The 121,896-nt window shown below is 41.2% G+C and overlaps 5 protein-coding genes across 11 annotated transcripts; 2 read left to right on the forward strand and 3 right to left on the reverse strand.

Moving 5' to 3' along the window:
* Positions 1-17,883: 17,883 nt before the first annotated feature.
* TJP3 (tight junction protein 3) lies at positions 17,884-79,174 on the forward strand. 3 transcript variants are annotated; one of them, XM_074307706.1, is made up of 21 exons: positions 17,884-18,017; positions 61,020-61,076; positions 61,520-61,644; positions 63,227-63,329; positions 63,577-63,943; positions 65,723-65,826; positions 66,141-66,303; positions 67,873-67,981; positions 69,176-69,213; positions 69,624-69,696; positions 70,166-70,322; positions 72,943-73,051; positions 73,606-73,831; positions 74,179-74,393; positions 74,587-74,682; positions 75,209-75,279; positions 75,530-75,740; positions 76,541-76,641; positions 77,020-77,274; positions 78,083-78,129; positions 78,479-79,174. In XM_074307706.1, the coding sequence occupies exons 2-21, from the start codon at positions 61,029-61,031 to the stop codon at positions 78,579-78,581; spliced, it is 2,721 nt and encodes a 906-aa protein (XP_074163807.1). In that variant the 5' UTR covers positions 17,884-18,017; positions 61,020-61,028; the 3' UTR covers positions 78,582-79,174. The 3 variants fall into 3 exon arrangements, with proteins under 3 accessions (XP_074163807.1, XP_074163814.1, XP_074163803.1); XM_074307713.1 differs by lacking the exon at positions 17,884-18,017 and adding an exon at positions 38,140-38,375; XM_074307702.1 differs by lacking the exon at positions 17,884-18,017 and adding an exon at positions 38,155-38,375 and having other exon boundaries at positions 78,656-79,174.
* A 341-nt stretch (positions 79,175-79,515) lies between these two features.
* Positions 79,516-86,679, reverse strand: APBA3 (amyloid beta precursor protein binding family A member 3). The gene is made up of 11 exons (XM_074307717.1): positions 86,436-86,679; positions 85,152-85,902; positions 85,017-85,056; positions 84,459-84,604; positions 83,754-83,840; positions 82,737-82,892; positions 82,290-82,469; positions 81,135-81,347; positions 80,506-80,625; positions 80,053-80,193; positions 79,516-79,936 (listed from the first exon to the last, which is right to left on the reverse strand). Exons 2-11 carry the CDS (start codon positions 85,794-85,796, stop codon positions 79,865-79,867), a joined length of 1,800 nt encoding a protein of 599 aa, XP_074163818.1. The 5' UTR covers positions 85,797-85,902; positions 86,436-86,679; the 3' UTR covers positions 79,516-79,864.
* A 1,608-nt stretch (positions 86,680-88,287) lies between these two features.
* On the forward strand, positions 88,288-92,868 carry MRPL54 (mitochondrial ribosomal protein L54). The gene is made up of 3 exons (XM_074307759.1): positions 88,288-88,460; positions 91,033-91,192; positions 92,375-92,868. The coding sequence occupies exons 1-3, from the start codon at positions 88,343-88,345 to the stop codon at positions 92,505-92,507; spliced, it is 411 nt and encodes a 136-aa protein (XP_074163860.1). The 5' UTR covers positions 88,288-88,342; the 3' UTR covers positions 92,508-92,868.
* Positions 92,869-101,013: 8,145 nt separating this feature from the next.
* RAX2 (retina and anterior neural fold homeobox 2) lies at positions 101,014-107,386 on the reverse strand. 2 transcript variants are annotated; one of them, XM_074307747.1, is made up of 4 exons: positions 107,277-107,386; positions 106,790-106,884; positions 104,445-104,674; positions 101,014-101,548 (listed from the first exon to the last, which is right to left on the reverse strand). In XM_074307747.1, exons 3-4 carry the CDS (start codon positions 104,664-104,666, stop codon positions 101,144-101,146), a joined length of 627 nt encoding a protein of 208 aa, XP_074163848.1. In that variant the 5' UTR covers positions 104,667-104,674; positions 106,790-106,884; positions 107,277-107,386; the 3' UTR covers positions 101,014-101,143. The 2 variants fall into 2 exon arrangements, with proteins under 2 accessions (XP_074163848.1, XP_074163849.1); XM_074307748.1 differs by lacking the exon at positions 107,277-107,386 and having other exon boundaries at positions 106,790-106,924.
* Positions 107,387-107,868: 482 nt separating this feature from the next.
* On the reverse strand, positions 107,869-120,547 carry MATK (megakaryocyte-associated tyrosine kinase). Of its 4 annotated transcripts, none has more exons than XM_074307736.1 (13): positions 120,434-120,547; positions 118,137-118,186; positions 117,650-117,763; positions 117,358-117,473; positions 116,860-117,079; positions 116,018-116,111; positions 114,170-114,235; positions 113,618-113,717; positions 113,125-113,209; positions 112,527-112,600; positions 111,943-112,138; positions 110,541-110,627; positions 107,869-110,251 (listed from the first exon to the last, which is right to left on the reverse strand). In XM_074307736.1, exons 2-13 carry the CDS (start codon positions 118,143-118,145, stop codon positions 110,021-110,023), a joined length of 1,392 nt encoding a protein of 463 aa, XP_074163837.1. In that variant the 5' UTR covers positions 118,146-118,186; positions 120,434-120,547; the 3' UTR covers positions 107,869-110,020. The 4 variants fall into 4 exon arrangements, 3 of the variants coding, with proteins under 3 accessions (XP_074163837.1, XP_074163820.1, XP_074163827.1); XM_074307719.1 differs by having other exon boundaries at positions 120,298-120,541; XM_074307726.1 differs by having other exon boundaries at positions 118,137-118,271; positions 120,298-120,472.
* Positions 120,548-121,896: the final 1,349 nt, after the last annotated feature.

The raw sequence follows: 121,896 nt of genomic DNA on the forward strand, positions 1-121,896 counted from the left end.
TTCAAACTCTAAAACAAATATACCTTCCTAATCAATCCATTTTTCCTATTTTTTCTCTCAGTCCTCAGTTAGCTACAACTAATATGGGGAAAATGGGAAAGGAAAATGGAACTTTTTTATTCCCTGGTCACTAATTTGGTTGAACTGTAAAGTTTTGAAATAATGATACAGCACAAATTCCCACTATCCTTATATTTCTTCCCTCTCTTCTTCCCTTTATCCCTCTAGGACTACCAGTTTCCTTTATACTAGTATTTTTCTCCAGGCCTTTTCCCTGGTTGTGGATCAATCTAGGAGTGACCATTTGTAAATGGCTTGACAACTATGGTTTCTAGGAAAGGATGGGGATTTGATCGCCATTTAAATCCCTTGAACTTTACAATGTCGTTAAAGAATACAGAAGAATCTTAGTTTAGAGAAAAATTAGCTAATATAGGATAGCATTAACTCTATCTGGGCAGATATTAAAGAGGCTTCAGTTGCTATGCTAGCTAATGAATTCAGATAATGGAAGAGACATAGTGACCCAATGTTGATCCTGAACAACATCAGAACCTTGTTCTAACTTGCCAGGAATTGCTCAGTATAATTCTGACAGTCTGTAACATGAAAACAGAATACCAGCTTAATAATTACAAGCAAGATAAGGATGACTGATTAGCAGACTGCTTCATTGTCTGAAAGGAGTTTTCAAAAGGCATTCCTGTGTTGATGATCCAATCAAAAGTACCAAGGCAGCAGAAGCAGGTGTATATACCCAAGATCACTTCTCAAGATTTTAGGAAGAATTGCATACCATTGGCATTGGGGTGGTAGACCAAAGATCTTCAAGAATGAGTAGTATTATTTATTGAAAAAAGGGAGCAAGGTGGGCTGGGGAAAGGGAGGGAGTAGGGAAGAAGGGAAAAGATTGTCTGAAGTCAAATCCCTGCCCTTCAGTTACAAAGACTCCAGTCCAATAAAGTCAGAGATCACAGAATGAAAAGAAAAAAGTTATCATGGCAATATGTTAATAATGCTTGTACATGTACAACCTATATCAGATTTCTTGCTGTCTTATGAGGGAGGAGATTAGGGAGGGAAGGAGAAAAAAATGGAACTCAAAATCTTACAAAAATGAATACTTAAAACTGTTTTTACATGTAATTGGAAAAATAAAATTAAAAATAGGAAGTCCTGGGTTCAAACTCTATCTCATAAATTTATTAGCTTTGTGACCCTGAGCAAATCAATTAATTTCTCTATTCCTCCTCTGTGAGGAAGAAGGATATAATGATCGACCAATAAAACTAGGATATTATGATTGCTTTGTCCCTTAAAATACACTTTGTCTTTCATTTCAGTCAACTTGATCACTGGAAAAATGAATCCCCTAACAATCCAAAAACAACCTGGGCTTCAACCACATCCTCAAAACTTTTACCTCTGGAATAATCTGAGGATAACTACTCTATCATCCCCTATTCTTGCCATTTGATGAAGATGGCCTATATGGAATACTTAGTAAATGACTCTAAAAGATCCTGTCTGGTAGATAACAGAACTAGCAGCTCCCTGTTCAGTACCCAAAATTTCCCTAACCTTCAGCCTTCAGACAATACAGTCAATGCCATAGGCTTAGCAAGCAGTTACTTAATTAATAAACTTCATTCTGTTACTATTAGATCTATTTCCAACTAGCATACCTTTTGATTCAATCCTTTTCAAAACCTTTTGTTTGGAATACACTACATTACAAGCTGAAATGTATAGTCTCTTTTTTTTTCCCCTAAAGTTTTAATTTTTTTCCAATTAAATGTAAAAACTATTTTAACCTTTTTTTATATATAATTTTAAGTTCCAAATTCCCTTCCACTCTTCCTCCCTTCCCCAATCATTAAAAAAGAAAGCAATTTGATAAAGATTATACAGTCATACAAGATACATTTCCAAATTAGTCAAGTTGTAAATAAATATACAAACAAAAAAATGAAAAAGAAAGTTTTTAAAAAGCTTACTTCCACACATTTACTTAGACATTCAGTTCCATCATTTCTTTCTTTGGAGATGGACGGCATTTTTTCATCTTAAGTCTGGATTGTCTTGAATCGTTGTATTGATGAGAATAGCTAAGTCATTCACAATTGATCTTAGTAAAATACTGCTGTTCTCATTTCACTTTGCATCAATTCATGTAAATCTTCCCAGATTTTTCTGAAAGCCTGTTCATCATTTCTTATAGCACAATAGTATTCCATCACAATAATATGCCACAACTTATTTGGCCATTACCCAATTGATGGGCATCCTCTCAATTTCCAAAAGAGATACTGTAAATATTTTTGAACATATATAGGGCCTTTTTGTTTTCCTTTTTTAATCTCTTTGGGATATAGACCTAGTAGTGGTATTGCTAGGTCAAAGGGAAGGCACAGTTTTATAGTCCTTTGAGCATGGTTCCAAATTAATGCACAGTCTCTTGTATTCCTTCCAGGCAGTTTTTCTTCATTGTCCAGCAGAAAATTAATGTATTATTTTGGCAACTCTGTGGAAATGGCTATCACCCTCTTAATTAGCTTCTGAACAACTGCTGGAGTTGATTCTTAAATAAAAGGCACCCAATTTATAGTCTTAGTAGAAAAATAAAGACAAACACATGTTAATGGAAAAACCAGTTCAGTTTCATTGGAATTCTAAAAAGCCTTTACCCCCCAAGTCCTTCTCTAGTCTCTATAGTCAAAGAGGGAGAATGGCATCAGGCCAGTTATTTCTGACCTTCTAAAACAAGATTTTACAATTTCAATGACTAGTCTTTATAAAACTACTATATTACTTATTGCAAAACCTGGCAAGGAACCAATTTATTCAAGTTCTAAGGGTAATAAATTCTATTTCCTCCTACTTCTTAATTGTGCCAAACCTGCTCTTATCTGATTTACAAATTTGTTTTCATTTTAAGATTGTTCATTTCTTCAACTTCCCTGACCATCCTTTCCAACACTGACTGAACTTTCATACTTAGCAACTCCTCCAGCTCACTAGTCACATAGTAGGGAAGTTAGAAAACTCCTTGCTCCCCATAGTCATTTTAAGTTTTTCCTATTACTACCATTACTTGGCAACCATTACTTCTCTTGTTCATTTAACCCATATTTATCATTAAATCAATATTCTGGTCGTTTTAATCTACTGAACTTCAGGACATTTTTTTTCTTCTTCAATGAGTTCAGTGGCTGGTTCACAGTCTTTCCTCCCCAATACCTGAACTCATACTAGGGAACTTCGGTATACTATCCAATGCTATCCAATGTACATATTGGATAATCCTCCAAACAAGCTCCTGGTTCCTCAATTTATTCACTTCCCATAACCTTATTCTATTCTATCTTAGCTATATATATATATATATATATATATATATATATATATATATATATATATATATACATATATAATATATCATCATATGATCATATATCCTTGATTTTATATCACCTAAAATGTTCCACTTCCATGTACATGAGCTCTGAAATTGCTTTATTTAATCATTATCTCCTGCTTTTTAACCCTTAACTCTGTTTTTCATTCTCATCATGACCTCTAATGCCTTTACTTCTTAATTCTTTCATAAGCCATCACCTACACACTGACTACATTATCATTTCCCTTCCCTTACTTGACTCCTTAGTGAACCAATATAAACTCTACACTTTTATCTTCCTTTCTCCCCAATTCTATATTTGGTCTTACCCTGTCAAGTCTCAGCCTTGGATTACTCCCACCATCCACTGCTTTCCCTCATGTGCAGTTGAACAAAACTAGAGAAAATCACAAAATTTTTCTGACTGGATCCACTACATGTTTGTTACATAATTCAAATTGGGTCCTACTAAAGCAAGACAATACTTTTTTACACTTCCCTAATTAACTCAGTATCTCACTCACCACTACAAGTTTTCCAAACCTTTTCATCCATCCTCAAACTTTCTGTAGCTGTTCTTCCTTTTCCTCAGCTGAGAGCTTTGCCACATATACAGTGGAAAATAACTGAGGCTAGTTTAATAAAAAGTCCCTCTTCTCCCCTCTTTATTTCACATTATTCAGATGCCTTCTAACATTACCTCTTCCTTCACCCCTCTTTCATAATGAAGAGGTGACTCTTTTTCTAGGGCTGACCCTTCTACATGTATAGGTGATACCTTTCCATCTCATTTTTTCCAGTAGGTTGCCTCCTAAGTCATCTCTCCTTTCTCACTAACTTTTACTCTCTCCCTATCTACTGGCTACTTTCCTATCACCTACAAAAAATATTTTTGCCTACTCTCATCTCAAAAATCCTTCACTTGATCTATCCATCCCACTAGTTCTCATTCCTTGAGTTACTTTATCTCCTTTTTGTGGTTAAACTCCTTAAGAAAGTCATATAAAATTGATGCCTTCCTCTCATTCTCTTAAATCCCTAAAGGATGACTTCTGACTTCATTATTCACCTGAAATTCCCCACTCAAAGTTACCAATAATCTCTTTATTACCTAATCTAATGATCTTTTCTCAATATTATTTTTCCTGATCTCTCTGCAGTCTGTGACACTGTCAATCATCCCCATATCATTGATACTTTCTTCCCTCTAGGTTTTGACAGTGCTGTTCTCCTCCTACATGTCCAACCAGCCCCTCTTAGTCTCTTTTTGTTCTTTTTGTATCTTTATCCAGATCATGCCTTCCAACTGCAGGTGCTCCTCAAGGCACTATCCTAGGCCAGCTTTTCGTCTATACTCTTTTCCTCAAGGATTCTCATCAATTCCCAGAGATTCAATTATTATTTCAATATAGACAACTCTCAGCTTCACTTGTCCAACTCCTCTCCCAACCTCCAGTCGTTTTTTTCCAACTAGTTCTCAGTCATCTGGAATTGGACATCTTAAATTCAGTATATTCAAAACTGAATTAATTATCTTTCCCTACAAACTGCCTAATGTCTTTATTACTGTTAACAATACCACCATTTTCCCATATTCATAACCTAAGTGCCATTCTTGAATTCTCACTGTCATTTATTACCCATATTCCTACTCCATGACAACCTTTCACATCCTCTTCTGAAGTCCATGATTTCTTGAATGACTAGCTGCAGACTGTACATGATAGTTTCATTCATTAATATTGATCTAGTAGTTTAAACAGTTATTCAGAAGTTCCTCTTATCTTATGACCAGAGAGTTATGCTTAGAAATTCTGGAATTGAGAGTATCACCATTCAAAATGAACCAGCTACTCCTATAGTTTTACTAAAGAAAACTGGACTCCAATTTAAAGGATCCTACTCAGGTCCTATAACTAGGTATGTATGTGGGAGTAAGTAATACACTGTGATAAAATGGCAATCAAGTCCTGATGAAAGCTTCACCAATACATTCCTTTGTTGCTGGAATATCAGATAATTTGTATGGAATGAGATCTCAATGCACTTTCTGGTATTTGTGACCACCCCAAATGAAGTGTGTAGAAAATTAGAGATGAGGACCTTCTGCAGGCTTATGATGAGTAAGGTTTGCTGTGCTGAACAAGGAATAGAAAATACAGTGTCTTGGCAAAATGATAGTTGGATGGGAGAAATCAGTACTAGAACTCAAGGAGAATTAGACTACCTTCTGGTTTGCCTGTTGATAGATTAAAGATTCTTTTTAATCATAACATCCTGATCCCAAATAATTACTAATTTCAATAACCTGCTTATTGTTACATCTATTGTTCAGGTTATTAAAGGAAATGGAGATTTAAAGTCTTGTTTTATAGAACATGTTTGATTTGAAACAGTGGATCTTTCTCTGAACTCATTGAACAGTTCTTATTTGTACCTTCACTGAAATTGGCCACCAAGTATTCAAGGCAATGCATCAACCCTATGATAGCACTTAGCATACAGTTACAGTGTCATAAATAGTTTTCCTCTTTGACATCACAAATTCAAAATGTGCAAAAAAGATCTATCTTTCCTCTCAAATTTTAATTCCTAAACATCCTCTTTCAAACTTCCTAATTCTATCAGAAGTACCACCATTCTTCCCACATTGATAATGTTGGCATTGTACTCAATTCCTCACTCTTTTTCCCCACTTAATCAATCAGTTGACTAATCTTGCTCTTTCTGCTTTCACTACACCTCTCATATCCTCCCACCTCTCCTTATTTACATAGCTATTAGATTATGGAAATAACAGATCTTCCTGCCTCAAGTTCCCCAAATTCAGTCTTTCTTAAACATTGTTATTTTAAAAAGTGCTTTTAAGGGTAGATCTGACCATATGACTCCTTGGCTCAATCCAACTCCTTTAGAATCAGTTAGAAACTTCTCTTTTAAAGTGCTTTTAAAGCCCTTCACAACCTAGTTCTGATCCTTCTTTCCAGCTTCATTGGACATGACTCCAACATTCAGCTATCCTGCTAAACTAGCTTTTCACTAGTCACATGATTCTTCATCACCCACTTCTGTGTCTTTGCCCATACCTATTAGATGCATTCATTCCCCACCCTCATAGGATTTCTCTCTTCCTTTAAGATACAAATCAAGTAACATCTTTTACATCAAGCATTTCTGAATACCCACAAAGGCTAGTACCTGTCTCTCAAAATACCTTCTACTACTCTATTTGTTTATCCTGGAGGGTAAATGAAGTATCCCTGTTGCTTCATCCTTTAGAATGCAAGGTCCTAGCAAATGAGTATTTTTATTCATTGTATTTTCCTCAAAATGGACATAGTAGGTGCTTAATAAATTGTTCACTTTTTGGTTGTTGAGCTAGCTACATCCTTTGTATTAAAGAACAATGAAAAAAATCTTCAGATTATATTGAACCAACTAGAGCAATGTATCTTGCTGACCATTGCATGCAGCCTAAAGTACGAAAACAACAGGTACAAAATGAAAACAAGGAACTGTCATCTTTTATGCAATCTTTCAACTTAGAAGAGACTAGGAACCTGCTCTGAGAAACTCATGATGACTCATCATGAAAATGCCTTCGAGTATGAGAGAGAATTCTGTAACCATCAGCTGACCATGTGAATGGGAGACTTTAATTTGCTGCAATTGCAGAACCAAGACAGAAGACAGTGTAAAGGGATGAAACTCTGAGTAGGTGCACTGGAATCAGACAACGGAGCACTTAAGGCTAATTATCTATTGGACAATACTCTGTTAGCATATGCTTGGAAAATGGCCCTTCTCACTATTCTGTGCTGGCTCAATCTTTTGGTATATATAGATAATTGTAGGAGGGATTGGGGGGGGGGGTGGAGTAAGACAAGCCAAAGTCACTTTGGAAGAGAACAACGAAAAGGGAGGGTGATTGGTGGAGAGCCTGTGGCAGTTTGTCTGTCCTCTTCACTTCTCCCCCTAAAGACCAAAGACTTGCTTATCCTGACTCTGGCTGATTCTGGGGCCTTCAGGGGGCTAACCCAGATTTCACAGGACAGCATTAAAAGGCCTTACCTGGATTCAGTCTTTTTTTTTTTTTTTGACTGCTCTCTCTTGATGGGACCTCGATCTTGCTTTATCTCACTGGTAGCATCTAGTGAGAGACAATGCAATAAGAGAGAGGCCTTAAGGCCTTAGACCCTCTCTCCTCCAAGGATGACATATAACCTTATGAAAATAGATCTAGTTCTTTGGCATATCTCAGTATTTATTTTTTCATTTTAAGAAGAGATTAATCTGGAGGTCCAATCTGCCTAATCAAGGTACCCAAAAAACCCTTTTGGAGGGATATAGATACCCTCATTCTGGTAGAGTAAGCCCAAGGGCACTTATTTTACCAGAATTAATGATCATAGGAAAAACATGGAAGAAAAAGGGGGAGGAGGGATATGGAAGCTTATTGTTTTAGAGCCTCCATTGTGTTTTTTTAAAGAGTTAATATTACAACAATGTTCTTGTTCTTAGTTTATTATGTATCAAATCAAAAGATAATAATTTATTGATTATCTCTAAATTATCTTATATATTTTTTGTTCTATATAGATACTTGCATGACTGTAAGTTCCTTGAGAACAAGAGACTTTTTGGCCTATCTTTGTATCCCCAAAACTTAACAAGGTGTCTGGCACATAATAGGTACTGAAAAAATGATTGTTGACTCACTGAAAAGAGAGAAAATTTTCCAAGAAGACATCTTCCCCAAGACTATGTTCACATTACTATTTTTAATTTGATAAATAATTCTGAATCCCTATCTGAAAACTGCATGCTTTTATTTTTCATTTCTGGGAAACTTGTTTATCTTTTTACTTCCACAATTACTATGAAAGGTGGATTGGCTATGGCTTGATTGTGGGCAGTTAGGTGGCAAAGAGTCAAGACATGGCAAGAATACTCATCTTCCTGTATTCAAATCTGGCCTCAGACACTTACTAGCTGTGTAATACTGGGCAAGTCACTTAACCCTGTTTGCCTCAGTTTCCTCATCTGTAAAATGAACTGGAGAAAGAAATGGCAAATTGCTCCAGTATTTCTACCAAAGAGGATCACAAAGAGTCAGAAACAACTGAACAATAACAATTGCTCCATCAAAGCATTTTTCTAATTAGCAAGAGGAACTCTTTTCATTAGAATTTCTGTCTAACTAATGCATTGTTAGTGGAGTTGTGAAATGATACAACTATTCTGGAGAGCAATTTGGAACTATGCCCAAAGGGCTATAAAACTGTGCATACCTTTTGACCCAGCAGTTTCATTACTGGGTTTATATCTCAAGAAATCATAAAGGGGGGAAAAGGACAAACATGTGCAAAAATGTTTATAGCAGTTATTTTTATGGTAGCAAAGAATTGTACATATGCATATTGTATTTGCTGTCTAGGGGAGGGATTGGGAGAAGGGAAGGAGAAAATTTTGGAACACAGGGTTTTGCGAGGGTAAATATTGAAAACTATCTTTTTATGTATTTTGAAAATAAAAAGCTATTGTTTAAAAAATAAAGAAAATAGATCCAGGAGAAATAATGTAAGAATTATTGGATTAGATGAAAACCAAGATTAAAAAAAAAAATCTGGACAATCTTTTTCAATAAATTATCAAAGAAAACTGTCATGATATACTAGAACCAAATGACAAAATTGAAATTTTAAAAATCCACTAATCACCATCTGAAAGAGATACCAAACCAAAAACTTCCAAGAACATTACAGCCAAATTCCAAAGTTCATAGATCAAGGATCAAGCAGCCAAAAATCATGGAGCTAGAGTCAGAATTACACAGGATTTGGCAGCTTCCATATTAAAGAATTGAAGAATTTAGAATGAAAGAAAATATAAAGAGCATTACAAAATGTGAAATAGATAATTTTGATTATATAAAATTAAAAAGGTTTTGAACAAACATAACTAGTACAACCAAAATTACAAGGAAAACAGAAAATGGGAATGAAGGCAAAATTTTGCAACAGTTATTTTTAATAAAGGCTTCAGTTCTCTAATATGAAAAAAAAGAGTCAATTTTATAAAAATACAAGTCATTCTTCACTTGATAAATGGTCAAAAGATACAATCAGGCAATTTTCAGACAAAGAAATCAAAGCTATCTATGCACATATGAAAAAAAGCTCTAAATCATTATGGACTAGAGAAACACAAATTAAAACAATCCTCAGGTACCATTTCACACCTATCAGATTGGCTAATATGACAGAAAAGGAAAATGATGGATGTTGGAGAGCATGTGGGAAAATTGGGATACTAATGCATTGTTGATGGATTTGTAAACTGCTTTGAGATCTATTTATCCAGCCTTAATCTCTCCCTAAACCTCCTGTCTCTCTTCTCCTTACTATCCATTGGACATATCAAACATATCAAATACAGTGTGTCTAAAAAGCACACAATTCTCCCAGTCATTCAGGCTTATAATCTAGGTTATCATCTTTAGATGTTGTTTCTCTCATTCCCCCATAACCAATCTGTAGTCATATACTGTTGTTTCTACCTTCATAACATTTCTTGAATACTCTTCCTCTTAATTCAAATGGAAAGGTCCCAAGGTTCTTAGGGTGCAGCAGTAAAATAGATAATAATCCATCTTTTTTAATATCATTTCAACTGATAAAATCTCATGCATTTTTAATGTTGAACATTTTGACAGTGCCAAGAACTATAGTGGTAAGATCTTTTTATTCTCATATCTAGATTTTTGTTATTGCAATATTGTCTTTTCAAAAGTTTTATTTATTTTATTCTTAATTTATGAAAAAGACAAGCATCTCTATAGAATTTTTTTAAAAAGTGCTGTGGGAAACAAGCAGAACCAGGAATATATTGCACATAATAACAGCAAAAATGTGCAATGATCAACTATGAAAGATTTGGTTCTTCTCAGTGGTTCAGTGATCTAAAGCAATTTCAATACACTTTAGACAAAAAGTACCATCTGCACCCAGAAAAAAGAATTAAGGAGACTAAATACAAATCAACACATGCTATATTCACTTCTTTTTTCTGTTTTGTTTTGTTTTTTATTTCTCCCATGGTTTTTCCCTTTTACTCTGATTTTTCTCTCTCAATATGATTCATAAACCAAAATGAGTTAAAAATAAATGAATGAATTTTTAAAAGAATTTTTTAAAAAGATAATTGTATATGAAATGGCAAGTCCATTATATACAACTTGTTATTCCTCTTAAATTTTTGTAAAATTAATATAAATTTTTCCTTTTCCCCCTCCCCCTTCCACACTCTAGAGATGGCTACCATTAGACACAAATGTTTGTATATGTAAAATTATTCTATGCATATTTCTATTTATCAGTTCTTTCTCTGAATGCAGATAGTGTCTTTCTTCATATATTCTCTGTAGTTAATTTGGGTATTTATAATAGTGAAAATGACTCATTCACTTAAAACAATGCTGTTATTACTGTATGCAATGTTCTCTAGATTCCGTTCATTTTTCTCTTATTTCATGCAAATCTATGTATGTTCTAAGATCATCGAGCTCATCATTTCACACTAGCATTCCATTATGATCATATATCTACAACTCGTTCAGCCATTCCCCAGTGTCTTTCTGCCTCTCCCCCTTCCAATTCATCTTCCCCTCAGATGTCAAAGTGATCTTCCTAAAACACAGGTCTAACCATATCACTTCCTTAGTTGATAAACAATGGGTCTCCAATACCTCCAACATCAAATATAAAACCCTCTATTTGGCTTTGAAAGCCCTTCATAAACTGGCCCCTTCCTACGTTTCCAGTCTTCTTATTATTTCCCTCTACATACTCTGCAATCCAGTGACATGACCACCATGCACATTCCTCAAACCATTATTCTCACTGAATGTTTTTTGTACCTGAAATGTTCTCCCTCTTCATCTCAATATCCTGAATTCCCTTGGCTTCCTTCAAGTCCTAGTTAAAATCCCACCTTTTCTTTTGCTCATACCCCTTAATGACTTCCCTCTGCTAATTATCTCCAGTTTATCCCTTATATAGTTTATTTGTACACAGTTATTTTCATGTGGTTTCCCCCATTAGATTGTGAGCTCCTTGAGAGCACAGACTCTTTTTTACTTTTCTTTGTATCTCCAGACCTTATCACAGTTACTGGAACATATTAGGTATTTAATAAATGTTAGTTGATTTAATGAATGACTAATGCACTATTGATAGAACTTTGATGTGGGGAAATGAGCCCAACAAATCACTCAATTATGCTTTAATCCACCTATTGAGTGAATGAAAAAGTATTTACTGAGAACTTATTATATGCAAAGAATCATGCAAAGCATTGGGATACAAATAGAAGAGTAAGACACACTCTCAAAGAATTCACATTCTAATGGGGAAAACAAACTATAAATTTCACATGGAAAGGTCCCAAGGACCTTAGGATGTAGCAGTAAAACAGATGATAATGCATCTTCTTTAATGTCATTTCAACTGATAAAATCCCATAATTTCTAATGTTGAATCCTTTGACACTGCCAAGGATTATGGTGGTGAGAACTTTCTTTTCTCATCCTTCAGTAGCTACTATAACAGTATTTGGGAATGATGGTAATGGGGCATTGGCAGAAAGTAGGGTGGGCTGATGGGATCGGGGCTCATTGCTAATCTCCAGGTTCTTGATCTCAGAAATTCTAACATATTTCCATCAGGATCTGAGGAGAAATAGTGATTTGCCTGGTGTTATGATGTGATTTGCCTAGCACATTTCTCCTCATCTCCCTCACTCAGGAACCTTGTTGCGCTAGACTGGCTTGCCTGACCCATAAGTTATGGTTGATTGACAGCTGGTATACCCCAGTGAAAGCAAAGAAAAAGAAAAGGACACATGTTTATAGATGATGTTTTCATAATAGCACTGAATTGGAAACTAAGGGAGTGCCTATATATCAAGGAATGGCTAAATAAATTATGGCATATGAACATAATGGAATATTGTATTGCAATGATGAAGATGAGTATAGCCAGGATTTATAAAGCCCTTTAAGTTTGTAAACTGTTTTATGAGCACTTTATTAATCTCACAATATTATCCTCACAACAATCCTGGGAGGTAGGTGCTATTAGCATCTTTATTTTACAGATGAAGAAATTGAAATAGATAGAAGTTAAATGATTTATCCATGGTCACACAGCCAGTAAGTGTCTGAGGCCAGATTTGAACTCTAGGTTTTTCTGAATCTAGGTCTAGAACCCTATTTACTGCAACACTACTGAACTTTATAGAGTGTATGGTTCCCAAGAAACATAGGAAGACTTGTATGAACTGAAGTAAATGAAACCATGAGAAAAAAAATATAAGTAACAACATTCTAAATAAAAAGAACTTTTAAGGACTTGTGAATTCTAATCAATGGCTAACCTTAATTCCAGAGAACTAATGGAAGTATTACTAGCTACCTCCTAAAAAAGAGATAATATATTCAAAATGAGAAATAAGATACATTTTCAGACAAGGTCAATATGAAATTTGATTTGATTGTGACTTTATTTTAATTTATATGAATTTCAAATTTATTTGAAATTGATTGTGCATAATTGTTACAAAGGCTTTGTTTTTCTTTTTCTTTTTTTAATGGGGGGGATTGGAGGTAGGAGGATTAGGAGTGATAAGAATATGTTAGCCAAAGAAAAAGAAAAGGGAAAGAAATATAGGAAAAGAAAGGGAAAGAAATCTAGGAAAGGAAGGGGGAGGTAAAGAGTCTTAGGATTTTTTTTTTTTAAGAAAACAAAAGAAAAGCCAGAAAGAAATGCAGACAAGCAAGACGGCATTGAAACCTTCAAAATGAACTTACTTTAAAAGGAATTTGTGTACATAATAAAAGAGCTTTACATTGTATACAATTTTCTTTTTCTGTTCTGCTAGGATCAAGGAAATGCCCATTTTATTGGGTATTATTAAGTACCAAATAAATTTTTTAAACAAGAAAAGAATAAGTGCTCCTTTTCACAAAGCCCAAAATGCAAATTTAGTCAACTTCCAAGGTTTAACCTTCCACTTTCAAATAGGCAAAAATAATTAAAAGAAACAAAATTTGGAAGAACAGATACCTTCATCGATGGCTGTTGGGAATTGCAGGTCTATTAGGGTTAGGGTTAGGGTTTTCTGGCAGTACACCATAGGACTTAAAAAAAAAAATCATATCCTTTAATCCAATAATGCCTTAAAAATTATTTTTTTAAAAAAGAGTTACATGCCCCACTATTTCAGGGTAGTATTATTGGAGGTAGAAGGGGTGGGTGTATAGAAGGAAAGGACCAAACCTAGATATAGAAAACTTTCTATGAGGAAACTCTAGCTATCAATTTAGTTGATTTACCCTTCAATCTGTAGTCTGAGAGCATTGTTTATATAGAGCCTAGAGACTTGCTCCACATGACATAGGGAGTATTTTTCAGAGTAGACATGATCCACGTTTTTGTAATTCTGAGCCTTGCTCTCTGTATATTCCAATGAACTACCTCTTGGCCATATTATATATGATTAAAAAAAAAAACTGAATATACACTAAATACCCAAGAATAGAGGGATAGGATGGTTAAATTAATTGTAATAGATGGAGATAAAAGAAATAAAATGAAATAATTAAGACCAAGGATGAAAAAAATCTGAAAAAATTTATGAAATAATAGAGGAAAAAAAAAACAGAACCAGGAAAACAAACTACATTAAGAGGGAAAATGAATGAGAAGGAATGAACATAGAATTCTAATAAGGATTTAAACATAGTGACTCAAAAACTATTAGGATACATTGTTAGTTAAAATTAGTTAATTTATGATCAACACCTAACACTCTATACCAAGATATGGTTGAAATGAGGTCATGATTTAGACATATAGGGTAATACTATAAGCAAATTAGGAGAACAAGGGATAGGCTGACTACTTATCAGATCTGTGGAAAAAGAAGGAATTTATGGCCAAAGAAGAACTAGAGAATATTATGAAATACAAAGTGGAAAATTTTGATTATATTAAATTGAAAAATTTTTTGTACAAACAAACCAATAAGCCAAGATTAGAAGGGGTGGAGGAGGAATTTACATCCAAGGATTCTGATAAAAGCCTCATTTCTAAAATATATAGAGAATAGACTCAAAATTTTTAAGAATACAAGCTATTCTCCAATTGATAAATGGTCAAAGGATATGAATGACAATTTTCAGATGGAGAAATTAGTCTATGAAAATTTCTAGTCATATAAAAAAATGTACTAAGTCACTATTGATTTGAGAAATGCAAATTAAGACAGCTCTGAGGTACTACTATATAGATTGGCTAAGATAACAGAAAAAGATAAAATAAATATAAAAAAGAAAAAGATAAAATAAAAATGTTGGAGGGGATGGAAATTGGGACACTAATAAATGGTGGGGGGGAATTGTGAACTTATCCAACTATTTTGGAGAGTAATATGACACTATGCCCAAAGAGCTATCAAATTGTATAAACCCTTTGATCCAGCAGTGTCTCTACTGAGTCTGTATCCAGGAGTCTGAGTCTATCAGGTAGGGAGTGGTTGAATAAGTTATGGTATATGAATGTAATGAAGTATTATTGTTCTATAAGAAAAGAGCAGTAGGATAATTTCAGAAGAACCTGTAGAGACCTACATGAACTGATGCTAACTGAAATGAATAGAACCAGGAAATCATTGTACACAAAACAATTAGATTATGTAATGATTAATGATGAATATGGCTCTTTTCAACAATGAGGTGATTCAGGCCAATTCCAATAGACTTGCAATGTAGACAGCTATCTGCATCCAGAAAGAGGACTATGGGGTCTGAATGTAGATCACAACATTGTATTTTCATCTGTTTTGTTATTGTTTGTTTGCTTTTCTTTTTTCTCATTTTTTTCCTTTTTGATTTGATTTTTCTTATGCAGCATGATAAAACAGAAATGTGTATAGAAGAATTGCTCATGTTTAATCTATATCATATTGCTTGCTGGCTAAGGAAAGGGGCTGGGAGGGAGGAAGAAAAATTTGTTATACAGTATTTTGTAGAGGTGAATGTTGAAAACTATCTTTGCATGTATTTTGAAAATAAAAAGCTGGGTTTGGGGAGGGGGAGGTTGTTTTGTTGTTGTTGTTACTGAGGCAGTTGGGGTTAAGTGACTTGCCCAGGGTCACACAGCTAGGAAGAGTTCAGTGTCTGAGTCCAGATTTGAACTCAGGTCCTCCTGACTTCAGGGCTGGTGCTCTATCCATTGCACCACCTTGCTCCCCAAAAAGCTGTTATTAATGGAAGAAAATTAGTTAATTTAAATGAAAACAATTACAAAGAAAGTTTGATTCTATTGGTATTTATTGTTAAACTTTTAATATTATTTTTTTAAAGTAAACCCCAAAGCCCTTCCAAGTCTGAGACTGTATGGTTGGGGATGGCTCCATTTCTTTCTCCACATTTATTTCCCATATAGTAACCCAAATTTGATTCTATATACTTCTTCTCTGGGCATGCTCACTGTGTGTGTTCCCCACTGCTTGTGCATATATTAATGAAAGGTTTATGAGGGTTGGGAGTCCTATTGTGAAACTTGTAATTATTGTGAAAGTAGACTTAAAGCCTCTCCTTTTAAAATTACCAATAAAGAATTTACAATTACACTACTCTGGAGTCTAAAAGAGGAAAAAAAAAATCCTTTCGGTCTTGATTTAACTATCATTTAGGAAATAAAGTCTTGCTTCACTTTTTCCAAAGAGACTAAGAAAGATTGCTCCCAGAAGTCATGGGTCATGACCAGACTAGAGCAGAGGACCTTGGGTTAAACCACTTGAACATTATGGCAAAAGAGCAGCCAAAGAGAAAAGTCTCTGATTACAGCAGGTAATAGAACTATATCTTGGGTTCACCTTTGACCTGCTGTAAAGCAAATTCTTAAAAGGAATAGTCAAAGAGGATGTTGAATAGTTTTTAGGAAAATTAGTCTCAGAAGTGGTGCTGAATCTATGTGACTATTGTTCATGGCAGAGCAAAAAATTAACTGAGCTTTACCCTGAGGGCTGTATGTTTCATATCTTTATGGAACTGTGTGTATTGTCCTGGAATGCTATAGGTGGCACTACAAAAAGGACTAAAGGACTTGATTTATAACAAGATTTTCAGAGATAGGGGATGGCTCAGTTTCAAATGTTTTTCTCTCTGTGTGTCTGTCTTTGTCTCTGTCTGTTTGTCTCTCTCCCCCTCCTTTCCCTCCTTTCCTTCCATCCCACCTTCTCCTGTCCCTCTCCTCATCTCCTCTATCTCTCCCTCTACTTTTTTTTTTTACAGAATTGTTTTGATTCAAATAATCTAAATTAAATTATTTAGTTCCCAAAAAGTTTGTGCCTAAAATACAGAATATTAGAATTCTCTTCAATATTCTGCTACTATTAATTAATTGTTCCTTCTGGCCAAGTAGAGAAAAATTTAACACAAGTCTGGGTGTGTATGATGTCCCAAAATACCTAAGATAGTCTTTTAGCTGTCCTCTAATGACTCAGTGGTCTCCTCCCTTCTTTCCTCCCACCAACATCCATTATCTCTTTTTTTCCCAGGTCTTTGATTCGGGCCTGGTGATTGTGAATGGGTGAATAGGCTATAAGAAAGATAGAGCACTCAATCAAGAAATCTTCACCCTTATTGCTAAACTGAAGGGATTAGACTAGACTATCTAATTCTGAATCCTCTGAGCATTGTCACCTTATGAAGTGACAGTCGTTAGGAAAAGTAATGCCAAATTCTCACTTTAAAATGAAATAGATCTCAGAATGTCAGAGCTGGAAGGGGATCTTAGAGACCATAGCGTTCCAACCCGTCTTTATGAAGATGGGGGACTCTAATCCCAAAGACTCATCTAAAACCCCCCCAGGAGACCAAAGTGTCAGGACTACCAATCCAAGGACCTTTCCCTAGTACCATTTTGCTTTTGAATGGTCCCTGTACATGACCTGAAAAATTGTATGCAAATACAGAAATAGCTCACCTAATAAATAACAAAGTTATATAGAAACAGGACTTCTCACCCAACCATCTGCCTTCTCATTAATTAATTGACTGATTAAATGGACGAATCAATCAATTCTTTAAAGCCTAAGGGAGAATAAATGGGTTTCTGGCTCAGATTTGGAAGCTTGGAAAAAGAAGTTGAGAGAAGTGGGGAGGAAAGATGTGAAAGGAAGGAGGTGGATAGGGTGGAGTGGGTTTTCAGGATTCTATCCCCATGGACAGAAGTACAGATTTGCAACTCATCCACCTTATCTTTCCTTTGCCAGCAGAGAGAAACTTCAACGAGGTTAAACTCTGGGAAATCAAGGGTTAAAATCAGGTGCTTCAAAGTGAAAGCAGTTGTGCAAAAGCAGCCCCTCCCTCCCTAGCTAATTCACACGCCCCCACTGCCACTCCTAGGGAGCCGATTCTTCCAGGACCTGACCCATCTTGGGGAAGGAGACGCAGCAGGGAAGAGCAGCAGCTGGGAGCCTCCAGGTTTCCCACTCCCTCCGCTCCTGTTCAGTCCCCCTCCTACTTGCCCAACGTCATCACTCCAAACAGGTAAGAACTTCCCCCCCCGGCACTCCCACCCCGCCCCCAAACACAAACTGAGGCGCGCGCGTACCAACCCCCTCCCTACATCTTGCCTTTCCTTCCATCCGTAGCTTGCTCCCCCGGCCCCCCGCATCCCACCCCCGTCCCATCCCAAGATCGGAGGAGATGGTCCCTGCCTGAGATGAAAGTTCTACATCCCGCGCTCCTCAAAGGCATACACAATAATTCTGTAGATCCTAGTTCTTCCGAGTCCTACGACCTCCTCTCCCGAAGAGGAAACTGAGACTCCTGCCCGGCATCTGACATGATTTTGCAAAGGATCAGCTTGCCAGCCCAGGGCTGGCAGTTCTTCAGGAATTCGGGACTGAGGAACCAGAATCTTGCCCCCTCTATGTTGCTGGTTGCTAGTTGAAACCTTGGGAAGGGTTCCAGGTGGGCACTGGGGAATGTCTACTGAATCTACCGAAGGCTGTAGGGAAGCTGACCTTGTCTACTCCCAGGAGTCTCTTGGAATCTTCCCAAAGCTCTGGCTCCAAACAGAGCTTTTTGGCTCCTAGGGAAGTGGGAGGGCAGGACTGAGGTAACAAGGGAAGTGAAAGACAGGTAGGACTTCTCTCCAATCCTGCCTTGAGAAGCAGCTCAGATTAGGAATATGATAGTTGGAGAAACAGGAGCAGGCATGGGAGATGGAGATTGGTGAGATATCACTGTTAGAGTGACTTTTTCTGTCTTGATTTCTGTACAGAAAATATCCTTATTTGGCTAAAAGGCAAAATGAGAGATACTTTGCCCAAAGGGAACCAAAACCGGTGGGGAACTCTATCTCTCAAGCCCAAACACTAGGTCTTCTGGGGCAGGGCCCCAAACTTGTGCTAAAAAGGAGCCAAGAGGTCTGTATTGATATCCCATCTGGCCCCTGCCTCAACTGTCAGGAGAATGGTTAAGACTAAGCAAGTTCTTGGAGTAGTTCCCTTGGGAAAAAGCAGCTGATTTCAATCACAAGCTGGCTTTGTGAGGTGCAACCTGACCGTGGTCAACAGAGACCTGGGCTGGTCCTCAGAGGAGGCAGGGCCAAGGAGGCTCAGGAAAGCACCTCCTTTCTGTTCTAAGGTATTTGGATTTTAAAGTCCAGGGGCCAGTGTTGGGGACACAAATATAGGGACAAGGATTCAGTCAAGACCCAGCTCTGCTCAGGACTAGGGATTGGAAAATGGACACTTGGGCAATCCTCTGTGATTTTTTCAAATTCACCTAGGCTAGCCTTTATCTCTAAATTATCTCTAAGATCCCACTTCCCACCAGCTCTTTGATCTATCCAAAAGGAAAGTATTAAGCACTACAATCTCATTTGATCCTCTCAAAAAGTCTGAGACATAGGTACTATTATTATCCTTATTATAATTGAGGAAACTGAGTCAGAGATTAACTGACTTAGAGTTACTTCTAAATTCTAGTCTTCCTGACTAAGCCCAGCACTTTCTCCACTGTGCCATAGAACTGCCAGAAATCATTTATCCTAATCCTATGGCCCCTCTAGAGACTTAGCTGAAGGCTGATCATCTTTGAAGGAGCATCTTCTCTTTGGCTTCTTGTTCTGAGATGAGACTTTATTCTCCCTTTTCCAGTCCTGAGGCTTGAGCTCCAATTTTGTGTTCTTTCCTTTCCTTTTCCTATTTTCAGAAGCACAGTGCCAGTATCCCTGAACACCATTCCTCAGAGTCTCTTTCACCAATAGTCTGGACCCCCTTCTCAATAGATTTTCCCCTCTTGGCTCAGTGACAGAGAGTAAATGTTCCCCCTCCTTGGGCTCAACATCAATGGTCCCTCATATCCTCATAAGGCTTCCTAATCTCTTATTAGCACCTCCCCATTCATTCTCTTAAATTATTTGAAGATAGTCCTGGGAGGTAGCCAAAATCAGCTACCAATTTTACAGAGAAAGAAACTGAGACTCAGAGGACAATCATAGGATGATAGGATTTCAGAGCAGAAAGGAACCTTAAAGATCATCTAATTCATTTTACTGAAATTGAAACTGAATCTCAGGTTAAAAAACAAACAACAACAAACACACACACACCACACATACACTAAACCTTGTCCATGGTTATATGTGTCAGAGCTAGGGCTAGAACCCAAGCTTCTTCTCTCCAAGGCCAAACTCATCAATTGGATTAAATGGATCCAGAATTCTTCTCCAGCCTCCAATTTTGTCTATCAGATTGAAGAAAAACACAGAATTTCAGAGGTCAAAGGAGCTGATTGTAAAGGTCATCTAATGCAACCTGAGTGGGATTTATTCATTGACTTACTTGAGCTCAGCACCAACCCTAAAAGGTGCAGGGGAGAGAAGGGAGGAAGGTCCCCATTGAGAGGATTTGAAAATGAAGTGATCTTGGAGGAAGGGAGGTCGCAATAGAGAAGAGACCTTTGTTTTGCTAGAAATTAAACATATCTCTAGAAATATATTTAATCAAACAGCAAGACTAGCAGGACTCAAAACATGGAGCTATTAGTGATCACATAGAGAAACAGGTTTGGAGGCTTGTGTCTGTGGGTTTGGGGAGGGGGGAGCCTTGTCCCCTAATGTATCTATCCCCCACTTCCTAATGACATTCCTGTAGTTTATAAAATCTTTGCCAAGTTTGGTGGCCGGCAAAGTGTAAGTGGCCTGGCATACTTCCTGATAGTAGGGGTGTGGGGGAAAGTCCATGGGGAGGGCTTTGTTTCTGTATGTTTGATTAGGGAGGAGCCAGACTTTGGAATGGGGCTGATCTGGCCTAGCAGTCCTTATGCTCCTTGTTTCCAGGGAGGAAGGCCACCACAGCGTCCTGACCATTTTCATCATGATTTTGAAAAATCAATCCTAAATCAAATAATAGGCAAGCTTGGACCATAATCTTCCTATGAAGACAACTCTAGCTCTTGCTTGAGTCAAACTCCTTCTGGACCATAAAGCTCAATTAATTGGGTTTAAAGTTGAAAGAGAGCTCTGAAGGTTAAAACAATACACTTCTCTAGGACCAATGTGGGGGAAGGGAAAAGAAACAAGTAGATTAAGCATCTACTGTGTGCTAAGCACTTTATCAAGATGATCTCATTTGGATCTCACAACTCTGAGGGTATTATTATTATCCTCATTTTACAGATGAGGAAACCAAAACAAATTTGCCCAAGATCGCACAGCCAGTAAATATTTGAGGCTGGTTTTGAACTTCGGTCTTCCCAACTCCAAGCATAGCACTCTATCTATTACATTATTTAGCTACCAACAAATGTATCAGAGAGAAAAACATGCTTTGATTCAGCAAAAGAAAGAGAGGCAGTGCCTCAGGGTGGTTGGAAAGCTGGGTTCCAGTCCCATATCTGACCCAAAAGGATTGACCCTAAGCAAGTCACTTGAACTCTTAGTTCTCCCAAGCAAATCTCTTAAGAGTTTAAATTACAGATTAGGGGCTTTCCTGCATCGATAGAGAAGAGTTCTCATCCAGAAGTTCTCTGTGGTAGTAGAACCATAATCCCTTTCCAGATAGATAGATAGGTAGCTGGATGGATGCATGGATGCATGGATTGATAGGTGAAATGATGAATGGATGGATGGAGATAGGGCATTTATTTAATATTTGCTATGTGCCAGTCACTGTGCTAAGTGCTGGGGTGTGTGTGTATTTAAGTCAATACTTGAAAGAGTTCTGTTTTCCTTGCTATGGGCACTCCCTATACAGATAGAGATGCAGCCCCTCCATATCTTAACAGACAGCTTCATGACCTAAATTAATCTCCTTGAGAGTACACTCTGATGCTAAAAACATAAAACTCAAAAAAACTGATCCTTAGATCACAGATACAGAGCTCATCTCCAGGACAATACTCCAAGCTTCCAAATAACTGTCCAATAATAAAAGGGACTAATTCAACAGATGGTGAATTTCCCACTAATAAAAGTGTTCAAGCAAAAACCCAAGAGTACCTTTTGGGCAAAGATCTATTTGATTTTTTGATAGGCCTTCCAATTTTGGAGTTTCCTTATTCTGTTCTCTTTAAAAGGTGGGTGGATTAGAGAAAGTGAGGGCCAAAATTAATTACCAGGGCATTTTTCTTCACTCATAAGGTTTGTAGACAATGGGGTTTAATGAGAGGTAGTATGGTAGAATGAAAAAAAGATTGAATTGAAATCAAAAGACACGGGTCCACATCTTGAGTTCTGCTACTTACTAACTTGGTGTCCTTAAGTCATTTTCCTTCATTGGGCCTCAGTTTCCCTATCTGTAAAGTGAAGAAATCAGACAAGTTGATCTCCAAATCCCTTCTTAGTTCTAAATCCAATGATCCTATGACTGGCTCTAGAATCTGGAGGCCTGCTGGCCCTAATGGCCTCTCAGATTCATTTCTGGGTTCCTGGATTCTTGTCAAACTCGTTTGGCTGTGAGATAAGAGCTGAAGAGGCAGTCCTGGCCAACTGTACCTGGGCCAGCTGGGGCAACTCCTGGTGAATAAACCTTTTGCTTAACTTCCTCCTCTGACTCTTGCTTCCCTCTGCACCAATAATCCCTGGGGGTGGGAAGTCTTTTGGCTTCTAGCCCCTGGCTCTCTTAGCTGCTTGACTTCCCCCCAAAAGAACCTGCTTCTACCATCAGACTGGCCCTGCCCTCTGCTGGTTGAAGAGTCTAATCTATAGTATATATGCTAGCCCTGACTCCTTTGTCCTCTGGTCAGGAAGTCCCCATTCAGGCGCAAAGGCAGTGAAGTAGAAAGGGAAAGAGAAAAATTGAGGGATTGAACCTCAGCTCTCAACTAAGGAATTGTTTTGGCAAGTCACATCCCATCCCTGAGCCTCCCTAAAATTCCCTCTCCTCTAATTAATAAGATTATAATGTCTTCTGGAATACAATCACATCATAATTAAGAATGATATACATTATCATTGCTTAAAACTGCTCTTGTTTATAGAATTCATGAAGGTTCACAGGAAGCTTTCCCCAAAAAAAGTCAATCAATCAACAAATATTTATTACTTAACTACTATGAGCTGGCACTATGCTAAGCACTGGGGATACATAAAAAAGTAAAATTTCCATCCTTGCTCTCAGAGAGCTCATAGTTCTGTGTGAGAGGAAGTTTAACTTTTTCTTTGGACCAGAACTATCAATTTCATTGGTAGAGGGGAAATTCCCAATGAGAAAACTTCCTCTCTCCACATAGAGCCATACCTGCTTACCCAGGAGCTAATTAAGATGATCAGTGTCACAAAACTAGTATGCATCTGTCAAAGGATTTAAATACAGATCTTCCTAACTCAGTGACCTACTCTCTCTTACACCAAGCTGCTTTCCCTAGTGCAAGTATCATTGTTCCTATTTTACAGTTGAGGAAACAGGCTCAGAGAAATAGTGAACTGATCTAAGCTGTCTAGCTTAATGGTAGAGATGTTAAGAGGCATTCATAATGGAGCCAAAAATGCACCGGTTTTGGAACAGGATTCAACTTCTAATTGTCATGAACTGACTATGAAAAATCCTTTGCCCACTGTAGGTCTCCATTTTTACATTTATAAAATGGGGAGAATTTCTTCCTTTCTGGGCTTCAGTTTTCACATTAATAAATTAGAGAGGATTTCCTTGTTCCTTATTATTGTCAGGAAAACACAAGAAATTGTTCAAGCAATATGAGCTCTTTTCATTTTTTATTAAGTCACTCCCATGCAGCAATTAAAGTGCAGAAAGGGAAATGGAACACTGAGGGAGGGTTTTCTGGGGCTCTGGTAGAGACTTGGAGTGAGTGAAATTTCATGAGATCATAGATATTTAGAGATAATCATTCCAACTCCTTCCTTTTGTAGAGGAAAATGAGGTTATCAAAGAAGAGTAATTAAGTCAACCTAATCAACTATAGTAGAGAATATAAATAAGATCCTTTACACTTTTTTCACCAACTGCCCCAAGCATAGATTGATTCCCACAATAGTGAACCCTCGGGGGTATTGTTGAGAGGTGAGGAGAGTCAGGGATTCTAACCCATACATTCTTCTTGTGTTTCCTCTCAATTATATTCCTCCCTACTTTCTTCCCCTCAGCCTTTGCCTTATGGCCACTTTCCCTCCTTTCTCTCTTTCCCTCTCCCCCTAACTTTCTGAGGCAGCCTGAGAATCTGGCTTTGTGCCTTTCCACCACATCTTCCTTACTTCCCCACTCTGAAGGTTTAGCCTGGGAAGCTGTCAGCTTTTTTGCCTCAGGGCAGTAAGTGACTAGCAGGAATAGAAAGTGAAAAAAAGTATTTAGCAAGACGGGGGGGGGGGGGGGGGGGGGGGGGGGAAGCTTACCTGTCTTCTATTACAAAGCGAAAATTTCACCCTTCAGAAATGAAAACAATCCACATCCTACAAAAAAAGCTCTAAGTGTTGGAAGGGTTCTCAAAAGCCATCTAATCCAAGCACAACTTTTTACTGTGCAGACAAGGAAACAGACCCACTGATACCAAGTTGTCCCAAGTGATGCTATCAATAAGAGTCAGTCAATGAATATCATGTTTATTCTGCTATAAGAATTTCATAAGATTGTGTATTTAAAGCTAAGAAGAACCATTTAATCTGACAACTTCATTTTTTAACTGGTGAGAAAATAGGCTCAAAATCACAAGTATCAAAGGCTGAAGGGGGAGATGGAGTGTCCTGTGTGAGGAACAAGAACAATATCATTGAATTGTATAAGGAGAATAATGTTTAAGAATACTGGAAAGGGAAGAGCTAGGGTATGAAGGGCTTTCCAAGGTAAACAGAGAATTTTATATTGGATCCTGAAGGAATAGGAAGCCACCAGAGTTTACTGAATGGAGGAGCGGGAGTCAATGTATTCAGATCCTTAGGAAGACCAATTTGACAGATGAGTGAAGGATAAATTGGAGTAGGAAAGATGAGCTAAAGGAACTAAGCATCATGTTCAGTGAGTAATGAAAGGGAACAAACAGTTGATACAGGAGTAAGAGGAGAGAGTTACAGGGGGCTACAGTGCCTTCTCAGAGTTGGAAAGGACTTTGAGGGACATGTAGTCTACCACCATCCCCACCCCAAGTATGAATCCTCTCTATGGCATGTCCAACAAACGATCATCTCGTTTTTACGTGAAGCTCTTCAGTAATGGGCAGCTTACTAACTCTTAAGGCAGCCTGCCCATTCTACTTTGGGATGGTTCTCATTGTTAGGAGTTTTTCTTAATTAATCGACTCCTTTGTGATTGCCCCAGTTAGGTCCCAATTCTGCTTTCCAAGACCTAGCAAAATGAGTAAAATCCTTCTTCCAGTAGAGGGCAGAATGGTAGTACAAAGAAAACACACTAAACATGAAACCTGCTTTCAATGTTGGCCAGTCATTAACTGCATTAACCTCTGTCAATTTCTCCATCTATAAAATAGGAATGATAATAATAATATTTGAACTAATTACTTCCTTGGATGCTTGAGAAAGAAATTCCTAGAGAAACATTTGCACTGATTTTTTTTTTTTTTTTTTTTAGTAAGTCCGGAATGGCAAAATTGGTGTTTGACAAACCCAAAGATCCCAAATTTTTTCTTTTGTTTTATTGATACTTTAAAAAATATTACTTAGAAATAATTCAGAATTTTAGCAAAGTCGCAGGATACAAAATAAATCCATATAAATCCTCAGCATTTTTATACATTACCAACACAATCCAACAGCAAGAGATACAAAGAGAAATTCCATTCAAAATAACGGTCGATAGTATAAAATATTTGGGAATATATCTACCAAAGGAGAGTCAGGAATTATATGAGCAAAATTACAAAACACTTGCACAAAAATAAAGTCAGATTTAAATAATTGGAAAGACATTCAGTGCTCTTGGATAGGCCGAAGCGAATATAATAAAGATGACAATACTCCCCAAACTAATCTATTTATTTAGTGCTATACCAATCACACTTCCAAGAAACTATTTAAATAACCTAGAAAAAATAACAACAGAATTCATATGGAACAACAAAAGGTCGAGAATTTCAAGGGAAGTAATGAAAAAAAAAATTAAGTGAAGGTGGTCTATTGGTACCTGATCTAGAACTGTATTATAAAGCAACAGTCACCAAAACCATTTGGTATTGGCTAAGAAATAGAATAGTTGATCAGTGGCATAGGTTAGGTTCACAGGGCAAGATAGTGAATAAAATAGCAATCTAGTGTTTGACAAACCCAAAAGATCCCAACTTTTGGGATAAGAATTCATTATTTGACAAAAACTGCTGGGAAAACTGGAAATTAGTATGTCAGAAACTAGGCATGGACCCACATTTAACACCACATACTAAGATTAGATCAAAATGGGTGCAATATTTAGGCATAAAGAATGATTTCATAAATAAATTAGAGGAACAGGGGATGGTTTACCTCTCAGACTTGTGGAGGAGGAAGAAGTTTGTGTCCAAGGGAAAACTAGAGACCATTATTGATCACAAAATAGAAAATTTTGATTACACCAAATTAAAAGTTTCTGCACAAACAAAACTAATGCAAACAAGATTAGAAGGGAAGTAACAAATTGGGAAAACATTTTTACAGTTAAAGGTTCTGATAAAGGCCTCATCTCCAAAATATACAGAGAATTGACTTTAATTTATAAGAAATCAAGCCATTCTCCAATTGATAAATGGTCAAAGGATATGAACAGACAATTTTCAGATAATGAAATTAAAACTATTTCCACTCATATGAAAGAGTGTTCCAAATCACTATTGATCAGAGAAATGCAAATTAAGACAACTCTGAGATACCATTACACACCTGTCAGATTGGCTAAAATGACAGGAACAAATAACGATGAATGTTGGAGGGGCTGTGGGAAAACTGGACACTGATGCATTGTTGTGGAGTTGTGAAAAAATCAACCATTCTGGAGAGCAATCTGGAATTATGCCCAAAAGTTATCAAAATGTGCATACCCTTTGACCCAGCAGTGCTACTACTGGGCTTATATCCCAAGGAAATACTAAAGAAGGGAAAGGGATCTGTATGTGCCAAAATGTTTGTGGCAGCCCTTTTTGTAGTGGCTAGAAGCTGGAAGATGAATGGATGTCCATCAATTGGAGAATAGTTGGGTAAATTATGGTATATGAAGGTTATGGAATATTATTGTTCTGTAAGAAATGACCAACAGGAGAATACAGAGAGGCTTGGAGAGATTTACATCAACTGATGCTGAGTGAAACGAGCAGAACCAGAAGATCATTATACACTTCAACAATGATACTGTATGAGGATGTATTCTGATGGAAGTGGATATCTTCAACATAGAGAAGAGCTAATCCAATTCCAATTGATTAATGATGGACAGAATCAGCTACATCCAGAAAAGGAACACTGGGAAATGAGTGTAAACTGTTATTTTTACCTTCTGAATCCAATTCTTCTTGTGCAACAAGAAATTTGGTTCTACACACATATATTGTATCTAGAACATATTGTAATATATTTAACATGTATAAGACTGCCTGCCATCTGGGGAGGGGGTTGGGGGAGGAAGGGAAAAATCTGAACAGAAGTAAGTGCAAGAGATAATGTTATAAAAAATTACCCATGCATATGTACTGTCAAAAAAAAAGTTATAATGATAAAATTAAAATAAAAATTAAATTAAAAAAAAAGAGTTGATATAAGGAAAAAAAAATATTACTGTTCAGGAGATAATCAACTATGATAGACTTAGTATCTAATAAATACAGTGATCCAAGATAATTACAATAGAATTGTGATGGAAAATGGCATCCACCTCCAAAGAAAGAACTAAGGAAATTAGATATAGATCAAAGCATACTATTCTCTCTCTCTCTCTCTCTCTCTCTCTCTCTCTCTCTCTCTCTCTCTCTCTCTCTCTCTCTCTCTCTCTCCTCTCTCTCTCTCCTCTCTCTCTCCTCTCTCTCTCTCTCTCTCTCTCTCTCTCTCTCTCTCCTCTCTCTCTCCTCTCTCCTCTCTCCTCTCTCTCTCTCTCCTCCTCTCTCTCATATTATATATAAGTGTGTATGTGTGTATATATATATATATTATTTATATTATATTGTGTATATATACACACATAAAACTGCCATATCTAATTAATTCCTCCCCACCCTACTAACATAACCCTCTCTTGTCACAAAGAAATAGAAATAGAGTTAACACTGACTGTATCTGGTGGGACTCTATTCCCCAAATATGCCTTCCCTTCCAATTTCAGATTAAGAAAAAAGATCAAACAAAACCAAGCAACTAAGTCTTATATGTTTGCCGATAGCTTGCATTTCTCTTGAAAATCATTTGTTCATCTTTTGCCCACTTATCTATTGGAGAATGGCTCTTAATCATAACAATTCTTATAGTTCTTATAAATTAAGCTTTTATCAGTTATGTTTCATGCAAAGATTTCTGGCTACTCTTTTTTTTTTTTTTTTAATTTTATAGTTTTTATTTACCAGATATATGCATGGGTAATTTTACAGCATTGACAATTGCTAACCTTTTGTTCTAATTTTTGCCCTCCTTCCCCCCCCCCAGATGGCAGGTCAATCAATACATGTTAATATGTTAAAGTATAAATGAAATACAATATACGTATAATGTCCAAACAGTTGTTTTGCTCTACAAAAAGAATCGGACTTTGAAATATTGTACAATTAACCTGTGAAGGAAATCAGAATGCAGGCAGACAAAAAGAGAGGGATTGGGAATTCTATGTAGTGGTTCATAATCATCTCCTAGAGTTCTTTCTCTGGGTGTAGCTGGTTCAGGTTCATTACTGCTCTATTGGAACTGATTTGGTTCATCTCATTGTTGAAGAGGGCCACGTCCATCAGAAGTGATCATCATACAGTATTGTTTTTGAAGTATATAATGATCTCCTGGTTTTGCTCATTTTACTCAGCATCAGTTCATGTAAGTCTTTCCAGGCCTTTCTGAAATCATTCTGGCTACTCTTTTACTCTAGTTAGCCATATACTCTAGTAGAGTTATGTGTCCGAAAGGCAAATTCTTCCATTTTCCTCTTATTTTGAAATGATATGACCTTTTATATTTAGGTCAGGTGTCCATTTGGAGGATATTGTGACATATTTTATAAATGCTGCCTAAACCAATCTCTAGATTCCCCACTGGAATTTGTCAAATAGGGGAATTATTCCTCTTGTAGGTTGTATTCTTAAGTTTATTTAACATGACATCTCTATGTTTATTTTCTTTTGGATTTTGCTTCACCTAGTCTGTTCCCCCAATTTGATTCAGAAAGCATCTATTAAATGCATTTTCTGTTCCAGGCACAGAAAAAAAAAAAAAAAGGACTTTTAAAAGAAACATTAATTGCTTTTAAGGTATTTCCTTTCTTTCTTTTTTTTTTTTTTTTAAAGGAAAACAAACAAATACTTGGATAAATAAATACATAGACTATATATATAAAATAGTTTTTAGAAAGGGGAACAATTGAATGGGGGACATCAGCAGGGACTATGTGTAAAAGGTATTCTTGAATTGAGTCTCAAAAGGGAGTCAGGAATTCTAAAATATGGTGAGCATTTCAGGCTTAGGGACTGACCTGTACAAAGATAGAGATGGAATGTTGTATACAGAGAACAGCAAATAGGTAAGTTTAATTCGGATTTTAGAGGGTATAAGGTATAATAATAATAGAAAAGAAATTAATCTAGAATGATGGATTTTAAAGCAAAATATAAATCCCAGAAGAATAGTTTATCCTAGAGACAATTTACTGTTCAGTCATTTTTAGTTGTATGTACACATTTGAGATAGTAGAGATACTAGAGTGATTTGCCATTTCCTTCTCCAATTCATTTTACAGATGAAGGAATCAGGCAGAGTTAAGTCCAGGATCACAAACCTAGTATCAGAGGCCAAGTTTGAACTGCTTCCAAGCACAGAATTCTATATAGTGTGCTACCAGCTGGGACAATTCTTTTGTCTCATGTAGTTCCCGCTTATGATTCCTTAAAATATAGCTCATGTCTTCCCAAATTCTTCTCTCCTCCAGCAACATAACCTAGTTTGTAATGCATAGGGTTTCAAGGCTCCTCACCAACCTGAGAACCCAGACCTCATTCAAGTCTGAGGGGATTTTTCACTGTGGCAACAGAAACAGGATGTTGGTATTGGTCCATGCAGATGACTCAACCTTAACATTGCAGAAATGTAGCCAGGGATTCATTTTGTTCATGGGTTAATTTAGATGGCTCCTGAAATTTCTTATAACTCTCATTCTATGATTGGGTTTAACTACAGAGAGAATTACAGAGCAGAAATTAAGGAATGGACCCAGGTCAGCTCTGGTGAATCTCCTAGGAAATAATCTTGTTGGAAATAACAACAGCTTAGATTTGTATAGCCCTTCCACCAACATCAATTTTTTTTTCCCCTCAAAGCAGCCTTTCTGAAGGAAGTAATGCAACTACTATTATCTCATTTTTTGAGGAACCTGAACTTTTCAGGGATGAGGTGATTTGCTCAAGGTTTTACAGCTAGAAAAAAATAGCTATGATTCAAACAAGGTTTTCTCCAAATCCAGGCCTAGTGCCACTGTACCACTTGCAAACTTGCAGTTGCAAGACATGAATGCCATGGCTAACTTCATGGAGATCATGATAGTAGAAATTTGTCAAACTAGAATTTTTTTATACTTTTCCAACACTATTCTCATTAAGTGATCTTCCAAACATTCTTGGGAAGGAAAGTAAAATATCATTTCTGCCCTTTTACAAATGAGGAAATTATATGATACTGTGGGAAGACATCCAGGAGGCCTTGATTCTGTTCATTTATTAAGCATAGTCACTGAACTAGACTCTGGGAATACAAGACAAAAATAAAATGGTCCCTATCTTCAAGGAATTTATATTCTATTAGAGTGAAAAATAAATGCATAGTTAAGTATCAATGAAATATTTGCAAGGTTATTGGGGAAGGAGAGCACTGAAAGGGGAGAGGGGAATGAATCAGAATAAGCTTTGTGCAGGAGATAGCTGTCAAGCTGAGCCTTGAAGGAAGCTAGGGATTCTGGATGGATTTGAATAGAATGTAGTACAGGGCTTTGCTCCCACCCTCCAGTCTTTGAGTCAGGGAACACCTGTACAAAACCACAGAGGGGAGGGGGGGACATCTTGACAAAGAGCAAACTGGCTGATTTGTCTGGAACATAGAGAAAGTGACCAGAAGAAGAAAATGTGCAGTAAATCTAGTGGGCTGTGCCAGATGGTGAAGTATTTTTAATGCCAAGTAAAAGTTTATATTTTCGCCTAAAGACAGTAGAGCTGCTAAAGCAGGGAAGAGATGTGGTCAGCCCTGCACTTAAGAAATTTGGCAGGTGGAGGTTGAGGGGAGAGACTTGAGGCTGGGAGGCCGGTCCAAAGGCTAATACTATAATTCAGATGAGAGAGTTATAAAATGAATTTTTGAGTTATTGAAGTCAAAGATTTGGCCATGGATTGATTATGAGGAGTAAGAGGGAGAGAAACAGGAGAGTCAAGGATGATTCAGAGTCTGTAAGTCTGAATGAAGAAGAATGGAAATGTAAGGGGATGGCTTTCACAGAATTAAGGAAGTTAGAAAAGTTGGGGCTGGATAAGGGTAATAGGTTTTGAATAGTTTGAGCCAATCTGGAAACCTGGATTCAATATCCACTTCTGGATGATGATGATGATGATGATGATGATGATGATTTGTATGATCCTGGGCAAGTCACTTATGATTTAGGAAACTCCCTAAAGACCATCTTCAGGGAACATAATGATCTGAATTGTTCCCTATACCAGTGAGATCACAGGTCTAGCCTCTTTCCCTGTGGGACATGCACTTGGGAGTGTACAAAATTTGGTGATACAAAGCCTTGTATTGGAGCTATGGCAGAAAGAAAGAAGATGCCACGGGAGAGAAACAGATGATGCTAATGAGAGGGAGACTGAGACAATCTAACTAGGCTGGTAAGAGTAAAAGCATGAGAAAACAGTACCATGAAATCTCAGGAAAAAAAGAGTACCCAAAAGGAGTGTTTGGTCAACAGGTTCCTATAAGGGATGAACTTATCCTGAAAAAAGCATCTTGTTGCATGAAATAAAATGATACCTTTTAAAATAGAATTTTATTTTTCCATTCATGTAAAGGTAGTTTTCAACATTCATTTTGTAAAACTTTTGTGTTCCAAATTTTTTCCCTCTCTTCCTTATCTTTCTCTACCCAAGACAGTAAATAATCTGAACATTGTTTAACATGTTCAATCCTTTGAAACATATTTCCATATTTGTCATGTGCAAAAACAAAAACATGAGAAGGAAAAAGCAAACAAACAAAAAAGTGAAAACATCGTGCTTCAATCCACATTCAATCTCCATAGTTCTCTCTGGATGTGGATGGCATTTTTCATTCCAAGTCAATTGTCTTGAATCACCCCATTTTTGAGAAGAACCATATCCATCACAGTTGATCATTAAATAATCTTGTTGTTACTGTGTATAATGTTTTCTTAATCCTGCTTACCTTACTTAGCATCAGTTCATGTAAGTTTTTCCACGCTTTTCTGAAATCAGCTTGTTCTTCATTTCTTATAGAACAACAATATTCCATTACATTAATATACCATAACTTATTCAGCTATTCCCCAACTGATGGGCATCCACTCAGTTTCCAGTTTCTTGCTCACTTCACTCAGCATCAGTAAAATAATATAGTTTCAAGAGAAATGAGGACTGAGGAAAACTATCCATATTTGACTCTCCTTTCAGTCTAACCCCTTTTTCTTGGTGATCTTAGTTCTTCTATGAATTTCATTATCATCTTTAAGCTGATCTATATGTAAAGTACTCACTGCCTCTCTGACCTGCTAAAGGGTCCTCTTGGATTCCACAATCTTCTCATCCCCAATGAGGCATTTCCATCCTGATTTCAAATCTCTCCTGTTTCCTCATCTCTACTTACATGGATTCCATTTCTATTCAAACACTCATCACCTCTTACCTGAACTCTTTGCACTAAGAATCCTCCTAGTGGATTTCTCAACTTCTAGGCACTCTAGTCTCTCCAGTCCTTCAGACAAAATGATCATTCCTAAAATACTGGTCTGATCATGTTATTTTCTCTTGGAATACTCTGATATCTCCTCTGGTAAAATATACAAACTCTATTTATCCTCTAAAGCCCTTTCCTACCTAGCTCCAGCCTACATTTCTAGGTTTATTATACCATTTTCCTCTTCACAAACTGAAAATTCCAGCCAACTGAGCTTTTTGTTGTTTCCCATATCAGACGTTATTTCATTACCTGGGGTATTTTTTGGAATCTGTGGACTTAAAACTAAATTCCTGGACTGCTATTTACACATTGGACAAGTCATTTAACTTTTTAATACCATCAGTAAAGTGACTAGATAATCTCTAAGCTTTTTCCCAATTCTAAATGTATGAACATATGATCCATTTCCATTCTGTTCCAAATTCCTCCCAGGATAAGCTCATCACTTCTAAACTTATCACTGTTTCCAACTCAAACCTTTGACTAACACGACCTCCCTAAGCCTCTCTCCTCTGAATGGAAGTCTAGAGGGCAGATTTACAAACTCCTCCTAATACCTTCCTTTATGGAGGGCAGAAAGTAGACTCAGATCACTTCTCTTTGCATCTGCTACCCTGCCAGAGTTCAACTCCCTAGAGGGTAGGGATCCAGAGGCAAAATTAAAAAAAAAAATTTTTTTAATGGTATTTAGGGAGAGAAGGCACTGACAATTGGAAGACTCAGGAAAGACCACATGTAGAAAGTCAATGCTTGGACTGGGTCTTGAAGGAAGTGAGAAATTCAATCTGGGCAACTAGTTGGTGTAGTGGATAAAGCACTAGTCCTAAAGTCAGGAGGACCTAACTTCAAATCTGGCCTCAGACACTTAATAGAAAGAAAGAAAATTCAGTCAAACATTTATTAAATATTTATGTGCCTTGGGAATACACAGACAAAAACCCCGATCTCCTGTGTTCAAGGAGTTCACACACTAATGGGGAAACAATGTATAGCCCAATGCCTGGCACATAGTAGGTACTTTTTAAATGCTAGTTGATTAACTGGAAGGTAATCCAATCCAATAATATTTATTAATTACCTACTATGTGCTAAGTCCTACAGGTACAATTAATAAAAAGAAAGACTTCCCTGCTCTCAGAGAGTTTATATGCTAAAGGAAATGGGAAAACTGGGAAAGGGATGGGACATCAGGGATACCTGATCTTAGGGATATTTGTTCCATGGAATTGAAACCAGGAAGGGCATCTGATGCAAAGTGGGATGAGCAGAATCCAGTTTCTGCCCCCATAAAGGAAGGAATCTGCTCTCCAGTTCTTGCTATTCAGAGGACAGAGGAGGCTAAAGGGAAATGGTGTTTGAGTTAGCAGCAGGGTGTCAAATTTAGAAGTGATGAGCTAATTCTGGGAGTGGCAACTTGTTGTGTGGAGTTGAAACCAGGCAGGGCTATAGATTGAGATCAGTACAGATCTCAGAGGCAAGGATTCTGTAAACTGAAAGTGCAGTTAGTTAGTGTTTTCTATCAGTCATTTGTTCTGGTGACATAGTGACTATAGCCATATCTGTCTGGAAAGTGTCTCTGTTCCCCTCCTATAGTGGACATAACTCTGAAGACCAAAAAATCCCCTGGGGCAAAAGTGTAGGAGTCCTCTTCCACAATTATCTTCAACACCGAAACCAACATTAAACTCTAACCTTCTACTACTCAATTGCCTGATGGGCCCAAAGGGTATAATTTATTCTCTCCTGCCAATCTCAAGATTGATTCCTCTGTGAAGATGTCCAAAGGTCAAGGCCCTATAACTTCAGCTTCCATAATGAACTTATTCATACATCGTTGTAAAGAAAACTATATTATTTCCTTTATACTTTGCAAACAAACAAATAGCTTTTTCTAGGATTTTGGCTTTAAAAAGAGAGGAAAAGGTGCAACTAGGTGGCACAGTGTTGAATCTCTTCTCCTTGATACCCTCTTTGCTCTAGGTTTTCAGGGCATTATTCTTTCCTGGTTCTGCTATCTTTTAGACCACTCTGTCTCAATCTCTTTTGCTGGATCCTCATCTAGCTCACACCCACTAATCCTAGGTGGTCCACTGGGCTCTATACTGGGCCTCTTCCTTTCCACCACTTCACTTAGTGACATCATCATTTCTCTTTCTCTCTCTCTTTTTGCTGAGACAATTGGACCTTTACAATGACGTGCAGGTGGGTCTGTTTGCTACATGTCTCTCCTCACTCCAATCCATCCTGATTTTTCTAAAGAGATCCAGTCATGTCACCCCCATACAGCAACAGCACCCCCAACAAATACACTTAGTGTGTGAACTTCTATGACTCTCACCTTTGGCATCAAATACAAAAATTATCTGGTTTATGTGCAAAGCTCTTCATACCCTAGCTCCTTTCTACCTTTCCAGGCTCTAGTGGCTTACTCTGCTACATGTTCTCTTTGCTATTTCCGGGAACAAGACACTCCATCTCCTAACTCTACCTTTGCATGACTGTTGCCCGTGCTTGGAATATTCTTCCTTATTATATTCACCTCCTGACTTCAAGTCCCAACTTAAATCTCAACTTCTACAGGAAACCTTTCACAACCCCTCTTAATTATAAGTATTTTCTATTCATTTTTATTACTATATATACATATGTCTTTTATATACTTGTATTCATATACATACATATCTTGTTTATGCATATTTTTTTGTTGTGTCCCCAACTAGATTGTGAGCTCCTTGAGGGCAGGGGTTGTCTTTTGCCTGTTTTTGTATCCTTAAATTAACACAGTGGCTGGCACATAGAAGGTGCTTAATAAATGTTTATTGACTTATAATCAAGGCACGGAGGAGTCATAGGAGAGGCAACCAAGGGATCTCCAAGAAGACAACTATGGAGTTAAGTTAGTTAATTATGAAATCAAAAAGGGAAAGGAAAGAAAGTCAATTCAGAATTGAATATCAGCTCGAAAAAGTAAGGGAGCACGTAGAAATAAGTCACAAAATTAGGGTTAGAAGGGTAAAGCATAGAAGGTTAGAGTAATAATAGTTTTTTTTTAATAATTTTTTATTATATATTTTTAAATAATATTATCCCTTGTATTCATTTTTCCAAATTATTCCCCCCCACTCCCTCCCCCCGATGACAGGCAATCCCATACATTTTACATGTGTTACAATATAGTCTAGGTACAATACATGTGTGTAAATACCATTTTCTTGTTGCACAATAAGCATTAGAATCCGAAGGTACATGCAACCTGGGCAGACAGATATTAGTGCTAACAATTTACATTCACTTCCCAGTGTTTCTTCTCTGGGTGTAGCTACCTCTGTCCATCATTGATCAACTGGAAGTGAGTTGGCTCTTCTTTATGTTGAAGATTTCCACTTCCATCAGAATACATCCTCATACAGTATTGTTGTTGAAGTGTACAGTGATCTTCTGGTTCTTCTCATTTCACTGTAAGTCTCTCCAGGCCTCTCTGTATTCCTCCTGCTGGTCATTTCTTACCGAGCAATAATATTCCATAACATTCATATACCATAATTTACCCAACCATTCTCCAATTGATGGACATCCATTTATCTTCCAGTTTCTAGCTACAACAAAAAGAGCTGCCACAAACATTTTGGCACATACAGGTCCCTTTCCGCTCTTTAGTATTTCGTTGGGATATAAGCCCAGTAGTAGCACTGCTGGGTCAAAGGGTATGCACAGTTTGATAACTTTTTGGGCATAGTTCCAAAGAGTAATAATAGTTTTATGTAGCATTTATGATTTGAAAAGCACTTTGTAAATCTCTCATAACAAACCTGGGAAGTAAATATTATTATCCCATTTTATAGATGTTGAACTGAGGCAATAGTTAATTGCTCGTGATTACACAGGTAATAAGTGTCTGAGACTGGATTTGAACTCTGGTTTGACTTTTGGTGCGGCTCTCAAAACCCCTACTTCTGCCACGTTATCGTCTCCGAACCCATAGCTTAATTCCAAGCTCTGTTCAAAGTGCCACTTCTTTTCAGATTTAACCAATCCACTCCTTGCTACTAGTGCCACACCCGCTTACATAGCAATAGTGTATTTACTTATCTTTGGGGGAGTTCTCTTCTTCCCCTCCCCCTCCAAGAACATAACTCCTTTGGGGCTGGGACTGTTACCTTTTTTTCCCCGTAGCATCAGCCTTGGAGGCAGGAAGATCTGAGTTCAAATGTGACTTTTCAACAGGTACTTGCTAAGTGACCCTAGCCAAGTCACGACTCCTGTTAGCTTCAGTTCCTCTTCTATAAAATAGTCCACATCGGACCGGGAAATGGCAAACCACCTTTGCCAAGAACACCCCAAATGCGATCACTGAGAATCGGACTTGACTGAATATAAACAACCAAAAAAATCCTTATTGATTGGACTAAGCCTCTAGTAGTCCTGGAAAGTGCTCTTTCAGTTGAGAGATGTTAGAAAGCAGAAAGCAAGGGATTGAGTAATGAATGAAAGAGTGGGTGGGGAGATGAGGGCCAAGGGAAAGTGTTTAAAGGATGTTGATGAAACTCACTGAGGAATTAGGTTGGCTCTTTGAATCTACTAAAGGAACAAGTCACTTCCCTTTTAACCTCCTTTTCTCCGTTTCTTTCTCCCTTTCAAGACGAAAGGGTTGAATTTAGCTTGTTTCCTAGCCATTCAAGGCCAAAGCAAAACTCTAGCATGGTGATTAGACCCTTCTGTAAAATCCCCAAAGACAAACCGCCCGCTCTCCACTCTGGTCAAACATCAGCAAAGACCCAAGCCCCCACGCTCTGATCTCACAGCGGGGCGAGGGTGAGCGGGGACCTGGCTAGTGGGAGACTTCCCTGAGGGAAGCGGGGCTGAATCTCAGGTGGGTCTAGCGGTTGGCTCCGCACTTACTCTTTCTTCTAGCTGGTCCACCCCACCCCCTCCCCTGGCCCTGGGCCAGTAGCAAAGAGAAAACCTGGCCTGGAATTTCCATCCGCTCCGAGTACAGGTGCCAAAGTTAGGGCCGGCCCCGGGGCTGGGGAAGGGCTCTGGCCATCTTGAAGGCGTGTCTCTGGCTCCTACTGGGGGCGGAGCAAGGTACCCCGGTCCGGGGCGGAGGAGGAAGAGGAGCAGGTGTAGTAGCTGAGACTGAGACGGACAGGGACGAGAATTTGGGCTCCCTGCGCCAAGTTTCCTTCCCCCAGTCCTCCCTCCCGTACAGCAGTGTTAACAGCTTCCTGGGGTCCCAAAGGAAACCCTCCAGTGTTTTTAGCCCCCCACCATGCTGGGAAGCTGAAGGACCTCCCGGGTGTATGATGGCGGTGAGATTTCAGGTGAGTGCGGGACTAGATAAGGGGAAGGAGAACCCCTGGGGCATTGCAGGGGGAGGAGGGGTGAATAATCTGACCTCTTTGTAGCTGTTTAGCCTAGATCTCTTGGAAAGGGCCACACACACTCACAAACACCCTCTGTAATTAGAATTCCGAACTATTAGAACAGAAAAAAGACCGAAATCCTGTCGGTAGTCCTGCCCCATTTTACAGCTAGAGAAACTGAGACCCTAAGGGAAAAATAAAATAGCCCTAGGACACAATTATGGCTGAGCACTTTTGAGCTCTCAGCCTCTCCCTTCTTGGCTCTTTCCTCCAGCCAATTCCCTCCTTTTCAGCGCTCCCCCCCCCCAAAAAAAATTCTTAGGACTAGTTACTTCCCAGAGCCTCAGTTTCCTAGTTTGTAAAAACAGGTCGCGCTCTCCCAAGTCTCTTTCTGCTCTAAATCCTAAAATCAATCCCTGATATGGTTGAACCTGTGCTAAGGAAAATCTCTAAACCTAGTTGTCCCGCCCCCTTGTTCCTTCAAGCTTTTTTTCCTCTCCTGGGCAGTTGCATTCTAATCCTGAATTTCAATAGCGACTGTGGGAGGGAAAAGGGAGAGGGGGGAGAGAGCCGAAAAGGCTTTTGGGCTGAGGCCCCTGGGAAAAAATATTCTAGGTTTCCGGGAATATCCAAGAAGGCAAGCTGGTGCTAAGAATGAGCCCTCAACCTGTGAGTCAGGAGTCCTGAGGCCCAGACTAGACCTCACTTTCGCTATATGTTTTTGGACAAGTCACAACCACCCTAAGACAATAACAGATTCAATAGGGCTTTTGCATTCCTAGTCACATTACCCTCTTGCTGGGTAGTTATAAAGAAATCTCTGTTGGAATGTGAGTAATTTTATTATCCCTGATAATAAGAAAATTCAAACTTAAGTGATTTTTTAAAAAATAGATTTTTAAAATCTTTATCCTTTGTCCTACCTCTATTGCCTGGGTATCCCTTCCTTTTCCAAAGAGCCACCCTTTTAATAAAATGGAGACAGGAAAGGAAGAGAAAACCAGCAAAACCAAAACTGAAAAATTCTGACTTGCTGTGGTCCTCCCATAGACCCCTGCCTCTGCAAAACTCTTCACACCTTTTTTTAAAGACCAAATTTGTTTTAGAGTACTGGTTCCTTCCATTTATGTTATTGTCTTCATTGTGTAAACTAGCTCATGTTTTCCTGATTCTCTTTATTTCACTTTGTATCAGTTTATATAAATCTTTTCATTGTTTCTCGTAAGTTGGTCATTTTTTTACAGGCTGATAATGTTCCATGACATGCTTGTACCGCAAATTTGGCTAGCCACTTCTGATCAATTTATTTTCAGTTCTTTTTAGTGCAACAGTATAGAGCCTTTCCCCCCCCCCCCATGGCAGGTAGTCTCATACATGTTAAATATGTTAAATACAAAATATGTATACATATTTATACAGTTATCTTACTGTACAAGAAGGATTGGATTTATAAAAGAAGGTAAAAATAACCTGAGAATAAAAAACAAAAATGCAAGCAAAATAACAGAAAGAGTTATGCTATGTTGTGGTTCACACTCATTTCCCACACTCTTTCTCTGGGTATAGCTGATTCTGTTCATTATAGCTCAAGTGGAACTGATTTGGATTATCTCATTGTTGAAGAGAGCCACGTCCATCAGAATTGATCATCATATAGTATTGTTGGTGAAGTATAGAATGATCTCCTGGTTCTGCTCATTTTACTTAGCATCAGTTCATGCAAGTCTCTCCAAGCCTCTCTGTATTCATCCTGCTGAGCCTTTCTTTTTTTTTTTTTTAAACAATACTTGAGGCACCAAGTTCCTAGAAGTAGAATCTCTTGGTCAAAGCACAGTTTAGACTATTCCGTTCTTTGTTCTTTGCATGTCTACATTGCTTTGCTAGTGGCAATAGCACTAATTCTCAATTCCACTCCAACCTTGACTATTGCTATTTTATGAGTCTGTGATTATATTTTTAGAGATCAGGGAGTGTGTAACCAGAACTCTAAAAATCCTACTACTTTCTATCTGAAAGGTACATGGAGGAAGAAACCAAAAAGAGAAACCCTTTTAATAGTTAAGTAATGTCTACTGATTCATGATCCTAGGAGGGGCCAACTGGTCACTTCCTAAGTGGGGTGTGGAGATGAACTTGAGGTTTCCTGGTATCAAGCATCTTGGGGGGGGCGGGGTGCACAGCAAATTGTTCTTCCACTAAGCAGGAAGTTTTTTCAAACCATTGCATTCAATTGTTGTTTGTCCTTCATTTTCTAAGAGGACCATAATATCAAGGAGTTGATACCATGACATGAAAGTGAATTGGATTTAAGTGTGGAAAGGCTGTGCAAGGTCATCTGTCTCACTTTGTCATCCAGAGCCATCTGGGTCTAATGGATGTAAGTCAAGATGACTGAAGATGGCCCTGGATTCATGGGAGGCTTTAGCCTTTGTAAACTTAAGTCTTTAATAGGTCTCAGCAATGGTCATTCATGTTTAATTTACTGAAAAAAGAGAGGTTGTATATTTCCTTCTCTCTTTGTAGTGTCTCTTAGAGTTGAAAACAAGCTATAATCTTGTCTGCCCAATCCCCTCATTTTACTGATGAGACATAGAAAGAAAAGACCACCCAGTTAAGTACTTAAGGCAAGATCTGAATCCAGCTCCATTCCATCACAGCTTAACTGTCTTTTTCTGTTTCTTGATTGTTCATTAAACATGATTTCCTCCCATTTTCTCAGTTTCACCTGTGTCTCCCTTTGTCTATTTTAGATTTACTCTTTGTCTTTGCCTTTTTTCCCTGCAACTGTTATTGCTGTAATAATAGATGACCATTTCACACTTTTTTGCTTTCCATTATGTCATCCTCCTTTCCTTCCCAGGAATTATTGAGGCCCAACCTTGATACCACTCCTATCCTTACTGTAGGCACTAGAATGGGCACTGGTGCCCATTGTTTGCCTGCTTCATTCCACAGACTACATTGGTTATTCTTGAAATCTGTTTCTCACTACCAGTCACAAGCCCCTGTCCCCATAACCTTATGGTCAGCTAACCCCAGCTAGAGAGTTTGAACCTGCCAGGGAAACCGGGAACAGAAGGTATGCCAAGCTAGCACAAAAGGAGCACAAGCTGACATTCCCTGGGGGTGGGAAACAGGCCTGGGCAAGTCAACACAGAGGGTGGCACACTGGGCTGGGGCCAGGAGTTCAGTGACTAGAGCATTAGGGAGGGAAATGGGGAGAGAACAAAGTGAAACACCTGGCACCTGCTTTCTCCAGGGCCCTCCTGTGGCTTCTTTTAAAAATAAGGCCCCTTGGGGGTAATTTTGATGCTTATGAGAGATCCTTTCCCCCTCCAATCTTCTGGCTTCCTACAGAGCCTTCTCCCTGAGAACAGTTCAACATACCCTTATTAAGTACCTACTATGTAACTTGTAGATAGACCCTTCCTTGAAGTTGGTGCTTACAAAGTTGACTGAATCAGCCTGTGTTCTTCAGGAACTTGCAGTTCAGCTCAACCATTCAGTTCAAACATATTAAATGCTTGCTATGTGGTGAGACAAGTTAGAAAGTGCTAAGTACTCAGGTCAAGCTGAACCCTAGATTAAAGAGGGAGGGATCATGGATAGGGCTAAGGAGTGTCAGAGAAGAAACCATGGTAAAAGAGATATTTGAAGGAAGTCACTATTCAGAAATGAAAGGAATCTATTCCAAGTGCAAATCTGGAGAGCCAAAGTCAAGAAATGGCAAGCCCAATAGGCCTCCAGAGTATGCATTCTTTATGTAGATTGCAGAGGACCTTATGTAAGAGGTTAGGGTGCCTGTAACATTTGCTAGGCAATGAGAAGGCCTTGAAAGTTTCTGAGTAGTTAACTGACATCATAATAATACCTCAGATTTTAGAATATAAGCTACTTGAGTGCAGAAATTGTTTCATTTTTTTTTGTTTTGCTTTGTCTTTTTTTTCTTTTTCTTTTTTTGTTTTGTTTTTGTTTTTTTATATGTTAAAATACCTGGCACATAGTAGACTTAGACTGAGTTCGAGAGCAGGAGGGTATCTTTCTTTGTCTCTCTGGTGCTTTGCTAATAAGTAAATATTTAATAAATGCTTATTGAGTGACAACATTGAGATTATTCACTGGGCTTGACAAGTATTTGGACGTCTGGGACTTAGAGAGAGGGAACAGTACAAGCACCTTAAGACTAGCAAAGGACTTTACATACATTATCTTCATTTAATCAACAAGCATTTATTAAGCACCTACTATGTGCCAAGAACTGAACTAATCACATGGATAAAAGTACAAAGAATGAAACAATCCTCACTCACAGTGAGTTTACATTTCAATGGAGGAAACAAGTACTGTCAGTTCTTGTATAATGAGACATGCAGCCAGAAAAATCATGAAATATAAACTACAGGGTTTACTACTGGGCTTACAAGGAAATGGGGTGAGGGGTATAACATTCACAAATTTTGACAATGATACATTTTTCCAATGTATTTTATTTTTCCAAATACAAGTAAGGATAATTTTTAACACTCATTTTTGTAAAAACTTTGTGTTCCAAATTTTTCTTCCTCACTTCCCCCCCTTGAGATAGCAAGCATTTGATATAATTTAAATATTTGCACTTTTAAACATATTTCCATATTTGTCATGTTGTGCAAGAAAAAGCAGATCGATTGGGGAGGGGGAACATAAGAAAAAAAAAGCAAACAACCAACAGCAACCAAAAAAATGTGAAAATACTCTGCTTTGATCCACATTCAGTCTCCATAGTTCTCTTTCTATATGTGGATGGCATTTTCCATCCCAAGTCTATTGGAATTACCTTGAACCACCACATTGTTGAAAAGAGCCAAATCCATCACAGTTGATCAAATGATACTTTTTTTTTTTTTTTGAATCATAGGAACCCAATAAAAATGGTAGCCCAATTTTATACGTATTAAATGCTTAAGAAATACTAGATCTCGAAAAGTCTAGACATGGTACTTTGAAAAAGACCTGAAGTTTGTGGAGTTGGGTATTAGAAGGGGTTGGAGTTTGTGAGTCATTGTGAAGTAGAGAAATCATGTGGAAAGTTACAACAACAAATGCAGATGGATGTAGCTTATTGCCCTCTTGTCTCATCTATAAGCAAACTCAAAATTTAAGTTATGCTCAAACTGTTCCCTAATGTGTCAATTGCATTGGAACAAATTCACATTTTCAAAACAAGCATTATGGCAGATCTGACTAAACATAAAAAGGTATACAGCATATATAGAAAGTCAGTAGCTATAAATTCATATAAAGTAAAGGTAATTTGGGAAGGTCACTAGTAGTTAAGGGGATGGGACAGCATTCATGCAGACAAAGATGCCTGAGCTGCCTCTTAGGAAAGATAGGAGATTCTTTGAGGTGCACCGATGGAGGTGAGAGGGAGTGAATGATAAGCATGGGGGTCAGACAGTACAAGGCTAAAAAGATGGGAAATGTAGTTTCATTAGTGAAAAACAGAAGGTCAGGTTGGTTACACTGAAGAGTGTGAGAGAGGCAGTAGTGTCCATTGAGGTTAGAAAAGGTTGGGGTCTGGTGGCATAGAACTTTAAAAGCTTAATAGAACCATGTAGATTTATCCTAGGGGTGATAAGAAGCCGTCAAACTTGGTTCATTAAGGGAGTCGCATGGTCAAATTCAGGAATAAGGAAAATTACTTTGGCAGCAGTGTGTCTGGTGGACTGAAAAGTGGGGGAAATGAGTTACAGAGACCAATTAGAGGCTGTTGTAATAATCTGAAAGAGAGGGGATAAGGGCCTGAATTAAGGTGATTGCTGAGTGGAGAGAAGGGATCAAATATAGAAATATCAAGCCTCAGCAACTGATTGAATTTGTGCTTTAAATGAGAATGAAGAATCAAGGATAATGCCATGATTATAAACCGAGGAGACTAGGAAGATGGTGGTGCTTTTGACAGAAATTTGAAAGAGGAAAGAGTTTAGGGAAAAGATTATGAGTTCCATTTCAGAAAAGTTGAGTTTAAGATGTCTTTAGGACATCCAGTCTTGGTCTTCATAACAATCCAGTGAAGTAACTGATATTATCCCTATTATACAAAAGGAAAAATTGAGATTGAGAAGGATTAAATAACTTGCTGGACTCATAAAACTAATAGTGTCAGAGGTAAAATTTAAAAGTTTGCTCTGCCTGGGTCCAAGATCAACAGGCCATACTATACACCATTTAGGCATTAAGAATACAATTGTCAAAAAAAAAAAAAAAAAAAAAAAAAAAAGAATTAAAATGTCCTTTGTCAATTGGAATTCATGCAGGATGAACTGGAGGAGGGCCAAGCTCCTAAAGTGATGAGGACCATGAATTAGGTAGAGTCATGACAATGAGTCTGAAGAGGAAAGATGGAAATTATTCATTGGGCTTGACAAGTGTTTGGATGTCTGGGACTGAGGGAGAGGGAACAGTACTACAAAGTGATGCCATCTGCCAAAAAAAAAAAAAAGAAGAAGAAGAAGAAGCAGGGAGCTGGGAAGTAGAAATGTATTTCATTTGAAATATGTTGGGTTTGAAATACTGGTAGGATTCTTTCCTAGGAAATGTCCAATGGGTCGTTGGAAATGTAGGATTGAATTTTTTTTTTTCCCCTGAGGCAGGGGTTAAGTGACTTGCCCAGGGTCACACAGCTAGGAAGTGTTAAGTGTCTGAGATCAGATTTGAACTTGGGTTCTAGGATTGAAATTTAAAGAAAAGATCAAAATGAAAAATATTGGTGGTGTCATCCACATAGAGATAATTGCAACAAGGAACTAGATGAGCTACCTAAAGGAGAGAGTATAGATAGAATAGAAACTCAAAGGGAGCTTTGAGGAAATCCTACCCTTCCTCCTACAAATACACTTAGATGCCAAGAGGAAGAGGAACTAAGGAAAGAATAGGAGGAGAGAGCAAAGAGAATGGGGTCTCAAAAAGCAAAAAATTTTGGAGGAAAAAAACTAGTCAGTCTTTTTTGTTTGTTTGTTTGTTGTTATTAATACTGTTGGTAAAGTAGGTTAAGGACTGAGCAACAATATTTGGGTCTGACAATTAAATATTGGTGATGGAAGAGAAGTTTCAGTAGTAGGAGTGGAAGTTTGATTTCAATGAATAGGGAATGAGACCGTAAGGACTCCAGACTTTGGGAAGTAAAAGGGATGAGCTATAGAAGGAAGGGGAGTAGAATCACTTTAAAGGTTTGTAGGAAGATGGAGAGCCCTTCCTGCATAGGTAATAGGCAGAAAGAAAGGAGCAGGAATGATTGAAGGATTTCCAACATCAAACCAATGAATGGAACAAGTTCCCAAAAGAGACTGAAGTGATGATATTGGAGGTGGGAAGTGGGAATGAGGATGTTGGAGTCAGTAAGAGCCCATTTTTAAATCTTCAGTGTGAGTGTTTTATACCAGGGCTTTGAAACTTTTTCTACTTCTAAGCCTTTTCACCTGAGAAATTTTTACTCGATCCTATATATATATATATATGAGAAGTATACAAATCAAACATTTACTGATAATAAATCATAAGTTAGCAACCCCCACATTTAGTTATGAGACCCTTATAGGGTCTAGAATCACAGTTTAAGAAATTGGGAGTTATACCACCAAAATTATAAAGGTTCTAAATCAGGACTTTATTGTTATCTAGACTTAAGAAAGTGATAGAAAAATCTTAATGGTACAGAGTAAACTTAAAAAGCGAGTTCTGTGTACATTTATTATTTTTTTAATCTGGTGAGCCGTTAAACATTTACCAGCATACTCTGGTGAGAGGGTAACCCATAAGTTTTTGTCAAGAAGAGGTCCACCTCTCCTTCTAAGATGGAGGGAAGAAAAAATCTAATGAAGAAAGCAGAGATACAGACAAAATCAATAGAGAACTGAAGGCCTGGGATTGAGACCTACCTATGTGATTCGTGCACTGCTCTAATAGTCCTGGACAACTGTCTTAGGCATACTGTATCCCAGTCATCTCTCTAAGACTAAAAGTGGCAAAAAGGTATGATCCAAACTGATGGAAAAGGTCTCTTATGGGGTGTTCCCTACAATTCCTTATAAAGTAATAGATCCAATCCCAAAAAAGACTCAAAAAGGTTTTGAAGGGAAGAGGGATGAAAGTGTTAAAGAAGGCATGCTCCCAAGCATTACCTCTCAACCTGTACTATTGCCCCCTGCTACCTTTTCTTTACATAGTTTTCAGTGATATTGCAAAAGCCCCCGTGTTACTCCTCAGCTCAAGAAGATCCAAGAGTTTTGGATTATTATTATGCTATAGGATAAAATACAAACCCTTCTGTTTGGCATTTGAAGCAAAACTTTACACAACCTACCTCCATCTAACCTTATTATACATGGCTCTTCTTCATGCAAATAATCCACAAGTATTTATTAAGCCCCAATTATGTGCCTGAGGCACTGGAGATAAAAAACAAGATCAAAATGATCTCTGTTCTCTCCAAGTCTGTGTTCTGTGGAGGGAGAAAAATGTGCGCTCTTTTAGATCCAAGGTAACTGAGGAAAGAAGCTGAGAAAGAGGCACTAGGGGCTGGAGGAATCAGGAAAAACCTGGAAAAGATGGGACTTGACAAGACTTAAACACACCTTGTGACCCATTTGTTATTCCACAAATATGACTTTCTATCTTCCATCTCTGCTTTTGCACAGGTGATCACCCATGCCTAGAACATACTCTTCACGTCCACTGAGAGTCCCCAACTTTAAGATTCAGCTTACTTCCACCCATCCCCCAACTGCTGGCCTCTCCTTGTAATGTAATGTAATGTAATGTAATATAATGTAAACTTGAGGACAAAAATGGTTTGATTTTTGTCTTTGTATTTCTGGCGCATAGTAGGTATTTAATAAAAATAGGTGGAATGAACAATCAAGACTGCTCTGTAGGTTTCCTTGATATCTCTCAGTAAAGGAAAAGAGTATAAAAATAGGATTTTTCTCCAAAGACTTGTCCCATTTATTCTCCACTGTTTAGTTTTTTCCTCAGTCAAAAAAAACTTTTCCCCCAAAGGAATTTAGACAAGGTGACCCTTAAGATTCCTGCCTAAGTTCTTTTTTTAATTTTATTTTTAATTATAGCTTTTTATTTACAAAGCCTATGCATGGATAATTTTTCAACATTGATCCTTGCAGAACTTTTCCAACTTTTCCCCTCTTTTCCCCCACCTCCTCCCCTAGCTAGCAGGTAGTCTAATACATGTTAAATATGTTAAAGTATATGTTAAATACAATATATGTATACATATTTATGCAGTTATCTTGCTGCACAAGAAAAATGGGATCTAGAAAGAAAGAAAAAAACCTGAGAAAGAAAATAAAAATGTAAGCAAACAGTGACCAAAAGAGTGGAAATGCTATGTTATGGTCAACACTCATTTCCCATAGTTCTCTTTTTGGGTGTAGTTGATTCTCTTTATTATTGAACAATTTGAACTGGTTTAAATCATCACATTGTTGAAGAGAGCTACATCCATCAGAATTGATGAAAAGTATAATGATCTGTTTCTGCTCATTTCACTTAACATCAGTTCATGTAAGACTCTCCAGACCTTTCTGAAATCATCCTGCTGGTCATTTCTTGCAGAACAATATATTCCATGATATTCATATACCACAATTCAACCATTCTCCAATTGATGGACGTCCATTCAATTTCCAGTTTTTAGCTACAACAAAAAGCACTGCTACAAACATTTTTTACACATGTGGGTCCCTTTCCCTTCTTTAAGATCTCTTTGGGATATAAGCCCAGTAGTAACACTGATAGATCAAAAGGTATGCACAGTTTGATAAATTTTTGAGCATGGCTCCAAATTGCTCTCCAGAATGGCTGGATGTAATTCACAATTCCACCAACAATATATTAGTGTCCCAACCTTCCCACACCCCCTCCAACATTCGTCATTATCTTTTTCTGTCATTTTAGCCAATCTGAGAGGTATGTAGTGGTATCTCAGAGTTGTCTTAATTTGCATTTCTCTGATCAATAATGATTTGGAGCACCTTTTCATATGACTAGAAATAATTTCAATTTCTTCATCTGAAAATTGTCTGTTCATATCCTTTGACCATTTATCAATTGGAGGATGGCTTGATTTCTTATAAATTTGAGACAATTCTCTCTATATATTTTGGAAATGAGGCCTTTATCAGAACCTTTGACTGTAAAAATGTTTTCCCAGTTTATTGCTTCCCTTCTAATCTTGTCTGCATTAGTTTTGTTTGTACAAAAACTTTTTAACTTAATATAATCAAAATTTTCTGTTTTGTGATCAATAATGATCTCTAGTTCTTCTTTGGTCACAAATTCCTTCTTTCTCCATAGGTCTGAGAAGTAAACTATCCTATGTTTTTCTAATTTATTTATAATCTCATTCTTTATGCTTAGATCGTGAACCCATTTTGATCTTATCTTGGTATATGGTGCTAAGTGTGGGTCAAAGCCTAGTTTCTGTCATACTAATTTCCAATTTTCCCAGCAGTTTTTGTTAACTAGTTAATTCTTAGACCAAAAGCTGGGGTCTTTGGGTTTGTCAAACACTAGATTGCTATAGTTATTGGCTATTTTGTCCTGTGGACCTAACCTATTCCACTGATCAAATGGTTTTGATAACCACTACTTTATAATATAGTTTTAGATCTGGCACGTCTAGACCACCTTCATTTGATTTTTTTTTTTTTTTCCCATTAGTTTCCTGAATTTTGCTATTTTTTTCTAGGTTAGTAAAATACTTTCTTGGGAATTTGATTGATATAGCATTAAATAAATAGATTAGTTTAGGTAGTATTGTCATCTTTATAATATTCGCCCAACCTATCCAAGAGCACTTAATATTTTCCCAATTGTTTAGATCTGACTTTATTTGTGTGGAAAGCGTTTTGTAATTTTGCTCATATAGTTCCTGACTTTCCTTTGGCAGATAGTTTCCCAAATTTTTATACCATTGATAGTTATTTTAAATGGAATTTCTCATTATCTCTTGCTGTTGGATTTTGTTGGTCATGTATAAAAATGTTGAGGATTTATGTGTCCTTTTTTTTTATCCTGCAACTTTGCTAAAGTTGTGGATTATTTTAAATACTTTTTTAGTAGATTCTCTGGGGTTCTTTAAGTGTACTATCATATCGTTTGCAGAGGGGTAATTTGGTTTTGTCATTACCTACTCTAATTCCTTTAATCTTTTTCATCTCTTATTGCCAAAGCTAGCATTTCTAATACAATATTGAATAGTAATGGGGATAGTGTTTTGCCTAAGTTCTTTACAAGGGAATGGGACAAGCTGGGCTTCTAGTTCCAGTGCTGTCATGGTGTGACATGAGACACTTTCTCTCCTCTGGAACTTAGCTGGACCATTCGATGGACATTCATCGAATGAGGAGATTAGAATAAATTATCTGCAAGGTCACTTTTAGCTCTCACATAATTTTGTGAATGAGGAAAATAGCAATTTTTTGAAAGGGATAAATGTAAAATCCTACACTTGGGTTGAAAAAAAATCCATTTTGAGTAAGTACAAGATGGGTAAGCATGTTGTACTTAAGTTCTGAAAAAAAAAAAAAAAGACTTGGGGGCTTTGATGGATTGTGTTCTCTGAGTCAGGAATGCAATATTGATGGCTCCCAGAGCTACTACACTCTTTTAGATGGGAAATCTGGGGCTAGTAGAAGTGAAATCATTAGTCCATAGTTCAGAATGAGTCTTGTGACAACGAGTGAGATCTTGTGTTTTATTTTGTTTTTTAATAACCAACTGCCCTTTCCTGACCAAGGTGAATTCTTTCACATATGGGTTCTAATCACTTTCTTTATCAGCCGGGACTGGCTGCTCACCAGCTTTCCTCAGGTCTCACACTATTGGGTTCACTGCTCTTTTTGGCTCTTATCTGGTTAGAAATAAGATTTTTGATAGAGGCCCTCTTGCCTCCCTTGGGGTGAGGGAATAGGGTTCAGTTATTTTCCAACTTCACAGCTCCTTACCTCTTCCTTCCCTGCCTTCCATTCCTTTTCCAGTTGTTGTAGAGTTGTAGAAGGGACTTCTTTGAGTCCCTGAATGAAAATCTCCAGAGTATCTCTGACAATTGATCATCTACCTTCTTATGGAACACCTCTAGGGAGGGAGAATACTTTCCTCCAAGGCAGTGCACACCACTTTGTGACAATTCTAGGGTTTAGAAAATTTTTTCTTGTATGGAGTTGAAATTTTTACCTTTACAGTTCTTTCCACTTGCTTCTAGCTGTGCACTCTGGGCCCAGGTAAAACACAACTTATCCATCCTACTACAGGACAACTCTCCAATGATTTTTAGTCAACTTTTTCATATCGCTCACTTTCCTAGTCATTCTTCTAGACAGAAGTCCATTTTTCAGTCCTTCCTAAAGAGCTATGGCCAAGCCATTACTGCAGGAGCATTATATCTCTGATCCTAAATATTGTTTTCCTTCATGTAGCCTGAGATCATCATAACTTTTTTTATTTTTTTTGGAAGCCAGTGGGTTGATTCCTATTGAGTTTTGCAGTTTTTAATTTTTTTAACCCAAGAGAAAGATTTAATGTTATTCTGTTACATTTCATTTAATAGGTTCAACCCATATTAAACCATATAAATAGAATGCTAAACCTATATAAATAGAATGCTATTTAATTTTTAGCAAATTAGATAAGATAGCATCTTTGCCTTTGACCAAAATATTGATTAAAATGTTAAACAGCAGAAGGTCAAACACAAATCCATAGAGAATTCCATTACTGAGACTTTTCTTCCAAGAGGATCAATGAATATGACTGTTCATTGGGTTTGGTCATTCATCCAGTTCTGAATTCATCTAATTATACTATTATCCAGTTATACTATTATCCAGTCCATATCTCTCCTTAGTTATCTCTAGCTGTAATCTAGGTATACCTATATCAACAGCATCCTCCTGGTTATTAATCAATGCCTTCCAAAGCATTATAGACTGTATCATCCATTGTCAGTGCTTCCTGTGCCCTGAACAGCCCTTCCTTAGCATCTTGTATTGAAGTCCCCACCCATCTTCAAAGCCTAACTCTCATGTGACCAAATCCTGTAAGCTTTCCTTCTATCTCTCCAACCTTCTTCCATGGACTGCAAAACATTTTATTTAATACTTTCTAGGAGAAGCTAGGTGGTATAGTAGACAAAATGCTGCCAAGTCAGGAAAAACTTCTTAAGTTCAAATCCAACCTTAGATATCTACTAGCTGCATGACCCTGGGCAAGTCACTTTCTTGCCGCAGTTTCCTCATCTTTCAAATGAGCTGGGGAAGTAAATGGCAAACTACTCCAATATCTTTCCCAAGAAAACCCAAATGGGGTAATGAAGAATCAGACGTGACTCAACAACAACATTCACAACAACAATATATATATATTTTTTCTTTATTTGTTGTAAAGAACTTCAATTAACAACTTTTCTCATAGCCTTAGAGAGTTGAAAAGTTAAATGTCTTGTCCAAGGTCACACATCCTATATGTTTCAGAGGTAGGTGTTGAACCTGGGTCTTTCCAATTATGAGGCCATTGTCCATGATACCTTCAGTTAGCACTGTTCATGACACGTAGGAGGCATTTAATTATCTATGTATGTGACACTTTACATGGAGGCAATTACCTGTCTACTCTATAATCCCATAATCTTTCCCTTTAAAAAAAATTAACTTTTATTTTCAAAATACATGCAAAGATAGTTTTCAACATTCATCCTTATAAAACCTTGTGTTTCAAATTTTTCTCTCTCCCTTCCCCCTTCCCCTAGACAACAAGTAATCCAGTATAGGTTAAACATGTACAATTTTTCTAAATATATTCTACAAGAAAAATCAGCCATAATCCTTTCCTTCTTGCTCTTCCTTGAATGTGGCATGCCATCTGCCAACTCAGTGCCTTTCCCCATGTTTCCCCATATCTTGAATAATCTCCTCTTTCTCACTTCTACATCCTGACTTCCTGGTTTCATGACTCAGCTCAAATACAACTGTCTTACTTTTTTTTTTAGATTTTTTTTTTATTTAATTATTATAGCTTTTTATATACAAAACATATACATGGGTAATTTTTCAACACTGACCCTTGCAAAAGGCAGGTAGTCCCATACATCTTAAATATGTTAAAGTATATGTTAAATACAATATATGTGTACATATTTATACAGTTATCTTGTACAACTGTCTTTCAAGAGCATTTTCCTAGTCCTTAGATATTTTCTGTCTGTCTCTCTCTCACACACACACTTTCTTTCTGAGATTTAATACATAGTTGTATATATAGTAAATAATATATAGTTGTTTATAAAGTAGTTTATACACTATAAAGTATATGCATATTTAGATGTTATTAGATTGGGTTTGGGTTGAATGATTTAAAAAAACTAATATCTTTTATTCATTCATTCATTCACTTATTTATTCATTTATTTTGAGGCATTTGGGTTAAGTGGGATCACACAGCTATGGCCAAATTTAAACTTAGGTCCTCCTGATTCTGGGGCCAATGCTCTGTCCAATATCTCTATCTGTCCCACCTGGTTGTCCAAAATATTATTTTGCCTTTACTCCACCATCTTGGCTCTGCCTCCCCAAAATATTTTTTGACAGATACAAAGCATTGGATATTTGACACCAAATATTATTAGATACATTGTCTTTCAGCACATTGTTTTCAAGTTTAAAATGTGAGAAGCAAATACCAATATTTACAATTCTTTGAAGGAATTTTACATAATGATACCATAAGGTAGAAATTCTTTTGTCTCATTTTTTTTAGCATTTATTTGATTTATTTATTTAATATTTTCCCCAGTTACATTCAAAAAACAATTTTTTACATTTGTTTTTAAAATTTTTAATTTCCAGGTTCTCTTTTTTATCCCCATTTACAATTAAGAAACCATATGTGAAGTTAAGCAAAACCTTTTTATAAAAGTCAAGTTGTGAAAGAAAACATATATCTCCCACCCTAATGGAAATAAAAACCCTCAAGAAAAATTAAGTTTAAAAAAAGAGAGAGAATGCTTCAATTTGTTTTCAGCCTCAATCAGTTCCTTTTCTAGGTATGGATAGGATTTTTCATCATAAGTCCTTCAGAGTAATCATGAATGATTGTATTTTTGTGCACAGTACATTTTACTTGCGTTCATGGAGGACTTTTCAGGTTGTTGGGGTTTTTTTGTTTGTTTTTTCTGGGACTATCCTGCTCATCATTTTCCATAGAACAATAATATTCTATCACAAACACATACTATAATTTATTGAGCCACTTCCCAATTGATGGGCATCCTCTCAATTTCTAATTTTTTTTGCCCTGAGAAGAGAGCTTTTATGAATGTTTTTTGTACAGATAGGCCATTTTTTTTTTTAAATCTTTTTGGTATTCATACCTGGTAGTGGTGGTGTTAGGTCAAAGGATATATATGAATTTATAGCCCTTTGGGCACAGAGCACATCTTTGATCATTTGTCAATTGGGGCATGGCTCTTATTTTTTATAAATTTGAACCAGTTCCCTCTGTATTTGAGAAATGAGGGCATATCAAAGAAACTTGATTCAAAATTCTTTTTGCAATTACTATTGCTAACTATATTAGCCTCCTCCATTTACTCTGTTCCTCCTTAAAAGTATTTTGCTACTAACTACTTCTTCCCCCCAATGCACTCTCATTTATCACCCTCCCCTTTTTTCCTATATCCTATCACCCTCCTATTTTCCTGCAGTATAAAATAGATTTTTATATCCCTATTGAGTATGTGTATTATTTCTTCTTTGAGCCAATTCTGATGAGAGTAAGGTTTGCTCATTCATCCTCTCCTTCCCTCTGACTCTTCACTGTAAAGGCTTTTTCTTGCTTCTTTATGACAGATAATTTGCATCATTCCACTTCTCCCTTTCTTTTTCTCCTCTCTCACCCCTTAAATTCACCATTTTTAAAAGATATTATCCCTTCATTTTCAACTCACACCTGTGCCTTTTGTCTTTATATACATTCCTTTTAACTGCCATAATAATTAGAAAGTTCTAAAGAGTTACGAGTATCATCCTTCCATGTAGGAATGTAAATAGATAAATCTTAAGTCCCTTATGATATTAGTTTCCTGATTATCTCCTTATAATTCTTCAGAGTACAGTATATGAAAGTCAAATTTTCCATTCAGCTTTGGTCTTTTTAGCGTGAATTCTTTTTTTTTTTTTTTTTTTTACGAAAATTTTATGCATAGGTAATTTTCCAGCATTGACAATTGAAAAACTTTTTGTTTCAACTTTTCCCCTCCTTGTCTCCACCCCTTCCCCCAGATGGCAGGTTAACTAATACATGTTAAATATGTTAAAGTATAAGTTAAATACAATATATGTATACATGTCCAAACAGTTATTTTGCTGTACAAAAAGAATCGGACTTTGAAACAGCGTACAATTAGCCTGTGAAGGAAATAAAAAATGTAGGCAGACAAAAATAGAGGGATTAGGAATTCTATGTAGTGGTTCATAGTCATCTCCCAGAGTTCTTTCGCTGGGTGTAGCTGGTTCAGTTCATTACTGCTCTATTGGAATTGATTTGGTTCATCTCATTGTTGAAAAGGGCCTCATCCATCAGAATTGATCATTCTGTAGTCTTGTTGTTGAACTATATAACGATCTCTTGGTCCTGCTCATTTCACTCAGCATCAGTTCATGTAAGTCTCTCCAGGCCTTTCTGAAATCATCCTGTTGGTCATTTTTACACAACAATAATATTCCATAATATTCATGTACCACAATTTATTCAGCCATTCTCCAATTGATGGTCATCCATTCAGTTTCTAGTTTCTGGCCACCACAAACTGCCACAAACATTCTTACACTTACAGGTCTCTTTTCCTTCTTTAAAATCTCTTTGGGATATAAGCCCTGTAGTAACACTGCTGGATCAAAAGGTATGCACAGTTTGTTTATCATGACTTCTTGAAAATCTTCTATTTCATTAAATGACCACCTTTTCCTCTGAAAGATTATACTTAGTTTTGCTGGGTAGGTGATTCCTGGTTGTAATCCTAGCTCCATTGCTCTCCAGAATATCATATATGGTCCTTTAATTTTTCTAAAATTAATTTTATAATTATAACATTTTTTTGACAGTACATATGCATAAGTAATTTTTTTTTTTAAAACAACATTATCCCTTCCGAATTTTTCCCCTCCTTCCCTCCACCCCCTCCCCTAGATGGCAGGCATACATATAATATCTTATAGTATATCCTAGGTACAATATGTGTGCAGAACCGAATTTTGTTGTTGTTGTTGCAAAGGAAGAATTGGATTCGGAAGGTAAAAATAATCTGGGAAGAAAAACAAAAACAATGCTCACAGTTTACACTCATTTCCCAGTGTTCCTTTTCTGGGTGTAGCTGATTCTGTCCATCATTGATCAATTGGAATTGGATTAGCTCTTCTCTGTGTTGAAGATATCCACTTCCATCAGAATACATCCTCATACAGTATCATTGTTCAAGTGTATATGATCTCCTAGTTCTTAAGCTGGTCCTTTAATATAGAAGTGGCTAAATCTTATGTTATCCTGAATGTGACTCCATTATACTTGAATTTTTTTTCTGGATGCTTGAATATTTTCTACTTGATCTATAAGTTCTGAAATTTGGCTATAATATTCCTTGGAGTTTTTATTTGTGATCTCTTTCAGGAAGTAATCAGTGAATTCTTTCAATTTCTATTTTACCATCTGGTTCTAGAACATCAGGACAGTTTTCCTTGATAATTTCTAGAAAGATGATATCCAGACTCATTTTTATTTTTTTATTTTTTTGTTGAGGCAATTGGGGGTAAGTGACTTCCCCAGGATCACACAGCTAGGAAGTGTAAGTGTCTAAGCATATTTGAACTCAGATCCTCTTGACTTCAGGGCTGGTGCAAACTCATTTTTTGATCATGACTTTCAAGTAAACCAATAATGTTTAAATTATCTTTCCTGGATCGATTTTCCAGAAAAGTTGTTATTCCAGTGAGACAGTTCACATTTTTTCCCTATTTTTTGGGTTTTCCTTTATTGTAGCTTCATTTCTCATGAAGTCATTAGATTCCATTTTCTCAATTCTAATTTTTAAGGAATTATTTTCCTCAGCTTTTGTACCTCCTTTCCCAATTGGCCAGTTTTGCTTTTTAAGGCATTCTCCTCATTATCTTTTTGTATTTCCTTTTGCACCACTTTGAATTATTTTCCTAATTTTTCCTCTATCTCTCTTACTTAAGTTTCAAAATTCTTCCTGAGTTCTTCTATGATCTGAGCCTAATTCTTATTTTTCTTAGAGGATTTGGATATAAGACTTTTGAGATTGTATCTTCTGAGTGTGTGTTTTGATCTTATAATAACTTTCAGTGATCAGAAACTTTTTCTGTTGCCTGCTTATTTTCCTAACCTATTACTATGCTTTTAACTCTTTGTTAAAGTAGGGCTCTGTATCCAGAGTAGAGGGTGCATTGTCCCAAGCTTCAGGGGTTTTCTGCAGCTATTTTCAGAGGTCCTTCTAGGAATCTGACCACAAGAACTCTTTTCTGCCCTGGAGCTGTTAGGAAATGTCCCCACCCCACCATAGCTGTAAGATTTGTGCTAAAGCAACAAAGTCCTGCTTTGCTGACCCAGGGGCCAGAACTGGAGCCTAGGCTGTGTTCGTATGACCTGTGTCTGGCCTGCTTCCTGGACTCTCATCCAGAGCCACAGACCTTCTCTGCTAACCTTCAAAATCCTCCCAAGAGGTCCAGAAGCCTCCAGCACTGCTGCAGATTTAGAGGTCCCACCTTGCTGACACTGGGATCTGGTTAGGGAAGGGCTGGGCCAGGGCAAGGGTGGAAACTGAGACTACATTGGTATGGCCTGAACCAGGATTGCATCCTGGACTCCTACCCTGGTATCACAGACCTTTTCTGCTGAGCTTCTAAGTTGCCTTCAGCTGGAAAATGTTCTATCCCATCTTTTTTGTGTTTTGACACTCTAAAATTTGTTTAGAGTCATTTAAAGGAATTTGGGATGATTTGGGGGAGATGTTGGATGAATTCAGCCTTTATTCTGCCATCTTGGCTCCACCTCCCTTGATTTATAATTCTTAAAAGAATAATAATAGCAAAAGTGATGCAAAATCTCCAGTGTAGAATTATGATTAATCTATGTTTTAGAAAAATATGGGGTAAAATGGCAATAATCTCATTCAGCATCCTGGATTAGTTACCTTAAGCAGGGATTGATAATTTTTATAGTCAAAATTCGAAATTTACAGATAAAGGCAACAGCTTAACATCACTGTAATGACTTAACATATACAATTTCCAAGGAATAATCTTGAACATCTGATGTATCAATAATGAATTAGTCAGTTGGCACTCATAAACACATTTATTGCTTTTCCATCTTTAAAATGGATTTTCAGAATGTCACTGAAGCTTTTGGAGTACTTTATAACTTCTTTCTATTGGTGTTCACTATTTGTCAGTTCTGTATTGATATATATATATATATATATATATATATATATATATATATATATATATATATATATATATATATATATGTTTAATGTTAATAATGTCCAGAAGTTCTTTTATTGCATTAGTGATATCTTTGTCTGAAGGAACCTTACTCCTCTCATTGATTTTATCTGGGATCTTACTGAGAATCTGTTTTCAGTACTCATGCCTTTTCATTCAAATCCTAGAATTCAGGTTCTGGTCTCTCAATCATCAGTTCTTTTACATCATCAACTTCTACACTTCTTTTCTCCAGAATTTTCAGAATGGCATCCTGAGTTTTCTTCTTCAGTCTTGATGAAAGCTACTCTCAATGTCTGAGCTGCAGGTTACTTATTCTAGCTCATTACATACACACAGGGTTATATGACCAAATAGAAGCCACAAGAATCGTCCCAGCTTCATTATTCACCTCAGATATCTTTTATTTTAATATCACCTAAATATCCTTCTTACTCCCCTTTCTTAGAAAGCTATCCCATAGAACAAACTTTTTTTTTTTAAAATAAAAGGAAAACATTCAGCAAAATTGATCAACATATCAAATAATTCTGAAAATATATGTAATGTTCCACAGCCATGGATTTTAAATCTTGAAATTCTGCAACATTTACTTCTCTATGTTGTCAATTTTTCTATTTATCAGGGGTAGGAAATCTTTTTTTCTGCCAAGGATCATTTAGATATTTATACCATCATTCCTCGCCATGCAAAAACCTATGGAACTCAAGCAGTGGAAGGTTGTTGTACATAATTTCCAGCTCCTCCCCTGTAGTTGCTTTATTGCTAAGGCAATAATGGTCCTCACTCCTGATTTACATCACAGTAGTCATTGTTTTCTTGGCTTGCTTCCTTTACAGCATTCACAGAAGTCATTCCATGCTTACCTGTGTTAATTATGTTCATTGTTTCTTAAACTTCAGGACAGTAAAATTTCATATTCATGGACTGAAGTTTTTTAAAACCATTTCCCATCAACGGGAAGGGACCATTTCCCCTCCTCCCCTTTTGGTATTCCCAGTATCTGGCGCACACACAGTAGGGGCTTAATAAATGGTTGTTTACTGTTCCAGATTATCAATTTTAGAAATAGATACATGTAACTCTTAAAAAGACATCTAGATCAAGTCTCTCATTTTACAAATATAAAACAGACCAAAGAAGTTGTGAAATTTTCCCTCTCTCCTCCATTAAGTAAATACTTGATAATTAAATGTTAATTGAATTGAGGAATTAGCCCAAGAGTCAATATAGTATTTTGGAAAGAGTACTAGTATTCTTGGAAAGGGACATTGGCTTCCTTGTTATTCCTGGAAAAACACACTCCCCTGTCCCCCTTCTCTGACTTTGTCCTGGCTTTCCACCAGGCCTGGAAGGCTCTCCCTCCTCATGTCTACTTCCTAGCACTGTGGCTTCCTTCAAGTCCTAGCTAAAATCCACCCTGTACAGGAAGACTTAACTGATCCTCATTACTGCTAATCCCTTCCCTATCCTCTCTATATTTTGCTTATATATAGTTGTTGGCATGTCTCCCTCATTAGACTGAGCTCTTTTCCCTTTCTTGTTATCTACAGGAGGTAGTATAGGATATGGCACAAAATAGGCATTTCAATGTTTATTGACTGAAAGAAAACTAGTTTTGAATCCTCTCTGCTTTCTTGCCCTGTGTGTCTTTGGGCAAAAAAAAAAATATATGAAAAAATCGTAAATAATCTCCAAATTTCTTATAGATCTAAATCCAAGTTTCCTGTGCTCTTGGAATTTTGATGGAAAGAGCACTGGATTTGGAGTCAAGGGATATGAATTCAGCTTCTGATTCTTCTATATATAATCTGAGTGATATTGGACAAATTCACTTGATTTCTCTGGCAGTCAGTTTTCTCATCTGTAAAAATTAGGAGGTTGTATAGATGATCACCAGTTTAATTTGGTAAATTGTATTAAATATCTACTATATGCTAGGGCTGTGTTAGGTGCTGAGAGTGATGATACATGAAAGGAAACTGGATAAAAAAAAGATGGGAGAAGTCGGGAGGTAGCCAGCCATAACAGAAAGAACAGGAAACCCTTGAATGTTTCAGGGTGAGCAGAGTACAGGGGGTGGGTGGGAGGTTGATCCAAAGGCACTGGAGGAAGTTTCAATATAAGCCAACAGTCAAAGTTTACAAGACCAGAAACAAGTCTGTAAGACTTATCTGAGCATCTATAGATAATTCTTAGCAGGAACTCAATAAGATGATCTCAACAAAATGAACCTTAAAGTAGAAGTTGCTGGATGACAGAAAGAAAGAGAGCCTAGAAGTATCTTTGAGCAGCAAGAAATATGTTTACTTCTCCTGACTTTGTATGTCCAGGGGCAACAAATAAGGGAATTGGAAAAAGCATTGGAAAAAGTTAATGAGGAATACATTGTCATCTGGGAGGACCCTAAGAGGAAGAGATCTAATATGAAAGGTAGTTTGTTAATAGAACAAATTCCAAGCATAGTAGAAAAGGGGGGGTGGAGAGGAATATGAGTGGGAAAAGTAGATCAGGCTTACTTGAGTTTGAGAGATAAGGGAAGGAAACACCTGTTTAGGCAGCCTGAGGCTCAGAATCACCCAGACCTCTAAGAGGAAGAAAAAGAATTTGGAAGCCATAGAAAGGTAGATTATTATGCCCTTCTCAGTAGCAATTAAAGCTGATCTCTGATTTCAAAATCAAGATAATTTGATTATTATTCTGTGACGAAAAGGTGGCAGATGTCCACATCCCAACCTAGATAAGCAGAGACTCTGAGTCTTGTTGGCTATAGAGGGCTGGGTTAAAGGGATTTGGGCCTGCTGGTCTGATTACAAGGGACAGAGTCTGCAGAGATCTCTGTCTGGGCCATTGAAGTTCTGAAAGCCATCATCCCCTTTATTTTCTACTTTCCCCCTTCTCTTTCGGCTCCTCCCAGCTTGAAGAAGTTTGCCAGCCAGGCCTGGGAGCTGCCTTGGACAGGGTTTCTCTGAGATAGCCTTGAGCATTCCTGTTCTCATATATGTCCCTTTGTCTCTCATTAACCCAGGTTTTGGACATGGAAGAGATGACCATCTGGGAGCAGCATACCACCACACTGTGCAGGGTGAGTAAAGGAAAGGGGCCTTCTGTGGTTCGTTTCCAAATCCTTTCTGGGCTCCCTGGAATACCTGGGCTTTGCCCAGTCTGCAATCATATGCCTTGTGTGCTCAAGTCAGAACCTAGTAAGCAAAACAGAGAGCACCAGGAAGGCTCAGAAGAATGGGTGACCATGGTGGAACCAGAGCTTGGGCCTACCCTTAAAGGACAGAGGTTTTTCTGAGGAAAATGGGGGCAAATAAAAAAAAAAAAAAGCCCAGTCCTTGGAATTATTAGGAAGTTTGGATTTTAGCCCAGATTCTCCATTTGTTCGGTTATCCTAGACAAATTGTTTCTCTTCCACTGGCCTTGGTTATTTTGTCTATAAAGTGATGGGGGGGTGGCTACTAAGGTCCCTTTCAGCTCTAATCATAATCTTAGAATTCTTATGAACATTCTTCTGTCTTCCAGGATCCTCGAAGGGGCTTTGGGATTGCCATTTCAGGAGGCCGTGACCGACCTAGTGGTGCTAACAGTAATGGATCAGTACTAATATCCGATGTGGTGCTAGGAGGACCAGCTATGGGCAGGCTACAGTGAGTACCTAGGCTGGGAGATAACCTAGTATTGCCATTGAGAGGAGAGGATGTAATGTTACTTCAGGGGAAAGAATCTTTGAGCAGGAATCAGGAATTCTGGGTTGTCACCTTGTGCAGGACACTTTCTCTCCTAGGCAACTAGCTGTTCCCTCCTCTAAAAAATAAGAGAGTTGGACCATATTTTCTTTCTTTCTTTTTAAATTATAGCTTTTTATTTTCAAAATATATACATGGATAATTTTCAACATTCACCCCTACAAAACCCTGTGTTCCAATTTTTCCCTTTCCTTCCTCCCTCCCCAATCAGCAAGTGATCCAATGATATGTTAAACATGTGCATTTCCTCTCTAAATGTTGTCATAAATATCATGTTGCATCAGCAAAATCAGATCCAAAAGGGGAAAAAATAAGAAAGAAAACAAAAGACAAGCAAACAACAACAAAAAGAATGAAAATACTATGTTGTGGTTCACATTGAGTTCCCACTGTCCTCTTGCTGGGTGCAGATGGCTTTCTTTATCACAAGATTTGTGTAGCTGGTTGGACCATATTTTCACTAAAAACTCTTAAGATTCTGATATTTCATGTTCTAAGTTTCCTCCCAGTTCTGACATACTCCATTCTAAGGTCCATCCAACTATGACATACTCTAGTTTTGATTGTTCTCTGTTCTCATGTCCCTTTCAGCTCCAACAGTCTCCATTCTAAGGTCTCTCAGTTCTGACATTGTTATTTGTTCTGTTTCAAGATCCCTAACTCCATTATTCTAGGTTCTAAGGGAGGGGTGGGGCCCAGCTTTAACCAAAGCTCCTAGCTTCAATATTCTGTGGCCTAAGATTCCTTCCAGCTCCATTACCTGGCATTTTTCCAGTTCAGTCAACACTTCAAGGATTTTCAAGCAGGAGAAAAGAAAAGTCTAGAGGTGCATTTGAAGCAAGAGTCCCTGAAAGGCTATTATTTTGTAGCAGCAAAGTCTTCTCTCAATCACAATCAACCTAGGACTATCCTAAGGGAATGAATAGGTTCAGATTCCCCTTCTTTTCCCTCTCCATCTCATCTACCAGGAAGGCCTCTGGGACAGACTGGGGTATCAGTTAACACACCCACTATAACTGAGGCCATCAAAGCCGCCGGCCCATGGTGGTGACGTGGCCCTAGCCCTGCCCTGCCAAGCTAGCCCAGAATTGGTAAACAAGGCCTTAGGAGAGGAAATGCATAAGAGAAAATATGAGTTAAAAGGTAAGAGAGGGAAAAGAAAGGAAGGGAAGGAAAGGACTGAGATAGAAAGGGAAAGAGAAGAGAAGACCCAGATTGGGATTGGGAAGGATATGGAGAGGGAGAGAGAAAAAGGGGAAGGGTGGGAGAGGGGCTGAATGAAATAAGAGAAAAAGAAGGGTTGAAGGGGGAAAAAAGAAATTGGGGATAAAGAACTGAAGTTGAAATAGAAGGAAAGTTTGATTGAAATTCATTGAGAAAAATTATCTTTCTCTACCTACCTCTGGATTTCTAATCCACAAAACTCCCTAATAAGATCTTGCCAGTGGCTGTCTTTCAGAACTATGTCCCCTTCCTCTGCCAGGACTGGAGATCATATCGTCATGGTGAATGGGGTTTCCATGGAGAATGTGTCTTCGACTTTTGCCATACAGACCCTCAAGGCTTGCACCAAATTTGCCAACATTGTGAGTTGGCCCTAGTCCTAAGTGGGAGGACATTAGGGACAGGGAAGGGGGGTAGCAGGCAAGATATGGTATCAGAGTTTCTGGTGTGAAATTACTCTGGGTTGCAGGGTCCATCCTCAAACAGTCAAGCTATGGCTTGTGACTGAGTCATCCAGTAGTCAGAGGTCAATGTTTAAGGGGCAAGGATTATGGGATCATGATTTTGAGTTTATATCTACTTTTCCCTCTCTATTACCCACCCAAACAGACCATAAAAAGACCTCGAAAAATTCAGCTACCAACTACCAAGACCAGCTATCCCACTTCAAGCCTGGGCCCCAGCCCACAGAACCAGGGGCCACCATGGGACCACCAGGACCAGGAGGAAATGGATCACAGCCGGGGCTATGAGGGTGACTCTTCCAGTGAGCGCAGCTCAGGCCACAGCTGGACTGAGCGTTCTCGGAGGCGGAGTCGAGCTGGTAGCCGCAGAGGTCACAGTCGGGAGAGCCGGGTAGATCGGCCAGATGGAACCAATGGGCTGGCCCTGGTGTCTGGCTTCAAGAGACTACCAAGGCATGATGTATTGATGAAGCCAGTGGAATCAGTGTTGGTGAAGAAAAAAGAGAGTGAGGGTGAGGAAAGTTCTGGATTTATGGGTGAACCAAAGGGCTGGTTCATTGACATCCGACCTTAGTCCACTTTGAGGAATAGAACAGAATAGAATAGAATAGGCACTAGAATAACCCGGGGCCCACACCATGATGCCAGGTACCACATTTGGCATAAATACTGTAATGATCAATGCCCAGCTGCCCACTCTCAAGCCAAAGAGCCCTGCTTTAAGAGTTGGAGAACCCAACTCATTCTGCCACTCAGAATATGTACAATAAACAAATAATAATACAACAACAAATGAGTAATAATAATATCAGCTCAGATATAGAGCAGTTTAATATTTGTAAAGTCCTTTACATACCTTTTCTTCTTTGATTACCACAACAACCTTGTTATTATGTCCATTTTTATAGATGAAAAAATTGAGGCTGGTATAAGTTATTTGCCAGGATCACATAACAAATGTCTGCAAGTCAATTATCCCCTAACCTTGTTTCCATGTGTAAAATGGGTCTAATGTTAACATAACCTACCACCCTTGGTTGTTTTGGGGAAACATCTTTATAAGCCTTAAGCAGTGGATAAATATGAATTGTTATTATCACTCTGGGTACCAGAGGAATATCTTTATGGGAAGGCAGGTGCGGTGTCTTATTGGGTCATTCTCCCTGAGGTTGGGAAGAGAATTGTCTTAACTTTAGTTACATTTTATCTTTATAAAACCAGGTGAAAACATGGGGACACAGCTATTCTCCTGGATCATTGACTCTAAAGGCAACATTTTCCCCTTGCCCTCTAACTCAGTGCCACTCAGCTCCCCTGCCAGATTGGTCTGGCTATGTTGAGCAAAGCTCCCAAAAGTGGCTGTTTCAGATAGTCTGCCCTCAGCTCACCCTATATGAAAGGGGTTTGAGATTGAGCTAGAACTCCATGTAAAGCAGAGACAGAGTAACAGATAGTGGAAGGAACACTAGTTTAGGAATCAAAGGACTCTTCTCAGTGACTCACCTTAGCCTAGCCTCAGAGTCCTCAGTATAAAACCATAAGTACTTGAATAATCTCTACAGTACCTTCCAACTCTACATTCTCTGCTCTATAAAAAGGACTTGGACCAGAACTTCAAGAGACCAAAAAAGTTATCTGGCCTCATCTCTGCATTTTGCAAAAAAAAAAAAAAAAAAAAAAAAAAAAAAAAAAAAAAAAAGGAAAATGAAACAGAGTTGGGAAATGGCTTGCCCAGGCTCATTCAAGGTGTGAACTTCAAAGGTGGAATTGGAATCCAGGCCTTGTGCCTCCAGAGGGTGTTCCTTCTACAGTAGCATAGTGGTGATCTCTCAGGTTTTTTCCACCTCTCCCATGAATGGTCCCAATCTTATAGAAATACCCTGAGATCATCTTCCCCAGAGTTAGCACCACCAAGCCCAAGCCTCTGTCTCTGACTCTTAGGAAGCAGCTTGATTCATTTGCCCATCCTTTATCTACTCAGTGGGCAAGATCAGGCTTCTTTAACCTCTTGAGTGAACATTAAAGACCTGTGTGAAGCTCTCTCTGACCCTTCAGGTACCTGGCATGGGGCTGCAGACTAGAGGAAGCTCAGTTCCTGGGACCCAAACTCCCAGACACATCCAGGGATATGATTCTGCACTCCTCACTACTATTCAGAGATTGGGAGACTTAGCTCCCTAAAAAATCTTTGTCTGGAGAGTCCGTTTCCCGTAAGGGAATCCTGATCCTTAACCATGTAACCCACACTCCCTTGGTCATGCTTTAGTCTTTCTTCTCTGGGGCCTCTGCAGAGTTTGGCGTAAAGCTCGGCAGTCAGATCTTCATCAAGCACATTACAGAATCAGGCCTAGCCTCCAAGAGCAAGGGACTGAAGGAGGGTGATCTCGTCCTTAAGGTGAGCTCTGGGAAGGGTGAATTGGAACTTCCTTGGGGTTAAGGGGTAGCTCCTTTACCACCTTCTACTCTCCCTCAGCCACTAAAAACAGGATGTGGAAGCTGGGCAGTAAGAGCTCTTTCTATTCCACCCCCTACTCTATTCTCCATGGGTTCATACTCTGTGGCTAGAGCTCCTTGTCTGAGTTCATGTCTGGCCAAGATAGGATCCCCCCAGAAGATTGTCTCTTTTTAGGATCACCCATGTCTGAATATTTTTCAAGGGCCTTAGTCCCATCCTCTCTTCAACTCTTGCAATCTGGTGGAACCTTTCAGATAAATGGAGTGTCCAGCCAAAACTTGTCCCTGAATGATACCCGACAATTGATCGAGAGGTCAGAAGGGACCCTGACCTTATTGGTACTCAGAGATCATCAGCAGTTCTTGGTGAACATCCCCCCAGCAGTCAACAGTGACAGTGAGAGTTCTGGCTTGGAGGGTAAGGATGGATCAATGGAAGGAAGGGGGAGGAACATATTCTCTGCACCTGCTTGTCTCCAGTCCCTACCTCTGCTCTTAACCTAGCCTTCCTTTCTTCACCATCTTTCCTCACTTGAATTCCCAGACACCATACATTTCAAATTCTCCTAGCTTTCTAACCCTCTTTTCTAAGTCTTCCTCAATGGTTTTCCCCTCTTCCTCAATCTAGTGACTTTATATTTACCAAAAGCTGTCCTCATTCCTTCTCACTGTGCTCTCTCCTTTGGCAGTCTCAATCACTCCTGAGTTCCAACTGTCCCCTCTCTAATAGAATTCATTGGTTTGGGAGACTCCTAATAATGCAAATGACTCCTAGGGAGTTACCTAGAGCACTCAGAGCACCAGTAATTCCCAGTGCTGGTAGGACATCCTAGTGAAGATATCCTATAAACAGATAAAGATATGGGTTTGTAGCTAGGAAGAAAAGTCAGTAATAAAGATTTTTTCATAAAGACGTGGTCTAGTGGGTAAAGAGCAAGCCTCAAAGCCCAGAATATCTGGATTCAAATTCTGTCTCTTACAAATTACTAGTTGTATGACATTAGGTAAGTCACTTAATCTCTTACAGCCCCAGTATTTAGCACAGTGCCTGGCACATCATAGGCACTTAATAAACTTTATTTCCTCACTGGTGATCATAATACCTACCTCCCAAGATGATTGTGAGGATCAAAAGGATAATATTTGTAAAGCACTTAGCACAGTGCCTGACACATAGATAATAAATGCTTGTTCCCTTCCCCCTTCTCCTTAATAATGCTCCTTTACGCACCGCACCGCCTGACTAATCCTCCTGCATAAGTCTCATGATGTCATTTCCACTCCTCCCTCCCCCCTCAAAAAAAATCCTTTAACAGTGTCCTGGCTGCTTCCCAAGTAAAATCCAGACTCCACTGCCTGGCTTCCTGGGCCCCCCACCATCTGGCACCACCCTTTTCTTCCAGCCTTATTTAGCCTTATCTTACACCATTATTACCATTCTAGCTAATCTGAATACTCATCTTAGGTCCTTATGTCACCTGTACATTTTCTGCCTTTACTAATGGGATACTTGATTCTTGGAACTATACTTGTAGCCCCCATCCAACCCCAACCTATCGAAACCCTAAATCAAATGCAGGAAGCTTTCTCTTCTATCCATAGCTAGTAATGCTGTTCTTTACATAGATAGCACTGTGTTTGCTCTGCTGATTGTGTAGGATGTGATACAATGTTCTGTGTTTGTGTTTCTTCCCTCTACTAGAGGCAAACCTAAAGGGAAGGACCAAGTTTTGTGTAAACTTTGTATCTTTTCTGTGGCACTGGGTACTATCATGTTGCAGTACAAAGTGGATACCTTAAAAGAGTTTGAATTGTATCCAATCAAATTCAGATTCACAATTGAGAAGACAGCCTCTTTGTGAGCGCTCTATCCTCTTGGGGATGATAGCATTAATCTTACTGTTGCTGTCATCTTGGAAGGCCCAGGGAGCCTGGGGAAATGAGGCAAGGAGTGATTGTTTGTGACAACGATCTTTTGCTGTTACAGACATCTCTGACATTGGCTCAGAGCCTTCCCAGCCGCCCCCATCCCACGTGCCCCCACCACCTGGTGGCAAACGTCGGGTTTCTGATGCCAGCTGGACAGAGTCTCCTCCGTAAGTGCTAACATCACACACTCATCTGTTTTTAATGTCTTGGAACTTGTCTGTTTCTAATATGCTCATTATAGTCAATAGTTTGAGTGGGGGGAACGTTAATCTGTTTGTGGTAACTCTTGCCAATGACTGATCTTGAGGGAACTATTAGCCCTCTTCTTCTCCACCTATTACCAGGTGATAAATGGAATTTGAAATATGGAAGAGAGTTTCCAGAATGCCATAATCCCTACTCTCCAACTACAAGAGAACTATAATTATAAAGAGATTAAAAAGATAATCTGTTATTTTATTATATACTATTATAAAAATAATCTATAAAGAGGTTATTAGGAAGCTTGTTTTTGAGGTACTGGTGACAAGATGGATACTTTGAATGTCCAAAGATTTGAAAGTTTTGGGTTAATGATTGGAAGCAGAAAAAATGGTCGGTCTGTGATGAGAGTGTTGAAATTGGGCCCAGTACTTAGTGGTGTAAGTTAAAGAAGGTGTGGAAGAGGAAGGCTTCTGGTTCATTTTTCTGGACAATGTCTCAATTTCTGATGTGTACCCCAACCACAATCTGTGTTCAGAAGAAGTAAATAAGTTTTGAGCTGTGTTTGTGGGGAGAGAGCAGGTGCTAGATTGAGAAAGGGGCAGGGATCACCAACTTGTGTAGCTGGTCAGACAGGTTGTGCCCTGCATCCTTGTCCCCATGGAGTGAAATCAATATTTAGGTTTTATGATGGCAAGGTATGGCAGATATTAGAGCCACAGTACAAGAATCTGTGTGTAAATGAATCTGTCTCACCTAGGGTCCTTCCTCCTCATGAACAGAAGTAACTCCTGCTTGGAAACTAGAAAATGCCTCTAGTAATATGGGAGAAATTCCTGTATCCATCCCCCAGGTTTTAAAGACCCTTTGGTCTGAGTATACCATCAACTCCTATGCAAGGACTCAGAATAGGCAGAAAGCTACAGGGAAAACTGTCTAGAAGGTTGGAGTACAATGATTTCTAGGGGGAAGAAGGTATTAAAGAAGGGATAATTATTTCCTTATCAATCAAAATGATCTAGTCAGAAATCATTTCTTACTGCAGTTACAGCTGGACTCAGCTTCTCTCCTTCTGCCCACCCCCAACCTCTCCTCACACACCTGGGGTACTATTGAAGCTGATCCTATACCATCTTAACTTTAATCTTTTGTTTGACCAGGGAGGAATCAGTGGAACCCGGATCTCCTCAGGAATCAGGTGAGAGAAAGAGAAACTATAGGCATTTCTATAGGGTTTGTCCATTAGACTTCAATCTGGTACTATCTGGGAGTGTTTGAAGGTTTGGGGCCCTAGTTTTACTCATCTGTGTAGAGAGGGAAGGGCAGCTGTCTTGGGGCAAGGGCCCAGACCATCTAGTTTGGTCTAAACCTGGCCAGGGACACTGTGTGGGCCCAGATTTTAAAGGCTATAAAGGGCTCAAAAGAAATTTTAAAAGTTCTAGGAATCTCAGTATTCGGGCCATACCTGCAGGTAGTTTAGGGTGTGAGTTGGGCCTGGAGAGTCTAGAATGGAGGAAAAGGAGGGAGGAGCATAGCATTCTGTGAAAGAAAGGGGAATTATGTGGTGAGACACAGAATAGAGTGGAGGGATTGATTCTTCCCTTTTAGATACCCAGGAGACCCTGAGAGAAAGCAGCTACAACATCTATCGGGTCCCCACTAGCCAAAAACAAGATTATGGGTAAGTGTCCTAGTCTAGGGTCCCTGCTGTCACTGTGACCCCCTTAGACACACATATTCATACTTTTCCATTGCTACTATTACCCCAGTACAAAAGTCACCTATTCTTGGAAGCCAGGGAATCCATGTATGAATAATCAAGGCTATTAGAAACCCCATAGTCCAATGCCTCATTTTACAAATGGCAGAATAGGCTTAGAAGGGAGAACATAAAAAGCATTGTTAAAAGTACCTTCCATTTCTACCATTCCATCCCCTATCCAAGTCAATAGCACCTGTAGAATGCAGGTCAAAGAGTTAAGAAGATTTTATGTAAACTTTCAGTTCCCTCTCAATTTTTAGATGATGAAATTATATCAAAAAAGGGGAAAGACCTACTCAGAAACACTTATAGAATCAGTCTCTTCAACTTCCAGTCCAGGCCTGGATAAGTTTCATGAGCCTAACATTTCAATCCCTTACCTCCCCAGGTATAGCCCAGACACTCGGGTGGTCCATTTCACCAAAGGTGCCACCATTGGGCTCCGTCTAGCTGGGGGCAATGACGTTGGCATCTTTGTATCAGACGTGCAAGAAGGGAGCCCAGCAGATGGACAAGGAATTCAGGAAGGAGACCAGATACTACAGGTATATAGGTTAGCTTGGAGCCAAAGAAGGATGGGGCAATGGGAAGCTAGATGAAAACCCTGTCCCTGTCTTTTCAGAACTTGATAACCTGGTAGAAGCCCCATGTTAGACCAAATTAGAGGATGAATATTCTTGGCCCAGGGTTCAGCCTCTGTCAGTTCAGTTATTTTGGTTTAGAGGGAATACAATGCCCCATTCCCATTTTTCTTTATAAAGAATCTTATAGAAATTAGAATTTCATACTTGAAAAGTCCCTTATCTGTTATATCTGTTATAACCCATCCCTGAACAAGAATCCACTACAACATATCCATTATGCCTTTATTTAAAGCAGCGGTCCTCAAACTTTTTAAATAGGGGGCCAGTTGAGTGTCCCTCAGACTGTTGGAGGCCGGACTATAGTAAAAACAAAAACTCACACTCTGTCTCCGCCCCTCAGCCCATTTGCCATAACCCGGTAGGCCACATAAACATTCTCAGCGGCGGCATCTGGCCCATGGGCCGTAGTTTGAGAACTCCTGGCTTAAAGACTTCCTTCCAAGAAGCAGAGAACCCTTCCCTCTAGTCATTGGGAGACAGAAGCCATTTATTTTACTTTGAGATTCTTTTAAGCATTAGGGAGTCATTCCTAATCAAGTCTAATTCTGCCCTTTGGTGCCAAACAGAAGGGAAAAAAAATCTAATCTTCCATGTAATAGTCCATTCAGCACTTTGAGAAAACTATCATATTCCCTCCCCACCCCAACTCCCAGTATTCTCTAGGCTTTGCAAATTTCCATTCTTCAATTAATGCTCATATGTCATGAAGTAGATGCTTTTCATCATCTTTTTTTGCCATTACCTGAATTCTCTCCAGCTTATCTATTTCCTTCCCCCAATATCATACCCTAATACAACATTCTCGGCAGTACAGCAGATTTCACATTGGTATTGTCTTAAACCAGGGGTTCTCAAACTATGGCCTACGGGCCAGATGCGCAGACTGAGAACATTTACACGGCCTGCTGGGTTATGGCAAATGGCCTGAGGGGCGGAGACAGAGTGTGAGTTTTTGTTTTTACTATAATCCGGCCTCCAACAGTCTGAGGGATAGTGAACTGACCCCCTATTTAAAAAGTTTGAGGACCACTGCCCTAAACATTGCACATCATTAACTCACATTGAGCTTGCAGTACACTAAAACCTCCAGATTTTTTCCAAATGAATTTCTAGCCATGCCTTCCCCCATTTGGTAATTGTGAGATTGTTTTGGGAGTTTTATCAAAGTATAGAAAAATGTTTTTGCTGTTCTTTATACATTTCATTTTTTAAAAAGATTTGGCCTCCAGATGTCTTTTAGAGATCCTAACCCTATCATGTAAGATGTTCATTAAACTACTAGTTTTATGTAATCTGTAAATTTGATAAATTTTGCCAAACATACTTTCAAACAAGTCATTGATAAAAATGTTAAATAGCATAGAGGCAAGTACAGATCCATGGGTATCCCTTGAAAATCTGTTTCCAACTGACGTGGAAGCATTGAGGCCTACTCTTTTGAGTCTTTTCATTCATCTGGTTCCCAATCTAATTTTATTGTTATCCAACCCAAAATCTTCATCTTTTCTTCAAAATAAGATGAGAGACTTTTTCAAATGCTTCACCTGGTTAATCAGTCTATTAACCTACCTAAAATCCTATCTTCTAAAGGAAGCCTTTGCCCAATCCCCTACCACCACCACTCAGCTTTGAATTCTAGTGCTCTCTCTTAAAATTATTTCCTCTTTATCCTGTACTTAGTTTATTTGCATATATTACTTTGTTTGTTGTCTCCCTCATTAGATTGTCAGTTCATGCAGGCAGAATGAATGTTGCATATGTTTTGAAAATTAAGAGCTTTTTTAAAAATCAAAAAAAAGAAATCGCATCCAGCAAGTGTTTCAGTGCCTTGGGTTGTGGTTGCTTGCACACATCCAGAGCAATTCAATATTCTCTTACTATCTTTCCATTTCCCTGGGACAAGAGCTCTGCCCCTAACCAAAGATCATTCTCCTTGATAGAGAAAATGACAACAGCATAAGTAGAGAAACTTCACCTTCACAAGGCCTTCTTTGTCCTCCATCTAGAGTAGTGATCCAGTATTTCTTTGATCTTTCTCTCTCTTTTTTTAATGTAGCTGAAAAAGGTTATGGATCACACTCCAGAATGTCCATTAAGGCTTACACAGTAATGTCATTCTCTTTTTCTCTCCCTCCTTTCCAACCCTTGCCACTTTAGGAATAATAATAATAACATTAATAGTTATAATAATCAATAACAACTAGCATTTTGATAGTGTTTTAAGGTTTGTGGATCCTCACCAACCCCTGGGAGAGAGGTACTATTATAATCCTCATTTTACAGAGGAGGAAACTGAGTCTTTGGGATTAAGTAACTTTGCCTAAGATCCCACAGTCAATGAATATCTGAGGCAGAATTTGAACTTTCCTGACTGAAATTCCAACATTACCTTTCCACTTTGGTACCTACTTGTGCCAAGTCTACCCAGACTCTGCCTACAGGTGGAGAATGCTACCATCCAGCTTTAGAGTTATCATTACCTTATTCCTTCCCCTATTCCCACCCTATTCCCACTCCACAGGTGAATGAGCAGTCATTCCAGAACCTGACCAGGGAGGAGGCTGTTCAGTACTTACTGGGGCTGCCCCCAGGAGAGGAAATAGAGCTGCTTACTCAGCGCAAGCAAGATCGTAAGTGGGGTTGGGCTGATGGGCTATCCTGCCTCGGGAAACTTGGGGACATCTTTACTGGAAGTACAGGCAAAGGGCAGGGAACCCTTTTAGTCAAAACCCTCATTGAGTGGACTAAACCTGAAAATAGACCATGTGCTAAGGCCATTGTACTCTTAGACTTCCCCATGATCAGCTCGACAAGTGGAAAGTGTGGATTTTGGCACTGTCCCTACCATCATGGGGAGACCAGAAATTCTGCCTTCCTCAACTCTCTTGAGTCCCCAAGAATAGGGGCCTGGATCTCCAGACTTCTCCCAGTTTTCCCTCTTGACTATGATACATGAATCAGTTCCTAGGCGAGGGGAGAAAGATTGTGTGTCCCCAGCCACGCAAGTCTATAAAAAGAGCTCAATGGGGAATGGAAGCCAATGATCCAATCTAATTTGGTTTAGTACATAGAGAGATGTTGGGTCACTCCTTCTCTAGTTCACTTTACACAAGTGAGATAATAGATGTAAAGTATTTGCAGATCTTAAAGCACTCTACTCTATCCTGATTTCTTTGAACCTTAGTGTTTAGGAAGATGGTCAAGTCAAGTGTAGGTGACTCCTTCTATATCCGTACCCACTTTGAGCTGGAACCAAGTCCACCTCTGGGCTTGGGCTTTACCCGAGGGGACGTCTTCCATGTTTTGGACACATTGTACCCTGAGATGGGAAGAGGTGGCAGCTGGCTGGCAGTTCGCATGGGCAGGGACCTGACAGAACAGGATCGGGGCATTATTCCCAACCAAAGCAGGTGAGACCCCTACGTAGGGGGGAATTGTGTTAGACAGTGGTCAGATGGGAAGACCAGAAATGGGGGGGAAAAGCAAGCAATCAAGTTAACAGTGATGTGGGAGAGGGAAAAGGTTTGAGGAGGAAGGAACAAAGAATCTAAGCAAGGAGACTCTATCTATCCTGTCCCTTTCCTATAAACTCAAGAGTGTTTGGGGAAATTTGCCTGCCTCCTGTTCCTCTGTGGTAAACTCAAGGTCAGTGTCAGGAAGAGAACTTCAGCAATGACTAAATAGAGAATCACAGACTCAGCCCCTGGGAATCCTTGAGCTTTTGTTGCTTTGGCTAACTATCCCTTTTATCTCACAGGGCTGAGCAATTGGCATCACTGGAAGCTGCCCAGAGGGCTATGGGCTCAGGGCCTTTCTCTTCCTCAACTGCCACAGGAGCCCGAGCTGAGTTCTGGAAGCTTCGGGGCCTGCGTTTAGGTGCCAAGAAGCATATGCGCCAAAGCCGTGAGGACTTGTCAGCCCTGACAAAGCAGGGCAACTATCCACCTTATGAGCGAGTAGTGCTGAGGGAAGGTTAGTTATGGAATGGATAAAAGTTGGGGGAACAGGGGTCCAGAACATTTAATTATCTCTTGCGATCAAGAAGTAGAACACCTAAATGACCTAAAGTTATACTGTGGGGAATCTTGTATCAGAGCTAGGGATAAGGGGAGGTTTGAGAAAAAAATGAGTTGCATCTGCTAATTCCTTGCCTGTTCTGTCCCAGCCAGTTTCAAACGTCCTGTGGTTATCATGGGCCCTGTGGCTGATGTGGCCATGCAGAAGCTATGTTCTGAGATGCCTGATCAGTTTGAAGTTGCAGGTGAGGAACCTAGGCCCTCTTATTCACCAGTTCTTCACTAGCTGTTCCACCTTCAGCTAAAGGAACTTACAGAAGGATATGAGGAGTAGGCTGGTTAGTGAAGTGGTAAAGTTGGTAGGATTGGAGGTAGGATTTGAAGGATGGCAGAGAATTGAGAGAAGAGTCTGAAATGATCCTGTCACACGCTGGAAGGAGTCTGGTGCTTAGATGGAGTTTCAGGAATGAGCATGAAATGAAGCTGGAGATCAAAACTGAAGACAGATCATGTATCTGAATACCTGGGATTTAATTTAATCTTGAAAGCAATAGGGAGTCTCTGAAAGTTTTATCAAGAAGCTATAAAAATAAGCAATCCTAATGATCATGTATTTTCAGGAGCTTCCCAATATAATTCCCAATGGGAGAGTTCTCCTAAAGACTGATTTCATCTAGGCTAAAATGAGCAGCTGGTACACAGAGGGAGGGGGCGGGAAATGATTGCCACCCTTCCAAATTCTAACTGAAGGAGCTGCCTTCATTCCTACAGAGAGTGTCACAAGAACAGAGGGTCCCTCAAAGGTTGTCAAGCTGGACACAGTGCGGGTGATTGCTGAGAAGGTGAGTAGAGCAGAGAGAGAAAAAGATAAGGATGTGAAGCTGAGGCATAGGGTGTAGAATTGTGAAGGGCATTAGAGCGTAGAATGTTATAGAATGGACCAGCAGACAAAACAGACTTTTGAAGATACAATGAAGTTCATCTGGTCCAACTTCCTCATTTTACAAAGAAAATTACTGAAGTGAAGGCTTCAGGGTATGGTCAGAGCCCAAGCTTGGGTTTCTATTGCATCTATCTCTTTCCCTGAACCAGGACAAGCACACTCTGCTAGATGTGACACCTTCTGCTGTGGAGCGCCTCAATTATGTGCAGTATTACCCTATTGTGGTGTTCTGTGCCCCTGAAAGCCGGACAGGGGTCAAGTCCCTGCGCCAGTGGTTGGCACCCACCTCTAGAAAAAGTTCTCGCCGCCTCTATGCCCAAGCCACCAAGCTGAAGAAGTACCACAGCCATCTGTTCACAGGTGAGACCAAGCTAGGTGGCTCAATGGATAATATCAGACTTGGAGTCAGAAACACCTGCATTCAAATCTTCATCAGATATTTAATGCTATGTGGCAAGTTGCTCAACCTGTCTACCTTGGTTTCCTCAGCTACAAAATGATTCTGAGAATAGCACCCATCTCTCAGAGATGTGATGATCTGATAACAAAAGACTATTATTAGTTTGGGAGAATGTGACATAACAGATAAACAGAAATTGGGATGGGGAAAGAAGACTTCTTTGGTTTAGGGCTTAGGCAGAAGTTCAAAGGTGGTGGAGGTAGGGAGGTAGAGGAAGGTTGCTGTAGAGAAAAGGCTCTAGACTAGAAACCAGGAGATTTGCCATCTATTTCCATCTCTGCCAGTGACTTCCTGTATGACTTTTCCTTTTCTGGGCTTGTTTCCCTACCTAAAAATGAGCATGATAGTACTTGATGGAGGATTACAGTGTTATTAAGGAATCTTAGTATTGAATAAGAGAAACAGAATGAGGGGGGTTAAATTACTTGCCTATTTTTTCCTGAGGTATGGGAAAGGAAGAGAATTCCCCTCATCTAATATGAAACCCCAATGTGGAAATGTTAATAAAGAGTCCAGACCCATGTCTTAAGGGGCTCATGATGATTCAATAATATTATAGTTGTTAAAGCTCATCATTAATTAACAGTTTTTATATTGAACTTGTCAGATGTCAGAAAACCCTCTAATGAACTGATCTCTTGGGATTTGTCATTGGAAGAGGATTATATTTCTCTTACCACCAATATCCACTTATCTTTAGCTACCATTCAACTTAAGGGGACCAACAATGGCTGGTACCAGGAGCTCAAAGATATCATCAAAACCCAGCAATCCCGACCTATCTGGACAGCTGAAGACCAGGTAAACCTACTTAGCAAGGATCTACTTTTGTTATATGCCTTCAGAGGTTAGAAAGGGAAAGAAAATGACTTTACTGTGAAGATAGTAATGGTAGCAATGGTGATCACAACCCCACTATGTAGCCTCCAGGCTACTCTAGAAAGGTGAAACTATATTGAATTATTTCACCCTTATCAGAAGACTGACATATTTTCTTTGCTAAGTAACATAGTATGATGAATCAGTGGGAAAAATTGAATTTTTCATTATCCTATAACTAAGCTCAATGTTAGGGATCACCAAGGACATCTTTTTCCTGGATTGCACCAGTTTCTACTAAATGGGAGTTCCCAAAGTTAGACCATTTGTGTCCATCTCCTACATCATTCCCTCCCCCAGGTTGACAATGCAGCCGAAGAGAATCTGGACCTGCCCCACCAGGACTTTGGGGGGAGCAGTGCCTATCTCAGCTGTGACAGTCGTGTCAATAGTGACTATGAGACAGATGGAGAAGGTGGATTTTACACGGACAATGACATGGAGGAGGAGCCCATAGAACCGGCACTGGCTCGTTCATCAGAACCAGTAGAAATAGATGAGGCAGAAGATCTGAGGAAAGAGACACTGCCACCTTCAACATATTCAAGAACCCAGGTAAGCCAAACCTCCTTTCACCCACAAGAAGGAAGAAATCTTTGCCAGTCTCTTAGGTATGGGGGCAAACCTTGAGCATAATGTTACCATTTACACCTAATAGACACAAAAGATAATATACAATTTTCTTTATCTTGAGTTGTAAAGGTGAAAAAATAGGGGTGATATTTCTCCATAAATTCAAGTTTTCTTTTCTTACTGCCCCTCCTTCCACATCCCTTTCTTGTGTCTTTGTTCTCCTTGTACATATATCCTTGGACAAGTTTTTCTTTATTGGATGTTTCTAAGATCTCTCCTTGCCCTAATATTATGATTCTTTCCACTTTCTCCTCTCTTCAGTGAAACAAAGGTCTGGTATTTTTATTTATCAATGATTTTGATGGTGCTTAGTTTGAACTTTAAAAGCACACATGGGGGAATGTGTGCTCTCTTTTTAGCATCCTTCAAAATTAAATGAAGTTCTTACTGATAGGGTTCTTGGTTGAAAATGGGATGTTTCTTCCTAAAACCATGGGCTCTTCCGTTTCCCTGCTTTAGTTTTTGTGAAGGGCAGTTCTCTGTTTAAAGGTCCTGTCTCTCCCTGCTTCAAAACCGAGCACTTACATGCCCAAGTCCCTTTTGCACTGACAGGTTTTGTTTCCATGTATTTTTCTTAGTAATTTGTGTTTCCTGGAAAGGGAGAGTGAGGGGAGGGGTGTGGTAATACATTTTTCTCCCCTTCCCCCATCTTCCTGCCCACATTTCCCCAAATTATCTCCACTGTAAATCTACTGTTTTGCCCCCATTAACCTTCACTGACTCTCTACAGGCCAGGGATCTATCTGCTAAAGGCCAGTGGAGAGAAGATAGCATGAGGTAAGGCCATTTCTCGAACATGGGTAGAGGGAAGGGGCACAGTTGGTGCTAAGGGAAACTCTGGAGAGTATATTTCCATAGGGACAGGGTGAATTTAAGGCTAAAAATCTCTTTCTAAAGTTAAGAAAATGAATCATTAAAAAAAGGAAATTACTTGCCCATTCAAATCACGCGTACTCCAAATCCCAAAGCTCTTTCTGCATCATCCTGCTCTCCCCAGATATTCAGGCCTTCTCTCCAAGAGAGATATTTCCCCAATAGCTTCATGTTTAGAAATTTTAGACCCAAAGAAGGAGTTATCTGTGGTCACATAGCCAGCCACCAGGTTCTCATTTCTTGCCCTCCCCAGAACCTATGAGCGAGAAGCCTTGAGAAAAAAATTCACACGAGCCCGGAACTATGAGTCGGATGAGGATGATGGCTATGACTGGGGCCCTGCCACTGACCTGTGACCCTGGGGCATGTTGATCTGTCCAGCATCAAGGTCACCTCAGGGAATCTGAAAGGTCCTCCTGCCTTATTCCAGCAGCCTCAAGGAAGAGGACTCACTCTGGCTTCTACCTCCTCATTCTGGGAAGGCCACATCCAGACCTGCCTACTTCTAAGAAAGTTGGATTTTTGTACACCACCACCCACTCCTTTGGTAATGCAGGACATGGAAGGAAGACTTACATTACCCCATCCCTCATACTCCCTTCTTTGGGTGCGACTGTCAGTGTCACAAAACATTCCCATGAGCCCCTCCAGGACAGTCTAATTCTAAACTGTCCTAGAACATGTTTCCATTCTCCCAGAACTGGGCCAGAATCAAGGCAAACTCTTGTGAGTTTTATGTGAGGAAACAAAGGTCATTGTCAGGATCTGGATTTAACCCAGGGCTTGAATGGTGTTAGTAGAGAGTAAGAGTTAAAAAAAAAAAAAACAACAACAACCTGGGTATCTATGAACTTTAAAAAAAAATACTTGATAACTATATTTCAATACAATTAGTTTTCTTGGTAATCCTGCATCATTTATTTTGTTTATTAAAAAATATTCTGAGAAATCTATCAGTTTCACCAGACTATCCTAGTGTGGGGGAGTTGGGGAATGTGTCACCAAACGATATGTATGGTACAACCCCTGGATGATGGGTTTCAAATGCTGTGTGCATGCGTGTGTGTGTGTGTGTTTGTATGTTGAAGTTTTTTAACTTAGGCTTAACCCCTACCCTAGTCTTGTGGTAATCTCTGGGGCCTCTTTTTGCTCCAGATCCATTTAGACCATGACTAAGCCCAGGGATTCAGCCAGTCTTCACCATGCCTGCTCCTGCTGGCCCCGACATGACAATGGAACTCTCAGCCTCACTCCAAACTCGATGCTTTGTCCACTACTGCACTCAAGCTCTTTTCACTACATAGTTTAATTTTTATCAGCCAAAATGATAGATTAAAAATCCCATGTGAGTGACAGTAGTTTCTGTAGACCCTCCCCTCCAGAAAGGGGCACATCTCTTTGGTGGATGGAGAGAAGAAGGTAGGCAAGCTGAGTCCAGGATTGTGGTAGCTCCGGCCCTGATGATCTGAGGCCCAAAGTGGCACTCAGGAGCATAAGGCACTGACACGGCCTTGGCACAGTGGGCAAAGCCCAGGACAGAGAAAGTCTTGGCCATGAGGATTTCCAGGAGAGGCAAGGTTTGAGAGGATGGATGTTGGGGTAATCATTCAGGGGGACCACGCTGGGCCCCCCTCCCAAGTCACAGATAGACAGGTTGCTCCTGGCCAGTGAGGAGGCGGTAGGTGGAGGCTGGCATCATCTTAATGTGGACCTAGAAGGAGAGAGGAGGTTCAGGGCTTGGGTGCATACCCGAGGAAACTCATCCCACCCAACCCCAGTCCGAGGGCCTGGAAGAGAAACAGGGAGGTCTGAGGGAAAGGTGCCCACCTCATCATGGGCCTGGGTAAGCAGCTGAATAATTCTGTCATGGGGAGTGGCCACCACGCTCTGTCCATTGATCTCAATGATCCGGTGTCCAACTCGGACTCCGCCACGCTCTGCAATACCTCCTCGCATCAAGCTGCAGATCTGATGAAGAGAGCAGGATATGACTGTTAAGGGGCCCTCCCACAGGCAAAAATCCAGATCTCTTCCCAGCATGCATTCCTACATCCTCTGAGGTCCTGGAGGAGAGGGCCAGTCCTGCCCTGAAGCAGGATACCTGCATTTCCCAGGACTCAGAGATGCAGGCCATCTGTCTTCACCGACTCCCACCACCCCACTTGTATCCAAACAGAAGATAGAATGAGTCTCCCAACATGCTCTGGACCTTCAGGGCCCTTCTCAAATACCCAGTGCTTGAGGTACACGCAGTCCTGGCTCTTACCCCCCCATACTCACAATGCCATTTTCTACACAAAAGCCCAGCTGCTCTCGAGCATGAGGTCGACGGATGATGGCTGTGGTGACAGGTGGACAGTGCACAATACTCAGTGTTACCGAAGTCTCAGACTTTAGTTCCTTTTGAGAAGAGGGGCAGAGATTAGAATTAGACCCCAACAGCTGTCTGGGGGAGGAAGGGAGGAGAGAACTAGATCCTGAGAAATCTGGTTTCTAATCTTGGCTTTACCATGTGGTGCAGGGTTAGTCACCTCTTCTTGGGGCTTTTAGCCATCTGAAAACTGAGGGAGCTGGTCTAAATCAGTAGTTCTCAAATTGTGGTCCAGAGGGGCATCTCTGAAACCCTTCCAGAGTTTACAAATTCAAAATTAGTTTTTATTTCTAATATGGTAAATATCCATAAACATAACCCACATGAACAGATCCTCAATAATTGACAGTATAATAATAGTATAAATTTAAATAGTATAAACAAAAATTTGAGAACTATTGGTCTCAATAATTTCCAAGATGCTTCTTAGTTCTCCAAAGGTTCTTCAGCCCAATGAAACATGGACTTAACCTCTATTTGCTATACTTGATTCAGGGTCTGGAGAAGGCCCTCAACCCAAATCCCAAAGGACACTTACTCGGACTATAGCCTGGCACGAGGCTAAGGGCAGCCCCACCAGGCTGGTGCCATTCACTGCAGTGAGCCGGTCCCCAATGCTCAGCAGCCCAGAGCGCTCAGCTGGACCACCATGCAGCAGATTGGCGATGACGGCTGTGGGCAGCAGGGAACCCCAACCAGATTCTACCAGGGCCACACCCAGGCACTCTCCCCGCTGCTTCTCAATACATACCTGTCAGGAGAGAAGAGCAGTCAGGAACAGAACCACACATCCCCCCTCCTAGCTGCTTCCTGCCCTGGGGGAGCAAATGGGATTAAAGACCAGGAGGCACAAGATAGATCTAGGATAATCACTTTCTCACATCCTTGGAGCTAAAAGAGATCTTAAATGGTGGTCTAATGGAGTTTCAAAGAAGTTAATGGACCCAGATCATATGGTAGTCAAAAGAGCAGAGTCCAGATTTGAATACATTACCCTGTCTCCAAATCAGGCTCTTGCCAACACACCATGATGCCTTAATGGTGAAGAGAACAAAATGGTTTTCTATCTAGAAGCAGTTGTGGTATAATGGCTAAAATCAGTGGATTTAGTCTCTGAAAACCCTAGTATGAATCCCAACTTTACCATCACTAGCTGTCTAACCTTGGGCAAGAGGCTTTAGTAATACTTGGGAGAGAAGGGAATGGAATGAGGTAATGGACAGAACCCATTTTTGTAATTTATATGGCATTAGATTTCTATATAAATGTCAATTATTGTTATTTTAAAACTCATAACTTTAGGATGAAAATAACCTTAAACTTCCGGAACATAAAACTGTCAGAGCAGAAAGGAAGTTCAGACCCTAACTATTTATTATCTGAGCTGATCAGAACTTTGAGATCATCAGTCCAAGTCTTCTTCTTACCCCTTATTCCACAGATAAAAAGCAACATGAAGTCCAGAAGGGTGAGGGCATCTCACTGCCTTCTCAAGATGGCCTGAGAGCAAAATAATATACTAAATGGTTTAAAGGTCAATAAATAATAGGTCAGAAAATACTGAGGACTTCAAGAACCTAGGGATGAAAATTATGAGAACAAAAAAAGGGGATGAACCTTGGGAGAGTGGACTGTGGAAGCAAAGGGCTGGGGGGGACTGATTAGGTGGTGAGGAGACTTCACTTTCACTCACATCCCTGCAGTTCTCCTGATTGGAGAAGTGGGCCAGGTCTCCATTGTGCAGGTCCCCTTCCTTCGGCCTTCCACGGTCTTCTTGGGTACTCAGCTGGCTAGGATCAATGCCACTGGCCCGAAGGAATTGGCCATAGGCCACGCCAAAGGCCTGTCCAATGGCTTGGGCAATCAGCTGGGCCTGGGAGGGCATAGAGAACACTGATAGCCTGCTCCTCCTTAAGCTCCCAGTTCCGGGCATTTCCCAGCAGCCCCTTGTCCATGCATCCTTGGAATCATCCCTCAGGATGGACACTGAAGATAAAGGCTTGGCCTGGGGCTTCAGAAAAGTACACAGGGCAGATCAGGGCCAGATACCCTTCCAGATCCTCACTGAGCCCCAGATTGAGCTTATGGAACCCTCAGAAAAGACCAGGGCCTGTCCCTGCCCCTCCCCCGGGCAGCTCACATCTGCTGAGTGGAAGACATGGCAGATCATCTTGTAGAGTCGCCGTTCCTGTGAGCCAGGCTGCCTTGCCAGACGCCTTCGCGCCATCAGCACCACCACGTTGCCAATGTCAGCAATGTAGGAGATGGTCTGCAGGGAGTGATCCATCATAGCTTCCTGGTGGGGATAAAGGCCAGAGACAAGAGACTCAGCCCCGTGGCCCAATCCCAGGTCAGAAGGGCTGGATGCGAATCCTAATTCAGATACTAAATAGCTGTGTGGCCAAATTATTTATCCTCTAAGCTACAGCTTCCTCATCTTTAATAACGATAGCCAGCATTTATGCATCACTCTGTTTCCATCTTTAATAATAACTGCAGCATTTTGGTATCTCTGTACATTATCTTTTGGGGGGTGGATGCTATTCTCATATCATTTTGCAGATGAGGAAACTGAGGCAGGCAGACATTACATGACTTGCCCAGGATCACACACCCAGCAAGGGTCAGGCCAGATTTGAGCTCAGATCTTGCTAAATCTAAGCCCAGGGCTTTATCAACTGCTAGCTCCCTCAATATAAAAAAAACAAAAACAAAAACAGGCTAACACATGCGATGATGACCATATATGGCTGTTGCAAGGAAAGGACCCTGCAGACTATGGAAGCACATTAGGATGACCTCTTTCCCCCATTTCTTCCTTTGATGCGCAGCTCTTCATTTTCAAGCCCTCCCTTTCAAGAACCTTCACTGGCTCCACGTTGCTTGTGGAGCTATACGTTCAAGAGTCAGAACTGGAAAGGACTTTGGGCATCCATCCAAATCCCTCTTTTTACAGAAAAAGAAAGTGGCCCAGAGGGTTTACATGACTACTTGGCAGGCTTAAGTACAAGGTTCTTCACCTGAAGTTTGAAAGCCCTCCATGACCCGGCCCCAATCTCCCTCTCTAGGTCCCTCATCCCTCATAGCCCCCCCCTTCTGCCCAGGCGTGAGCTCCTTGCCAACCTACTTCTCCCTCCCCATGCTCCAGGGCAGGTACCTGGGAGTCAGCGGTCAAGACTTTAATCCTCTTTGTGGAGATGAAGAGGTCAACCTCAGTCATGGGCTGGGTCTCTCCCTCAGGAGCCTGCAGGAAAGGACAGGAGTGAGGGCCACAGGCTCCTAAGGCAGACTGGGCCAGACCAAGCTATCCTCCACCCCAGCTTCTCTCCTTTCTTCTCAGGAGCCAAGCTACTGCTACAACACACTCCTCTGCTCCCTCAATGGAACCCAGATGTCCCGGGCCTCTGACATAAAAGAAAACAGAGACTGAGAGAAAAAAGCATTAGTGGAGTTCCAGCTCTCCCCACTAAATACCTGTTTGACTTTAGGCAAGACATTTAAGCCTCCTCTATAAAATGGGGGTGGGGAGTGCAGAGTAGGGGTGAAGGTGGAAAAAATGAACATTGAGATGGGCTAACTTCATTTTCATCAGGCAGTAAGGAAGGATAATAAAGCCAAGTAATTCACTGGGTGACATCTGCCCTATTGATTCAGTTCAAGAGCAAAGCCTTAATGGGATAAGGCCCTGGACTCCCCCCATGATTTTCCCCAAAGGTATGTAGAATCTCAAGGCTAAGCTCCAGTTCCAGGCTCCATTCTCTTTATCTATAGACCTTTATTCTCAAGGGCAAAAGGATAAGGTGACAAATGGTCGCCTAGCACATTCTCCTGCTGTCTCCTTCCCCACCCTTTTTAGCCTTACCTTGATCCGATCCACAGCCTCTTGGGCCTGGGCCATGCGGGCACTCGGGGATGGGTTTCGCTCTGAAACGAGCTGGGTGGAGCCTAGATACTTGGCTCCAAAAATGACACCATCCAGGAGATCTTCTGGGTCACAAGGTCCTGCCACTAAGACAGGAAAGGCAAGGACAAGGGTCAAGTGAGTCCTTGTAGTCCCCACTTGTGGTCCCCAGCTCTCCCCTGGAGTCTTTGGGGGTAGTCATAGAAATCCCAAACCTGTCACTCCACCCCTGTCTGTAACTGCAACCTGTATCACCCATGGCTCCAGAAGCCACGAATAAGCTGACCATTATTTTAGAAGCTTAATGAAGCTTGCAGTACTCAACTAGAGAAGAGCGGGTGGGTCCTGGAACTCTAAAGTCTATTTTGAGAGGTCTAGACTTACCAGTCTAGAACTCTCCATTCCCATCTAGTCTGCAGAGTACCTGCCTAAGCTTCAAGCAGAGATGGTTCTTATTCCCCCCTTTAAGCCCCTCCCATCAGGTACTGCATTGGGAGAAGGGAGGAAGAGGGCACTCACCTTCTTGGAAAGTAGGATAGGATGCTAAGGCTTCAGAAGTCTGGAAGGAGACACGAGAAAGGGGGAAGCTTAGCAACAAGATTTCCTAGTTTCATTCCTGAATTTTGCTGAGGGAGATGGGAACATCGTTTTTACCTGGGTGGTGCCAGCATCAGCAGACAGATCCTCAGAATGGACCAGTGGACCAGGTCCCAGCCAGGGCTCTGGGGAGCTACTGGAACTACCCTCTCCATCCCCAGACCCCTCCTCTGTCCTTTCGGCACAGTCCTTCGGGGGCTGGAGGAGACAAGGGACAGAGCCTTGGGGACCTTCAGGGGCTGGGGGCGCTGTTGGAGTCAGAGGCGCCCCCTCCTCACCACACAGCAGATTGATCAGGTCTTCATGCCTGGCTTCAGACGACAAAAGTCCGTGATTTTCTGAGGCTTCAGGAGTGCTCAAACCATGGCCAGTGGCAATGTGGAGGGGGCAGGGGTGTCCATTCTGGGAAGGTGCTTCTGGCAAATCTAAAGGCAAGGCCTGGAACTGGTCCACCAGGTCCTGAAGCTCCTGCCCACTGGGGTCTCCGTCCAAGTCCATCTGGTTCTGATTCCCCAAAACCCTGGGCCCCGTCCCTTCAAGGTCGCTGGCTGGTGCTGCCTCGGGGACTGCCAGGTCCCAAGGGCAAGGGGGTCCCGAGGGAGTAGCGGCTGAGGGTGGAGGACCAACGGAGGGAGGACTGGAGGCCTCTGACTGCTCCAGGTCCATGGCTGGCGGCTCAGAGGGAGCCCCAGCAGGGTCCATGTTCTCACTCTCTGGTCTCAAAGGAGCAGGCTGAGTCCCGGGCCTTGTCACCAGGTGCAAAAGCGGAGTCTCTGGATCTCAGCTGAGCCATCCGTGAAGCAAGAAGCTGGATGAGTAACAAGTTATAGTGAGTAACGGAGGCACTGAAACAGCATTTGGGGCGCGATGGGCAGACTCTGGAGCACCCCAGAAATGTCCGCGGGCCCTGCAGATCCCAGCACGCACCTCTCTACCTCTCTGGGGTTGCAGAGCACCTTGCTGCGGCTCCTCACACCGCCCCGGTGTCGTTATCCCCATTTTGTAGTGGCCCTTGGGTTGACTTACTCTTTGGGGTTTTCTTGGAAGGGACACCAGTGGTTTGCCATGTCCTCCAGCCCATTTTACAGATGAGTAAACTGAGGCAAACGGGGTTTAGTGACTAGGGTCTCCCCAAGTCCCCGCCTGGCACTCTGTGCACCAGCTCCCCCAGTTTTGCAGATGAGGAAACTGAGGCTGAGTGGGGAAGGGGCTCCTGGGAGGTCAAACAGCTACTAGGCAGCAGAACGGAAGTCTGTCCCCCGCCCCCTCCACTTTACCCGGTCCTTCCCCCACAAGCCCAGTCCGCCATTTCCCTGACACCCCTGCCCCAATTTCCCAAACCTGCTTAGGGTTCCAGGCCTGACTAGACCACATTCTGTCCCCTCAATTACTCCCGAGCAGCGGCGCGTTCCCGCGAGGCCGGAGTCCTGGGGCGGCCCTGGCTCTGGTCCCGGGCCCGCTCCGCAGAGCTCTGCGCCGGGCTCCCCGCTGGGTCCAGACTCGGGGTCACTGCAGCCCCGCAGCCGCCAGCGCCGCCGCTCCCAGCCCAGCCCAGCCCGGCCAGGTCCTCACGCCACACTGCGCAGGCGCCATCCCAGGGCTTGCCGGGAAATGTAGTTCGTGGGGCTGAGTGTAAACCTGGCGGAATGAATGGGAGAAAGTCCGAGCTGACTTTCTCCCATTCCCCCAGGAGGTTTTCATTTAACTTTCCAGAGCGCTTTGAAACTTTGTTTCAGTCTTCAGACTGAGGATTGTTGTGTATTACATATACATTAAACTATTACACACACTCATTTTTGTTATATACAATGTGTCATTTTTGTTATATACAGTATATGTGATATAACGTGATTATGTGATATGTATTATACACACACACATATATGTATTCAACACTGCTACCACAGAACTTGTTCTTCCACTTAAAAGCCAGAGTTCTTTCCACCCTATTACCCAAGCCCTAGTGCAACATAGATAGCCTGGACCCCAAGTACCCCGAATCTCAATCCTTGGAGCTTGCCAAGCACTGACCTTTTGCGTGCCTCATTTTGTACTGCAGTGCACGCGCACGTGTGTGTTTGCGGGAGGACTCTGCAACTTGGAACAAAAGACAAAAGCTCCTTCTCGTGGTGTGAAAGCGATTTTTCTATGGTCACCGTCTTGTTCAATATCAGATTCGAACCGCCTCCATTCCGTGTCTTCACATTTTCATTCTTCAGTAACTGATCATCAGCATCGATTTGTGATTTTAAGATCTGCAAAGTGATTTACAGATATTTTTTTTCATTTGACCCTAAGAACCGCCTCAGAGGGAAGTGTTATTTGTACTCCCATGTTTACGGCTGAGAAAATCAGGGAAGAAAGTTATCCAGCTTCAGGTCTAGTGCGGGCTCCACTGCCTCCACCTGCTTTTTCCACACAAACATCTTGGGGAGGGGGAGAAGCAAGGACGAGCTGGGTTGATTTCACTGGTGTAGGAAGCTCTAGGGAAGCGGTCCGTCAGAGCCACCAGCGCCTACAATTCATAAGTTCGGGGCTTGTCAGGGAATGTCAGGGAATACCCCATATCACAGCCCACGCGCGTCAGAGACAGGACCGCCCCCTGGTGGATAAGGGAAAACCTTACCAACGTTTGGGAGGAGAGCAAACCCGGTACTTGGCCAGTAACTATTGCTTAATAAAGACTTCATTCCAGTGATGATGGAGTGGAGAGACGCAGTATTTACAAGGTCGGTACGTAACCAGGAAGGCTTCTGGGAAGAGGTGTCACTTAAGGGGACGTCCCATTTCCGGAGTCACTTACGCTCCCTATTTGTTTATCAGTAAAATAAAAGATCTAACCTATGGAACCTTTCTGATCCTAAATCCCGTGAGTAAGGGGGAAGGAGAGCAGGAATGCATTTTAGGCATAGCAGGAATAAAAATACGGAGAATTGGAGCCTGTAAATTAGAACAGGACAGTTTCCTTAAGGGACAAAAAAAAAATAAAGTTGGGAAGGTCGTGTAAATTACCAGACTATGAAAGGTCTTGAATATCGAACTTTACTCGGGAACCCAGGAAGATTTTTGCCCGGTTTACAATTTAATTTTTTTTTTTTAATCAGAGATTAATTGAGGCCCCTCCCAGTTCAGTAATCCGAGAACTACTCAAATTCTTCAGTACGGACTACACTTCCCTACATGCTGCGCGGCCACCTCAGTACTGCGCACTCTTATGACGAAAATAGTGTCCGCGACGGGAGGACGCTATGGCTGCGCGCTTTGTCTTCGGACTTCCCTGGACCGTGGGGCGTTTACGTGGATCGTCTTTTCGGGGTCTCAGCGCCCCTGGTAGCCTGTGTGTTCGGGGGTACGCTAAAAAACCGGGTGAGTTGGCCCGGACTGGGCCATAACATGTCGGGGGGCCTGCTCTGACTTTGCACCGACGCGTGCGGGAGGACCGGGACTACGGCCGGACGCACTGGGAATTGTCAGCTCAGTGCGCAGGCGCTGGTTGTGGTCGCGGGTCGCACTCGCTCGGCGCACTACGCAAGCGCTGGCTGTGGGCCTTGGGCTGGGGAGAGGGACGTGTCAGAGCTCGCCTTAGCTGGCATTCGCCCGCGCGCTTTTTCCTCTCAGTTCTCCTTTCCTCTGAATTGAGGCTTTGACTTCGAGAAGCGAAAGAGGCCTAAGGAAGGAGATACACTAATCAATCATTTAAGCATCTGGTATACAGTAGGAGCTTAATAAATGCTTGTTCCCTCCCCTCAATCTGCAAGCATTTAAGTGCCTACGGTTGGGAGGTTGGAAGTGTCTGATGGCAGATTTGAACTCAGGTCCTCCAGGCTCCAGGTCCAGCTTGCTCTGTCTACTTCACTGCCTAGTGTCAAAGCCACTCAGGACTGTATGGGTTGACAAACACTGTAGGACATATCGAATAGTCAGAATTTGAAGTGGCTCTGGAGATCATACCGTTCACCTTGCAGAAAAAGTTGTTGAAGTTGCCCCATAACAAGGAGGTGATGTAGATGGAGCACCAGACCTAGAGGCAGGAAATCCTGAGTTCCTGGACCAGTCACTTAAGCCTTGGTTTGCCTCAATTTTTTTTAGCTGTAAAGTGGGGATAATAACATCGACCTCCAAGACTTATTATGAAAATCAACGGAAATAATCATTGTATAGATCTCAGTGCATCACTGCACTGCTGCATAAATGCTTGCTATCATTATCATCCACCTTATGCTTGCCGAGTGAAGGTGGGGGGAGAGTAACTAACCTTTTCTAAATTTGGCCGCACTTCTAAATCACTATTGATTAGAGAAAAACAAATTAAGATAACTCTGAAATAGCACTACTCACCTCTCAGATTAGCTGACAGGAAAAGATAATGATGAATGTTGGAGGGGATGTGGGAAAACTAAAATACTGATACATTGTTGGTGGAGTTGTGAATAGATCCAGCCATTCTAGAGAGCAATTTGTAACTATGCCCAAGGAGTTATCAAACTGTGCATGAAGAGGGGACCCCGAAACTCTAAAAATCCTTGAAGGAGAAAATCTCCTTCAACTCTGCCTCAATGAGGGACCCCACCCAAAGGACAAACAGTTTCTTGTTATCTAGGTGGGATCCTTTCAATCCTGAAACTCTTTGGATTCTATTCAAATCTCAGCCCAAGCTGATGAGCCAACTTGGGCTGTTCCAGACCTCACTAAGACACTCAGTATAAAAGAGCCAAATTAAAGTTTTCTCTTTGCAGAGGTTCTAAACGTGCCAGCTATGCCATGCTTGGGATGCCAAGGAGCTTCTGTCCACTGATATATTCTTTTCCACTGCCATCCTCTCTTTATCCTCACTTATTTCCCTAACCAGACTTTATGCCTCTCTGTCGGGATTTCTTACCTTACTCCCCAATCCCTAAATTAAACTTATTTTATCAATCTAGGTTTTGGGGTTTGTAAATTCCTTTACATAGAATATCTGTGCTGCCAGAAGGGAGTCCCCAAAACTCCCTACCCTTGCGCCAAAGGGGGTGAGCCAAACCTCTCCATTTGGTTCCCTGAACCCCGAACCTTCCACTAAACCTTATCATTTAACTCCCTGACCACCAGAAACCCTAATCTCATTTTGGCTCTCTAAATCTAAGCCTTATCATGCATACCCTTTGATCCAGCAGTGTTTCTACTGGGCATATATATATATATAGGAGGAAAAGGGACCCACGTGTGCAAAAATGTTTGTGGCAGCCCTTTTTGTAGTGGCCAGAAACTGGAAACTGAATGCATATGAGAATGGCTGAATATGGTATATGAATAGTATGAAATACTTTTGTTCTGTAAGAAATGACCAGCGGGATGATTTTAGAGAAGCCTGGAGAGACTTACATGAACTGATGCTGAGTGAAATGAGCAAAACCAGGAGATCACTATACACGGCAACAACAAGATTATAAAATAATTCTGATGGACGTGGCTCTTTCCAATAATGAGATGATTGAGGCCAGTTCCAATGATCTTGTGATGAAGAGAGCCATCTGCACCCAGAGAGAGATTGTAGGAACTGACTGTGGATCACAACATAGCATTTTCACTTCTTTTATTGTTTGATTGCATTATGTTTTCTTTCTCATTTTTTTCCTTTTTGATCTGACTTTTCTTGTGCAGATAAGATAATTGTATAAATATGTTTGGATTTCATATGTTTAACATATTGGCTTATTTGCCATGTAGGGGAGGGAAAGAGGGGAAGAAAGGAAATTTAGAACACAGGGTCAGTGTTAAAAAATTATCAATGTATGTTTTGAAAATAAAAGGCTTTAATAAAAAAAAAAATTAAACTTTGCAGCACTTAGCACAGTGTCTGACCCATAGTAAGTACTTAATAAATGCTTCTTAACTTCTGTAACTTCTGTCCTGGGATATTCTGGCATAGTGCTGAGTTGAGCTATCATTCTCTTCACAGGGGTAAAAGGAGGCAAAGGCAAAGGGTTACCCGCAGAGGCCCTGAAGGACCCAGATGTGTGTAAGGACCCAGTAATGCTCACTACTCACGCCATGGGGGTCAACATCTACAAAGAGGGTCCTGAAGTGGCCCTGAAGCCAGACTCAGAGTATCCCGACTGGTGAGTCAAGAGAGAGCCCCATAAAAACCTCAGAGAAATGCCTGTTACTTACTTGGTACCTGAAAGCTGGAAAAATCACTCATAGTTGGATGTTGTTTCCCAACCTCAGCCTTCTGTCTTCTACTTCTGCACAGATTCAGCTCCCACTTCAGTCCTGCAGTGTACCCTCTTACCTCTTAGTACGAGCTTAATAAATGTTTATTGAATTTAAAAAGAACTTTTTGTTTCCTTCAAGACTCATTTCCAATCCGGTTCCAAAAGGAAAGGCATTGTGTAACAAGTAGCTCCTGAGCTGAGCCTTGAAGGAAGCTGGGGAATTGTAAAAAGTGGAGATGAGTAAATTGTAGGCTTACTGGGTAAATAGCCTTTATAGAGGCCAAGAGAGGGGAAGTGGAAGACTGGGAACATGGAGAAGCCAGTTTGGCTAGAATATTGAGTGAGTGAAGGTGATGGGTGGAGTTCCCGTGGCAGTCAGAGAGTTGTAGAAATCCCCTTCATGAACCTGAAGAGTTTTAAGTAGCAAAAATGGAAGTTTATTGTTGGATGAGAAGTCAGCTTTACTAGAAAAACTAACTTCTTCAATGGCTAAGTCCTGTTAAGGAAATGGAGTCTGGCACTGAGAAGAGAATGTCTTCTCAACGGACAGGAGTGCTGGCAGGCAGCTAGGTTGGGGAAGGTGTTTGGGGGTGTTTTATTTATCTTTGTATTCCTAGCACTTGCAAAAGCAGAGTTCTTTGCAAATAGTAGGTACTTAATGGTGATTTGTTGATTTGGATTAAAGATCTCCTATAGCAGGTGGGACTTGAATAGGAGCTCAAAGGATTTGGATAGGGGATAAGAGCAGGCTTTGTCCTGGGATGGATAGAGAATTTTGATTAAGGAGGTTGGCTGGGTTGGGGTAGTGTAGAGCATTGACTTGTGGAAGACCTCAAATACTTGACTTGGTTTTTATCCTATAACACAAAGATTAACAAATGAAAGTCCTGGGGCCAAATATAGCTCTTGCTTATTTTTTGTAATGCTGCAAGTTAAGATTTGTTTTTTCCATTTTTTAGATAAAGCTTTATTTTATTTTAAATGTAAAAAATCATTCTTAGATGGGGATTTGTCTTCTCTTTGCTGTAGACTATGGGGAGCCATGGAGTATTATTGGTCAGGTAGTGATTCCCTTTTTTTCCTCAGGCTTTTTGAAATGAACCTGGGGCCTCCCAAGACACTGGAGGAGCTGGATCCTGAAAGCCAGGAATACTGGCGACTCCTGCGCAAACAGAACATCTGGAGGCACAACAAGTTACACAAGAACAAGAAACTGTGACAGAGGACATCGTGGACAGCATCCCTATTCCTGTGATGGGATATCCTCTGGGAACCCCTCACTAAACAGGGCCCCTCCTCAGAACAGCACTGTGGGGAGCAAGGGAGGAGAGGGCCAGAGGCCATAGAGAAAAGGGTTTTCTCCTAAGAACTCTGTATTTTTGGGGGGGCGGGGAGAGAGCAAGAAGTGGAAGAAATAGCTCATTCCCTTATATTCTTGGACTATAAATCTTCAGGTCCCCCTCTCATTTTGCTTTCTGAGGTTCCCAGTAGTCTCTTGTGCTGAGGCTGACTGAGAGGGACCTGGGGCCAGGCAGGTGAATAAAAACCCTCCCAATACTTTCTTTGGGAGCAGAATGACATCTTTTCATAGTATCCTCTCTTGTGACCCTTAAGTTTGGAAGTGGGGAGATCATCTACCATGGGGAGTTCATTGTTCTAGTTTATAGAGAACTCATAAGAGTAGGGGGAGAAATGGTGAAACAGCCCCCTCCCTTCTGCCTCTGCTTCTCCAAAGACCCCATTCTCTTGTTCCCCTGATGAACCAACCAACTCCAATTTCCCTGGAGTCACTTGTACTTAAGGGCCCTTTGACTCATGGGGATGTGATGTTTTCCTGGGGAAATATGTGGTTGTGATGAAGTTCAGTGCCCTTCAGTTCCCGGTCAGGGAACCAAAAATGAGGTTCGAGGCAGGGCAGAGAGTTATGAGAACCCCTTCTGGTCAGCATAGGTCCTTTGTAAATGAATTTGCAAACCAGAAAAGTTAGATTGCAAAAGAAGTTTATTGACACTGGAAAGCTTTTGTAGGCTTAGTGGCAAAGTCCCAACAGAGAAGTAAAAGTCTAGCAGAGAAATCCTGATAGAGAGGTAAAGAGGGATATAGTCCTGTTAGGGAAATGTGTGAGAGAGACAAAGAAAGATTAACACTGAATCTCTTCTCAGTGGGCAGAGAGTCCCTCGTAGGCAGCTATGCCAAGGGAGGGCCCTTGACCTGGCATGATTCCTGCTTTGGACCTCTGCAAGGAATTGAGCCCACTTGCCTCTTTTTAGCTAACCAAAGTTTTAGAAACTTTGGCTAGAGACTGAGGCAGTTTGAGTTGAAATCAAACAGAGATCTTCAGGAATTTAATGGAAAGTTTCCATTTGAATGAGTGTCCTTGGACTGGTCTCCAACTCAATAAAGGTTGAAATATAGATCTCCATCTTGGGCTAAGTAGTAGTGGTCCTGGACTCAACTAAGTCCCACCAAGATTAACAGAATGAAAGCACTTTATCTTGATTCCCTAGGATGGGTCTCTCATGGGAGAGCTTCTTCAAGGGTTCAAGGAGGTTCTCAAGCATTCTCCCCCAGTCGAGAGAGTTTCGGGGTTCCCCTCGGCATTTGGGTTTAATAATGCTGAAACTTAGCTGGCATGTTGTGAGGTTTAAACCTTTCAAAGACCTAATGCCTTATTGCAGTTAGTCTTCCTAATAGTGCTATTTGATTAGCAGAACAGGGATTCGTAAAGGGCTGAAACTCTTAAAAGGTATGCTTGAATCAGACAATGGAGCACTTAAGGCTAATTATCTATTGGACAATAACTCTATTAGCATATGTTTGGAAAAATAGCCCTTCTCTCTATTCTGTGCTGGCTCAATCTTTTGGTGTATACAGATAATCCTAGGAAAGATTAGAGGGTAGAGTAAGAAGCCAGACACACTTTGCTGGAGGATGAGGAAAAGGAAGATTGGTGGAGAGCTTTTTTTGTCCATCTCCTTTACTTCTCCCGCTAAAGACCAAGGACTTTTTCTTATCCTGACTTTGGCTGACCCTGAGGCATCCAGGGAGCTAGCCCAGACAGGCATTATTATTCCTATTTTACAAAAAGGGGGGGAAATCCAATAATTTATTGTGCTGCTACTTATCTCCACATGCGGCATTTCCTAGGATGCGATTGTGCTATCTTACAAGTTTTCTGGGCCCCATTGGACCCCAGAACTGAGGGGTCTCTCTCTGAAGTCCCTCAGCCTCTCTCCCTTGTCCAGGAAGTGGAGTCCAAGGAAAGTCCTTCACCTGAACCAGTGCCATTAAGGGAAAATGGTGTCTTTACTGCCCTGCTTTCCATTCTTCCACCCTTCCACCTAGGCTAGGTGGATGGAAGTGAAAAGGTTGATGACATGAAAGATGACAGGGTTGATAAAGGGACCAGTATTCCCAAGGCCCTGCTGCTTTGCCGAGATCAAGGCTGTTAGGGGTACATTCAAATTCATGGGCTTTGTGCCTAAGGAAAGTCCGTGAGAGGGGTCATTTGGAATAGAAAAACTAGCTACTTCGAGCCTTATTGTCCCTTCAAAGAAGTAAGTACAAGCTTGTCCCTTTTCCTGCCCAAGTCTCAGCAATACAACTTTTCCAGCTGGCACCAAGTTCTTGCTTTTGTTTTCCCTAGCACTCAGTCAATCAATTAGCATTTATTTATCAAGTGCTTACTAACTAGTAGACACAGTGATAAGTGCTGAGGGTTTTTGTTTTTTGGGTTTTTTTTAAGTAAAAATATAGTTCCTGCTCTCAAGGAACTCACATTCAAATGGGGGAGATCACATGCAACTAGCTATGTAGTATAGTATATGTAGGATATAAATTTGCATATACTCAGGTAATCTTGGAAGATACCATTGGAGGGGAGAAAAGACTTCTTATGGAGGGCAAGATTTGAGCAGAGTCTTGAAAATCATCAAAATGAAAAGACCTTAGCATAGTGCCTGGCCCATAATAAGCACTTATTAAATGCTTCTTGACAGACTGCATATCATTAGAGAAATTGAAATATCAACCCCTCCCAACCTTTTCCTATTTTCTAGACCCCTCCCCTCCTCCCCCCTCCCCCCCCATTAATCAAACAAGTATTAAGCTGGTCATCATCCCTGATAGTTATCATGATTTCTGAAGGGTGGTAGTTTTCAAACTTAGGAAAGATTCATAACCATTAGGTAGATAGCTTTTCTTCCCTCACTCCTTTGGACTTTCTCTGTAAAAGACTAGTATCTTAAGTTTCATTAAGTGAAGCATTGTGTCCAACTCACAGGAGATGATAATCATACTGTATGGGTCAGACCCCATCTGGAGTAGTCATGTGTTAAAATCTGGACACCACATTTTAGGAAGGATAATGATAAACAGTTTTGATCAGCATGGTAAGAGAACTCATGACCATACCAATTGAAAGCTGGTTGAAAGTACTAGGGATTGTTTAGCCTAATTGCAGGAAGATTTGGTGAGACATAATCACTGTCTTCAAGTATTTGGAGGACTTGGATTTAGAATTATTTCTGTTTTGCTTTGCTTCAAAGAGCAGAGACAGGAATCATTGGTGAAAATTGCAAAGAAGCAGATAAAGACTTTTTAAGGAAAAATTTCATGCTAATTATAAGCATCAAAAAAAGTGAGCTGACCTGTGACATGTAGCAAATTTTCCCCATTGATGGAAAATTTCAAGCAGGGGCTTTATGCCTCATTAAGTTTTGTGGAAGACAAATTGGACTGTACTCTGAAGTTTAGGCACAGGCTTGCCAGAAACAAATTTATTAATTTATTCTTATTATAATGTAAGTGTTTTTTTCTGCTTAGTTATTCAGTCCTATCCAATTTTCTAACCCCATAGGCTATAACTTGTAGCCCAAAAACCACAGTTCCATATTGCTACTAGAAAATCCATAGCTTTGACTATATGGACTCTTATGGGCAAGCTGATTATGTCTCTTCTTTTTAGTATGCTTCCCAGATCTGCCATAGCTTTCCTTCCAAGGAGCAGGTGTCTTTTAATTTTATGGCTGTTATCTCTCTCTGAAGTGATCTTTGAGCTCAAAAATATAAAATCTGCCACTGTTTTCCGTTTCTTCTTCCTTGCCAGGAACTAATGGGACCAGTTGCCAAGATCTTAGGATTTTTTTTATATTAGCTTCAAGCCAGCTTTTTTTCCCTTGCATATTTTAGATTGTTGATATTTCTTCTGGCAACCTTAATTCTGGTTTTTGATTCATTCACCCTGACATAATGTTTTTTTTTTTGTTTTGTTTTGTTTTTGTATAAAAGTTAAATAAGATGACAATATACATCCTTGTTGGATTCTTTTCCAATCTTAAAACCAGTAGGGTTTTCATGTTTGTTTCTAATTGTTGCCTCTTAGCCCAAATAAAGGTTGCTTAGAGACAAGATGATCTGGTATTACCATCTCTTTGAAGACTTGCCACATTTTGTCAGGATCCTTACAAAGGGTTTGATGTAGTGACACAGAAGTAGGTGTTTTTGTGGAACTCTCTTGCTTTCTCCACAGTCATTGAATACTGACAATTTGGTCTTTCGTTCTTCTGCCTCTTTGAAAACCAGCCTTCTCTTCTGGTAATCTTTACTTCACATATTGCTGAAACCTTAAGAGTAACTTTGCTGGTGAATTGTTTAATAATTTGAACATTCTTTAGATTTAGGACACAAGCTGATCAGTTTTGGCCTCTTTGGTATCAGTAGCTGAAGTATAGATTTATAATCCTGTGTAATCCTGATATAGATATATAGATGTGTGTGTGTGTGTGTGTGTGTGTGTGTGTGTCCTGGTATATAGATGTGTAATTCTGATGTTGAATAGTTTCCCTTAGATTCAAGTAGAGATTATTTCTAAAAACTGCTTTTTTTTCACCTTTTTATTCACCTATTTTATTTTATTTCATTTCTTCTAAGGGATTCCTGCCCACAGTGGTATATAATAGTGATCACCTGAATGAAATTTGCCCATTCCCATCTGTTTAAGTTCATTGACATCCAAGATACTGATGTTTAATCTTTCCATCTTTTATTTGACCACATCCAGCTAGCTTTAGTTCACTTACTTTCTAAGTCCCTGTGCAAGATTGATCTTTATAGCATCAGACTTTCCTTTTATCACTACATGGATCCAAAGCTGAGCTTTCTTTTGGCTTTGACCCAGCCACTTCATTCTTTCTGGAGCTATTTGTAGTTGTTTCTCCACTCTTGCCCAGTAACAAATTGGACACTTTCCAAATCAAGGGGCTCATTTCCCAGTGTCATCTGCTTTATCATTTTAATATTGCCTGTGGGATTTTCTTGGCAAATTCACTGGAGTAGTTTGCCATTTCTTTTGCTTAGAGAAATGTCTGGATTGGCATGTATCTCCTATGTCCACTGATAATACAAATTATTTTAAAGTTCCACTTTATAAGATTTTTCATTTTTATTGAGTTTTTTAATTTAAAAATTTTTAACAAAAATCCAATTTCTTTCAAGTTTGCCCTTGAAAAAATGAAAAGTAAAACCTTTTAACAAATATGCATAATCAGGCAAAACATATTCCTGTATTGCCCATGTTTAGAAAATAAATGTCTCACTCTTCACCTTAAATCAGATTCCTTAATCAGGAGGTAGGCAAATCAGGAGGAGACATGATTAAACATGGATCCTCTGGAATCCTGGTTGGTCATTGTATTAATCAGATATCTTAAGTCTTTTAAAGTTGTTTTGTCTTCATAATGTTGTACAAATTTTTCTCCTGCTGTTCACTTCATGCTACATCATTTCATACAAATCTCTGAAACTATTCTTCTATTCATCATTTCTTATGGCCCTAAAGTATTTCATTACATTCACATATAATTTCATTCCCCAATTGATAGGTACCTCTTAGTTTACAGTTCTTTGCCACCACCAAAAAAAAACAAAACTGATATATATTTTTTCATAAATACAGGTCATTTTCCTCTTTCTTTGAGGTGTTTATGGTTGACTTTCCCAGGAGCCCTCTTTGGCTTTGTTGACTATCACTAGGGACCAGAGTGATTCATACTCAATGCCATTTACCAGTTTTTGCAAAGGGACAACATATTCTCTCCTACTCATCTCAATCTCTGGGAGAGTAGCATCAAAACTTAGCATACTTCCTACATAGCATCATACCAAATACATTCCAAATTTGGTGCACAGCTGGATGAGCCTGCATGGCAGCTACCTCTGGGTTAGGGTTTCAAAAGTTATCTCTTGCTACTCTAAGGATTTATGGTGCATTAGCTGAGAAACCCAGTGTGGATTCTGGCTCCTTAATTACTGTGACTTGATCTCCCAACCTTTTTAAAAACTTCCAAGGTAGATAGGGATTCTCATCATACCCCATGAATCACCTAATTAAGAGTGAAGGGAGCTAAAGCTGAATGGTGATTTTGAATGCTTTGTGACCATTCAAAGAGATTCCTCTGCAACATTCAGTTGCCTGCCCTTGGACTCCAAACCGTCTCTCCCAAGGTGTAAGTTTGCCTTACAACTCATCAAAGTGACTCCTTGACATCCATCCAAAGCCCTGCACGAGAATCAGACCATCCTTACAGTTAACATGAGGGGAAGTAGAACCACAGAGTTGCCTTAACAAATATTCCTTTAATTAGTGAATGTATGTATTTCAGTCACAATTGAGCAAGGATATAGAATTTATATAATAGTTTGCTTTTGATAACACTATTAGACTTCTTGAGCCAGTTGATTAGCAACCATTTCTTAAGCACACTTACTGTGTTATGCTAATAGCTGGATATAGTAAGAAAGCTAAAAGGCAGTTACTACTCTCATGGAACTCATGGCTCTTAGTTTTATCAGTCAAGAAAGCTCTTTTCCCTTGTCTTGTCACTGCCCTAGTTACTTCAGGAAAGGGTCCTTTCTGAACTGTTGCACCAAGCATGACTATAAATTGAGTAGAACTGTTGAGGGTCAAAATATAAAAAGCTTTCTCACTGTTAACCTCTGCCTTGAACTCCAACTCTGTCCAGATAGGGAAGGGTAGGATCCCTGCTGTTTCCAACAGTGGATGAGTGCAAAGACTGGGGGATACACTCTGTGCTCAGTAAAGGATTTAGGATCTGCAACAACCAAGGGTAGCTTCCTGAAAATAAGCAATGTGGTAACATAAAGCAAGCCAAGTTCTTTCCACCTCATTGACTTCATTGTCCCCAACATCATCCCAGAAGAGGATGGCAAAAGCTTTTCTCCTAATTAGTCAGTAAGTATGTAATTGGGGCCAACTCAGATCCTTCAGCTTGGACAGCTGGTATGGCAGCAGGAGTGATGAGGTCTGGACTGGAAGCCAGGAGGCCTAGATTCTATATATTAATAATGTATCACTCTAAAGTTTGGGTTACTTTGAACCTAACAGCATCACTTTTTGGTGGATCCTACAAGTGTTACTATCTTGCTCATGTTCTAGATGAGGAGTAATACTCAGATTAAATGTATCATCCATAATCCTATGGTTAGAATAGGAAGTGGGATTCTGATTCCAGTCTCTGCTGACCAAATCCAGCACATGTTCCTTTGTGCCATGTTCCTAATTGATACACATTTAGGCAAATTACCAACTTCCTTTCAGTTCCCATTCTCCAAGTGGTGGCTATATGGCACCAAGTACTTTATGCTGCCCCAACATTTTGCCAATTACCCAACTTCTCCATTTTTCTTTTTGTTGCCATTCTAGGAAGCCTGATCTTCTCATGCACCTTTAAGACTTTTGAGATGGGAAGTTCAAGATGGAAAGGGTCTATTTTGGGGGGGACGGGGAGGGAATAAATCTGCCTCCTCCTCCTTCCTTAGTGCCTGAACATGTTCCCAGAAGTAAAATGATACCTAGCCGAGAGTCAGAAAACCTGAGTCTTGGTGCTGTCGCTAATTTAATGTCTGTTCCCTACTTGATTCTGTTTTCCCAACTGTAAATCAATGAAGATGATGGGGAGACTGGACTTTGAAATCCTTTCTAGCTTTGACAGTCTATGTTGCAAAGTCGTGTGATGTAATGGGAGCAGTACTAGAGTTCAAAGAAGAACCCCACTCCACCCCCAGTTCTCTGCTAGTTGAAGATCTGCCTAGTTTTTGCATTCTAGACCTCCTCCCCAAGGTTGTCCCAGAATCAGTCCCCTACAGAGAGCCATGGTTTTACTCTGACATACATACCCGACTTTATTGGGAAGGCAACATGAACACAGGGTGCCCCCATTCTCCACCCATTCAGAAAGAAGAGATGGAGAGGAACCAATGAATGGTTGTTATTTCCAGCACTCCCACTAATGCATCCCCCATGAACCAGGGACAGTCTGCTGAAGGTGACTCTCAATCAGCTGTGGGCCAATTGTTAAATTTTCAGTGTGTATATATGTACTTCATTAATGGGCAAACCCTAAAAATAAGGGCTTGATTTATTATTTTGTTGACTATCTAGCCATAGGAAAATAATGGAGAAAATGTAAATGATTAAGATCAAATTTGAAAGGATTCAATGCATATTTTTTTCTTTTTCTTTAGAGAGTTTGGTTATTAAACATTTACCAGCACACCCCATGGGATAAATCCTTCTTCTTAGATTCTGGCCTTACTACTTTTTAGCTGTGTCACTTTTACCAAATTGCATGAGCATTTTGGTTCTCAGTTGATCCATCTTTGACATGACCAACACCCTTCTCAACAGTTGTACACAGGGCCTGGCCCCTGTTGGACATCCCTGATGGTCTCCCAAGTAGGTTGGGGCAGGAGGGGAGAGCACAGCAGAGAGGATCCTGAAAGAGCCCATCTGTCCTTGGTGAAATGTAAGGCAAGGAAGGACAGCAGGGACTGTCCTTAGAGAGGCTGCCAGGTCCTATCAAGGGTCTGGACGTGCTCCTTGGCTCGAAAACAAAGAGACACAATGCTGGAGCTTCGAGCATGGGCATCCCCAGCTTCTGCCAGGGGGCCAAAAGCCTCCCCAAAAGGAGGGGGTCCCGAGGATGCATGGAGGAAGGCATGAGGCCCATAGGGGGGCTGTAGACCAGGCCTTGGCCCCAGAAAACCTGGGAGGGCATGCATGGCTGGAGGGCCTGAGGTCAGCCAAGGGTCCAGGGGGAGTGAGGCAGTTGGAGGAGGCCGAGCAAAGGCCAGCATGGGGGCCTCTGGAAGCTTGGTGGTTGCTGCTGCTACTGCTGCTGCGGAGCTGGCCTCCAGCTTCTCCTGACGTCGCCATTTGGCTCGACGATTCTGGAACCAGACCTAGCAGGATGGTAAGGACAGAAGAGAAGAGTCTTGACCCCAGAAGTCTTTATAGCTGTTTTCTAGAATCCCAGTGGGGCTCTATAACCCATCTCAAATTATCTAGCCTCAGACCAGGTGTAGCCTTCTCCCTCCATCACTTTTTCCAAGGTTCTCCCTACCAGAAAAGTTCTGCTTAGCATCTAACTCCCTGAAGAGGGTAATCACAATAGCCTTTCTGGAGGAGCAGGACAGATCACTGCCACTTTCATTTTGGGCTCTAAACCTTGACTGGATCAAATCAGCTCCGCTGAGAAAATCACAATAGCCTTTCTGGAGGAGCAGGACAGATTACTGCCACTTTCATTTTGGGCTCTAAACCTTGACTGGATCAAATCAGCTCCACTGAGAATCCTTGCATCTTCCCAGCTTCTCTTTTCTCTTAGAGAGTTTGGAATGGAACATGGGACAAGAAATATCTAGAAGAGCCCAAATTTCTTCTCCATTGTTCCTAACATCAATTTTCTCAACATCCAATAACAAGCTCCACCACTGACTCAAACTTGAAGAAAATATTTGGCTTTTCTGGGCTTCAGTTTCTCCACTTCACCAGCTGTCTTCTCACCCTGAACAAATTCCCACCCTGAGGCCCACTCTCCTGATTGGTAATTTCCCAATGCACTGTTTCTTGAGGGATCCCAGCTACCCTTGTTTCAATTCTGGCTTGACGCATTCTCATATTTCTCTGACTCATTATGAATTTACTTTATCTATACTCCAACCCCTATTTCCCAGCACCCCTGTAGATATTATCTTTCTTTCCTTAAAATGTAAACTCTGAAAGTAAAGCCTTTTGTTTGCTTACATTTATATCTTTAGCATTTATCACAGTACCTGGAACTTAGTAAATGTTCAATAAATGTTCTATCTGTTCATCTAGCTTTTTATACCGCTGTATAATGAGAGGATTTGTCTAGATAAGATGGATTCCCAAAGGGTCCAGGAGAGTTTTCAGGGGTTTCGTGAATTTGACTAGGAGAAAATTACATTTTTATTTTCACTAATATCAAATGAAATTTAACATTTCTTTTAATTATTAAAAAAAATATGATTCTGAGAAGGGAGTCCTTGAGGATAGGGACTATCATTTTTTCCTCTTTTTATCCATATACAAGGCCAAGAAATACTAAGATATTATCTAAGTCCTTCTAGAATCATTTTATGTTTTAAAGTGCTTTTCCATGTATGACATTCTATGATTCTCCCTTCACAATGTCCCTGACTTCTACCCTTTTCTTTCTATCCCCATAGTCCCCATCTGATCTTTCCTATATCAACCTTTTCCTAGCAGTTCCATTTTCTCTTCCTCTGGCCATTCTTGCAATCATCTTCCAAAAACTCAACTCTGGTTACAACTTCCCTGCGTTCATTCATCATCTACAAGAGTTCCATACTATGGCCCCAGTTTAGTTTCCTCTCTCCCTGTTCCTCTCATCTTCCAGGTCTTCCGGGCTCATTCCCACCCAAGAGCTTTTGCTCTTTCTTAGGATCTTCCCCTTGCCTTTTCCATTCCACTGCCCCCTGCTTTGCAGTTCCCTTTTATATGTTACCTAATATCTACCAGTACTGGTACAAAAAAAGGCCAAAAAAAAAATCTTTGTCTTTAAGAAGCTCAACCTAATGGGGGAAATAAGATGAAAGCAATTATGTGCAGAAAAAAAGATATGGAATATGGGATAAATTAGAGGGAATCCACAGCAGAAAAGCACCCACTTTAAGGAGGATCAGGAAAGGCTTCTTATGAAGGTGAGATTTTGGCTGGCAGTTCAGAGAAGCTAGGAGTGAGAGCCTTCCAGGTATGGGAGACAGTTTGTGAAAATACCTAAAGTCTGGAGATGGAGTGTATTGTTTGACAAACAAGCTAGGAGGCCAGTGTCATCATATTGAAAGGGTGAAAGGGAGGGAGAATGGAGTGTAAGGTTGGCAAAAGAAATGGGAACAGGGGCAGCTAGATGGCGCAGTGGATAGAGCACCAGCCTTGAATTCAGGAGGACCAGAGTGTTCAAATTTGGTCTTAGACACTTAACACTTCCTAGCTGTGTGACCCTGGGCAAGTCACTTAACCCCAGCCTCAGGGAAAAAAAAAGAAATGGGAGCCAGGTTGTAAAGGATTTAAATGATGAAGAAACAATTTTATATTGGATCTTGTAAGTGATGGGGAATTACCACAGTTTATTAACTAAGGAGAGTGATGTGGTACTGTACTTTAGCAAGATTATTTTGATCTATATTTTAGCTAGGTTATTTTGACACTGAAGTGGGGAGAGACTTGAGACATGGAGGCCAATCAGAAAGCTATTGCAGTAGTTTGATTGAAAAATAAGGAGAGCCTGTCCTAATGTGGTAGCAGTGTCAGAACAGAAAAGAGGAAGAATTTGAGAGCTGTTATGAAGGAAAAATCAGCAGGACTTGGCAAAATATGATAAAATCAATAAAATATTAAATACAGAAGAGAAACAAGAAAGAGTAAGAAGCCCAAATTGAGTTATCTTCCTCCATTAGCTTGCAAGTTTCTTGAGATCAGGGGTTATTTTTATTTTTGCTAGTATTTGTATACCCATGACTTGGCACATAATAAGCACTTAATATATACTTGTTTCCTTGCCGACCCACCTACACAGGGACATTTCCCTGACCCCAACTCCATCAACATCTCTAGTCTGAATTTATTCTCTCCTGACCTGAACTCTGCTTTTTCCACAAGTCTAAATCTTCTCTCACCTACATTGGAAGCTCCCTGAAGTCAGGGTTCAGGTTTTCTCTCTTCTATCCCCCCCCAACCTTAACTTGAAGACAATTAAGGCTAAACTACTCAAATGAATAGAACAGCTGGGAGGGCCATTGCTTTCAGTCTCACCTGCACCCGAACTTCAGGAAGGTTGACCTGAGTGGCCAGCTCCTCTCGACTGTAGACATCAGGGTAGTGGGAGCGCTCAAAGGCCCTCTCCAGCTGATGCAGCTGAAAGGTTGTAAAGGTTGTTCGGTTCCGCCTGTGCTTCTTCTTGGGGGCATCTTCTGCTTCCCCGGACCCCGGGGCCCTTCCCTCAGCTGGCTCACCCTCACACTTGCTCAGAAACATTGCCCCACCTGAATAGGCAGTGGGAGAATAGATTAGGTGAGGAAGAAGAGGAGAAGAGATGGGCACCTGCCACCTAGCCCATCTAGGGAAGCTTTTAGAGAAAATAGATGGGGAATCTGGAGGTCAGCATAATGAAGCCACTGTCTATATGGGATTCAGATGTTGAAGCAGAGAAATTCTACCTAGACTGAGAGCTTAGAAGACCACTAAGCTGTACAGCCCATCTGTCCCCCTGCTCAGAACATAGTAGAAGCCGATACAGCACAGAGGCCACCCCCTCCACGGAGCTCCTTTAGATCACCCCAGTTACTAGTAGCCTCTTTTTCCTCAAGTTGTTTTGTATTGTTTATATATATGTGTGTCATATCCCCTGGAAGAATGTAAGCACTCCGGGTGGCACAGGAGACAGAGCTCTGGACCTGAAGTCAGCTTCAGATACATAATCCTGGGCAAATCGCATTAATTAACCTCGTTTCTTTCATTGTTAAATGGGAATCATAATAGCACCTATCTGCCAGGGGTGTAGATTAATAATGTTTGTTTCTTTCCTTGAGCTCCTCCTAGATATAGGAGACTCTTAATAAATATGTATTGGATCCTGAGCCTTTAGTTCTCTCTATGGTCCTCAATTTACCCTTAGATTCCAGCAAGATACAGATAGAAACTACTACTCATTCACAGTATAACCCAGAACAAGTCACTTAACCTTAGCCTTTATTTCTCCATTTGTAAAATAAGACAGCTAGACTAGGTGGTCTCTAATGAGAAGCTATGGTTCAATGAATGTTTCCAAGGGGTTGGTTCCTCCCCTCCCCCACCTCCAGCTAATCATTGAAGCCCCTTAATAGCCCTTTTCTCTCTGAAGCCAGCTCTTGGCTAAGCTGTTGATCTCACAGACCAGAGATCTTCTGGGGGTAGAGATTGGATTAGGGGCAAAGGCATCGCCTGAAAACCTTGCTCAGGCATATAAATAAAGCATACACACCCCACTCTTAGGAAAGCTCAGTCAATTGCTAAACAGCTGAAATTTGTAAGTTCTTTTTTTCCTCTACAGTTATTCCCCTGTAAACTAGGTTCTGAGTCTAAGTTAATACCTTGGATGTCAGAATTAGGATTCAAAACAATATTAATAGTCTAGAATTATGGGTCTAATCTAATAGGATTAAATTTAGACATAATAATAAAAATAGGATGAGTTTTTAAAATACCAAGGGCCCAATTACAGGGTATGGCCTGATGTGGAAAAAACCCTAGAGTTTATGGTATATTCCCAGCTTCAATATGGCAGCCCCCCCAAAAAAAGTGAATTTGATCCTAGGCTACATTAGCAAAGGTGCAATGTTTATAAAGAAAGAGACAACACTGTATTCTGTATCTCACTGTATTAGCCCTGATAGACAGGATCTGTATCTTTGCTTGGATCTACAGCCACATCTGGAGAACACTGACAAACCAGAACGTTTCTAAAGGAAGGCAGTTGGAAAGCATGAGAGACAGGGAATGTCTAGAAGAGATAATTCAAGGGATATATGCTAATTTCTTTCAATTATGTGGGAAAGGAATTCAGTTTGTTCTTTATGGCCAGAGAGGGAAGAAATAGGGGCAAAGGAAAGAAGCCATGGGGTGGGGGTGTAGGGGAAGCAGAATTTAGTTCACTAAAAGAAAATAGCTTCTATAAATCAGGGCTTTTCAGAAGCAAAATGAGAAGCCACTCCACGCAAATCCCTAATATTGGGGCTTTTCCATTATAGACTGGATGACAACTTTTGTAAGAAGGAAAGTGTTGGATTAGATGCCTTCTAAAACCCTCTGTGCCCCTGTGATTCTAAAAGCAGATGGTTTGTTCCCACTTCCCAGCACCAGAACTCAGGTGTTCTGGATTCTCAGCATTTTTTTTTTTTGCATCAAATATTTCTTTCCATCTCCATTTTGCTTTCTAATTCTTTGTCTCTCAGTTTGCCTCATCTATTCTCCTTGTCTGTCATGTCTGTCTTTCAGGGTTGGGAATCCTGACTCCATCGGATTTGATTCAAAGAATATCCTTGACACTACTTCCTGCCAGCCACCCTGATTCTCCCCATCTCTATCCCATCTCAGCCACCCCTTAGCCATATGGCACTCACCAGCAACAGGGGGCTCCTCCGGTCAAGTCTTCCTCCCTGGGACACCCACCTGCCTCTGCAGATCTTTACAGACCCCTGTCATAAGCCCTTACAGACTAGAAAGCAATGGGAGGAGAGTTGGAAGAGAGATTAGAGCCAGCGATTAATTGGGAGGACTTCCCCTTTAAGGATGACAGACAGGCTTGAAGTCTCCTGGGTCTAAGAGGTGGTAGGGGGTGAGGGGAGTGGTTAACTGGGTAGAATGGACAATGCCAAAATCCTGGTAGACAGGCAGCTTATAGAGTGATAAGATAGGTCAGAGACTAGAGGAAAGGGGCTAGCTTCCTTTGTTGGACCTTCAGACCCTTCCTGAGGGACTAATGGATGGAAAATCATTAGGAAGCATGTCAGAATCACAGTATCTCAAAGTTGGAAGGGACTTGAACTTGTCTAATTAGCACGAGGCTGGGAATCTCTTCTATAAAATCAAAGCCAAGTGTTCCTGTACCTCAGGACTCCAAGAACCCAACTCAGATCACGGCAGATAGATGGTCTTCAAAACTTGCTGAGCCAACACATTTCATCCTTCTGAAGCCATCATGCTGAGACTCTCCGAATGTAAGATGGTCAAGAGTGATCCATCATTGCCTTTCCTTCTTGAAATGACTCACCAGAGTTTGTGCTTGGCCTGTTAGTCTCAGAGAAGCTTCCACGAGTTATCCATAGAGTGAAGGGAACTTAGGGAAGGCAAGAAGGACCTTATGTCACATTTTATAGAGAGGAAACAGACCAAAGAGATGTGCCTAAGGTCACCTGGTTAGTAGCAAGGCCAAGAGGCATATTCAGAGATCCTGACACCTCCAATTTGAGAGGTTTCCTTCATTTTGTCCCACTGGGACCGAGGATGCCTCATCAATCTCCCCAAAATTTGGGGAGGGAAAAAGGAATGGAGATAGACTTTGCAAAGTCTTGAACTTGGAGTCTGGGATCCAGATATTTGGGAGTTACCCTCCTACAGAAACTCAAGGCCAAAGAGAAACTTGGGTAACTGTCTTCCTTACTCCATTATGTGTAGGCTCCCAAAAATCAAATCCAGATGCCTGCAGACCACTTTTATTTTTATTTCTCCAGTGTCCAGCACATGCCTGACAGCCAGCTGATACTTGGTAAAGCACTTGTTGATTAAAGAATAAAAATGTTTTAACAGGATTTGAAAGTTTGTAAAAGGTTTCCCTAACAACCCTGTGATGTCATGGTGGTGGGTGGCAGTGTTACCCCCCACTGGACATATGAGGAAGCTGACGCCCAGAAAGAGCTGTAGGTCCCACAGCTAGTAGGTTTCAGGGTCCCAGTCTGACCATCAGGCTGTATTCCTAAAGAAGGAACATTGGAGCTATGTAGCAAGCACTGGACTGGGGGCCTAGGTCTGGCCTGGTAAGAACTGATTCACTTCACAAGCATAGGCAGTCCCTCTTCCTCCCTTGACCTCAGTTTTCTTCTTTATAAAAGCAGAGCTAGATGATTTCAAAAGTCTCCCTTCCTTGCACTATCCTATGTCCACAACAGCCCTCGTCAATATGTCCAAGCTAACATAGTTGTGGAGACTAGAGCAGACTGGGAGAGGGAGGGGGAACCCCCCTCTATAATTACCTTCCTTGCAAGGCTCCTAATTGCTTCATCACTTTAAAACATTAACAAGCTTCATCTTTACAAGTCTCCCAATTACACTAATTGGTCACAAATTAGTTAAGAGGGCAGACGGGTAGTATCAGGGAGGGTTAAGGTATTCTGTAGCTTTAGCCTGGGCCTGAGCCTCTTATCTCCTAGAGGCTGATGCTCCCAGACAGCTGTGTCAGCTTAGAGGCCCTGAGGAGGGCAAGAAAAAGAGCAGCTCACAGATTATTGGGCTCCTGAAGGACAGGGGACAGGTGACCCTTAGGCTGATGCTCTGAGCATCAATGCTACCATCCAAGGTGGGGTGTAATGCTGTAGTGACTCCTCATCATCCCCAGTCTTGACCCCAATCCTCTGAGATTTCTTTAGAAGGGGCTGCAAGATTTTCAAGTGAAAAATAAGGGTCTGGTTTATGTCTTTCCCAGTGAAGAGGATGGAGAAGGGCCTCCTTTGAAAGATTTGGCATTGATTAGGCCCTTAGGAAGATATGAGACCTATCAAAGATATTCCATGGAAGAGACAGCAGGTTTGTTCTACTGGGCCCCAGAGGCAGAACTGGGGTGGGGGTGTTCATAGGGTGACTTTAAAGAAAAGACTTTCTTAGAATTGTTGCTACTCCAAAAAGAATGGGTGGTCTCAGGAGGTATTAGCTTCCCCACAAAGCCTTCAAGCTGTTGGAGATGCTTCTTGCTGAGATGGCCTCTGAGAGTCTGTTTTCTGGAGCTCTGCATTTCACTTATATCCAGTTCATTCCAAGGCTTATTACACTCCATTGGCATCTAGGATCCTTCACCAATTGGGCACGTGATCCCAGATCAGATCACCAAGAGGGGAATGGATCTCCATGATAGGATCCTGAGAGATTTTTCACTGCGAAGATCACCGGGGGTTCAGGACCATGGTAAACTGTGATTCAGGATAGATTTTAAGGAAGATTTTAGGGAGGGGATGGAATTTGTGCATTGCCAAATAGGAGAGTTGGGCCCCAAGCAAAAGGATCCAATATCAAACTGATTGTCACAGGTGTAATGCAGTAAGGATCTCTGCTGGAGAAGCTAATAAGGGCAGGGGACAAAGAGAGACAGAAGCCCATTCTCAGAATGATAAAGCCTCCATGTCCTTTATCTCTGTCTCCCAAGTTTGCCAGGGGCCTCCCTTAGACTTCTTGATGTCTATAGGCCAACTGGGGGCACCTCCATATCAACATCCCCTGACTATTCCCCAAGAAGGCATCGAGAACACACCAGTGACTGTAGCCCAAGGAAACGGAGGCCAGATTGCACCAGAAACTTGATGGGGAGTGGAGACAAGTGAGGAAAGTGGGGGGAGGGTGGTGTATCAACTGTAGTGCAGCTCTACATTCCCCACCCCATGCACTCTCCCACTCAGCCCCAGTCCCCTTTTTGGTGGCTCTTTCAGTCCAGGAATTACCCAGGTAGGAGAAGAGATAGGAAAAAACATTTTGACATTCTCCAATTTCTTTCCAATCCCCAATGGGGTGGGGTTGGGCAAGGTTCCAGGGAGCCTTTTAGCCTAGAGAGTCTGATTTGCAGCCCTGGGCACACAAGGATTAGAGGTTCAAGGTTCTTGGAGACTTTGGGGTCCAGCCGAGCTTCCCTCAGGGACAGGCTCTGTTGCTGTGCTTCTCAGCTCCTTGGTCAGCTTCTCCAAGAGTTTCCTGAAGGTGGGACGGCGTGTAGGCTCTGCTTCCCAGCAGCTGCCCATGAGGGCATAGACATTGGCAGGACAGCCCTCCGGGGGCTGCATTCGGTAACCCTGCTCCACAGCTTCAGACACTTCCTTCAGAGACTGAATTGGGCACAACAAGGAGAAATCATGGAAGGCAGCTTGGACTTAGCACTTTGGCTCCTGCCCACCCTCGTCCTGGCTTTCTAATTATAATATCCCCCCCTTCCCATCCCCACTAATCCCATCCCTGGGTTACCCACTCACACTCATATTCTCTCTCTTTCACTGGTGTGATTCTAGGAACCCCATCTAATTCTGTCCCTACCCCACCATTGTGAACTTGAAACTTTACTCTTTCCCCCTATCCTGGTCCAAACACATTTTAGGGCATACCTCACACCATACTTACCATCTTGGGGTACGGAGCCCGGCCATAGGAGAACACTTCCCATAGAAGGATTCCAAAACTCCAGACGTCTGACTTACTGGAGAATTTCTGCAGGTCCGATTTGGAAGTGGAGGACCGGTGAGGTGAGGGGAACACTATGGGATCCCTTGACCCTAGACTATATACCATCAGGGATGGTCAAGGCCAGGGTGAGAGGCCTTGAAGGGTAGGGTATGAAGGGGAAGGAATGTCTCCTGCATGCTGCCCTCCCTTATATCTGATGGGATTCTCCCTGGGATTCTCAACTCAAGTCCCAAGTTCTCCAATACTGATCCCCTTCCATCTAAAAGATTTCCCTCCTCTTGTCTGCTGCCACCCTGATTCTACCAAAGATCTATCCAGAGTAAAAAAAAAAAATTCAGGATCATTTGGTATTTCTCTGAGTGTCCTGTATCCCTGGTGAGACTGGGAGCTCCCTAAGTTCAGAAACTGTGTTTCCTCCATAAGCAAAGAACATATGAGGTCAGATCAGTGCTCAACGAATACTTAAAACACAGAATGTCAGACCTGGGAAGGCCCTCAGAACTTGGAATGTCAGAACTGGGAGGGCCCTTAGAATACAGAATGTCAGAGCTGGAAAGGTATTTTTTAGTCTATTTCAGCAAATACAATTTTCTCATTAAGAAAGCAAGGGTCTAAGAGTCATGAGTCTAAGGATCACACAGCACATCAGAGGAGTACTGATGGGATGTTAGATTGCTATTAAGGGCCATGGCATTCAGGACTAAGGGGCTGATCTGCTGTGCTCTGCCCTAATTAGTCTAAATCTGGACTGCAGTGTTCAGTTCTGGGCACCATGGCTTAGGAAGGCTATTGACAAACTTAAGATGCCCAGGGGATGGCATCCAAGAGAAGATACTTAAGTCCATGCCCAACGAGGATTAGTGGGAGGAACTAGGGACATTTAAGCTGGAAAAAACTGGGGTTGAAGGAGTGAAGAATGGAAGTTGTCTTCAAGTATTTGAGGAGGTCTCACATAGAAGTACAATTATTAGGCTGTCCTATTTGGTTCCAAAGAACAGGATTAGGAGCAAGGAATGCAAGTTACAAAGAGGCAATTTAGGCTGAATGTCAGGAAAAAACAAAAACTAAAAAATCTTCAAATATTGTTCCCAAAGTGCAATGGGCTGTCTCTGGAGGGAGTGTACTATGTCAGAAAAGGGGTGTGGGGAATTTCAAGTAAAGGCCAGCTTACTACTTATCAGTATGTTGTGGTGGGGAATCTGTGGGATATGAGTTCTCTGGGGTATATTAGATAGCCAGTAACATCCCTTCCTGAACTCTGAATCAGAATTCTAGGACTTTCAGACTGGGGGGAAACCTTATTTACACCCCCACCCCCATTACCTCCACCCCTTCTCACCCCATGTTTCAAGGCCTCAGGTGCAGTCCACTTGACAGGGAGTCGGCTGGTATCCAGGCCACGTCGTTCAGCCTTAGCCAGACCAAAGTCACTGACTTTGGCCACATGATCCTCAGAGATAAGGATGTTTCGAGCAGCCAGATCACGGTGTACAAGTTTCTTACCCTCCAAGTAGTCCATGCCCTCAGCCACGTGCCTGATATAGGAAATGGAGGAGAGGGGAAAGGAGATTGGGACATTATGAGCAGGTTTTATATCAGGGTCTCCCATGCCCTGTCTCTATCTTCTTGCCAAGCACAAGACACAAAACACACACAGGATCAGATTATTAGAACTGGAAGGGCCCAAGATTACATTTAGTCTAACTGGCTCATTTTACAAATAGGTAAATCACAGAGCAGGGACTGGATCAGAACCCAGGTAAACCAAGGCCAGGTGACAATAGTAATAAGTAACAGAGCAGGGAATGGACCAGAACCTGAGTCCTCAGCATTCTATATAACATGGCTCTCCTGGGGCCTGCAGCCTTGCCCTGGAGGGTCAGAAGCAAATGTGAGGGTTCATGCTCCCTTCCCTTCACTTACAAGGAGAACTGCAGCAACTGTGCCTTGTGGACGAGGGCACGGCCTCGGGTCCGAAGAAAATTCACCAGGTTACCCTATTGAAGGAAGATCAGTAAAGGGGGTTTCTGCAGTCTCTGCTATTTCCTTCCCCAATCCTTTCCACTTCTTTCCCCAAACCCTGAGCCTCCCCACTCCCTTTCTTCTTCCCTCAGTCCTTCCCTTTCCATTTCCTTCCCTGAACACACCGGACCTTCTCTCCTTCAGCCTTCACCCACTTCCTCAAGTCTTTCTTATTCCTCTCCATTTCCTTTTCTCAACCTCTTCTATTCCCTTTCCCTAAATTTTTTTCACCTTCCCCCCTCCCCCACCCCACATCCCTCTCTCCTTTCTTCTCCCCCCTTCCATCATCCTCCTCCCTGCTCCCACCTCCAGATTCCACCATCCCCTTTTGGCCTGGTCCTGGGATCTGAGCAATGGGGGAGAAGTGGCTTTAGAGTGGGCTAAGGAGAGAGGAACTCAATAGGATAGCAATGGAGAGAGGCTGAATAAGCTGGAAGAGAGAAGAGGAGGTGGCACGTGCCCTCTGGGGAGAGATGGGAAGGGCAGGGCTCCAACTGACCTTGCTCATGTATTCCATGACAATGTAGAGCCCTTGATGAAGAATGACCCCCAGCAGCCGCACCAAGTTCTTGTGCTGTATCTTCCTGGGAGTGGATTAGAAGGGGGAAGGGAGTTGCAAACTTATTGAGGGGAGGAAGAAGCAGAGCACAGCCATCCTGAATCCAACCCTCTCCTTTCACAAATGAGGAAACTGAGTTGAGCCAACTTGCCCAAGCCCAGTAAACGATCGGGTGTGGGGATTGGAGGGGTGGCCTAGGAGGCCCAGATCTGGACACGGATTAGAGCCTAGAACTGCACAGGGGGACTTCCACCCTGAGCATTCTAAGACCCGAGTACCCACACCTGGGAATCTCCAGCCCTCTAAATGCTGGCTCCATTTGCTTTGCCCCACACCTGGGAACCACCTCCTTCCCCAAGCCCTGGGGATGGTGTAGGGGAAAGAAAAAGCGGGGCTTCTTTCCATGCCTTCCTAGTCGGATGCCAAGCCTTACGTCATGACAGCAGTCTCATCCAGAAAGGACTGCGCTGTGACGTCACACTTGATGTTCTTCACCGCCACCTTCTGGCCCAGATATTCCCCCTGCAACACAGCTGGGACAAGGTGTGGGCCTAAGAGGTAGCCCGACCTGACTCCAGATGGAGACTAAGCCTGGAGAAACCCCCCTGCCATTTCTCCCTCCCACACCCTGTGTCTTTCAGACTCCAGCCTTCACTTTCTCTCCTGGGCTCAGTCTTTCTGAATCTCCTCATGCCTCTGTCAGGGGGCACCGTCTGGGGAGGTAGGATGTTGTGGGGATCAGGGGCAGGGGTTACTCCTGGGAGAGAAGCTAATTCTACTTTCCAATTCATCCCTCTCCAACACACACACACACACACACACACTGACTCTCTTTCAGTCTTTGTCTGTCTTTCACTCTGTCTCTGTCCTCTGTGTGTATCATTGTCTCTGTCTCTGTGTCTCTTTGTTTCTCTGTCCCTCTATTTCTATCTCTGTGTGTATCTCTGTTTCTAGCTCTCTCTGTCTCTCTCTCCTTCCCACTTACCTCCAAACTCCCCCTCCCCAATCTGGCTGCCGAGGGTCAGCTGCTGCAGGTTCAGTAACCAACCAGCTGTAGGGAAAGAGTCCAATGAGGAAGCCCTTGAAGTGGCCTGCCCAATTCCAGATACCTCATCCACCCATCAAGGACCATCTTTTCTCCTGTCCTGTCTGTACATTCAGCCAGGCTGAACACAGGAGATGGGGACTTAAAAAAGGACTAGTCCCTGAGATCACTGCATTTGAACCCCACCGATAAATAACTCCCTCTAACAAGGCATATTAGCATCTGCTCTGCAGTTTACAAAGCCACTTTTTAAAGAGTGGTCATGGGGACAGCCAGGTGGCTCAGTGGATAGAGCACCAGCCCTGAATTCAGGAGGATCTGAGTTCAAATCTGGTTTCAGACACTTAACACTTCCTAGCTGTGTGACCCTGGGCAAATCACTTAACCCCAGTTGCCTAAAAAAAAAAGAGTGGTCATAACCTGCCCAAGGTCACTAGTACTTAAAGCCAGTATTTAAAGTCCAGCCTTCTAGTCAGTACTGAGGGAACAGATGCAAAAGAAAACAGCCTGTTTTAAAGAGCTATATTCACTCTAGCTACAATAGGTTGTCTACCCATATGGATACATTATTACTACAAAAATAGTAATTACAAAATTACAAAGCCCACTTGTATGCACTCTCATTTGATTCTCACAACAGCCCTCTGGGGATTACTTCAATTTGGAGTCTGGGCTTTTGGTTTTGTTTTTTAAATCTAATCTCAGGAATCCATCAGGTTAGGGATTTCTTAGCGTGGAAACTCCCTCCACTAGTTCAGATAGTCAATCCATCTATGTTACACAGCCTTAAAGAATTGCTTGAGATTAGTTCCAATGGTCTTGTGATAGAGAAAGTCATCTGCACCCAGAGGGAAGACTGGGGGGGGCGCTAAGTGAATTTTCACTCTTTGTTGTTGTTTGCTTGAATTTTCTTTTCTTTTCTTTTTTCCCCCTTTTTTTGATCTGATTTTTCTTGTGCACCATAATTGTGGAAATATGTATAGAAGTATTGCACATCTTTAACATATATTGGATTACTTGCTACCTAAGGGAAAGGATGGAGAAAAAAAATTGGGACACAAGGTTTTGCAAGTGTGAATGTTGAAAACTATATATTTTTTTTGAAAATAAAAAAATTTAAAAAAAAGAATTGTCTGGAAGCACTGAAAGGTTAAGCTAGTTGCTCACATCCATAGTTATTGTGAATCAAAGGGACAACTAAATCTCTGGTCTTCTGGACATTCTAAGCACCGCATGATAATATTCTTGGTTGCAGGCACTGTTTTACCCATTTTCCAGATGAGGAAATAAAGACCCAGAGAAGGGAAAGTTTTTGCCTTAGTACAATGTCTGCCACTTACCAAGTAATAAATATTTGTTGACTTGACTTATTCAAGGTCACAGTAAGTCAGAGGCAGAGCCAAGACTGAAACCCAATCTTCTTAAAGACATGTAGGTAGTACAGATAATGAAGTACTGGACCTGGAGTCAGAATGACCTGATTCAGATCCAGTCTCAGATTCTTACTAGTAGTGTGATCCTGGACTTATGTATGCCTCAAGTTTCCCCAACTATAAAATGGAGATAATAGTATCTAACTCCCAGTGTTGTTGTGAGTATCAAATGAGATGTTTGTAACATGCTTAGCATAGTGTTTGGTACATAGTATGTATTTAACAAATGCTTGTTCCTCCTCCCTTCCCTCCCTGCTCAATAAGATCTTTTGTATAAGGTTTCTACTCTGTAGAGAGTTGGGGAAAAAAGATACTTCTAGATCCTTCTTTCCCTGGATTACCCCATAGTCCCCACCTTTGGCCAGCTCCTCCTCAGCTGACTTGGTTCCATGTTTCCTCTTGGGTTTCACTAGCTTTGTACAGATGGCCCCCTTGTCCTTCATGTAATGCTGAAGATGGATGGACAGATAGACAGATGGCAGCTTAAGCTGAAACATGCTCAGGGAGTAGAAGCTATTGAGTCTCCTAGGAAAAGGAGTTTGGAGTCCCTCTACTGGGTCTAGGGGAGTGGCTATCTGACTAATTGGGAGGACTCCTAGTTCTAGCTCCCTCCTAGATGACCACTAGCCCTTAGGAAGCTGAAGAGAGGCTGGGGGAGTCAGGGGGCCTTGGTTCCCATGGACACTAGTTGCTGACGGCTGGATTGGTTTCCCTGGTAACCAAAGCTGGGCTGAGATCCCAGTTAGAATCTTGAGAGATGGAGGGGAGGGAGGGGGAAGAGAGAGAAAAAAATTGGGGGGGGGTAAGGGAAGAAGAGAAGGAAGGGATAGGAGAGAGGGAGGGAGGGAGGAAAGAAGGAAGATAGAGAGGGACAGAGATCAAAGATAGGAAAGTAGGAATATGCTGGAGGGTTGGAATTCCCTGAAGGATTCTCTCAGGATTGGTGAGGATAGAATTCTAGTTTCCATATAGGTTTTTGGGGAGTTGAGAGATTCCTTGGGAGGCTGAGGATTTAGAGTCTCAAGTCTACGGTCTTGGGAAACTCATAGGAGTGTGTACCCATCAAAAGAGATTCCTGGGGAGATCAATTTTTCCAAGAGACCAGATGGAGGAATGGAAGGGACCCCTAGAAATAATAGAGGGGACTGAGGGATGGTGGGATCACTAGAGGTAATGAATAGGATGAGACTGTCACACCTCAATCATGTCAATAAGGTTGTAGAAGGAGACACTCTCATCAATGGTCAGTCGTCCACCATGATGCAGCACTCGGTAGTGGACCACTTCCTGGCCATGACTGACACACAGCACATAGTCGCCTGGGTGCCGAACAGACTCCCGGACCAAGAAGAGCCCATCTTCTGCTGGCTGCAGCAAAGCTACTGCCTCCTGCCCCGAGATCTTACCATGGAACCACCTGTGGGTGAATTGGGGCAGGGCCTAGAACTGGAAGAGGAAGTCCTGGGGGGAATGGGATAAAGGGAAGGGAGAATAGGGGACTTTGGAGAATAGGAGAATAGGGTGCAAGGTACCTTGGCAAAGAATGGCAAGGCACTATGGGCATTGGGTAATGTGAATCCTGTTACCATGACAATTTGATATCAAGGACATAGTGGATACTGGAAAATAGAAACTGTGGACAATGAAACCTTGGGGCAGCGAGAGTTGTGAGCACCGAGGACTTTCTCTACTCACGGCATGAGGCTGAGCTTGGGGTCAGTGGGGATGGCCTCTCGTTCCCGAACGGCTCCAGCTGCCAACAGCCCCTCCTGGCCACTGTCATGGTGCTTAGCCCGGTACCAGCTCTTGCTCTGCCGAGGGGATGAGGCCAGAGCTGGTGATGGAGGGAGGGAATAGGAAGCTGTGCCCAGTCTTTTCCCTGAGATATACACTGGATCCTGGCTCATGGGCCGCAGACCTTCACCTCCCCAGAAGCATCCCCCAGAATGTGGGTCTCTTCCATTCCCATCTATGACCCCGCCCCTACCTCACAGGCCTCCAGGATGGTGACAACCTCGCCTTTGCGGAAGGCCAATTCCCCTGGCTTGGGCTTCATGTGTTCACACTTGGTGATGCACTGAGTGCCTGGTGTCCAGCGTCTCTGTAGCCAGAGACAGAGCCAATGGGACTCAAAGACAGAGGCCCACAAGGGGCAGAAAGATAAAGAGGAAAATAGAGACAGGGAAGGTAGATATAGGGAAAGAGAGGCAGGTATCCTGGGCATAGGGGTGGGGCAGCCAGCTGGTGGCAGACACTCACACCCAGGCTATATAGGAGAGGATAGCTCTTAACCCCAGCTTCACCATCCTCCCTCCTCCCCCCAAAAGCACCAGGGGAAAGTCAGGTAAGTCAGTGGAAGCCAATGAGGGAACATGAGTCAACCTCAACCAAGGGGCACCCATAAGAGGGCCTGGGAGGCAGAGAAGAGCACTGAAGTTGGGAAATTCCTGGCCACAGGCTGAAGCCAGGCTTACCGTTGGCATCTTGGCTGAGACGAGGAGGATTCAGGGATTACTGGGTTTACCTGGGACAAGAGGGATGTGTGGGCAACTGGTGAGCAAGGCTTACATTCCCCAGAGCAGTTCCCCAGGATATAACAAGAAGAGAGCCTGGAAAAAGGTCCCAGAAGTCCAGTCACCCCATTCCTTCATGCATAGATATCAGTGATCCATAGATTTTATGTGTACATACTTACACATACATGTTTGTATACATGTATATGCATCATGTACTTATATATAGTATGTGTGTGTGTGTGTGTGTGTGTGTGTGTGTGTGTGTGTGTGTGCTGTTTTATAGAAGAAGAAATTGCACTGGCCCAAATACCAACAAACCTCAGTTAGATTCCCAAGTCTGCCACCTATTTGCTGTGTGACCTTGAACAAGATACTTTGCTTCTCTGGAACTCAGTCTTTACAATCAGAGGATTGTACTAGATGTTCCCAAAGGACCTTCCAGATCTGACATTCTATGTTCTAAGAGCTCTTCCCAGCTCTTACATTCCAGGATTCTTTTTTTCCCTCCTCCTGCCCTAGTTCAGCCCCTAGGACATTCCCCCTAGGAAAAGGGAACTGGAATCAAGATGAGTGGGTGATTCCAGCACCATTTGACTGAGGCATGGGGAGAGGAATGGGAGTCAGAGGTTTAGTTTCTACTCTGTTCTTCCCCTTTCTCTTACAAGTTATATGGTGGAGTGGGGGAAGGGGGGAAGCCGGGGAAAGGGGACAGTGAGAGGGTGGAAGGAATGACTCAAAGTCATTTCTAAGTATTTGAAGCCACATAGAAGATATTGGCCAGCAGGTCAGGGTTCTCCCCTTGATCTCTACAGTTGGAGGGCCTGAGGTTTTCAGCCTTAGCTCCTATGGTGCACCTGAAGGTTCATATCTGTTCTCTGATCCTTCATCCCCCAGTCCACATCTCCTTCTCATCTTCAGGACTTTTTAGCATCTATGACTTTGATCGCAGCCCTGGCTAGAAGGCCAATCGCCCCCCTGAAGGGTGCTGGTTCACTTCTTGGCAGAGGACATTTGAGGGTACCTCAGCCTCAGTTGGGAGCACAGGCTCAAAGGACCCCAGAACAGATTTCAGAAGAGGAAACTGGCACCCTGGGGTTAAGGTATGGCTCAGAGGGACTCGACTCCTTTGGGGCTCTCCATGGTTCCCTAGCTTTAGCAGAGGTGCCTAATCAACCTCATATTTTCCAACCCACTCTGTTCACAGTGACAGTTTAAAGGAGCAGCACCAGAGAAGCTTTTGGGGAGGGGGAGCCCTCTGTGTCCTAAAATTCTAAGGTTTAGAAGGCTGGAATGGCTTTCAACTTATTTGTTGAGGAGAGATTATTCCCACCCCACCCCCACCCCCAGGCTATGCACTCAGAGAGATCTTTGGGTTCAAACACCTCTGCAAAAGTGCAAATGGACACACATTTAGCCAACAAGAAAGCTAGGCACACAGCACATATGTTCTCAGAGGCCCGCACTCCACCCCATACACCTGAGAACACGGTAAACAGCCCTCCTGGCCATGTATGCACAAGGTACGCCCTGCATATGTCTATTACACACCCAAGAGAACTCATCAATAACTACCCCTCCCCCTTCCGTTCTCACCGCTCGGATGGTCAGGGCTCACCCCAAGAACAGACCCACCAAGCTGCCCACCCGGGATCGGCCACGGGGGAACATAAGCTCACCCACCATTTATTACACAGGCTGGCCCACTCGCGAAATGTCAGGCTCAGAGCCTGAGGCCAGCCTCACACAGCAGCTCACACACGCACACCCTGGCAGTCACACACGGCGACTGTCACAGACTTGGAGCCACACACAGCGATTGTCGTACTCGAACAGCACAATCTGTGCCGTTCTCGCCACCCCCGCGTTCGAGCGCAGGCTCAGCTGCCTCCAGACCCCACCGTGCCGCCCGGAGCTCACCTTCCCCCCTCGCCCAGCGGTGGCCAGGGCTTGGGATGGGGACGGGGACCGGGCTGGGGATGAGGATGGCTCTGGGAACAGACTCCAGGCCCCCTGGCAGGCACGCTTGCCCATGGTGGGAGGACGAGGAGCGGGTGAGGGTCAGTCTCCGGACCCCGCGCGCACCCCCCCGGCCCCCAGCATAGCATCCCGCCGGACTCACCTGCCCAGCCTGGGCCGCCGGGGCTCCGGACCGCGCGGGACAGCACCGGGTGGGATGGGAGGGGGCACGACGCGGACAGCGCCAGGCTGGGCAGCTGGGGCCCCGCTCCCGGCTCCTCTCCTGCCTAGCCCCTTACCTTCCCCGGGACTAGTGGGGGGCCCCAGCCGTGAGCATCGCGCTCCGTGGTAGCCACAGCCGCACAACTTGTGGCAAGTTCCTCTGTTTCCTCATTTTCTCCCCCCCACCCCCCGCCACCCCTCCCTGGGTGGAAAGGGGCGGTGGCGCTGCAGCCTGGAGGAGGCCCTCTCCGGTCCTAGCGCCGGATGCCTACACTGCGGTCCCCGTCACCAGCCCGGTCCACTCAATCCTGCGGGGGGGAGGAGAGACTAGATAAAAAGAGTCTCCCGCATCCCAATCCCCTTCCTATTTGGCGTCCAGAGACTTTCTCGAGGGGATTAGTCCAAGTCTCTTCCCCACCACTAAAAAAATAGAGAAATAGAGTTTGAATGAGGTGACCTTCACCTAGTTCTAACCTTCCTCGTTTTGTTTTGTTGTTGTTTTTTTTACAAACTAGGAAACTGAGACCCAGAGATTATGTTCGGCTCACGCAGGCAAGAGGCACACAGACTATCAGCGCTGGACGCTCTATGTTCTAAATCCCCTTCCAGCTTTTGAATTCTATACCTAAGATGGCTAGATTCGTGTAATTTTACATGCCTTTGCTTCGGGCCTTAAGGGAAGCAAAACAAATGCTTCTGTCCAGACTTGAGACTTAAAGATGTTAGTACCCTCGACCCTCCATCTCCCAGAAGCCTGTGGAGGGAGGCTCCAAGTCAATCAGGCTCCAGCTATATCTACTCAAAAATAGCAACAGAAATGTGGAACAGACACATAATTGCAACAGATTTTTACAAGAAATTTTTAAAACGACCAAAAAAGAATGAGTAAACAAATAAAAAATAATAATAATAGTTTTAGACGAAATAAAAAAGTGCTGTGCAAATGAATATTAGGGTACAAAATAAGGGTGAAAGTTGCACTAATCAATAAATGTTTATTAAGACATGTGGAAGGAAGGAAGAAAAGGAGGAAAGGAGGAAAGAAGGAGGAACTGAAAGGAAGGAGGAATAAAAGTAGGGGAAGCACCTGATTTCAAGGAGTTTACATTCTAATGGGAGAGGCAGAGTATATATATTCTTTCCTTGAAAGCGTTTGTTTTTGCTTTTTGGTTTTTTTCCAGAGGCAATTGGGGTTAAGTGATTTACCCAGGATCACACAACTAGGAAATATTAAGTGTCTGTCTCAGGTCCTCATGATTTTAGGGCCAGCACTCTATCCACTACAACACCTAGCTGTCCCAAAAGTTTTTTGGTTTTGTTTTGTTTTTTAATTAAAGTTTTTGATTTTCAAAACATACATATGGATACTTTTTCAACATTGACCTCCGCAAAACCTTGTGTTCCAATTTTCTCTCACCTTTCCCCATCCCCTCCCCTAGAAGGCAAGTAATCCAACATATATTAAACATAAGTAAAAGTATATGGACAATATATATTTAAGTAAGTATGTTAACTATGTACGAGATAAGATGCACAGAGC

This window comes from Sminthopsis crassicaudata, chromosome 1 (assembly GCF_048593235.1).
Source record: "Sminthopsis crassicaudata isolate SCR6 chromosome 1, ASM4859323v1, whole genome shotgun sequence".
Lineage (NCBI taxonomy): Eukaryota > Metazoa > Chordata > Mammalia > Dasyuromorphia > Dasyuridae > Sminthopsis > Sminthopsis crassicaudata.

Coding starts and splice junctions, on each gene's coding strand:
- TJP3 (XM_074307713.1), top strand. CDS start 38,355: ATGATGGCGGTGAGATTTCAG. Junction 63,330..63,576: donor GCACCAAATTTGCCAACATT/GTGAGTTGGCCC, acceptor CCACCCAAACAG/ACCATAAAAAGACCTCGAAA. Junction 69,214..69,623: donor CGGATCTCCTCAGGAATCAG/GTGAGAGAAAGA, acceptor CTTCCCTTTTAG/ATACCCAGGAGACCCTGAGA.
- APBA3 (XM_074307717.1), bottom strand. CDS start 85,796: ATGGACCCTGCTGGGGCTCCCTCTGAGCCGCCAGCCATGGACCTGGAG. Junction 85,057..85,151: donor CTGATGCTGGCACCACCCAG/GTAAAAACGATG, acceptor GTCTCCTTCCAG/ACTTCTGAAGCCTTAGCATC. Junction 82,893..83,753: donor TCTTGACCGCTGACTCCCAG/GTACCTGCCCTG, acceptor TATCCCCACCAG/GAAGCTATGATGGATCACTC.
- MRPL54 (XM_074307759.1), top strand. CDS start 88,343: ATGGCTGCGCGCTTTGTCTTCGGACTTCCCTGGACCGTGGGGCGTTTA. Junction 88,461..91,032: donor GGGGTACGCTAAAAAACCGG/GTGAGTTGGCCC, acceptor TTCTCTTCACAG/GGGTAAAAGGAGGCAAAGGC. Junction 91,193..92,374: donor GACTCAGAGTATCCCGACTG/GTGAGTCAAGAG, acceptor TTTTTTCCTCAG/GCTTTTTGAAATGAACCTGG.
- RAX2 (XM_074307747.1), bottom strand. CDS start 104,666: ATGTTTCTGAGCAAGTGTGAGGGTGAGCCAGCTGAGGGAAGGGCCCCG. Junction 101,549..104,444: donor TTCCTGAAGTTCGGGTGCAG/GTGAGACTGAAA, acceptor CCATCCTGCTAG/GTCTGGTTCCAGAATCGTCG.
- MATK (XM_074307736.1), bottom strand. Junction 112,601..113,124: donor TCATGGAATACATGAGCAAG/GTCAGTTGGAGC, acceptor TTCCTTCAATAG/GGTAACCTGGTGAATTTTCT. Junction 110,628..111,942: donor CTGAGGCCTTGAAACATGGG/GTGAGAAGGGGT, acceptor TCGGACCTGCAG/AAATTCTCCAGTAAGTCAGA.